This window comes from Rhinatrema bivittatum, unplaced genomic scaffold (genome assembly GCF_901001135.1).
Source record: "Rhinatrema bivittatum unplaced genomic scaffold, aRhiBiv1.1, whole genome shotgun sequence".
Classification (NCBI taxonomy): domain Eukaryota; kingdom Metazoa; phylum Chordata; class Amphibia; order Gymnophiona; family Rhinatrematidae; genus Rhinatrema; species Rhinatrema bivittatum.
In genome coordinates this window covers 1-122485 of record NW_021820989.1, presented here as the reverse complement: position 1 = coordinate 122485, position 122485 = coordinate 1, and the positions used below count along the sequence as shown (strand labels likewise).

The 122485-nt window shown below is 43.5% G+C and overlaps 2 protein-coding genes across 2 annotated transcripts; both read left to right on the top strand.

Moving 5' to 3' along the window:
* The first annotated feature begins 6359 nt into the window (after nucleotides 1-6359).
* LOC115082352 (olfactory receptor 1052-like) lies at nucleotides 6360-68136 on the top strand. The gene is made up of 3 exons (XM_029586588.1): nucleotides 6360-6498; nucleotides 65789-65910; nucleotides 67180-68136. Exons 1-3 carry the CDS (start codon nucleotides 6360-6362, stop codon nucleotides 68134-68136), a joined length of 1218 nt encoding a protein of 405 aa, XP_029442448.1.
* Nucleotides 68137-102185: 34049 nt separating this feature from the next.
* On the top strand, nucleotides 102186-103172 carry LOC115082351 (olfactory receptor 1019-like). Its single transcript, XM_029586587.1, has one exon. It carries the CDS (start codon nucleotides 102186-102188, stop codon nucleotides 103170-103172), a length of 987 nt encoding a protein of 328 aa, XP_029442447.1.
* The last annotated feature ends 19313 nt before the right edge of the window (nucleotides 103173-122485 follow it).

Sequence of the window (122485 nt, the reverse complement as noted above, 5' to 3'; positions counted from 1 at the left end):
TAGCCGTTAATGGACTTCTCCTCCAAAAACATATCCAAACCTTTTTTGAACCCAGGTACCCTAACTTCACTAAACACATCTTCTGGCAACAAATTCCAGAGCTCTATTGTGCGTTGAGTGAAAACGAATTTTCTCCGATTAGTCTTAAATGTGCTACTTGCTAACTTCATGGAATGCCCCCTAGTCCTTCTATTATTCAAAAGTTTAAATAACCGAGTCACATCTGCTCATTCAAGACCTCTCATGATCTTAAAGACCTTTATCATATCCCACCTCAGCCGTCTCTTCCCCAAGCTGAACAGCCCTAACCTCTTCAGCCTTTCCTCATAGGGGAGCTGTTCCATCCCCTTTATCATTTTGGTTGCCCTTCTCTGTACCTTCTCCATCACAACTATATCTCTTTTGAGATGTGGCAACCAGAATTGTACACAGTATTCAAGGTATGGTCTCACCATGGAGCGATATAGAGGCAATATGACATTTTCCGTTTTATTAACCATTCCCTTCCTAATAATCCCTAACATTCTGTTTGCTTTTTTGACTGCTGCAGCACACTGAGCTGACAATTTTAAAGTATTATCCACTAGAGATGTGAATCGGGCTTTGGGAGATTGAAAATATCGTCGATATTTTCAAAATCATTAGAAATCGGGGGCTCACCCAAAACGATAGGAAAACCCCACAATATTGATCGTGGGGCTTCCCTTATCGTTTTGGGGGAGGGCGGGAAAAACAGCACACAAAAATAACCCCTAAACCCACTCCGACCCTTTAAAAGTAACCCCTTAGTTCCCCCACCCTCCCGACCCCCCCCAAAACCTTTTTACAGGTACCTGGTGGTCCAGTGGGGGTCCAGGGAATGATCTCCAGCGATCTCCGCTATGGGCCATCATCCGGCTCCCGGGCCATCGGCTCCCACTAATCAAAATGGCGCCGATGGCCCTTTGCCCTTACCTTGTGACAGGGTATCCGTGCCATTGGCCAGATCCTGTCACATGGTAGGAGCACTAGATGGCTGGCGCCATCTTGTGCTCCTGCCATGTGACAGGGGCTGACCAATGGCACCGGTAGCCCCTGTGACATAGTAAGGGCAAGGCTATCGACGCCATTTTGGTTCCTGGCACCCGACGGCACAAGTGCAGGAGATCGCTCCTGGACCCCCGCTGGACCCCCAGGGACTTTTGGCCAGCTTGGCGGGGCCTTCTGAACCCCACAAGACTTGCCAAAATTCCAGCAGGGGTCCGGGAGCGACCTCCTGCACTCGGGCCGTATTGCCAGTATTCAAAATGGAGCCGGCACTACCTTTGCCCTCATTATGTGACATATGAGGGCAAAGGCTAGTGCCTGGCGCCATTTTGAATAACACCGTGTAACTACAGCAATGGTTATTTTTCCCTATATGTAGCACCTTGCACTTGTCCACATTAAATTTCATCTGCCATTTCGATGCCCAATTTTCCAGTCTTGAAAGGTCCTCCTGTAATGTATCACAGTCTGCTTGTGATTTAACTACTCTGAATAATTTTGTATCATCCGCAAATTTGATAACCTCACTCATCGTATTCCTTTCCAGATAATTTATATATACATTGAAAAGCACCGGTCCAAGTATAGATCCCTGAGACACTCCACTGTTTATTCTTTTCCACTGAGAAAATTGACCATTTAATCCTACTCTCTGTTTCCTGTCTTTTAACCCATTGTAATCCATGAAAGGACATCGCCTCCTATCCCATGACTTTTTAGTTTTCGTATAAGCCTCTCATGAGGGACTTTGTCAAACGCCTTCTGAAAATCAAAATACACTACATCTACCGGTTCACCTTTATCCACATGTTTATTAACTCCTTCAAAAAAATGAAACAGATTTGTTAGGCAAGACTTCCCTTGGGTAAATCCATGTTGACTGTGTTCCATTAAACCATGTCTTTCTATATGTACTACGATATTGATCTTGAGAATAGTTTCCACTATTTCTCCTGGCACTGAAGTCAGGCTCACTGGTCTATAGTTACCCGGATTGACCCTGGAGCCTTTTTTAAATATTGGGGTTACATTTGCCACCCTCCAGTCTTCAGGTACAATGGATGATTTTAATGATAGGCTACAAATTTTAACTCAGAAATTTCATTTTTGAGTTCCTTCAGTACCCTACGATGCATAGTTTTTTCTATTATTATATGTATTTATGTTTTTACTGCTATCTGCATTGAAAAATATGAAAATTGTGGAATATAACATGGTTTAAATAAATAAATAGATAAAATGTTGATCCATAAAGTACATTTGTATGAACTTAGTCACTTCTTAATGTAAGTTTGTGCTTTATAAATAAAAGTTGTTTTTTTTTAAAACCTCATTAACAGTGAAAGTAGTGCTTATTGATCTCTCATCAAACATATAAACATCAACCATATGCTTGTTCAAAAAGAATCGTTTTTAGTTGTTTTCTAAAATCCAAGGATTCAACCTCTGCCCTCAAAGCACAATGTAACTCATTAATACTCAAGCCTGTGTTTCACGTAACCAAGAATGTCACAATGGAGGAATAGCTATCGGATTCTGACCTGAAGAATGCAACATTCACACTGATGTATACAGTTGTTAGCTTCATGAAGTTTCTCATTTTATTATTATTGAAAGGATAAATAATCATCCTTTATTTACCCGTTCCACCCCACTCATGATTTTATAAACTTCTATCATGTCCCCTCTCAGGCATCTGTTTTCCCCGTTGATGAGCCCTAATCTGTGAAGCGTCTTTTGCATGAAGCACTAGAAGCATAAAATATGGGTAGTTTACGCTTTCAGAGCTATTACTGACAAGCAGCGCTAGAGCACTGGGAGCAGTAGTTGTTCTACCTTGCTCCCCGCAGGAGATATTTGATATTGGGGAGGATGGAGAGGGGTCTGTGGGAGACAGGGGGCAGCCTATGTGGAGAGGATTGGGAGGAGGCAGCCTAATTTGACAGACAATTAGAAAACCAGGAAAGCAATGGGACACCGATCTGCAGACCACATCATGATTACAAATTTAGGAGGGGTTTGGGGTGGGATGTGCATGGTCTGACAGGGCCTTACTTTTATGAGGAAGAGGGGGATTGGGCTGCAGGCTCATTTATATTTTTTTGGTGGGGGGTGGGGGAATGATTTAAACAGGACTAATTAATAGGATGTCTTTTGAAAATATCTGTGTAAAGAACCTCTGGTTTCCTAACCAGAAGGGGTATACTAACTTATTGGAGAGGTTTGAGCTATTCAGAAAAAAAAGAGGTTTGGGTTTTACTCCTCCATGTGTAAACTGCAGATGGTGTGCTCTAGCTGTTTATCACCAGCAGGCACCATTTTAGGAGCATGGATTTTAGTCTGGATTTCCTGAAGGTAGGACCTCTGTCCCCAGTTATTTATTTTTAGGGATGTGAATCATTTTTCTAATGGATGAAAATATCGTATGACATTTTCTCATCTGTCAGGAATCGTGGGGTCCCCGAAAGTGACAGGAAAACCCCACAACATTTTCGTGGGGTTCTCTTATCATTTTGGGGATGGATGGGAAGAAAGTGCACACAAAAACAACCCCCAAACCCACCCTGACCCTTTAAATCTCATTATTTAGAATCCCTCACCCTCCCAACCCCCCAAAAAACGTTTCTAAAGTACCTGGTGGTCCAGCGGGGGACCTGGGAGCAATCTCCCACTCTTGAGCTGTCAGCTGCCACTAATCAAAATGGCACCAGTGGCCCTTTGCTCTTACCATGTGACAGGGGCTATTGCTGCCATTGGCCAGCCCCTGTCACATGGTAGGAACAATGAATGGCCCGCACCATTTTTAAAGATTGGTGTAGACTTGAGAGGAAGGTGCCTTTCTAGTACTTCATAAGGCAAACTAAAGTATTTAAGAAGACTTCAGGAAAGGTATGAGAACTGGGACTTACATTCTGATAAAGCATTGGGACTTTATTCTCACCATTACACAGTGGGTAGGAGGAGGGATAAATGCTGATGTTAGAAGGAGGAGTAAGCTTTCTTCAAAAGCTGAGTAATCGGAGAAGAGGATATGGATTTCTAAAGAATTGGCTTCTTGTAAATTAAAGGACTTTGCTAGGTCAGAATTGTATTAATCTTTCTACTGTTCTATTATCTATTGACTTTATTCTGAATGCAAACTGAGTGCTGTAAATATTTGTCAAAAACCAAAATACCACACTAATTTATCACTATAGAGGGATCCACAATATAAATTAAATCAACTCAATTATATCACCTTACTTGTTCATCTTCATTAATATTGTGGTTGAACAAATGTCAGCTCAATACAAGTTTAATTTAACTCTGTATAAACAATAGAAACATTATTGAATGTGGAGTGGAAAGTTTCATATCTTATTGCATTCCCATTACCCGCTGGTAATGTAAATTAGATTTTATAATCATTAATGATCCCACCAACCACTTTCTATTTATCTGTTGAGTGTGCAAAAAATGCTAAAACATATCCAAAAATTGTATAAAAAAAATGACTTGATGCGTGTCCGAACACACCTTTTGTATCCAAATTACTGTTTTTTATATTTTTGTGAAACAATGTACCCAAACTGTAACTTCAAGTGCTGTTATTAACTTAAATAGTATTTCTTGTATTTACTATTGCTATATAATTATTCAAAACTGACGTGAATTCAAGATGTTACCATCCGTATTAATGAAGATGAACAAGTGAGGTGATATAATTGAGTTGATTTAGTAAATATTTGTCAATCATCTAATCAACTAGTTGGAAATCACATTTCATTTCTTCTCAGTGTGCTTTTTGGATACAAAAGACTATGATTATTATTAGTGCTGTTTACAGGGAAGGATAACGGGTGGGTACTGTGTTGAATGCAAAAGGAAGATGAGGTCAAGCCTCTCCCCACAGGGAGCCCTGGAACTGAGAGGTAAATGCTATCCATGGAGAGACTGAGAGAAACTGAGAGCAGACAGGGTCCATCTGCTCCTGGGTGTAGTCTATGGAATCCATCCCAGCCAGGTGTTAGATCTGATTAGGTAGCAAATTATCCCCACAACAGATGACTGGATTACTTTAGTCCTGCTCAGAAGCAGGTCTAACGTTATCCAGCTAAATTAGCCGGTTATAGTTAAAAATTGGCAAAGTTATCCGGATAACTTAAATCCTCCCCAAATCACTCCAGAATGCCTCTTTTTTATCTCGCTAAATATTTATAAAAAAAGGACTTTTCCAGCAAAAATGTAGCTGGCTAAGGGGGTGGCGGGTTCAATATTTAAACTTGCCGTTTAGGTGGATGTTATTCATCTAAAGGGCTTTGAATATTGACTACTAAAAATTCCATTTGAGGGGCTGCTGAGGCAGTGGTAAAATGTTGAAAAACAAAGAGCCCAAAAGATTGAAAAATTGGAACATTTTAAGAGAGACTGGGACATGCAGACAAAGAAAGACTGCAGGGTGCATGAGGCAGCACCTATGTGCAGAACACCCGCACATGCTCACTAAAGTCTTTACAGAGCTCTGAGAGCTGAACCCATGTCGGCACCATCAGATAGCAGCACTCACATGGAATGGCTGATCCAAGCCTATTTCTTGATGGAGAATTGAGAAGACTCTTCTCTACATTAGGGACCCTGCAATTCAGAACTGGGAACTGGGAACTCACTTCCATAAAATGTGTTATTGTTTCAGGGGAAGGAGTACCCACCATCACACTTTTGGGATATGTATTCTCTAATGGTTTACAGAGAACACCGATTCCTAATAAACACAGAGGCAAGAGGGCTCCCTAACATCATTCTGGGACACTGGGTTACTACTAGCACCAAGGATGACCTTAGGAGGGTGTAGGGCCCAAGGCAAATCAATCACAGCAAGGCCCTGGAATGTTGAAATTATAGGTAGGAGAGGGGGCTCCCATGGCAGTGCAGGGCTCCCCAAAAAGCGGGGCCCAAGGCACTTGCACAATTAACCATTCCCCATCCACCCCAAGGCCTGGTTCAGAGGGGGAAAGTTCCTCTAATGCCGTAATGAAATACTGGATCAATACGAGCATAAAGGGACGAGTGCCTCCAAATCCAGGCTCGGCACCGGATCAGCAGACCTAGGAACTCTCTGGATTTGGCCTGGAGACTCTGGGCCAACACCTGAAAACTCTGGGTGTCCCGCTGGTAAAGAAGAAAAAGTGGCTGCAGGGGTGCAGGACCCACGAGGCCTGAGGAGGATGAGAAAAAGTGGTGGCCCCCACAGCAGGAGGAGGAGGACAAGGAGAAGCCTCTGCTCTTGTATAACAGGAGAAAGAAAATGAGATGCATCAGCCCCCCCCCCCCCCCCCATGCCACAGGAAGAAGAAATGGGCAGCATCGATCCCTCGGAGCGGATGCCAGAAAAGCAGCAATACTGGGCTCCCAAAAGGAAAAGGGAACAGGGACAGCATCAGTTCCAACGCTGCAGAATGAAAGAGAAAGCTACTATGGCTAATGAGGATCAAGGTTAGGAGAGAGAATGAGTGCACGCGTGTGTGTGTGTGTGTGCGTGTGTAGAAGATGGAGAGCAGTGAGTGTGCAAGTGTGCATGTGGAAGAGGGAGAGAAGTGATTGTGCATGTGTGTAATAGTGTGAGTGTGTGTATATGAGGAAAAGGATGAGAAGAGAATAAGTATGCATGTGTGTGAGGAAGAGGGAGTGAGTGTGTATGTGTAAGAGAGGCCATGTGTGTGTGAAACAGAGAGAGGAGGAGTGTACATGTGTGTGTGTGAGTGCATGTATGTGTGGAGGAGGGAGAAGAGTGAGTGAGTGTGCATGTGAGTTTGAGAGTGTATGTATGTGGGTGAATGAGTGAGAGTGAGCATGTGTGTGTGAGAATGCTCATGTATGTGTCAGAGTGTGTGAGTGAACATGTGAATGTGTTAGTGTGCATGCTATTACTGCCTCCTCTCCCCCCATGCTATCTCACAGCAATCTTTGGGTGACTGGAAATGTAAAGTATGTGGATCTGTACTGGTTGAAAGGGAACCGTTCCCCTAACACCATGCTGGGACCCTGAGTCTGTACTGGTTCAGGATCGTCTTTAAATACAAAAAATTGTTTACATTTGTAGAGGTGGAGTTGAAGCTTTACTTTAATGGTGAGATTAATGCTGATTTTTTTAGTTAAAACGATTGGCATCAAATTTAAATAACATGATTATCACAATTGTGTATGCTAAACACATTATTTTAAGTGAGAAAACCCTTTATTAATACATACAAAAATGTGAGCTTCAGTTTGTTAGGGCACCTTCATGCCACTTTAATGCATATTAATTGTTAAAGTCTGGGTCAGGTTTAATGTGGTTTAGTAAACAGGGCCAGGAGAGGTCTCACCAATGACTTGTACAGAAGTTCATCGCTTCCTTTTTCCTGCAGGTTTTGCCTCTCCCTGTGCACCCAGCATCCCCGTGGCTCTGATCACTGCCTTATCTCACTGTTTCCTACCTTGAGATCATCAGACCCCATCGCCCCAATGCCTCTCTCTTGATTGGAGCACATTAGTGTCTCACTCCCCTCCTGCCACCGTCCTGTATCACTGCAGCCCCAAATGCAGGGCTGTCCTCTTTTCTGCAGTGCATTTTAGCTGCTCAGCACGGAGCAAACAATGCTTTTTCCTGCATCATAACTTATTCCAACAGAAAGCTATTACTATGATCACCTGAAAAAAAATTCTTACCAAAAATAATTAATGGGAGGTGTTTTGGTAATTATTGATGAAACTATTTCTACATAACTGTCCAGTTCTAAATTATTGTCAGGTTCCTAAATAAAGAAAATAGAATTGTATACTAGAAGGAGAAGCTGAACTGCCCCTCACAATGAAAAATGAGCAGATAAATCCAGATTGCTTGGTGCTCGCTGTTCCATCCCAGATTGCTTTGGCTCTGTTCTTCCAGGGGGAAAATATTGCAGATCTAAAGCTGGGGCCAGTGACTGCTCAGTGCACTTCCACTGGCCTCAGAGACTTGTCCCAAAGGTTTTCAAAAGCCAGATAAGTGTTCCTGAGCCCTCCCTTCACGTGCACAGATGGAAGAGCAGAGGCCGATCATTGTGCAAGTAAGAGAAAACATTATGATTTACATGAATTGTTATTACTGTCAATGTCTGGTTCAGTGCTGCCTCTGTAAAACCAAAATGAAAACTGAGGAAATCAATGCAATGGTTTTTGATGTGGAATACTGAAATCAGTTGTTTTTCCAAGAGAAAGAAAAGATAATTTTCAAAAGGTAATTGATTCCATATTGTCATTTCTACTACTACTTGACCTTCTCTCTTAAGTTTTAGAAAAGTAAGAGCTGAAAGGCTGGGATTATTTATCACTGGAAGGCCATGTGTTTAGAACAGTGAAAGAGTTCCCGGGCAGAGGTGAGGGGGATGTTTATTGTAAGCGATGTCATAATTTTGGATACAGAGTAGCAGGAAGTGTTCTGAAAGCTTGGACCTTTCATCTGAAGCTTCCCCGCTAAGCCTGCGGTGCCCAGAATGAAAGCTTTAGCCCCGGGATAATGACAGGAGTCACCCTGAACACAAGATTTGCCATGCCGGGTTAGACCAAGGTCCATCCAGCCCAGCATCCTGTCTCCCACAGTAGCCAGTCCAGGTCACAAGTACCTGGCGGATCCCCAATAGTTGATGTATTTCTTGTGTCTCACTCCCAGGGATAAGCGATGGAGTTTTTCTTGAGGAACCTGAACCCTGCCATGTAAGCTGCCTTGACCACACTCTCTGACGACAGATTGCATAGCTTGATTGTGTGCTGAGTGAAAAAAGATTCCCTGTGATTTGTTTTCATTCTGCTTGATACTAAATTTCATGGAATGTCCCCCAGTCCTAGTGTTGTTTGAAAGGGAGATAACCGTTCCCTATTTACCTGTTCCATCCCACTCAGGATTTTATAAATGCAATCATATCCCATCTCAGTTGTCTCTTTTCCAAGCTAAAGAACCCTAATCTGTTTGGGTTTCTCCATAAGGGACCTTTTACATCCCCTTTATCAGTTTTGTCGCCCTTCTCTGTATCTTTTCTATATCTGCTATTTTTTTTTTGAGATGGAGCAACTTGAGCTCACATAATACTCATGGTGCAGTCAAACCATGGAGCCATACAAATGCACTATTATATTCTCAGTTTTGTTCTCTGTTTCTTTCTGAATAATTCCTCACATTCTAGTTCCCTTTTTTATTACTGCTGCACACTGAGCCAAAGATTTCTAGGTATTGCCCACAAGGACTCTAATGTCCTTTTCCTGGGTGAATATTCCAAACACGGGAATCTAAAATTCTCACTTGAAAAATATCCACCTGATAGAAGCACAGCCCGACATATAAACTCTCTGTTCCAGAAGGAGTGCCAGGTCTTGAGCGGTGCCCTGGATTGTTTGTCCAGAGATAGAGAAGGTTCCCCTAAAATGCAGGTCCAGCTTCAGGAGTTTGTTGATTTTAGACAACTAATCACCAGATTTGTGTTGCGACATATGACACACAAAACATTTCTTGAAATGAAGGGGATGTCAATAAGAGATAGAGAGACAATTGATGTGGCTATGGATTTTATTTGAAATAAATTATTTTGGAATAAGGGAGACTTATGGTTATAAAAATCACATACCTCAAGACAGACTGCTTTACCATATGGGTGTGTTATCTACGAGAGTCTCTTATTTCTTTGCAATTTTCTATACTGAATCACATAGATATTTTTCCAATATATAAATGTTTTCACATTTTGTGGGTTTTGGCCCTCCTCTAAGAATCTCTTGTGCAGTGTAGTGATTGTCACAAGCTTTGTCGCTGAATGGATGATGTTGTGCATTGAAGAGTATTGACAGCCCACTGACCTGCAGCCCCATGAAGAGCTCTTGCCTTTCCTTGATGGAGTCAACACAGTGGGGGCTTCATTTCCTGCCTCTCCCCCCCTGCTTTTTAGACTTCACACCCATGGTTGCAAAGTCTGGACATGCACTCCTTGTTCAAAGAAACCCAACAAAGTTATTGGGCTGAATAATAGGTGCTCCTCATTTCTAATCTTAGGAGATACAAACAAAATAGGGGACAAGCCCTAACCCTAGGAGTTTCTTTCTTTCCTTTGTCATGCACATGTTTATTCTGGACTAGACTGCCTTTAGAAGGACTACGGATATTTCATTCATTGTTTAACTATAAAAGTGATCATTTTGTATGCTTTCTGCTTAGTTCATTTTTTAGTTGTATCTTCACGAGTTAGCATGCGTCAGATGAGCCATCCTTTCTATGTCTGTGCCCTGCTAAGAAGAGCATCAGAAACATTAGAGGTGAATGGGGAAAATTGGCATTTTCACACTGGCTGCTTTGGAGTAAATAGATATTTTTATTTTTCACTGCTTAGTATGCTACCTTCACATCCACATACACTCAGCCTCCTCCTTACTCTTACTTTTAGCACCTCCTCAGTTTTTTTATTCCCTCTAAGCCTTCCACATTTCAGAGGTGAGGAGGAGAAGAATCAGCAGCAGACAGGCACACAGGTGAGGTGAAAAAGGGTCCCTGCCCAAGCATTCAAAACTTAAATAAAGAAAATGGGGAGACAGAGAGGGGAAGAGTCAAGTCCCATTAAAACATATTTATTTTCTTACACACCTAGGTATGAAGGCTCTATAATAATCTGTAAGATCTAACTCGCACCCCTTTCACAGAAATATTCACCAATACACAAAATGCATTCTTGGCTGATATCATCATCACCAGATAGAAGGACAGAGGAAAGGTATAATCAGAAACAGGATTCTGAGGTGAACAGAAGAAGGTGGAATATGAACTGATAAAGTCCTTAATTCTGCAGACTACTTTATCATGTCCATAGTGTAGTGTAACACGGCAGCCAAGATATACTGCCCAGACTAATAATCTGTCCTTTATAACATCATTAATAATATAGATATGTCTCCTTTCATTCCAATATGAGCTCAGTGCAACATATAGGTTAATAATCCAAAGACCTCTTGTCTACTTAACACTTTTCAGAGTGAAGAGATGAGAGGATTTATTAATAATAACAGTAAAATAATTACTACTAAAATCAATTGGTATAATCAATATTATTAATGTTTAATTAATAACAATGATAAACTAATTATAGCTGGCTTAACATGAATCTAAATCGGTGAAATAAATACCCAAAATCTTGATGAAACTGTTGTCTTATTGACCATGTGAAAATTAATTTCCTGTTTATGTGTTAGTCTTTCCCTGATTTCTCTGAGTTATCTCTTTTTTCTTCCCTCAGCAACCCAAGACTAAGAAGGACCTACAGAGGGAAAATCAAACTGAGGTCACAGAATTCCTTATCCTAGGGTTCTCAGAACATCCAAACCTTAAGGGTTTCCTCTTTGTAGGGTTCTTGTTAATATACTTGGTCACCCTGTTGGGAAACCTCACCCTATTGACAGTAATGTGCACTAATTCCCACCTTCACAAACCCATGTATTTCTTCCTCAGCAACCTGGCTCTCTTGGATATCTGCTTAACCTCGAACACTCTTCCAAAAATGTTGGCAATATTTCTAATGAACAAGGCCATTTCTTTCCGAGCATGCATGACCCAACTCTATCTGCTTATGTCCTTTGCTAGTGTAGAATTCTTTCTGCTCAGTGTCATGGCATATGATCGTTATATTGCCATCTGCCACCCCTTACACTACTCGATTACAATGAACAAAAGGGTTTGCATTCTGCTGTCTGCCAGTTCCTGGATACTTGGGTTTCTGGATGGACTACCACACAGTGTGGTAATTACTAATTTCTCTTTCTGTGGGCACAATGTTATCAACCATTTATTCTGTGACTTCCATACAATGCTGAAACTCTCATGTAGTGACACGTCCACCATTAAATTGCTGATGCTCACCCTAAACTTGTTCTTGGCCTTGGGATCCGTACTCCTCATCCTGACTTCCTATGCCAAAATCATTTCTGCAATCTTGAAAATCCAATCAGTGGAAGGGAGACGTAAAGCATTCTCTACCTGCTCCTCCCATCTCATAGTGGTTAGTATATACTCTGGCACTGTATTGTTTGCATATGTGAGACCTCACACCAAGGTCACAACAACAGTTGATAAACTCTTTGACGCACTTTATAACACTGTGATCCCCATGCTGAATCCAATCATTTACAGTCTAAGAAACCAAGACGTTAAAGTTGCTCTGATGAAGATCACATAGGGGAAAATACAATGCTGAAAAATGTGAATATTTTAAATGTGGTATTTAGCATTTAAGATAAAAAATTTAACACAAAATCCTCTGAGACCAGTATTCAAAGTACATTCAGCACTATTTAGCCAGATAAGCAGAACTTATGTGGCTAAGTAGTGACTGTTGAATATAGTCTAGGATTAGCGACCACCGCTTAGCCATAAAAGTTCCTTTTACAGCCAAATGTTACACATACAAAAAGTAGTTGTGTACTGCAGGGATCAGAGGCAGAGCAAGTTATCTTATAAGGCTAACTACCGATATTCGGAGTTAGCTGAATAATTTGCGTTCTAAGTTTAGATGCCTCATAGAGCAGGTCTAAACTTAGCTAGGTTGACTTATCTGGCAAAGTGCACACATATATTCAGCAGCTTTGCCATGCTGCTGAATATACATCGTAATTTAGGAAGATTAGTCAAATTTGGCTAAGTTACTTTAATGGCCAGGGCTCAATATCAGGCCCTCTATGATTTATAGAAAAAATTCACAAAAGGCAGGAACTAGAAAAGAAAAAAATACACTTCAAAAAGGTTTCTAGATATTCTGAATTTTAATCCTTGCTAATTTCCATCTTTCCAATGAACACCTTCTATATTTCAAATTCAACTTCAAGGAGATCGAGTACTGAAAAGCTCTTGAGTTGGAAACATGAAACTTGAAAAAGCTTTTAAAATGTCTCAATTTCTGAAGAGTTTCAAGATCAAAATTGAATGTGAGATAAGCAGTCAATGTGCTTATATTGTGTTGTTTATGCATTATGTGCTGGTAAACGGTGGCATGGGATTGGTGCCGACAATAAACCTGAATGATTGTATCATAGACTGCATATGAAGGTACAGATCCTCAGATGTAATAAGCATCACCACTAGCATAAGCATCAACACAAGCAGCTCCAAAGAAGAGATGCATTGTTGACTCTAGCAGTTCAATAACCATAACAGCAGTGACCCAATTAATGACCCAATCACTTCATCCAGGGTAGCAGGAATTCAAGGTGACACAACCCTACACAGATTCTGGTTTCAATATAGCTGGTTGATTTGGAAGTATATGGTCTTGTGCTCCATCCATCATAACATTAAAATAAAAATATGTATATGGCTATGGTGGCTCCCTGGAAGAAGACCTAGGATAGACTCATGAGACAGCAAAGAAAGAGTTCACACCATTTGGGGGACTAGACATCTTAGCCTTCATTCTAGTGACACCTACCAGCAGGATTCATGGCTCAATACGTTTAAACTTCCAGAACAGAGACTTAAATTACACGTACAGAAGAAGCTAATGTGCATGGTCTCTGTCTATGAACCGATACTTGTCGGATGGGATAAAGTAAGTGGAAGAGGACACTAGACAAATCTATAGGTAGTTACACATCAAAACTCATGGTGCCATATTCCATAATCCAAAAGAGAGGCCAGTTCTAAGTCAGTTGGAAGTCAAATGCCTGCTGTCACTACTGACCCTGCACCCTCAAAACCTATTTGTTCTCTGAAGCTTTTGTTTGTTCTATTGTTTGTGTATTTTATTGTACTGTATGTTTTATTGTGTATAAATCTTCAAAATTTATTTTAAAGCATTTTTTTGTCTGCCTATAGTGAAACAATCATGATAAGTGAATTAGCCATAACTGGATTTTACACATAGTTATTGTGCCCTATTGTGAACCGTTGTGATGGCACCCGCTTAATGACGGTATATAATGTTGAGATTACTTACCTGATAATCTCCTTTTCCTTGGTGTAGACAGATGGACTCAGTACAAATGGGATAGTATCCGCGTGCTAGCAGTTGGAGACGGATCTGACGTCAGCACGGGGTATATAGCCCCACAGGAAGCGTAGCAACTCAGTAATCTTCCTTGCAAAAGCTGTTATGGATGTGTGTACTGACGCTCAGTGAAAAGTGAAAAGTGAAAACAGAATTCCCCTGACCGATTGATCGTAGCTGGAGACCGCCAGCATGCACAACCAGAAGGCATTGACACCTGGTATAGTGTACGCTCTGATAGGAATAGATGACATGGCTTACCTTGCATTGGTGAAACCCCTGTACACAGGCAGCAGGGCGGGATGCTGAGTCCATCTGTCTACACTAAGGAAAAGGTGATTATCAGGTAAGTAATCTCAACATTTCCTGGCGTGTAGCCAGATGGACTCAGTACAAATGGGATGTACCAAAGATTTACTCCCAGCCTGGGCGGGAGGCTGCCTGAGGACCATGTAAGACCGCCCTTGCAAATGCGGAGTCCTCCCTGGCCTGGACATCCAGTCGGCAGAACCTGGAAAAGGTATGGAGGGAGGACCATGTTGCCGCTTTACATATCTCTGCAGGCGATAGCATCCTGGATTCCGTCCAGGATGTCGCGTGTGACCTGGTAGAATGAGCCTGGACTTGTAGAGGCGGAGACTTCCCGGCCTCCACGTAAGCTGCTCGGATAACGTCTGTAATCCAGCGGGCGATGGTGGGCCGCGAGGCCGCTTCACCTTGCTTCTTCCCGCTGTGTAGAACAAACAGATGGTCCGTCTTTCGTATTTCGTGTGTCACGTCCAGATATCTGGGCAGCAATCTGCTGATGTCGAGATGGCGTAGTAGACGCCCTTCTTCAGATTTCTTCAAACCCGCCGTGGGAGACAAGGATATGGATTGGTTAAGATGAAACTGTGAAACCACTTGAGATAGAAAGGAGGGAACCATACGAAAATGAATAGCCTCAGGAGTGATTCTGAGAAAGGGACCACGGCAGGACAGTGCTTGCAGCTCTGAGATGCGGCGTGCCGAACAGACCGCCAATAGGAATATCATCTTCAAGGTTAGAGAACGGAGAGACAGGCCCCGAAGGAGTCTGAAGGTGGATCCCGCGAGGAAATCCAAAACCAGATTGAGGTTCCATAAGGGCACAGGCCACTTTAGTGGCGGATGAAAATGTTTGACTCCATGCAGGAAACGAGAATCATCTGGGTGCTTGGCAATGGTCTTGCCATCCCTCGTGGGACCATAGCAAGACAGTGCCGCCACCTGAACATTGATGGAGCTGAGGGAGAGACCCTTCTGAAGTCCATCCTGCAGGAAATCCAACACAATATTTATTTATTTATTTATTTAAATTATTTTAATATACCGATGCTCAAGACAAGGTCTCATCGTACCGGTTTACAGTAAACTGGGGGAAAACAGTTAACAATGAAAGCAAAAAAGTTACATTATAACAGGGAAAGTGGAACTAGGCTGTTAGAAAAGGAAGGATAGGTTAAACAATTTCTAACTGGAGAGAGGGGCAAATAAGCAGGAGAGAGTGCTTACAAGGTAGGAATTATATACAAATTTACATTGTGTATACGATTAAGCAATTTTTTTATTATTATTATTATTTTATTTTTATCATAGTGCAATAAGGCGAAAAGCAGTTCCTTTGAGTTGCGGAAAGGGACACAACTGTTGGGTGTGTGACTGTGTGGGAGACCCTGAGGCTTCTTCAAGGGAATGCTTGGGCGAACAGCCAAGTTTTTAATTTTTTTCTGAAAGTGATCTGGCAATGTTCCTGGCGGAGATCTGGCGGGAGAGAGTTCCAGTGATGCGGCCCAGCAGTTGATAGTGCTCGTTTTTCAATAGTGCAGAACGGATTTTTTTGGGGGAACCTGGAGGGAATCTCTGTATGCCGATCTGGTGGGTCTTGCGGAGGAGTGTGGTTTGAGGGGAATGGTAAGTTGGAGCGAGGATTCCTGAAATAAGGTTTTGTGGATAATAGTAAGTGTCTTGAAGAGAATTCTGTAGCGAATCGGTAGCCAGTGAAGTATTTTTAGAATCGGGGTGATGTGGTCCATGCGGCGGGAGTTTGAGAGGATCCTGGCCGCAGCGTTTTGCAGCATTTGAAGAGGTTTGGTAGAAGAGGCCGGGAGACCGAGCAACAGCGCATTACAATAATCAATCTTTGAGAATAGTATGGCTTGAAGGACCGAACGGTAGTCGTGGAAGTGTAGGAGAGGTCTTAACTGTTTTAATACCTGTAGTTTGTAAAAGCCTTCTTTGGTGGTGTTGTTGATGAATTTTTTAAAGTTCATTCTAGAGTCTAGGAAGGCCCCAAGGTCTCTCACTTGACTTACTAGAGGTGTGTTAGTATTGATAGCTAGCGGGTTATTATCATTAGGGGAAACGACTAGCAGTTCGGTCTTGGCTGTATTGAGAACGAGGCAGAGACTTGTGAGAAGGAGGTTGATGGCGTGGAGGCAACTATTCCAGTAGTTTAGAGTGTCAGAGATGGGTTCTTTGATGGGGATAAGGATCTGCACGTCGTCCGCATAGATGAAGTATGTGAGGTTGAGATTGTTGAGGAGTTGGCATAGGGGAGAAGATATATGTTGAATAGGGTCGGCGAAAGCGAGGAACCCTGAGGGACTCATTGTTTGGCAGCTACAGGGTGAGACTCTTTGTTGATTATTTTTACTTTATTGTATCTGTCGCTTAGAAAGGATTTTAACCAGAGGAGTGCAGCACCTGAGATGCCTATTTCCATCAGACAGTTGATGAGGATTGTATGGTTAACTGTGTCGAACACTGCCGATATGTCTAGTAGAGCTAGTAGGTATGATTGACCTTTGTCAAGACCCAACAGGATGTTGTCAGTTAATGAGAGTAGGAGAGCTTCTGTATTTCTGCGTTTCCTGAAACCGAATTGCGATGGATATAGAATGTCGTGGGATTCAAGGTAGTCTGTGAGTCTAGTATTGACCAGTTTTTCCATTAGCTTGGCTATGAAAAGTAGGTTAGCGATAGGGTGAAAATTTGTGGGGTTGGATGGGTCCAAGTTGGATTTTTTTAGTAAAGGTTTCAGTGAGGCTGTTTTTAAAGCTTCCGGGACTGTTCCGTTTGTGAGTGAACAGTTTATGATGTCGTCCAAAGGTTTGGCAATGATGCTAGGAATTGTGAGAAGGAGTTTGGTCGGGATTTGGTCTATTGGGTGCGATGAGGGCTTCATTTTCTTGATGATAGATTCTATTTCCAGGGATGATGTAGTATCAAAAGATTCTAGAGATCGTTTGTGTGTCGATGGGGCGTGGTTTTGGTCAGGAGGAGCCTGGGAGTTATGAGTGGGGTTAGGGGAGGGGTTAGAAAATGTTAGCGGGATTGTGGTGGCATGTGGATTGGTGCCGTGAGTGTCGCATCATGCTTCAAATACTCTCCATATGCGAACGCAGGTGAGGGATGTGGAAAACTTGCAAGCTCGGAGGAGTGTATCAATCACGGGCCCTGAGTAACCCCTTTTCTTCAGTCTAGCCCTCTCAATGGCCAGACCATAAGAAAGAATTGAGCTGGATCCTCGTGTAGAATGGGACCTTGACGTAGAAGGTCCCAGAGAGGAGGCAGGGGAAGAGGCTTCCCTGCCAGTAGTCTTCTCATGTCCGCGTACCAGGGTCTTCTTGGCCAGTCTGGTGCCACTAGAAGAACGAGGTCCCGGTGTTTCTGAATCTTGTGGACGATGGCGCCCAGCAGCGGCCACGGAGGAAAGGCGTATAACAGAGTCCTTGGCGGCCACGGCTGGACCAGGGCATCAATTCCGTGCGAGAACGGGTTGCGCCTGCGGCTGCAGTATCTGGGTACTTGCGCATTGGACTTGTCCGCCAATAAATCCATGTCCGGAATCTCCCAGTGATCCGCAATCATCTGGAAGGCTGTGGGTGACAGCTGCCACTCTCCCGGATTTAGCCATTCTCTGCTGAGGAAGTCCGCTGTGGTATTGAACTTCACGGCGATGTGGACGGCGGAGATGTCCAGACGAGTCGCCTCCGCCCAATTCATCAGTGGGGCGATCTCCAGAGATACCTGTCGGCTTCTGGTTCCGCCCTGACGGTTGATGTAGGCCACCGTGGTGGCGTTGTCGGACATCACTCTGACAGCTCTGTGCTTCAGTCTGTGAGCGAATCGAAGGCATGCCAATCGGACTGCCCGGGCCTCCAGGCGATCGATGTTCCACGTTGACTCCTCCCTGTTCCATCGCCGTTGTGCGGTGAGTTCATCGCAATGTGCTCCCCAGCCGCTCAGGCTGGCATCCGTGGTGAGCAAGGTCCACGTGGGTGAGGACATCTTTGACCCCCTGCTCAGGTGGTTGGACTGCAACCACCACCGCAACTGGGTCCAAACTCTGGCTGGTAGAGGAAGGTGCGTGGAATAGTCCCGGCGACGGGGGTCCAGCGAGAGAGCAGGGAATGCTGTAGAGGTCTCATATGGGCCCGTGCCCAAGGCACCACTTCCAGGGTGGATGCCATGAGACCAAGAACCTGCAGACAATCCCAGGCTATGGGCCGACTGGCTTCCATGAGATACTGGATACGCAGCCGAAGTTTCAACTTTCTCTTGGTCATGAGACTGACCGTGTCTGTCCCGGGTGTCAAACTGTACTCCCAGATATTCAAGTGATTGGGAAGGCTGTAGGCAGCCCTTGCTGAGGTTGACTACCCAGCCCAAGCTCTCCAGAAGGGTGATAACTCTGCCAGGTGCCTGAAAGCTCTCCCCTCGAGATTTCGCCTTGATCAGCCAGTCGTCTATGAAGGGAGTGACAGGAACCAGAGGGATCAGGATATTCCGGTTCATCTTTGACAGGGCCCACGTCGTGAGGCATCATCCTGGCTGCACCGCAGCCATGAAGGAGCGCAGAGGCGACATGCAAAAACCTCGGCACCCATAAGGAGCAGTCGACTGGTGTGAAGGCCAACACTGGCCGAAAGGCGCCCCCTTTTTCCGGGTACCATGAAGGAAATGAAATAGAGTCCAGAATTCGATTCCCAGGCAGGCACTGGGATGATGGCGTTCGAGGACCGGAGTCTCGTCAAGGCAGCTGCCAAGGCTGCCTCCTTGTGCAGGGGACATGATGCCAGTCCAAATAATATTCCTGCCGGAAAATGGCAAAATGGCGCCGGCCGTATGGCCATATGGCCGGCGCCATTTTGCAATACGGCAATACGATTCGAGTGCAGGAGGTCGCTCCCGGACCCCCGCTGGACTTTTGGCAAGTCTTGTGGGGGTCTGGAGGCCCCCCCAAGCTGGTCAAAAGTCGCTGGGGATCCAGCGGGGCTCCGGGAGCGATCTCCTGCGCTCGTGACATCGGGGGACAGGAACCAAAATGTCACCGGCGCTACCTTTGCCCTGTCATATGACAGGGCAAAGGTAGCGCCGGTGACAGTGGGACCCCCCCCCCACTGGACCCCAGGTAATTTAAGACATTTTGGGGGGGTTCGGGAGGGTGGGAACCCAGCATCTCAACATTCAAGAAAAAACTCAAGACGTGGCTGTTCACGCAGGCATTTCCTAACTCCAACATTATTTAATCTCCCATCAATCAACACGCTTCGCTAGTAATAACGTTAATAAATGTTATTTATTCAATGCTATTTATACATATATATAATTATCTGATCTTCATTTTCCTTCTCACTCCAAGTTATTGATTTCCTTGTTATATGTAACTGCTTTTCTGCACTATTGTTCAAATTGTAAAGTTTTATTATTATTGCACCCCTGTTTCTTGTGAACCAGCATGATGGGACTATCGTCCTGAATGTTGGTATATAAAAAAACTTAAATAAATAAATAAATTTTAAAGGGTCGGGTGGGTTTTAGGGTTGTTTTAGTGTGCCGGTTTTCCCGCCCTCCCCCGATTTACGATTTACACAATTTTAAAAAAAACAAAACCGCGACGATCCGATTCCCTCCCCCCCCAGCCAAAATCGATCGTTAAGACGATCGATCACACGATTCACATCTCTAACATTTACCCAGTCAATATTGGGGTAAATGAAATCTCCCATTATTACCGCACTACCAATTTGGTTAGCTTCCCTAATTTAACTTAGGATTTCACTGTCCCTTTCACGATCTTGGCCAGGTGGACGGTAGTAGTATACTCCTTTCACTATAGTCTTCCCCAGCACACAAAGGATTTCTACCCATAAAGATTTGATTGTGCATTTAGTCTCATGCAGGATGTTTATCCTGTTGGACTCTATGCCATCCTGGATATAAAGCGCTACACCGCCTTTCTGTTTATTCACTGATCTACTGGCTATGAGCATGCTACAAAATATCCCGACTTTCACATATAAACCCAACTCAGCTGTGGTAAATGCATGCAAATTATGCAAGTAAAACATCCTTGTGTTCATTTTTAAAGTTAGAAGAAAAAATATGAAAGCTTAGCTTTCGTACACTACTTATCTAGATAAAAATCCAATTTATCATCCTACAGATTCGATCCCCCCTAACTTACTCATCTCCATCTCGGAAACCATTGCCAAACCAATCTCTGATTTGATTAATTGCTCACTAATACAAAGAGTAGTTCCAGTCTCTCTAAAACTCGCTATTCTAAAACCACTGCTGAAAAAACCCAACCTGTCCCCAGGCGACCCAGCCAACTATCGCCCAATTGCTAAACTCCACTTCATCTCTAAAATTCTAGAAAAAATAGTTAATAAGCAACTCTCGGAATACTTGGACGATAACAATATTCTAGCACATTCACAGTTCGGCTTTCGAAAATCATGAAACACCAAAGCACTATTAATCTCTTTAACAGACACCATTCTCTGGAACCTTGATAAAAAACAACCAGGCTTACTCATCCTCCTTGATCTATCAGCCGCATTCGACACGGTAAACCACGCAATTCTCATGGACAGACTAGCCGACATCGGAATCAAAGGCACAGCCCTTAACTGGTTCAAGTCTTTCTTGCACAACAGATTCTACAAGGTCAAAATCAACAATTATGAATCACACCCAGTCTGCGCCTCTCTAGGAGTTCCCCAAGGCTCTTCCCTATCCCCCACCCTTTTCAACATTTATCTTCTACCGCTCTGCCAGCTCCTCACTAAGCTAAAACTAACATACTACATCTATGCAGATGATGTGCAAATTTTCCTACCAATCACCCTTTCTCTACAAAATACCCTAGAATTCTGGAACAAATGCCTCCAATCCATCAACAACCTTCTAATGAGCCTTAATCTAATTCTCAATACCAAGAAGACGGAAATACTGTTGATATCACAAGACGGTAAACCTACGATGTCCAACTCGCACAACAATCAACCATCCTTTTCAGCTCAAGTCCGAAACCTCGGAGTCATCTTAGGCAAACAATTAAACCTAAAAAAATTCATTAATAATACCACCAAAGAAGGCTACTTTAAACTACAAATCCTAAAACGGATTAGACCACTCCTCCACTTCCAAGACTATCGTACAGTTCTCCAGGCAATTATCTTCTCAAAAATCGACTACTGTAATTCTCTTCTACTCGGCCTCCCGACTAATACCATTAAACCCTTACAAATGCTCCAAAACGCATCAGCTAGAATTCTGTCTAAGACCAAAAAAAGAGAACATATTACACCTGTCTTGAAGAATCTACACTGGCTCCTAATTAAGTACAGAATCACCTACAAAGTGTTGACTATCATACACAAATCCATACACAACCTCATCCCTCTGGACCTCAATATACCTTTTCGACTGCACATACCATCCAGACCGGTAAGAGCAGCATATTAGGGGTGTGCATTCGTTTTGAACTTAAATGGAAAACGCAACTTATTTTTTTTTTTAACTTAAAAAAATGATGAGGCATAAACGATCGGATTTCCAACTTATTCAACATAGCTATGTTGAATACGTTGGAAATCGCGATTGTTGATCTAAATAAAAATTTAAACCCCTCACCCTCCTTAATCCCCCCCCCAAGACTTACCAAAACTCCCCAAGCTGGCCAAAAGTTCCGTGAGGGTCCCGGGAGCGGACCCGAGGGGAATCACGTGACGTCGGCGTCACTCCGTCGTGACGCCGACGTCACGTGGTCCATCGCGGTTCCGCTCCCGGAACCCTCGTTGGGCCCAAAAGGAACTTTTGGCCAGCTTGGGGGGGTCAGGAGGCCCCCCCAAGCTGGCCAAAAGTTCAGTTTGTTCAAAATGAGGGCTCCGGGAGCGAAATCCCGGTGGACCACGTGACGGCCGCGTCGACGTGACGCGGCCGTCACGTGGTCCACCGGGATTTCGCTCCCGGAGCCCTCGTTTTGAACAAACTGAACTTTTGGCCAGCTTGGGGGGGCCTCCTGACCCCCCCAAGCTGGCCAAAAGTTCCTTTTGGGCCCAACGAGGGGTCCGGGAGCGGAACCGCGATGGACCACGTGACGTCGGCGTCACGACGGAGTGACGCCGACGTCACGTGATTCCCCTCGGGTCCGCTCCCGGACCCCTCGTTGGGCCCAAAAGGCACTTTTTGCCAGCTTGGGGGGGCCTCCTGACCCCCCCAAGCTGGCCAAAAGTTCAGTTTGTTCAAAACGAGGGCTCCGGGAGCGGAACCCCGGTGGACCACGTGACGGCCGCGTCATCGACGTGACGCGGACGTCACGTGCTCCTCGCAAAACCACTGGGAGGAATGGCTTCCTGACTCCCCGCTGGACCACCAGGGAATTTTGGTAAGTTTTGGGGGGGATTAAGGAGGGTGAGGGGTTTAAATTTTTATTTAAATTTTTATTTGCACATATGGACATAGACTCAACTTATGGAATTCTCCATATGTCCATATTGACCGCAAATGAGCCCCCCATTCGACTTATGGACTTATGAACATAAACTTTCGGGCTGCACATCCCTACAGCATATAGAAACTCTCTCTTCGCTCCACCCATCAAATCCTCTCTAAACAAAAGAGCTTTATCCACAGCAGGCCCCGCAGAATGGAACTCCATACCACCAGAATTAAGGCAAGAACAATGCCCGAACACTTTCAAAAAGAGACTCAAAACCTGGCTATTCGAGCAAGCATTTAATTAAAGCCAAGCAACTACTCGTTCCTCACTTTAACATCCATCAGACTACGCACTAGTACATCAATCAGAATACAATCTAAATTAATACTTCATTTCTCTCCCTCATCATAAACAAATGATCCATAATCCGTATAATTTATTAATCTATTTCTCTCCCAGATCTACAATCAATCAAAAGACTCACAATATAAATATTATTTAATATATATATCCATAACTATTATTATGCCTTATGTTCTCTCTTATCCTAGTTCACTCCCCTGTTGTTATGTAATTGCATTCTTACATGCTTGTTATTGTTTTAATGTAAACCGAAATGATATGTAACTTTGCTACATGAATTGCGGCATATAAAAATGTTAAATAAATAAATAAATAAATAAGTCTTAAAAGCATCACTTATCCAGACAAATTCTGATTTATCCAGCTATCTCCTGGCATTTATCCAGACAAGTTCCGATTTATTTGCTTAAAATCATTTATCAGCCACCACTCCAATGATCGTGGTGATTTACAAAAATAGAAATTCATGGGGCAGATTTTAAAAAAGTACACGTGCGCGTACTTTTGTTCGCGCACCCGGCGCAAACAAGAGTACACCGGATTTTAAAAGATACGCGCATAGCCGCGTGTATCTTTTAAAACCCGGGGTCGGCGCGCGCTGAGCCACGCAGCCTGCCTCCGTTCCCGCCGAGGCCGCTCCGAAATCGGAGCGGCCTCGGAGGGAACTTTCTTTCCAGTGCCCCCCACCTTCCCTTTCCTTCCCCTAACTAACCCGTCCCCCGGCCCTAACTAATTCCCCCCCACCTTTATTTTAAAGGTTATGCCTGCCCAAGGCAGGCGTAACTTGCGCGTGCCAGGCCGACTGCCGGCGCACCAAGTTCCGGTCCGGGGGGTGTTCCAGAAGCTGCGGCCATGCCCCCGGAACGCCCCTGGGCCGGAACCACGGCCGGGGTCCCATCCCCGAAACGCCCCGGCACGCCCACCCAGGAAAGCCCCGGGACTTACGCACATCCCGGGGCTTTGTGCGTGCCGGCAGCCTATGCAACATAGGCTCGGCGCATGCAGGGGGAACTTGGGGCAGGTTTTCAGGGGGTACGCACGTATCTTAAGTGCGTACCCCTTTGAAAATCTGCCCCATAATGTTTAGATCAAACATACAAAAAACAAGACCAAAGCTGCTTCTTAGCCAAATAAGGGGCAGATTTTCAAAGCCCTATGCGCATAAATCTAAGAGGATTTATGTGTGTAGGGGGGTTATGCACACCGGGCCTATTTTCAAATGGCCCGGCAGTGCGTAAAGTCCCAGGATGCGTGTAAGTCCCGGGGCTTTTCTGAATGGGCAAGCAGGGGCAGTTTGGGGCGAGGCGGACGGTCCGAGGGCATGATGGGGTGGTCCAAGGGCATGACGTGGTGATCCAGGGGCATGGCAGGGGCATGGTCGAGGACTCAGGCAAAGTGGCTGTGCCGGGGGATCTCGCGCCGGCAGTCGGCCGGCATGCACAAGTTAGGCCTGACTCTGGCAGGCCTAACTTATGAAATAAAGGCACTGGTTTGTTTTTTTGGGGGGCTGGGCGGCAATACAGGTAGGGGAAGGGAGGGGAAGGTGTGGGGGGGGGGTGGAGCGGCCTCGGAGGGAATGGGGAAAGCCAGCTGGTCTCTCCGAGGGCTCGGCACTAGTGCGCACCGACCCCTGATTTTATAACATTCGCGCGGCTGCACGTGTATGTTATAAAATCGGGCGTACATTTGTGCGCACTGGGTTGTGCACACAAATGTACGCCGTGCTCGTAAGTTTTAAAATCTGGCCCTAAGTTTTAAAAAGCTACTTATCCGGCTAAATCAGATACCTGGCTTAGTAGTATTTTATGACTTAACTGGCTATCTTATTTAGTTGGATAAGTAGCATTTTAATGAATTTTCTGGCTATGTTGAAAATATATTCTGTGTAGAGTAGATTTACAAATAGTTTTCATTGTGCCTGCACCCTTTTAAATGCATGTTTCAAAGTTATACACTTTCATTATGAATGTGGGGTTTTTTTTTTACCACTCTGAATAAAATGCTTTACAGGAGAGACATAAAATTTCAATAAATGAAAATGAAAGTGACCCATGTCATCATGCTGGTTCACTGCTGGCTCAGAGGGAAGAGTGTAGCATCACTCCATGCTGGGACACTGGGTCAGTACTGGGTTGGAGGGAGAAGTGTCCCCTAGCCCCACGTTAGGACACTGGATCAATGCTGGCTCAGAAGGAAGAGTGTCCCATAACCCCATACTGGGATACTGGATCAATAGTGGCTCAGAGGGGAGAGGGTCCTGTAATATCATACTGGGACACTGGGTCAGTAAAGGCTCAGAGAGCAGAGTGTCCCCTAACACCATGCTGGGACATTGGGTCAGTAATGGCTCAAAGAGCAGAGTGTCCACTAACACCATGCTGGGACATTGGGTCAGTAATGGCTCAGAGAACAGAGTGTCCCCTAACATCATACTAGGACACTCGGTCAGTACTGGTACAGAGGGCAAAGTGTCCCCTAACACCATGCTGGGACACTGGGTCAGTACTGACTCAGAGGGAAGAATGTCCCCTAACCCCATGCTGGGACACTGGGTCAGTACTGACTCAGAGGGAAGAGTGTCCCCTAACCCCATGCTGGGACATTGGGTCAGTACTGACTCACAGGAATGAGTGTCTCCTTACACCTTGCTGGGTCAGTGCTGGCTCAGAGGGAAGAATGACCCCTTACACCATGGTGGGACACTGGGTCAGTAATGGTTGAGAGGAAACAGTGCTGTAATTTGGGTGAGTACTACTTCAGGAGGGTGTTTAAAACCATCTTTAAGTACATCTCTTGAAATGTAGTTGAAGTTTTACATTAATGGTGGAATTAATCCTGATTTTTTACTCATTGCAACTGGCATCAATTTAAATAACCTGATTACCACAATAACACATATTAATCAAATTATTTTAGGTGGGAAACTTCTTAATAAATAAAAAAAAATCCATGTTTATAGTTAGTAGTTAGAGGGCACCTTCACGCCACTTTAATGCATATTAATTATTAAAGCCTGGGTCAGGTTTAATGTGGTTTAGTAAACAGGGGCCTGAGGTCTCACCAATGACTTGAACAGAAGTCCATCGCTTCCTTTTTCCTGCAGGTTGTGCCTCTCCCTGTGCACCCCAGCATCCCCATGGCTCTGGCCAATGCCTTATCTCACTGTTTCCCTACCTTGAGATCGTGAGACCCTATCACCCCAATGCTTCTCTCTTGTTGGGAGCACATTAGTGTCTCACTCCAATCCTGCCCCTGCCATTCTTCAGTTCGTACATCCTAAATGTTGCTCTTTTACACTGAATCTTAGCTGCCCAGCACTGAGCAAACAATGCTTTTTCCCTGAGCACCACTTTCCAACAGAAGGATATGGCAGTCGTCATCATCTGAAAAAAATAATCTTACCAAAATATCATAGGAGATATTATTTTAATTATTGACTGAATTAATTCCACATGATAATTGTCCAACATCCTGGAAAAGGGAAAGAGACGTTTTTACTTCACAGAGAAGCTGAGCTGCCTGACACAATTAAAACTGGACAGGTAACTCCTGATTGCTTTGCACTCGCTCTTCCATCCCAGATCACTTTGGCCCTGATCTTCCAGTTGCAATGTCCTGGGAGAGATTATAGCTGCCTAAAGCTGCGGCTATTGACTTATTCAGTGCTCCTCCACTGCCCCCAGCGACTGCTCCCAAAGGGTTTGAAACCGGTTAAGTATTCCTGCCGGATCCCTACAGATGCACAGATGAAGGAAGAGGGAGCATTCACTTTGCAGGTGAGGGAAATCCTTCTGCTTCCTTACATTAATTGTTATAGTGAACGTTTGGTTCAATGCTCGCTCTTCTAAAATGAAAATAAGAATGAATAATTCTTGGCTAAAAATTTGGAAATCAATATCACATATTTTTTGTAGGGGAGGAAGGGGGGAAAAGATCAGTATTTTAGAAATTAACTAATTCCACCTCTTTTCTTTAAGATTTTGAAAAATAATAGTGAATATAAAAATTGTTATAATTGAGGTTCGAAGTTCACCAATTAATTTAATTTATTTATTACTGGAAGGCAGTATGAGGACAATTGAGGGTTTTGCTGGGGCAGGGTGAGGGGGGAATCTATTGTGAGCAATTCATTAACATTGAATATAGAAGAAAGTGACCTGGTACCTTCCCCCTGATTCAACCTCTGAAGCTCCTCCACTAAGCCTTCACAGCCCAGATCTTTCCTCGCAGAACCCAGGCTTCAGCCCTGGGATATTGGCGGGAGTCACCGTGAAATCAGACGGTGTCCAAAAATTCCAGCCACTCTCTAGTGATTTTCACCAACTTTCCTGCTGGGCGGACACTGCTGCGAGCTGAACAGTATTATCAGCCCACTGACTTGCTGCCCTATGCGGAGCTCCTGCATTTTCTTCATGGAGTCACCATGGTGGGGCTTCTTTTGGTGGCCCCCACTTTCTAGAGTTCACAGACACGCTGGTAAGTCTGGACATGCAAACCAGTGACGTTCTTGTGCTTGAATACTACGTACACCTCATATCTAACCTTAAGAGACACAAACAAAATAGGGGACATGCACTAAGCTTAGGGGTTTCTTTCTTTCTTTTGTCATGCACAAGTTTATTCTGGACTGGACTGCCTTTACAAGCACTGCTGATAATTCATTAATTCTTCACAATGAAATGTCATTAACTTAGTGATAATTTTTGCATTATTCCTCCTTTAGTGAATTTTTGAGTCGTATATCTTCAAGAGGTAGCATGCACAAGATGAGCCATTCTTTCACCCTCTCCCCCAAATAACAGCCCCAGAAACATGAGCTGTTAATGGGGGGAGCTGGCATCCTTTCCCATTCTGGCTGCTTTGGAAAAGAAATACATTGTTTTATTTTTCATTGCTTATTCCATTATCTGCACATCCTTGCCCTGAGATTCCTTCTCTTCCTTTCAGCCCCCCTTCAGCTTCCTAAGTCTCCTAACTCCAAGCCTTCCAGATTTCAGGGGTAAGGAAAAGAAGAATCAGCAGCAGACAGGCAACCAGGTGAACCAAGAAGAAGAGAAAGTGGCAGGACAAGAGATGGAAGAGGTCAAGCTCCCATTGAGACACCTGATTTTCTTACAGATCCAGAGATGCGGGCTCTGTAATCATCTTCTATCAGATCTAACACACACAACTTCCATAGAAATATTCACTAAAGTGTATTCTAGGCTGAAAATATCACTGGACAGAAGGACGGAGGAAAGGTGAAAAAGAGATGACTGGGGTGAACGGACGAAAATGAAACGTGGCTTGATAATGTCCCTAGTTCTGCCTGCTATCATGTCCGTAGTGTGGTGTAAAACTGCAGCCTAGCCTTGCTGCCCAGATGAAGGATCTCTCCTTTATAACAGCAATAAAAATGGAGATATGTCTCCTTCATTCCAACATGAGATTTGTGCAACTTAAAAGCTGCTTAAGACCCATCTTTTCCGTTTAGCTTTTAATGTATAAGAGCACCATCAGAGAGAAGTATATAGAACAGTGCAGCCCCTTAAGACTTTCCAGCATTAGAGCTTAGGTTTCTTATACAGCAGTGTTGTTTTATTGTGTTTTAAAGTTTTTTTTATGAAATGTGATTTCCTGTCAGCTACCTAGAGCTGTGAGCAGGTGGTACATAAGTAAATAAATATGACAAAAGTAACTAAATTTTACAAAGTGGAGAGATGAGAAGGATTTATAATAACAGTAATACTAATTTATTTATTTGTCGAGTTTTTATATACCGTCGTTCGGTTTCACCATCACACGGTTTACAAAGTTTCAAAGTTTAACAGAGTTTTTTCAAAAAGGTTCATTTAAATGGTTAACATAGAATTATAATTTTACAGAGTTATTAAAGATTTATGAACTTAGTTTGTAGGATAGATTTACATTTCAGTTAATTATGTTGTTTTTCTTACATTGGTTCCAATATTTTTGCATATTGTAAATGGGAGGGGGTGGTGATTTAGATTTAATTACCACTAATATTAATTTGCATAATAAATGCTATTTCATAATAATAATGATTAATTACAGTTGGATTAATTTTAATCTAAATAAGTGAACTGTATACCCAAAATCTTATTGTTTCACTAACTGCTATCTCATTGACTTCATGAAAACCTCTCTGTTTTTGTGTTTATAGTTCCCTGATTTCATTGTGTTGTCCCTTTTCTTTCTCCTTCAGCAAACCATGACTACTAGGGATCGACAAAAGGAAAATAAAACAGAGGTCACAGAATTCATCATCCTGGGGTTCTCAGATCATCTGAACCATAATCTAAATAAGTGAACTGAATACCCAATATCTTAATGTTTTGCTAACTGCTAACTGAATTTTTGAAAAATCCTTTCCTGTATCTTTTTTTTGTGTTAATAGTTCCCTAATTTCTCTTTTGCCTCTTTTCTACATCCTTCAGCTACCCATGTCTACTTGGGATCTAAATCAAACTGAGGTCACAGAATTCATCATCCTGGGGTTCTCAAATCATCAGAACTTTAAGAGCTTGCTCTTTGTAGTGTTCCTGTTAATTTACCTGGTCACCCTGTTGGGCAACCTCACTCTTTTGACAGTAATGAGCATTGATTCCCGCCTCCACACACCCATGTATTTCTTCCTCAGCAATCTGGCCTTCGTGGACATTTGCTTAACCTCCTGCACTCTCCCGAAAATACTAGCAATTCTTCTAACGGACAACAAGTTCATTTCTTTCCGAGCGTGCATGACCCAACTCTATCTGCTTTTCTCCTTTGCTAGTGTAGAATTCTTTCAACTCTGTGCCATGGCGTATGATCGTTATGTGGCAATCTGCAACCCCTTACGCTACTCGGTCATCATGAACAAGAGGGTTTGCATTCTGCTGACTGCCATTTCCTGGACACTTGGATTTCTTGATGGGTTGCCACAGAGTGTGACCGTTAGTAATTTTTCTTTCTGTGGGCACAATGTTATCGACCATTTATTCTGTGACTTCCATGCAATACTGAAACTCTCATGCAGTGACACTTCCAGCCTTGAACTGCTGATGCACACTCTAAATGCATGCTTAGCATCGGTATCTGTACTGTTCATCTTGACTTCCTATGCCCAAATCATTTCCACTATCTTGAAAATCCAAAACGTGGAAAGGAGGCGTAAGGCATTCTCCACCTGCTCCTCCCATCTCACAGTTGTTAGTATATACTCTGCAACTGTATTTTTTGCATATCTGAGACCCCAGTCCAAAAATGCAACAACATTTGACAAACTCTCTGATTCACTGTATAACACTCTGATCCCCATGCTGAACCCCCTCATTTACAGCCTAAGGAACAAAGATGTTAAAGCTGCCCTGATGAAAATTACACAGGGAAGAACTAAACACTAAAAAATTGTAATATGTATTTATTTGTTTATGTATTTATTTATTTATTAGTGAAGAAATGTGGTATTTAGTACTGAAGAACAAAGTCAAAGATTTACAGAAACACTTCACAAAAGGAGCAGAAAAAGATAAAAATACACTTAAGGTCTGATTTTCAAAAGCATTTGCACTTAAAAATAGATTTTACATTTGTAAATGTTCTTTACCCATATAAGTGGGGTTCTGAAAATTGCTACAATATATGCACTGAATTGTCCATAGGATATTCACTTGTAAGTGCACTTTACATGCATAAATGACTTTTGAAAATTGCTATGATGTTAAATTTATACAAGTAATTCCTTTGAAAATTTATCTGTTAGGTATTTCACAATACCATTCCAGGTTTACAAACAATCAAGCTATTACTCCTCACCAATCTCCATCATTCCAGTGAATACTTCCTTTATTTCTTATCCAACTTCAATGAGTCTTAGATTATTAAAAAGCTCTTGAGTTGCAAAAGTGAATCATGAAAAATATTTTTCAAAATTTCTCAATTTTTGTTTCATTTCAAGATCAAAATTGAATGTGAGATAAAAAGTCACATTGATTTATAGAAAGCTTTATGCTCAGATTATGTTTTTTTATACACAATTCAGTGGCAGCACTGAGAGGAAAGCATCTTGCTAGTGGCTGAAGAGAATCGGTAAGTATTGCTTTCAGAAATTTTAGAACTTAAATGTTTTGAGGAAAGGAAAACTATTGGGGTATCTCCTTTAGTGTGTGTTTGTGTTTATTAAAAAAGGCAAGACAAAAGGTAGGAAAAAGCTTAAAGTTTGGGTGTTTGTTATTAAATGCAAGCCAAAGTGTAGATAATGGCTTAAAGTTTCTGTGTTAGTTATAAAAGCTAGACAAAGGGTAGGAAAAAGCTTAGGCCTGGATTTATCAAAATGCACTAAATATCACATGCGATAGGAAAAGGGGCATGCTTTATGGTAATAGGCAGTTTTTTCTTAAAGTGTGCTAATACCTATGTGAAGCACACATTGGGATAATGTTTTTGCACTTTGTGATAAGTGCAGAATTTTTGTATTTCCTGCATACAACCACTGAGAGTAAGAGAGAGAGGGAGAGAGAGACTAGCCACGATGTGCTCATACTAGATAGGTATTTATATCTCTATAGGAGGCCCACCTAGTTACTCGAGGTGAGATGAGATTTGTGCAATGTTCTCTTAACCTAGCTTGATGGAGTCTCTACCTGGGTAACATCATGCTAGGCTGACAGAACATTGCACAAACTCATCTTTGGGTGAGTTTCCTCTCTCCGAAGGTTATCAAATCTTCACAAGAGATCACTGTTCTGTTCGTACGTCACACTCTGAATGTCAAAGTGGCCCCTGACCCCTACACTAATACCTAAACCTCACCTCGAGTAACAAGATGGGCTGCCACACTCACTTGATGCCTCACCCAGTTCCCGACATTGCACAATGCTGGAACAGACCCTGCTCTCAGGCCACAGCTAACATAGAAACATAGAAATGACGGCAGAAGACCAAATAACCCATCCAGTCTGCCCAGCAAGCTTTCACACTTATTTTTTTCTCATACTTATCTGTTACTCTTGGCCTTTATTAGTAACTTTTTGGTTCTATTTACCTTCCACCCCCACCTTTGAATTAGAGAGCAGTGCTGGAGCTGATCTAAATGATGTATCTAGCTTAATTGGTTAGGGGTAGTAACTGTTGCGGTCTCTACCGCTTCCCCCTTGCTAGCCATGTGCAGGACTCACCTCCGGGGCCGGGAACGCTGCCTCCGTGGCTCTGCTGAGCAGTCAGGGCGTCCGCCATTGCTGGGCCGTCTCGCTGCCGCCCCGCGCGCACGCGGGGACGCGCGTTATGGACGTACGCTCACCGGAAGCCTGACCCCGCCTGAGCTGACCACGCCACGCCCCAAGCATGATATAACCGGCGTTTCTCCATTCTCTCATTGCCTTGCAACGAGGGTCGCTACAGTGTGTAGTTCTTAGTTGCACTTCCGTTGTTCTGCTTCAGCTACCGACCTCTGCTTGTTCCTGACTCTGCTTCTGCCTGCCGCCAGCCACCGACCACTGCTCGTTCCTGACTCTGCTTCTGCCTGCCGCCAGCCACCGACCACTGCTCGTTCCTGACTCTGCTTCTGCCTGCCGCCAGCCACCGACCACTGCTCGTTCCTGACTCTGCTTCTGCCTGCCGCCAGCCACCGACCACTGCTCGTTCCTGACTCTGCTTCTGCCTGCCGCCAGCCACCGACCACTGCTCGTTCCTGACTCTGCTTCTGCCTGCCGCCAGCCACCGACCTCTGCTCGTTCCTGACTCTGCTTCTGCCTGCTGCCAGCCACCGACCTCTGCTCGTTCCTGACTCGACCGCTGCCTGCCGCAGCTGCTACAGTCCTGTCCTCTGGACATTGCCTCCTGCAGGCCTGGGCTGGAACCACTACCAGACTGTCTTGGGTCCCGAGACCTTCTACTTCCTGCCAGGCTCTGGCCTACTCGCTGCTGGCTTCCAGCTTGCACCCTGCAAGTTCCAGTCAAGACATTACTGACTTTGATCCTGCTTCCGCTTGCTCTGTGCTCCCTGGCCTATTGGCTCTTGCTACTGGACTCTGTGCTTACTCATTGCCCGGGCTTCCTAGAGAGACTACACTGTGCAGAAGTCCCAAGGGGACCCCCCAGGAGGACCCTACGGGCTCCTCCTGGGGGGTCCTGGTTCCCGGGTGAAGAGCTTAGCTGCACTCCCAAGTCCCAGGGTTCTGGGACCCTACGGGCTCCTCCTGGGGGGTTCCCAGTTCCCGGGTGAAGACCCCTACGTGTGTCTCCTAAGTCCCAAGGCTCCAGGATCCTACGGGCTCCTCCTGGGGGGTTCCTGGTTCCCGGGTGAAGACCTGTGCCTGTGGCTCTGCCTCCCGAGCTACTCTACCCAGGGTGGTTCGGCTCAAGGGTCCACTCTCGAACTGCAGCTCCCAGGCTGCAACAGTAACTGCTGCAATAAGCAAGCTACTCCCACGCTTATTTGTTTACCCAGCCTATGCAATTCAGTCCTTGTTGGTTGTTGTCTGAATATAAATCCTCTTTTCTTCATTTCCCCCTGCTGTTGAAGCAGTGAGCTGCACTGGATATGTATTCCAAGTGAAGTATCAGGCTTAATTGATTTGGGGTAGTAACCACCGTAACAAGCAAGCTACACCCATGCTTATTTGTTTAGCCAGACTATGCAATTTAGTCCTTGTTGGTTGTTGTCTGATAATAAATCCACTTTCCGTATTTCCCCCCATGCCATTGAAGCAGAGAGCTATGCTGGATATGCATTGAAAGTGAAGTATCAGGCTTATTTGGTTTGGGGTAGTAACCACAGCAACAAACAAGCTACTCCCCCACTTATTTTGTGAATGCAGCTACTCCCCCACTTTTTTGGGAATGCAAATATTTTTTTCCACATTTCCTCTTGCCGTTGAAGCATAGAGCAATGTTGGAGTCACATTAATCGAGTGTATGTTTATTGAATAAGGTTATTAATCTCCAGGTAGTAGATGTCATTCCTGTAAGCCACCCCCATGCCTCTTCTCTTCATTCACATCCTCTAGATTTTATGGATCCACAGTGTTTATCCCATGCCCCTTTGAAATCCTTTACAGTTTTGGTCTTCACCACTTTCTCCGGAAGGGCGTTACAGGCATCCACTACCCTCTCCATGAAGAAATACTTCCTGACATTGGTTCTGAGTCTTTCTCCCTGGAGCTTCAAATCATGACCCCTGGTTCTGCTGATATTTTTCCAATGGAAAAAGTTTGTCATTGTATTTGGATCATTAAAACCTTTCAAGTATCTGAAAGCCTGTATCATATCACCTCTGCTCCTCCTTTCCTCCAGGGTGTACATATTTAGATTCTTCAATCTCTCCTCATAAGTCATTCAATAAAGACCATCCACCTTTTTGGTCACCCTTCTCTGGACCGCCTCCATCCTGTCTCTGTCCCTTCGGAGATACGGTCTCCAGAACTGAGCACAGTACTCCAAGTGAGGCCTCACCAAGGACCTGTACAAGGGGATAATCACTTCCCTTTTCATACTCGATATTCCTCTATGAAGCCTAGCATTCTTCTGGCTTTAGCTATCAACTTGTCACATTGTTTTTCCGACTTCAGATCTAGACACTATCACCCCAAGGTCTCTCTCCTGCTCCATGCATATCAGCCCTTCACTCCCCATTGAATACAGTTCTTTTGGATTTCCACATCCCATATGCATGACTCTGCACTTCTTGATATTGAATCTCAGCTGCCATATGTTATGATATCAAGGTGTTTGGTGGATTCCTTTCAAAATGGTGCTGATAGCCTTTGACCTTCTATGTCACAGGGGCTACCGGTGCCATTGGTCAGCCCCAGTCACATGGTAGGAGCAATGGATGGCCGGCTCCTGTGACATAGTAAGAGCAAAGGCTATCGGCGCCATTTTGATTATTGGCAGCCGACGGCCCAAGTGCAGGAGATCGCTCCCGGAACCCCATGGACCACCAGGGACGTTTGGCAAATCTTGGGGGACCCTCCTGACCCCTACAAGACTTGCCAAAAGTCCAGCGGGGGTCCAGGAATGACCTCCTGCACTCAGGCCGTCGGCTTCCCATATTCAAAATGGCCGGCCATCCATTGCTCCTACCATGTGATATGGGCTGACCAATGGCACCGGTAGCCCCTGTGACATAGAAGGTCAAAGGCTATCGGCGCCATTTTGAATACCAGCAGCTGAGGGTGTGAGTGCAGGAGATGGCTCCCGGACCCCCCGCTGGACCACCAGGGAGTTTTGGTAAGTCTTGGGGGGGTCAGGAGGGTGGGGGAGGGGGTTGTACTTAATTCAATTTTAGCTGGGAAACAAATAAGAATTAACGCATGTACGTATCGGGGGACCCCCTTGCTGAATGCAACATATCTGCCCTCTGACGAATATGAATTCCGAATGCAATGTATGTCGTCCCTCTACACATCCCTATTGAACAGGTCACACATCGGACCTGCCAGCACATCTCTGAGCTCCCTCAGTATCCTGGGATGAACCTCATCAGGCCTTATGGCTTTGTCCACTTTCAGTTCCCCCAGCTCTTCCCATACATTTACTGTAAATGGAGTTACATCTACTCCACTCCCCTCCAGTTTCTTGTTAACTAGCGACGGGCCTTCTCCAGGGTCCTCTTTAGTGAACACCAAACTGAAGTAATATTTCTGCCATTTCTTCATCTCTCTCCACACATTGATCCTTTTCACCTTTCAATTTCACTATACCACTTTGGACTTTTCTCCTTTCTCTGATGTATCTGAAAAATGTTTTGTCACCTCTCTTTACCTCTTTGGCAATCCTTTCTTCTGCTTGACTTCTTGCCGTCTTGATTACTTTCTTTGTCTCCCTCAATTCTACCAGATATTCTTCTTTGTGCTCCTTCCTTTGGGATCCTTTATATTTCTTGAACGCTGTTCTTTTAGCCTTTATTTTGTCAGCCACCTTCTTTGAGAAGTAGATAGGTTTCATTTTTCTTTTGCTATTCTTTACTTTTCTAACATATAGATTAGTTGCTCTGGTAATTGCTTCTTTTAGTTTGGTACACTGTTGTTCCACATCTCTCTTGTTCTCCCAGCCTTCTAGTTATTCCTCCAGGTACTTCCCCATTTCATCAAAGTCTGTGTTTTTGAACTGTAAAACTCAGGTCTGTGTGCTTCTTATCCATATCCTTTTTGTGATATGAAACCATACCGTTTGATGATCACTGGTGCTGAAGTGGATGCCCACCTGGACATCAGAGATATTATCTCCATTAGTGAGTACTAAATCGAGTATAGCTCCCTCTCTCATGGGTTCCATTACTATTTGTTTGAACAGAGCCCCTTGCAGGGCATCCACTATTTCTCTCCTATTGTTAGATTCTGCAGAACGGATTCTCCAGTCTACATCAGGCAGATTAAAGTCTCCAATGATCACTGCTTCTCCCTTCTTTCCCATCTTTTTGATGTCTTCAACCAGATCTCTGTCAAGCTCTTCCTTTTGATTTGGAGGCCTGTAAGCCACTCCAATAAAAACAGATGCCCCATCATCTTTTTTTAGGTTGGCCCATATTGCTTCTTCATTGCCCCTTCTTCCTTACAGCTCAGATGCTTGGATATTGTTTCTGTCATAAAGAGCCACTCCTCCCCCTTTCCTATCCTCTCTATCGTTCCTTAAGAAGTTATAGCCCGGTATTGTCATATCCCAATCATGAGATTCCGTGAAGCATGTCTCTGTGACAGCAACAACGTCCAAGTCTGCTTCCACCATTAGGGCTTGCAGATCTGGGATTTTATTGCCCAAACTATGAGGATTTGTGCTCATAGCTTTCCAGCTCTTCTCGTTCAGGTTACTGCTTTTCCTGGACTCCTTTTGTGACTTATTTAATTGAGTTTTGTTATCCATTTCACCCTTTCCCTTTGCATTTGTGTAAAGGAAAAGATTAGTGCCTCTGATGACAGAGTCACCCAGCACAATGAGCTTTTTCCTTTGGTTACTGATCGTTTTATGGAATTTTTGTATATATTGGGTTTCTTCTTTCTTTTCAGATAACTTCAATCTTTTTCTCAAGAACTTCTTCAGTATTTAATACAGAGAAGGCTTTTTGCACTTAATACAGTGTGTGACGCCGCATCACAGGTCTAATTCTACCAGAGCCCACTGTAATCCTGTTGTTTTTTGAATTCCTTAATGCCCTGTGTGAGTGTGTGTGTGTGTGTGGGGGGGGGGGGGGGTAGACTTGAGGGCTGCACAGCTGTTAAGAATGGGTGTCTGTGGATCACAGATCTTATCCTACCTGAGCCCACTGTAAACCTCTTTTTCCTTGACTTTTTATTATTCTGTAGTAATGGGGAATTAATTCCTGAATAATGTAAAGTGGGTGAGACTTTCTTTATTGAAGCTAATGCAGCTTTAACTTCAGCCAACTCCTTTTTCAAGGAAGAGAGTTCTGAACAAATGGGACAAGCCCTAAGTTTCCAGATGATTTCCCTCAGAATAAAGGCTCTACAATAGTTACATTGGATAGTCCTCATTATGGTAATTTATTTGATAGTTAACACCTAAGGAAATACCAATTTACTAATTTATCTTGTTGCCAATTATGTATTTAGGCAGCTATATCAAAAAAAAAAAAGAAACCTAGGAGTGGTGGGCAGAGGGGTAGGATGGGAGGGAGTTAAACAGTTAACCCTTGGTCAAGGATGTTCTCAGGACTCTGTATCTGCAATTGAGTTTGATAAGACCCTCCCCCTGATTGGCTTACTAAGTACAACCTTTGCTTAGCTGGACACAAGAAGCTTTAGTGCTTCCTGGCTCCTCTCTGAGCACAGCCCCCAATGGATCTGATTGACCCCTGCTGGTTCTCTGAGTCAGCCACCCCCAAGCTAGGTAGAGCAGGACACTTTCTGGAAGTTTATTTTGTCCTTGGCTTTAAATGATCCCTCAGCAATTTATGCCCCAATATTAATATCTAAACAGAGATTGTTAGTGACAGCTAAACCCAAATAAGAGAGAAATTCTATCTAATTAAAAGCTAGATTGGGTTTTTGGAGTTTTTTTTTTCTTCTTGAATCTTAAAGAAACCCAACAGCAAAGAAACCTCAACAGCAAATTAATATACTATATCTAGAAAGACAACAATTATAGTGAAATGAAAGCACTCAGCAATATATTATACACAGAAGCCTTCTACCACTGCATTCTCTCAGCTGCCTCCCAGCCCATGGCCACAACTCCGGTCTCTCACCAGCCAGTGCATCAGGCTGCTGCCTGCTTCCAACACCTTTTCCTCCAGCCATTCTCTAAGCGAGCATGCCCCATCTCTCGTGCTCTTAAAAGGCCAGTGGTCGGAATCAGAGAATGAGAGCTCCTTGATAGAACATAAGAACATAATAACATGTGATATGCCATACTGGGTCAAGCCATGGGTCCATCAAGCCCAATATCCTGTTTACAACAGTGGCCAATCCAAATCACAAGTACCTACTATCTGACAGAGAAAATAACCAATTTACATTAACTTTCTCAAGTCCTTTATGATTTTATAGACTTCTATCATATCCCCCCCCCCTCGGTTGTCTTTTCTCCAAACTGAACAGCCCTAACTTATTTCGCCTTTCCTCAAAGGACAACTGTCCCAAGCCCCTTATCATTTTGGTTGCCTTTCTTTACACATTCCCAGTACAGCTATATTTTTTTGAGATGCGGTGACCAGAACTGCATAGTATTCAAGGTGCGGTCTCACCATGGAGCAATACGGATGCATTATAATATCCTCCATTTTATATCCCATTCCCTTCTTAATAATTCCTAACATTCTGTTTGCTCACCATATCATACTGGGCTGACAATTTCAATGTATTGTCCACTATGACGCCTAGATCTCTTTCCTAGGAGGTAACTCCTAAGATAGAACCTAACATTGTGTAACTACAGCAAGGGTTATTTTTCCTTATATGTATCAATTTACACTTGTCCATGTTAAATTTAATCTGCCATTTGGAAGCCCAATCTTCCAGTCTCGCAAGGTCCTCCTACAATTCATCAAAATCAGCTTGAGATGTAACTACTCTGCATAATTTTGTGTCATCTACAAATTTAATCATGTCACTCATTGTATTCCTTTCCAGATCATTTATAAATAAATTAAAAATCCAAGTACAGATCTTTGAGGCACTCCACTGTTTACCTTTTTCCACAATGAAACCAGACCATCTAATCCTACTCTCTGTTTCCTGTCTTTTAACCAACTTGCAATCCATAAAAGGACATCACCTCTCATCCCATGACATTTTAGTTTTCTTAGAAGCCTCTCATGTAGGACTTTGTCGAACGCCTTCTGAAAATCCAAATACACCACATCTACCAGTTCAGCTTTGTCCACATGTTTTTTCATCCCTTTAAAAAAATGTAGGAGATTTGTGAGGCAAGACTTCTCTTGGGTAAATCCATGCTGGCTGTGTCCCATCAAACCATATCTATCTAAATGTTTTGTGATTTTATTTTTTATAATAGTTTCCACTATTTGCCCTGGCACTGAAGTCAGGCTTACCAGTCTAGAGTTTCCCTGATCACCCCTGGATTCCTTTTTAAATATAGAGGTTACATTGGCCATCTTCCAATCTTCAGGTACATTGGATGATTTTAATGATAGGTTACACATTTTTACAAATAGGTCTGACATTTCATTTTTTAGTTCTTTCAGAACCCTGGGTTGCATACCATCTGGTCCAGGTGATTTACTATTCTTCACTTTGTCAATCAGGCCTACCACATCTTCCAGGTTCACCATGATTTGGTTCAGTTGATCTGAATCATCACCCATGAAAACTTTCTCTGGAATGAATATCTTTCTAATATCCTCTTCAGTAAAACTGAAGCAAAGAAAATTTTTAATCTTTCCATGATGGCCTTATCTTCTCTAAGTGCCCCTTTAACCCCTTGATCATTCAACGGTCAAACCAATGCCCTTGCAAGCTTTCTGTTTCAGACACATTTTTAAAAGTTTTTATTGTACAGTCCAGAAGTATTCCATGCATTACGGTGGAAGGAAGGCCAAATTATTTCTGGTATGGTTAAAAGGTGAGGTGAAAGAGGATATTTTGGCCAAAAGATATTCCTTCAAAAATTGGAAGAAGGATCCATCTGAAGAAAATAGGAAAAAGCATAAGCATTCACAAGCTATGTGTAAAATATTGATAAGACAGGCTAAAAGAGAATTTGAAAAGAAGTTGGATATAGAGGCAAAAACTCATAATAAAAACTTTTTAAAGTATATACAAAGCAAGAAACCTGCAAGGGAGTCAGTTGGACCATTATATAACTAAGGATTTGAAGGAGCATTTATGAAAGATAAGGTAATTGTAGAATGATTAAATGCATTCTTTGCTTCTATGTTTACTGAGAAGGATGTTGGGGAGATACGCGTTACAGAGATGGTTTTCAAGGGTGACAATTTAGATGAACTGTCCCAAATCATGGTGAACCTGGAAGATGTAGTAGCCCAAATTGACAAACTGAATAGTACCAAATCACCTGGACCAGATAGTATATATATCCTGGGGCTCAGAAAGAACTAAAAAATGAAATTTAAAACGTATTACAAGTAATTTGTGACCTATCATTAAAATCATTTGTTGTACCTGAAGACTGGATAGTGGCCAATACAACCCTGATACATATAAAGGACATCAGAGGTGATCTGGGAAACTATGGACCAATAAGTCTAACTTCAGTGCAGGGAAAAATTGTGGAAACTATTATAAAGAACAAAATTACAGAACATATAGATAGCCAGCTGGATTTACTCAAGATTTCCTCACAAAATTGCTACTTTTTTTTTGTAGAGGTGACTATGTAGATAAAGTTGAACCATTAGATGCGGTTGGATTTTCAGAAGGTGCTTGACAAAGTTCCTCATGAGAAGCTTCTAAGAAAACTAAAAAGTCATGGGATAGGAGACAATGTCCTTTTGTGGATTGTAAACTGATAAAAGACAGGAATCTGAGAATAGGATTGAATGGTTTGCTTTCACAGTAGAAAAAGATAAATAGTGGAGAGTCTCAGGTATCTGTACTTGGACCGGTTCTTTTTAATATATTTATAAATGATGTAGAAAGAGGTAAGACGAGTGAAGTGATCACATTTTCAGATGACACAAAATTATAGAGTAGTTAAATCACAAGCAGATTGCAGTAGGGCCTTGTGAGACTGGAAGACTGGGCATCCATATGGAAGATGAAATATAATGTGATCAAGTGCAAAGTAATGCATATAGGGAAAAATAACCTTGCTGTAGTTACATGATGTTAAGTTCCATTCCATCACCCAGGAAAAAGATCTGGGTGTCATAGTGGATAATACATTGAAACTTTCAGCTCAGTATGCTGTAGCGTTCAAATAAGCAAACAGGAATTATTAGGAAGGGAATGGCAAATAAAACGGTGGATGTCATAATGCATCTCTATTGCTCCATGGTGAGACTATACCTTAATTACTGTGTGCAATTCTGATTTCTGCATCTCAAAAAAGATATAGTTGCACTGGAGAAAGTACAGGGAAGGGTGATCAAAATGACAAAAGGGATGGAATGGTTCCCCTATGAGGAAAGGCTAAAGAAGTTAAGGCTGCACAGATTGGAGCAGAGATGGCTGGAGTGGGATATGATAGAGGTGAAATGGTTATTTACTGTTTCAGGTAATACAAGAACTAGGGGGAATTCTATGAAGTTTCACATAGCACATTTAAAACAAATCAGAGAAAATTATTTTTCAGTCAGTGCACAATTAAATTCTGGAATTCATTGCCAGAGGATGTGGTAGATGGATTTAAAAAAGGTTTGGATAAGTTCCTAGAGGAAAAGTCTGCTATTACTCAATAGGGAATAGCCACTGCTTGTTTCCGGCATTAGAAGCATGGGATCTATTTAATGTTTGGGTACTTGCCAGGTACTTGTGACCTAGCTTGGTCACTGCTGAGAAGGATACTGGGCTTGATAAACCTTTGTTTGACCCAGTATGGCATAGCTTATGTTCTTATGTTATGTGCACATAGAAAGAATGCATACAATTGGTTCAGAGTGAATGCCTGAAATATTGTATCATAGACTGCATTTGTAGGTACAGCATGAGGACTAGCATGAGCCTCACCAGCAGAATCGGTCACGGGATGTGGTTTTGACTCTGGCACTTCAATAGTTACACAAGTGTATGATCTATCAAACCTCAGCCAGGGTAGCATAATTTCAAGGGGATACAATCAATTATAGATGCTGGTTTCAATACAGCTAGACGGATTGAAAGAACATGGTATAACTCTCCATTTATCATTACATTAAAATATTTATATGGACACCATAGTGGCTAACTGGTAGAAGACCTGTGATAGATTCATGAGACATCAAAGAATGAGATCACAGCACCTGGGGGAGACTGCGTGTCTTAGCCACCACTCTAGCGACACCTTCAGGGAGGATTCAGGACACAATTATATTATACATTTATTTATCACCTTTTTCAAAGTATATCTTCACCAAAAGTGATGAACATAAGTTTAATCTACTAATGCAGAGATTTACATTCCACATACGGAAGAAGCTCATAGTCTCATATTCATTAATCAAAAAAAAAAGCCTATTCCAGTTCAATTGGAGGCAAAGAACTCCTGTCACTACTGGCCCCACAGCATCAGCACCACAGTAATAACCATACCCTTCCCCATACTATCACTTGTCACCCCTGTACTAGCCAATAACCTTCCTCACTACTATCAATGCTCACCCAATATTCTGTACACCATGTTGAGTTACTACGCAGCCACTGGTACAGGAGGAAGGGTGTCCCCTAACACCTTGCTGGGACACTTTGTCAGAACTAGATCAGAGGGAAGAATGACACCTAACACCATGCTGGGATACTGGATCAGTACTCGCTTAGAGGGAACAGTTTCCCCTAACACCATGCAGGGACACTGGGTCAGTACTGGCTCAGAGGGAAGAGTGTCCCCTAACACCACATTGGGTCACAGACTCAGTGCTGGCTCAGAGGGAAGAGTGTCCCCTAACACCATACTGGAACACTGGGTCAGTGCTGGCTCAGAGGGAAGAGTGTCCCCTAACACTATGCTGGGACACTGGGTCAGTGCTGGCTCAGAGGGGAGAGTGTCCCCTAACATCATGCTGGGACACTGGGTCAGTACTAACTCAGAGGGAAGAGTTTCCCCAAACACCATGGTGGGACACTGGGTCAGTACTAACTCAGAGGGAAGAGTGTCCCCAAACACCATGCTGGGACACTGGGTAACTGCTGGGTCAGAGGGAGGAGTGTCTCCTAACACCATGCTGGGACACTGGGTCAGTACTGGATCAGAGGGAGGAGTGTCCCCTAACACCATGCTGGGACACTGGGTCAGTGCTGGCTCATAGGGATGTGAATCGTTTTTTAACGATTTAAAATATCGTCCGATATATTTTAAATCGTCAAAAATCGTTAGGGCCATGATACAATACCAATTCCCCCGATTTATCGTCAAAAAATCGTAAATCGGGGGAAGGGGAGGGCAGGAAAACCGGCACACTAAAACCCACCCCCGACCCTTTAAATTAAATCCCCCACCCTCCCGAACCCCCCCCCCAAATGCCTTAAATTACCTGGGGGTCCAGCGGTGGTCCGGAACGGCCTCCTGCAATTGAATCGTGTTGTCTTCAGCCGGCGCCATTCTGCGCCGCCATTTTGCAAAATGGCGGTGCAAAATGGCGGTGGCCATAGACCAACACGATTCGACTGCAGGAGGTCGTTCCGGACCCCCGCTGGACTTTTGGCAAGTCTTGTGTGGGTCAGGAGGCCCCCCAAGCTGGCCAAAAGTCCCTGGGGGTCCAGCGGGGGTCCGGGAGCGATCTCCTGCCGCAAATCGTTTTCCGTACGGAAAATGGCACCGGCAGGAGATCGACTGCAGGAGGTCGTTCAGCGGGGGTTCCGGACACTGGGTCAGTGCTGGGTCAGAGGGAGGAGTGTCTCCTAACACCATGCTGGGACACTGGTCAGTGCTGGCTCAGAGGGATGAGTGTCCCCTAACACCATGCTGGGACACTGGGTCAGTGCTGGATCAGAGGGATGAGTGTCTCCTAACACCATGCTGGGACACTGGGTCAGTACTGGGTCAGAGGGAGGAGTATCCCTTAACATCATGCTGGGACACTGGGTCAGTATTGGGTCAGAGGGATGAGTGTCTCCTAACACCATGCTGGGATACTGGGCTGATACTGGCTGAGAGGGCCACTAACCCCATGCTGGGACTCTGGGTCAGTCCTGACTCGGAGGGTAGACTTTTTATATTTTTAATCTGATTAGTCTTTGAACCAGGAGTGCTCATAATGACTTACATTAGGAAGAAAAATAATACAGATATACACCATTCCCTATCACTGCATATTCCTCTTGAAGATAATTTTTTGGAAATGTTTTACATCCTTCTTGTTCTCTGGCTTTCCTTTCACATTCTGAGACAAAGGATTCTCTATGCTTATCTCTTGTTTTCTTGATTTCCTATCTATCAGGCCTCCAGTGCTGAAAATTTTCTATTGCACAGCAGGTTATCCCCCTTGGTGTGCCATCCAAAGACGTTTTGTTCTAGAGGCTTTTATTCTCTAATAAAGGATTATTTCTTCTGCATTATTGGGGTATTACAATGTATCTAACACAGAGGTGGCAAACTTATTTTAAGAGTTACATTACTAATTTTTGTCTTGTACCAGAGGTGAGGGGATGGTAAGATCCCCTGGGAAAAGGGCAAAAGCAGAAACTCAATAAAATAATATATAGCTTATCCAATCGCTCACTCTATCAGTCCCTTTCACTGTCTCACTCTCATTCTCTTTTGTTCTTATTCGCACAAACTATCTCTAATTCTCTCCCTCTCTGTCAATCTCTCAGTCACCATCTCTCAGATAGAATGAACATGTCAGGGAGTTCTGCATGGGTGTTAGAGTGGCCTAATTGCATGAGCGGGATAGATATAATGTACTCTTTCTCCCTTTCACTCATTATCATTCATTACATATTTACCTATCTTTCTCTCCCTCACATCCCCACCTTATCTGATGGCTGAAATTTCTCTGTAGGTATCCCCAAGCCATACTCTCAACTTACTCCTGCTTCTGAAACAGCTTAAAATATAAGTCAAATAAATAAATACAAAAAACTTAGTCGGATAACTTGGAGGCGGTTAGAGTGTGATAATATTAAAAGGCCACAGAAAGCAATGTAAAGTCCAGCCAGACACACCATTTGAATATTGACCCATAAGGACTTAATGCAATTGTTTTTGATGATTAGGAAATTAATGCAATTGTTTTTGATGATTAGGAAATTTGTACGATATTTCCTAAATCGACATAGATCGGGAAACCAATAAAACGATTGCACTTTCCCCAAATTTTCGTGAAAAATTGTTTTTCGGCTTAGTGAGCACTAACAAAAGCCCGTTAGTTTTTGTTACTTTTTGTTAGTTTCACAAAAAAAAAAAAGCCGATCTGCGGGAATACTAGATTTTCCCACAGCCACATGAACCCGAACGTAGAAACGATCGGGTACCCGATGCACATCTCTAGTAAATATTGCATTAAAGTGTGTCAATAACAGAAGTTAGAAATGCATCTTTAAAAACGCAGTAAATTGTGATGTTAATGCAAAAATACTTGAATGACATCAATGGAGGTACAGTTGAATTTTCATACAAATGGAAAAACTACATGACTTTTGTGTATTGTGATCTCATTTTCACTAATCCTGCCCAAACTCCTCCCTAACCCTGCCCCTTCCAAAAATTTGCATTTGCGCCGTGTGGTAATACAATTATATGCTTTATGGTGTTAAATGTATGCGTTAGCACATTATCAAGTGCGTTAATGCCACAATGCATTTAATGAATGACCCTGTTAGATTGCTGCACACTGGATGTAGGACTCTACTTTTCTGCCCTAAATATTAATTGTCCAGCACTGAGCAAACATTGCTGTTACAGTCCAATAAAACATGATTACCATGATCATCTTAAAAAATATCCTTAGCAAACCAAAACAGTGCGAGGGGTTCCCACTTTATCAATTGCATTATTTTCACATGATAATTGTGCTGTTCTAAATTGGTTCCAAATTAGTTTTCTAATAAAAAAAGAAAAGAGAATCGTACACAGAGAAGCTGAGCGGCAGCTCACAATTAAAACTGGATAGGAAACTCCTCGCTGTTCCATCCCAGACTGTTTGGACCTGCTCTTCCAGTTACAATGTCCTTGGAGGAAGGACTGAAAGTCTCAAAGCTTGGGCTTCTTCCACTACTCCCATCGACTGCTCCCAAAAGGTTTTGAAACCCCGTTAAGTATTCCTGTCAGAGCCCTACAGGTAAGCAGACGAAGAAGCAGGGACCCTTCACTTAGCAGGTAAGAGAAAGCATTCTGATTCCTTACATGAATTGCTTGCGTCAATGTTTGTTTAAATGCTGTCTCTGCAAAAATGAAAATAAAAAAGATCAACTTTTTCTGAGGTTAACTCCACCCTCTTATTTCTTTAGGTTGTTGAGAAGTAAAAACAGCAAATAAAAATGTTTATAACTGATGTTCAGAATGTCACTCACTAACTAAAGTTATTCCTCACTGGAAGGAACTGCTTGGAAAATTGAGATTTGCCAAGGGTAGTGTGAGAGGGAAATTATTTTGAGGGATGTGTTAATATTATTATTAGCTGTTCTTATCAGCGGCAGACAGGCGCACAGGTGAGGTGAGGAAGGGACCCTACCCAAAAGAGTGAAAATGAGTTCACAGAAAAGAAAGAGATCAAGCCCAATAGAAATAATTCATTTTCTTACAGTGAAAAAGTGTGAAGGCTCTGTAATAATCTGTCAGCTCTAACTCACACCCCAACCACAGAAGTAATCACCAATACGTAAGGTTAGCAGTAAGGTGGATTTTCAAAATGTCGTGCGCGTAAAGTATAGCATGTACATGCGTAGGTAGCCTCTGCTTGCATAGTCACTTTCATGCACACAGTTGTGTGTGTAAGAAAAGGGGAAGCATTCCAGGCTGGATCTAACAGTTGCTATTTTAAGAAACACAGGCGTACATTTTCCCACTTACATTTTTTTACACCTGCTAATTATCTGGTGGTTGTGATGTTAAGCATGTTTATTGTGCAATACTGATAGGGGGAACTGGGTGGGGGGGAGTTCAGGCTGAAGGTCCAGGAGAATCTTCATAACCTGGAGAAGGACTGGGCAAACTGATGGACTAATTGGTAAATTAATTAATTTTCTCAACACGCACATGTTTTCAAATTAGCCGACCTATGTATGTATATAATTAAAATAGGTTGGTAAAGTACTCACGTTCAATTCAATGATATACGTTTCAATGCACTGCATGTATTTATGCAGAAGCCTATTTACACACGTATGTTGCATGGCACAATTATGTGTATTTTATGAAAAGCGCACATATCATGCACGCGTATTATAAAATACCACAGCAAATATTTGCGCTGCCATGTATGCTGATGTATCCTACCTCACGCCGTTGTTTGAAAGTTACCTTCAATATGTATTATTGTTTGATATCATCATCACTGGTCAGAAAGATGAGAGAAAGCTGAAATCAGAGATGGGGGTCTAGGATGATTGGAAATAGGTGGAACATGCCTTGATAAAGCCCCTATTTCAGCCTATTATCAAATCCATAGTGAGGTGTAACATTGCAACCAAGAATAGTGCCTGGATTAATGAGCTCTCTTTTATAACAATGGAGATGTGACTCCTTCCATTCCAGCTTGAGCTCAATGCTATTTACAGCTTAATAATTCAAAGACCACTGTCTACTTAACACTTTCCACAGTGAAGTTAAGAAGGATTTATTAATAATAATTTACTAATATTAATTTATATGATCAATACAATTATTTTTAATTATTGATGACAAATTATAGCTGGGTTAACTTTAATCTAAATGGCTGAACTGAATGCCCAATATCTTAGCAAAACTGTTGTTTCATTGACCTTTCACCTGCCTGCTTGTCTGTTACCAGTTCCCTGATTCCTCTGTGCTGACTCTTTTCTTTCACCCTCAGCAATCCATGACTGCTAAGGACCTTCAGAGGGAAAATCAAACCCAAGTCACAGAATTCCTCATCCTGGGATTCTCAGAACATCCAAAACTTAAGAGTTTCCTCTTTGTAGTATTCCTGACAATCTACCTGATCACCCTTTTGGGCAATCTTACACTTTTGATAGTAATGTGCATTGATTCCCGACTACACAAACCTATGTATTTCTTGCTCAGCAACCTGGCTATCCTGGACATCTGCTTAACCTCCTGCACTCTCCCAAAAATGCTGACAATTTTTATAATTGACAACAAGGTAATTTCTTTCCAAGCATGCATGACTCAACTCTACCTGCTTATGTCCTTCACTAGTGTAGAATTCTTTCTCCTCGGTGTCATGGCGTTTGACCGTTATGTGGCTATTTGCAGCCCCTTACGCTACTCAATCATTATGAACAAGAGGGTTTGCATTCTGCTGTCTACCTGTTCCTGGACACTGGGATTTCTGGATGCACTGCCACACAGTGTATCCATTTCTAATTTCTCTTTCTGTGGGCACAATATTATTAACCATTTATTCTGTGACTTCTATACAATGCTGAAACTCTCATGCAGTGACACATCTACCATTAAACTGTTGATGCTCACCCTAAATTTGTGCTTGGCCTTGGTATCCATACTCCTCATCCTGACTTCCTATGCCCAAATCATTTCAGCCATCTTGAAAATCCAATCCGTGGAAGGGAGGAGTAAGGCCTTCTCCACCTGCTCCTCCCATCTTATGGTCGTTAGTATATACACCGGCACTGCAATTTTTGTGTATATGAGACCCCACACCAAGAACACAACAGAAGTTTTTAAACTCTTTGACGCACTGTACAACACTCTGATCCCCATGATGAACCCGATCATTTACAGCCTAAGGAACAAAGACGTTAAAGCTGCCCTGATGAAGGTCACACAGGGAAGTTTAGAAGGCTAAATAATGACTTTTCATCTCACATTGAATTTTGATCTTGCAATTTCTTAGCAATGGAGACATTTTTTAAATCCTTTTTCAAGTTTCACCTTTGCAAATGAAGGGCTTTTTATTGATCAATTCTTTTAGGTTGGATAAAAATGAAATACAGGAAGCATTCACTGAAAAGAAGGAGCTTAGTAAGATTCATAGTGTTATTATTTGACCTCTTATGGCCTAGGTTCAGATGTGAAAGAGAGGGGGGGGGGAGAGAGAGACTCTTTTTAAGGCTGTCATAGTAGTCAACTATTTATATCACTATAGGAGGGCCAGCTAATAACTTGAGGTGAGGATTTGGTGTTGGTTTAGGGTTTTGGGGCCAGTTTGACATGCAGAGTGAGATGTATGAACAGCACAGTACATCTCTGTGAAGATTTGAAGTCATGTGGAGTGAGGAAAATTTCACAAAGATGAGATTTCTAGAGATGTAGGAGCACTGGATGGCCCGCACCATTTTTAAAGATGGCACCAGCCATCCAGTGCTCCATCCATGTGACAGGGGCCAGCCAATGGCATGGATACCCTGTCACATAGTAAGAGCAAAGGGCCATCGGCGCCATTTTGATTAGTGGCATCTGATAGCCCGAGAGCAGGAGATCGCTCCCGGGACCCCCACTGGACCACCAGGTACCTGTGAAAAGGTTTTGGGGGGTCGGGAGGGTGGGGGAAGCTAAGGGTTTAGTTTCAAAGGGTCGGGTGGGTTTAGGGATTATTTTTGTGTGCCGTTTTTCCCGCCCTCCCCCAAAATGATAAGAGAACCCCACAAACAATATTGTGGGGTTTTCCTATCGGTTTCGGGGAGCCCCCGATTTCTGATAATTTTGAAAATATTGTACGATAGTTTCAATCATCCGAAATATGATTCACATCCCTAGAGATTTCTACTATGTTCTCTCACCCTATCTTGATATACTCTATAACAGGGTACCATCAAGCTATGGCGAGAGAACATTGTAGAAATCTCATCTTTGTGAAATATTCCTTACTCCACACGACTTCAAATCTTCATAGAGGTGTACTGTGCTGTTCGTACTTCTCACTCTGCATGTCAAACTAACCCCAAAACCCTAAACGACCACCAAATCCTCACCTCAAGTTATTAGCTGGTCCTCCTATAGTGACATAAATAGTTGAATACTATGAAGTCATCCCCAGAGGCATTCTCTCTCTCACCCCTTCCAAGCCCAGAAATGACCAAAATGCAATTTGCCTCCCCAATCTTTGCATTTATACCATGCGATACTATAATTATTGCATGCCTTAACACTATAACACATTTTTATGAATGACCCTGTAAGTTTTTATCAAAGTAACGGAGGGTGAAGTGACTTGCTCAAGATCAGAAGGAGCAGCAGTCCTAAATCCCACATGCTAATACCATATTTCATCACATAATGTTCCAAATATGATATATAGAACACTGTCAGGTGAATTTTCAAAGGAGTTACACATGTAAATGTAACATACTATTTTAGCAATTTTCAAAACCCCGTTTACGTAGGTAAAGTGTACTTACACATGTAAAATCCAATTTTAAGCATGTAAATGCTTTTAAAAATTATCCTTTACGTTTATATAAGATTTTCTATACGCTATCTACTCATAGAAGAAGGAATGAGATTCATGCTGCCTGTACACCTAAAGGTTATATCATAGACTGCACATGTAGGTAGAGATTCTCAGCTGTAAACAGAATATGCAGATGACATCCAATTCTGCTTTCCAACTAAACATACCTAGCCAATACTTTCCAATTTCTAGAACTATGTCTATCAACCATAAAGAGATGGCTAGCAAACAACAAATTAAGCTTAAACCTACCCAAAAGTGAAATACTCATACTAGGTAATCCTCCCTTTGATAACATCCCTGCTTTCATTCAGCACGACAATTGTACCATCAATATTGTAAAAGAAGTCCGTAACTTAAGCATTGTGCTAGACCCTAAACTCAACCTAACTACGCACATCAAAACACTTCAAAAATCATCATTCTATAAATTCAGACTACTAAAACACATCAAACCCATTCTAGACCCCATGCATTTCTGCACTATTCTTCAATCATTAATTCTTCCTAGTTTAGGTTATTGTAACTTCTTGTTTTAGGTCTTTCTCAATCCACAATGCACCCTCTTCAGCTAATACAAAATTTAGCTGCCCAACTGCTCTCCAACAGCAGCAACTTTGACCATATATCTCCAACTCTTCCCAAACTACACTGGCTCTCAATCAAATGGAGCATACAATACAAAATGGTATCAATCATTCACAACCACATTTACAGTAACAACACCACTTGGTTATCAGCATCCCTACATATTTGCACACCTTCCAAAAACCTTAGGTCAAAAAATAAACTTCTCTTACAAATTCCATCACTAAAAACTACTAGACTGGTCTCAACCAGGGAACGAGTATTTTCCATAACAGGTCCTATCTTATGGAACACTATTCCTCCAGACTTACGACTAATTGCTGTCAAAAAACCCTTCAAGCACTTCCTTTTCCTATTTGCATTCCCTGACCTATATACATCTTAAATATAACACTGGGGAACAATTTTTAACTTAATTCCTGTTGAGTTCCATTTTTCAGCTGTTTTAGACTTAAATAGGCATGCTGATTTCAAAACTGCAGTTAGTTTTCTTCTATCATATCAAGTTTTTTTTCTATAGCCAATCTTAGGCCTGGATTTATCAAAATGCACTAAATATCACATGAGATAAGAAAAGGGGTGTGTTTTATGGTAATAGGCTGTTTATCGCAACGTGCACTATGTGGATAACTTTTTCACACTTTGCGGTAAGTGCCATAATTGTTGACAGAAAGAACACTATATTCCAACCTCTGCACATAAAACTGGGACTCATGAAGCAATTTGTTTAAGCTTTGCCAACTGAAATAGACTGTTTCAAGTATCTCATTTTGGCATTTCCTAGCCTGTCGTTTGAAAAGATAAAGCCAGTGTGTTTGATGGTCCACAGATTCGGCAGCTCATTAAAGATGAACATTTCATTGGGACAATGTCAGAACTCTTAAAGAATGCTTGGTTGTCATTCAAAAACCTTGTCAAGGACTTTCTTTGAAATACACAAGCACAGAATACCACCAAAATTGTCAAGAAGCTCTTGGAGAGCTTCAAAATGCTTCATTGCAACATTAGCATCAAGGTGCATTTTCTGCACAGCCATTTTGCTGACTTCCCAAAAAAACTTGGTGCAGTCAATGATGAGCAGGGTGAACGATTCCACCAAGATTTGAAGGTCATGGAGGCACAGTATCAGGGTAGATGGGATGTACAAATGATGGTTGACTATTGTTGGAGCATCAGGCGAGATTGTCCACAGATTGAACACTGCTGGAAAAGCTATAAGTATAAATGTTTACCTTAATATGTATGTTTGGTAGCAGAACTTTACATCTTGTACACAATTTGACTTACAGTAACAATATATAACCTTTGAATGAATAAAATAACTCTAAATAAACAGTATATTCAAGTAATATTTTCTTTTATTTCCTTTGTATGTACATTTTGTATGATTTTTGGGACAAAGGGAGGGTATCCTGTACTTTAAAAGTTGTCATGATAGAGAAAAACTGGGGTCATTTTTGGATTCAGATGTCAAAAGTTAGTCAAAAACAAGTGTCAGATCTAACTCAATGAAAATTGTGTTCTCCAGTATAATCTATTCAGTTTTTTTTATTAAGTTTTCATTTCTCTTAATTTTCCACCATTATATTTTATTAAGTTTTGTTTTGTTTTGATGTAAATGTAATTTTTAGTTACTCTTGTTTATTTCTTTTTATGTATGTATTATTGTAACCCGCCCTGAACTTTGGAGGGAGCAGGATATAAATACAGTTAAATAAATAAATAAATCACCACTAGGATAAGCACGAACACCAGTATCTCCAATCAAGAGATGTAGTGTTGACTCAAACAAAACAATAGCTATATCAGCAATAATGTTAGTGACCATATCAAACTTCAGCCATGAGAGCAGCACTTCAAGGTTAACTAATCCAGCAAAGATGCTGGTTTCAGCACAGCTGATTGGATTTAGATGAAAATGGTCTTACACTCTATTCCTCATAAAATAAAAATATGTATATGTATATGTATATGGCCACCATGGGACCCTGGACAATTGAGTTGCTGGATGTGCTGCCACACAGTGTGTCCATTTCTAACTTTTCTTTCTTTGGGTACAATATTATTAACCATTTATTCTGTGATTTCTATACAGTACTGAAACTCTTATCCAGTGACACATCAACCATTAAACTGCTGATGCTCACCCTAAACTTGTTCTTGGCCTTGGTATCCATATTCCTCACCCTGACATCCTATGCCCAAATCATTTCTGCCATCTTGAAAATCCAATCCATGGCTAGGAGACGTAACCTAGCCCTCCTGGACGTCTGCTTAATATTCAAAACTCTCTCAAAAATGCTGGCAATTTTTATAACGGACATAAAGGTCATTTCTTTTCAAGTATGCCCCCAAGGAGTGGGTACCCAAGGTGTCCAGGAATTAGCATAACCCCAGAGGGTAGTAGGAATAGGTACTCTGAGCAGAGTCTCAGTAGCAGTCAAAATTAGTTTGACTGGAATCCTTGCTAACTCATAGCAGTGTTGGCAATCAGAGGCTAAGAACCCTGAGGTAGTGACGTCATGCGGTGGGGACACCCCCAACGTTCCCACCATGACATATTTAAGAGGAATGGTGACATACGCACGCGTGCCCTAGGAGGCCTCAGAGAAGATGGCGAACGCAATTGCCCATGCTGGTCCAGGGTCACCGGAGAGGTCAATGTGCTTCTATGATTTAAAGAAATGTTCCACAAGGAGAAAATACACTTAAAAGAGATTTATAGATATATAAGCAAATGTTATGGATCTCACAAAACTATTCCAAGTTTTCAAAACAATCATTCTATTAATCCTGGCTCTTTCCAGTGAATATGTTCTATATTTCTTATATAATCTCAAAGAGTTGATCATTGAAAAACCCTTGAGTTGCAAAGGTGAAACTTGAAAAAGATTTGTTAAAATTTCTCAAATCCTGAGGCATTTGTAGATCAATATTCAATGTGAGATAAAAATTCAATGTGATATATAAAATACTTTACTCTTGCAGTGTGTTTTTCTGCACTATATGCTCGTAAAAGAAGGAATGGAATTTGTGCCGACTGCATGTCTGAAAAATTGTATCACAGACTGTGCATATAGGAATAGATCCTCAGCAGTAAACAGGCCAAATGATTTTCAGCAGCATCACTAACATGAAAATCAACACCGCAGCTCCAGTCATGAGATGTAGTATCGACTCAAGCAGTTCAATAGTTATATTTATTTATTTATTCATTTATTTGAAGAGTTTTATATACCGTTATTCGGAAAGCCATCATAACGGTTTACAAAGTGGACAATTTTTTATCATGGAAGTTTTGAGGCATCATAACATAGTTAACAATTACAGTAAAAAGCATAACATAATATATAATATATAATATAATATAACAAGTCTCTGAAGAAGTATAGGGTTGGATGATGAGTGATGTATGTAAGGTTGAAGATTATAGTTGTGAGCTCATTTGAGAGTTGGTATGAGCAGATGATTGGGGGGTCAGTGAAGAATTTACGAAACAGTATATATACCAGCAATGACATAAGTTATTGACCCAATCAAGCTTCAGCCAGAGGACCAGCATAGATGCTGGTCCTCTGGCTGAACCTACATAGATGCTGGTTTCAAACCTACAATAGATGCTGATTTCAATACAGCTGGATACATTTCAAAGTACATGACCTTACTCTCCATTCATTATAAAATTAAAATTAAAATATTTACATGGTCACCATGGTGGCTCACTAGGAGAGGACTCGTAATAGATTCATAAGACAGCAAAGACAGAGATCACAGCACCTGAGCATTTTACATCTTAGACATAACTCTAGAGACACCTAGACAGCAGATTTGGAGCTCACAATTGTATTTATTAACTAAATGTTTTGAAAGAATACTTTCACCCAATGTAGTGTACATAGATTTAAACTACTAGTACAGAAACGTACATACAATATACATTCAGAAGAAACTAAAAGGCATGCCGTCTAAGAATTGTCAAAATACATACACCATTGCACATCAAGGATCAGTGAGTCATATCCCATAATCCAAAATAAAGGCAGATTTATTTATTTATTTAAAGTTTTTTCTATACCATCGTTAAGTTAAATACCATCACAACGGTTTACAGAAGGGCACGATAAAGAGAAATATGGGTGGTATAGATTACAAATTACTCGTGTCCCATCATAGTACGGTAACAATTTAAAATAATAAACTAGGTGTGTAAATTAAACCTGATTGTTAGGAACAAATTAGTCAGTTTGATTTTAACATTAATATGCTTATGTAGGTTACTAAAAACTTCTAGCTTGATGCATCCTTATCGCTCAACTATTTTTCTCCTTTTCTTTATCTTTATAAAATGCTTGTTTAAAAAGCCAGGTTTTCAGATTAGTTTTGAATAATTTCAGATTTGTCTGTAGTCTTATTTCGAGTGGCATGGTATTCCAGAGTACAGGACCAGCCAGTGACAGTGCTCTTTCCCTTACTTGCGTGAGATGTGCTGATTTGACAGAGGGGACAGTTAGTAGAACTTTATTTGAAGATCTCAGGTTTCTTTGTGGTACATGCACACGCAGTGCCGTGTTAAGCCAGTCGGCTTTAACATTGTGGATTAGTTTATGGATTATACAAAGTGCTTTATATTGTATTCTTTGTTGAATTAGAAGCCAGTGGAGTTCAGCAAGTGTTCCTGTAATATGGTCACTCTTTATTTTGCCTGTCAAAACTCTGGCAACGGAATTTTGCAATATTTGCAGAGGCTGAATTGTAGATTGAGGTAGTCCTAACAGCAGGGAGTTACAATAATTTGTGCTAGCGAATATCATTGCTTGTAGAACTGTGCGAAAATTGTTAATCGTTAATAGAGGTTTTAGTCTTCTTAGGATCATTAGTTTTGCATAACCTTCTTTTATTTTCTGTGAGATGTGTTGTTTCCTGTTTAGCTCAGGGTCAATTATTACTCCTAGATCCCTAACTTTTGTTGCTAACTCGGTGGTTTGAATATTTTTGATTGTGAATGTTGGTTGTGTGTGGTGAGTGTTTTTACGTTCAATATGTAAGAATTCAGTTTTGTCAATGTTTATAACCAATCCCATCTGGTTTAGGAGCTGTTTGATTATTTCTAGGTACATATTGGCTAGTTTCATTGTTCTTCAATGGTGTTTGGGATGGGTAACAGTAATTGTATATCATCTGCGTAAATGTAATGTATGATTCCCAGTCCTGCTAGTAAGTGACATACTGGGAGGAGGTAGATGTTAAAGAGTGTTGCAGATAGGGCTGATCCCTGTGGGACACCAGTTAGCAGTTTGACTTTGTCTGAAAGTGCATTTTTGATTTGTACCTGAAAACATCTATTGTTTAAGTATGACTCGAACCATTTTAGTGTTTTGTTAGTGAGTCCTATTTCTTTCAGTCTATTGATTAGTATTCTGTGATTTACATTGTCAAATGCTGCAGAGAGATCTAATAGAACCAGAATGTAGTGTGTTCTTGTATCGAATCCTCTTAAGATATTGTCTGATAGAGCTAATAGCAACGTTTCTGTACTGTAGTGTTTGCGGAATCCATGTTGTGCTGGATATAGTATGTTGTTATTTTCAAGGTGGTTCGATAGTTGTTTTTGAACTGATTTTTCGATTAGTTTGGCTATTAGGGGTAAGTTGGAGACTGGTCTGTAGTTGCTAAGATTTATTTATTTATTTATTTATTTATTTATTTATTTATTTAACACTTTTTCATACCGACCTTCATAGTAAATAAACCATATCGGATCGGTTTACATAAAACAAGGGTATAACAGAAGCAATAAATAAAAGTAATTAACAAGAAAAGAGAATAAGATAAAGTTACATTTAACAAGGAGTAAAAAACTTGGGAAGCTTAAGAGCTGGAAGGAAGTTAAAGGCCAAAAAATAATTAAAGAAGCATAGTCCAAAAGGAATTTGGATTAATGCAAAAGATGCTTTATTCAGTAAGTGCCAGAGTTCTTCGTTTGAATGGATGTAGGACTTTAATCTTCTACGTCCAAGTGAGGAAAAAGAAGACTAAGGGTTGTCTGGAGGATCATCGAAGGCTTGGTGGAATAGCCACGTCTTAAGTTTTTTTCTGAACGTAGTGAGACAGGGTTCTAGTCGGAGGCTTGAAGGAATGTTGTTCCAAATAGAAGGACCTGCTATTGAAAAAGCTCGGTCTTTGGTCGAGGAAAGGCGTGAGGCTTTAGTTGGGGGGTAATTCAAAGTACCTTTATGATTATCTCTAATTGGCCTATTGGAGGAATGAAGTTTGAAGGGTATTTCAAGGCTGAGATGGAGTTGGTGATGGATGGATTTATGTATTAGGGTAATTGCTTTGTAAAGGATTCTGAAATTTACCGGTAGCCAATGTAAGTTTCTGAGGATGGGTGAGATGTGATTTCCGCAGCTGGTGTTGGTCAGTAATCTCGCTGCAGCATTTTGAATCATCTGAAGCGGTTTAATGGTCAATTTGGGTAGGCCAAGGAGGAGGGCACTGCAATAGTCAATCTTGGAGAATAACAACGCCTGGAGTACTGTTCTGAAATCTTTGAAAAAAAGAAGTGGCTTGAGTCGTTTCAGAACCTGGAGTCTGTAAAAACAGTCTTTGGATGTAGTATTAACCATTTTCTTAAGGTTTAGTCTATTATCGAGAATTACTCCTAGATCTCTCACCTGCTTATGAGTGATGAATGTGTTGTGAGGGAATGGTATGGGAATATTTTCTTCATTTGCTGAGATGAGGAGGAGCTCCGTCTTTGAAGAGTTAAAGACCAGATTTAATCTATTGAGGAGGTTAGTGATAGATATAAGGCAGTTATTCCAGTGGGAAAGTGCTTTTGAAATAGATTCTGTAATAGGAATAAGAATCTGTACATCGTCTGCATACAGATAATGAATTAAATTAAGGTCAGATAGCAATTGGCAAAGGGGTAGGAGGTAAATATTAAAAAGGGTTGGGGAAAGGGAAGATCCTTGTGGAACTCCTAAATTGGATTTTGTTAATGGCGATTCTTTGTTGTTGATTTTAACTTTAAAGGATCTATTGTAGAGGAAAGATTTGAACCAACTATGGGCAGATCCTGAGATACCAATGTCTGTTAGGCGATCCAGAAGAATGGAGTGGTTGCCGGTGTCAAACGCCACGGAGATGTCTAACAGGATTAATAAAAAGGAGTAGCCTTTGTCAAGACCCATTATAATATGATCTGTAAGTGAGATAAGGAGGGTTTCCGTGCTGCGTGCTTTGCGGAAGCCATATTGTGAGGGGTGTAGGATATTTTGATCTTCCAGGTATTCTGAAAGCTGGGTGTTTACCAGCTTTTCTGTTATTTTGGCTAAAAATGGCAAATTAGAGATGGGTCTGAAATTGGTAGGTACATTAGGGTCTAGATTGTGTTTCTTGAGAAGGGGTTTGAGTGACGCAGTTTTTAGGCTGTCAGGGTAACTTCCTTGGGTTAAAAAGCAATTTATGATACTTGTTAAAGGTTTTGCAATCGTATTTGGAATGAGAAGCAGGAGATTTGAAGGAATATTATCTGCAGGATGGCTAGATGGTTTTTGTCTTTTTAGAAGGGATTCAATCTCTTTAACAGAAATTGATTCGAAGCTTTCAAGTTTGCTTGATTGAGGATTCTTGTCTGAGGTAAGAGGTAGAGTATTTGGTGGAAGAAGGGCGAGCGTATTCAGGATCTTTTGTTGAAAGAATAAAGCAAGTTCATTAGCCTTAGATAGAGCTTGTTCGTCTGGGATGGGTGGAGGAGTTGATTTTGTGATTTGAGTGACGTATGCAAATAGGGCTTGGGCATCGTATTGAAAATGATGAATTTTGTTGGCGTATAATTCTCTTTCTGTTAGTAGAATAGAGGTCCTATAATGATGTAGAAAGCCTTTGTATTTAGACAAGGTAGTTGAGTTGGGTGTTTTTCGCCAAATATTTTCTCTGTGGCGTAGCTCCTGTTTCATCTGTTTTAGTTTAGGGGTAAACCAGGGTTGATTACCTTTTTTTGTAGGATTGATTGTTTTAGAGACTGTTGGACACCATTTGTTAGCAACTGTTTCAGTGATCTTGTGCCAGGAAGTTAGGGCTGAGTCAGGATTCGAAAGGTCTAGATTCGTGAGTTCCTTAGACAGCTGATCACTAAGTATTTCCGATGGGCAAGGTTTTCTGAATTGAATAGTAGAAAGGAGATGAGAAGTGTGAGTCTGTTTATTTATGGAAAAGGAGGATTCTATCAAGAAATGGTCTGACCAAGGGATTGGTGTGCAAGATGGAATTGAAGTGCAGGAGAAATTAGAATTGATGAAAATTAAGTCCAGAGTGTGTCCTGCTTTATGCATAGGGCTATTAATGATCTGCGTGAATCCCATAGCACTGAGGGAGGTGAGGAGCGCTTCACAGTTTGAGGAGCGAGGTATAACATCAGTGTGAAGATTGAAGTCGCCTAAGATCATAGATGGGAGGTCTAAATTGATATGTTTCACTATGGATTCTATGAGAGATGAAGGGTCCGTTTATAAAACTCTGGGAGGAGCGTAGACTAGTAGAATTTGTAGTTGTTTTGATTTGACTAGTCCCAATTCTAATTTGGAGTCAGACTTGATGGTATGAGTGGATAGTTTGAGTTCTTTTTTGGTGGCTAAGAGAAGGCCACCTCCTCTTTTTTTGTGTCTGTGGAAGGTGAAGATGTCATATCTATGAATAGGAAGTTGATTGATTAGAGCAATGTCCGTATTTTTTAGCCAGGTTTCTGTAATTGCACAGATATCTGGATTTGTATCCTGGAGGTAGTCGTTGAGGATGTGTGTTTTTTTAGTTAAGGATTGAGCGTTGAAGAGGGTTACTGAAAGAAGTGTGAGGCCTAGTAGTTGGTTCAAAGGTGAGGTCATGATTGGAATAATTCTTTTTTGTATGTTGTGGCTGGAGATAAATATGGAGTTTCTCCTTCGGTATTGAATGATTGGGATATTATAGGTATGCATGAGGTTAGTTGGAGAGACTGGAGGTAGAGAATGCTGTAAGTTAGAGAACAGCTGGATGAATGCAAGTTCAAAGCAGTTAGAAGAAAAGCTGGGTGAGTGCAGATACACCTTTTTCTTTTGTAGGATCAATTAATAAGTTTCTCTGCAGGATCTGCTGATAACTCAGGTTATTCCACAGACTCTCTGGTAACGCTGGTGTGATTAGCGCAGGAGTAGAGTAAGGAACTTCGGCGGAGCTATCTAGATGTGGATTGATAGGTTCTATAGCGGTAGAATAGAGATTGAGGGTTAATGTGGCTGTGTTGTGATGTTTGAGATCTGAGGCTTCGTACAGTTGTTGGAGATGCTGTTGTGCTGATGGCGTTGAAATAGATAGCCGGCTGGGGAGGAACCGAAGACCCTAGGGTAGATTTGGGGCTCCCTCGTGGCTGCGTCGAAAGGAGCGCAACAGGCTTCGATTTTTCTGTGGATATGGCTCGGGGCTTTCTCGGGGCTGTACGAAGGGGTGAAACAAAGGGGCAGGCCCCTTTGTCGCGCTCCTTCGGCGCGAGACGCCGGCACGAGACGCCGGAGTGAGATGATTTTTAAACCTCCCTCTGCTGCTGTCTGATTGGCTGGATCGGGCTGGTGGGCGGGTCTTAGCGCCGTGGGGCTGCTTCTGAGTCTGTCCGGTCGGCGATCAGGCCCGCCGGGGGGAAGGGAATATAACAGGCCTTACCCCGACGGGTCTGGGCGCCGATCGCGCAGGCCTCCCCCTCCGAAGATAAACGCTGTCAGCCTCAGATAGTATGGGCAGCAGGCAAGCAGTCAGACACAGCGCCGGAGGGAGATGATTTTTAAACCTCCCTCTGCTGCTGTCTGATTGGCTGGATCGGGCTGGTGGGCGGGTCTTAGCGCCGTGGGGCTGCTTCTGAGTCTGTCCGGTCGGCGATCAGGCCCGCCGGGGGGAAGGGAATATAACAGGCCTTACCCCGACGGGTCTGGGCGCCGATCGCGCAGGCCTCCCCCTCCGAAGATAAACGCTGTCAGCCTCGGATAGTATGGGCAGCAGGCAAGCAGTCAGACGCAGCGCCGGAGGGAGATGATTTTTAAACCTCCCTCTGCTGCTGTCTGATTGGCTGGATCGGGCTGGTGGGCGGGTCTTAGCGCCGTGGGGCTGCTTCTGAGTCTGTCCGATTGGCGATCAGGCCCGCCGGGGGGAAGGGAATATAACAGGCCTTACCCCGACGGGTCTGGGCGCTGATCGCGCAGGCCTCCCCCTCCGAAGATAAACGCTGTCAGCCTCGGATAGTATGGGCAGCAGGCCCAAGATTTAATGGGTCAAGGTTCTTTTTCTTAATAATTGGCTTGATTATGGCTCCTTTCAAGGTATCCGGCATTACTCCTTCGTCTAGTGAGAGGTTGATGATTTTAGTTAAGGTTGGGGTTATTCTGTCGGCTATTTTTTTTAAGTTCTGTAATGGGTATGGTGTCACTTTTGTGGGTAGCAGGGTTTAATTGCCTAATCAATTTTTCTACTTCAGGGTGTGATACCTCCTCAAATTCAGCCCAGATACTGACGTCTCTAGTGGCCATCCTAATCTCTTGTTTTGTATTGGTTGTTTGTATTGGTTGAATTGGTGGTCAGACATCTTCAACACCCATAATAATACCCATCACCTTGCCCCAATCATGTCATTCATTAATGAGGTCATAGCTATAACTATGATCCTTCCTGTCACGCCTTACCTCATGTTCTTGCAACACATTAGGGCACTGGGTCAGTACTGGCTTGGGACAGTGTCCTCTAAATCCATGCTGGGATACTGAGTCTGTACTGGCTTAGAGGGAAGACTTGTTATTTATTTATTATTTTAATTTCATTAGTCATTGAATCAGAAGTGCTCACAAAGACTTACATTAAGAAGTAAACTAATACAGATATATAACACCATTCCCTAACATTGCCTATTCCTGCTGAAAATAAATCCTTGTTAATCTCTGGCTTTCCATTCACTTTCTTAGTAAAGTAGACAATGGGTAACTTGAACAACATGGCAGTTACTATTAACAGAAGGCATGGTGGCAATCTGCATGAATTGGAAATTAGTAGCCTTAACAGAAGGCATGGGGCAACCTGCCCAGAGCACAGTTACTACTTTTAACAGAAGGCATGGTGGCAATCTGCATGAATTGGAAATTAGTAGCCTTAACAGAAGGCATGGGGACAACTTGCTGAGCAGACTGGATGCGCTACTTGGGCCTTTTTCTGGCATCGTTTACTGTGTGACTTTGACCCGATTACCATAATAATGATTCACAAAAATAAAATAATTATACATGCAAATATCTGCAATAGTATAAAATATGTTAATGTTAACGCAAGCTCCTGCCACTTGAACAGATATTAAGCATTAATACTGGCACTGAATACACATTAATGCTTGGGTCTTCTATAATGTGGTTTAGTGAATATGCACCCAGGAGAAGTCTCACCCACAGTTTGTACAGAGATATTCTCACTTCCTTTTATCTGCAGGTTATGCCTCACCCTATGCACTTCAGCATCCCTCTGGCTCCTGCGAACCCCTTATCATAATCAATAATCAACCCCTTATCATAACCCCTTAAATAATCAATGAACCTACCCACAAGGCAGGTCACATACTGGACCTTATCTTTGTGAACTCAGGTATAACACATTCAGTACAACCCACTTGCAAAAAAGTTCCCTGGTCAGACCACTCTTTAATCTCCACCACCTTCTCAATGACCCAAACGAGCAATAAACTCTCCCCTCAACACTCATTTCGCTACAGAAAAGTATGCACCTCGGATGAACTCAGCAATCATCTAAGCACGGAACTCACACATAGACCTCACATCACCTAATGCAGCCATAAATTCCTGGTCTACCATAACAGAAACTGTGGCAAACGAACTTTGTCCGTGGATAACAAAAAAAGTCAAACAAGGCGAGTCAAAAAGACAGCCATGGTTTACTAACGAACTTAAAAACCTCAAACTTAACCTGTGTCAAAAAGAAAGTAAATGGCGTAAAGCCCCTTCCCCCTCTACACTTTCTACATACAAACTCGCCCTCCAATCATACAAGAGCTCCACGTTAAAAACAAAAAGGGACTTCTACGCACATAAGATTCATGACATTATATTCGACTCCAAAGCGCTATTCACATTTGTCTCCAATCTAACTCAGGCCAACCCTCCTGACATACCACCTAACCAAGCTCAAACAAAAGCTGATGAGCTGGCATTCTTCTTCAGTAAGAAAATCACAAACCTGCTAACACAATTAAAGCCTAATACAGGCACACCAGCCAGCAATTACGCACTCCATAATAAAGACATCTCCCTCCAGTCTCTTGAACTCACCACTTCCTCAGAGATCCAAACACTTCTTAAGAAAATGAAACCCTGATCACATCCACTAGACCAGATCCCATCTAAATTACTACTGCTAATCCCGGACACCATAACCAAAACCCTAGCGGACATCATAAACTGCTCATTCACCCAGGGTTTCTATCCAGACGACCTCAAACTAGCATCCATTAAACCGCTCCTCAAGAAGCCTAACTTGGACCCCAAAGATCCTAACAACTTCCGTCCAATCTCCAATCTGCCTTTCATTGCCATGGTGATGGAGAAACTAGTTAACACACAACTATCGGATTACATAGAAGAACATCTACAAATAGCTCTCAAAAAACACTCCTCCAACAGACCCATCAGAGAAGCATATAGAGAATATCTACAGGTACCACACAACAATACCACCCAACATATAACATTGAGAGATCGGGCCTTCTCCACAGCAGGTCCCCCTCTGTGGAACTCCATCCCCCTAGAACTAAGACAGGAACCATGTCTTCCAACCTTCAGGAAGAGACTTAAAACATGGCTGTTCATGAAAGCATTTCCGGACCCTCAATGATTCACTTCCATCAAATGCAGCAACACTGAGCATCTTCTATTAAACTGAAACAGACACTACCAGCCAATCACTACAATGTTTTACTTCTTGTTAAACTTTTTATCTCTCCTCTAACTCTAATCCCAGTTAGAATAACCCCCGTTTTATTGTAACTTTTTCTTCTATGCACTTGTTATACTTTTGTAATGTATACTCTTACGTTTTAGCTATGTACGTTATAATGTATTGCTCACCCCTTGTTTTATGTAAACCGACATGATACGAACTTCCGTGAATGCCGGTATAGAAAAACACAAATAAATAAATAAATAAAATCATCCTCCTCTCCCCCCATCCTGTCTTACTGCATTGGATTTCTGCTCTCTGGTCTCTGCACCTTTTTTGTACTAAAATCATGGCTGCCCAGTACCCAGTAAACAATTTGTTTTTTCGGACTCCAACATCCTATAAAACATGATTACCATGATCATCTGAAAAAATATCCTTAGCAAAGCAAATCAGTGGGAGGAGTTCCAACTTTATCATTTGAATTGGAAAGAGTTTAACTGTTCAGCAGTAAATTATTTATTTGTATATCCCCACATTCAATCAAGATATCACATTGGTTTACATTCATGTACTGGAGGTATTTCTTGATATATCCCCAGAGGGTTTACAATCTACATTTTGTACCTGAGGTAATGGAGGGTAAAGTGACTTGCCCAAGCTCACAAGGAGCGACAGCAGGACTTAGACACTGGTCTGCTGGTTCACAGCCCCCTGCTCTAACCACTAGGCTATTCCTCCTCCCTAAACATTAGCTCCATTCAGTTTCCTAACTAAAGAAAAGAGAATTGCACACAGAGCAGCTGAGCTGCCCCTCACAATTAAAACTGAGCAGGGAAATCCTGATTGCTCAGTGCTCGCTGTAGCTTTGGCCCTGCTCTTCTTGGAGGAAATAGTGCAAGTGAAAAGCTGTGGCTAATGACTGTTCAGAGTTCTTCCCCTGCCCTCAGAGGACGGTCCCAGAAGGTTTTTGAAACCCAGTTAAGAATTCCTCTCTGATCCTCTCTGATGCAGAGATGAAGAAGCAGCTTCACAGGCAAGAGAAAACATTATTGCTCTTTACATGAATTGTTTTACTGAAGTTCAGTTCAATGCTTTCTATACAAAAATCAAAATAAAAATGAAGAATTCTTGGCTACTGATCTGGAAATAAATATCACCCTCTAAGGCTACGGGGTTGTTTCTTTTGTCACATGTTTATTTTAGATTATGATTCCAGCTTTTTGAAGGACTGCTGAAAATTAATTACTTTTTTTCACTATGAAATGTCATTAATTGTGCATGTTTCCTGCTGTAGTTAAGTTTTGGAGTTGTAAGTTTGCCTTCATGCCTTGACATCATTAAGACAAGTTTTCGTCCTGACCTCTGAGTGCTCTCCAAAAACAGCACCAGAAGCACAAGATGTCAAAGGAGGAGGCTGGTGCCCTCTCTCACTCTGACTACATATTTTTTTTATTTCTCACTGCTCACTCCCTCCTCTAGGTCCTCAGCTTCTGTCCGTCTTCTCCTATTGTTACTCCTTCAGCTATCTTACTCTCCCTCCTCTACGCCTTCCAAATTTCAGGGGACAGAAGGAAAAGACTCAGCAGCTGATACACAAACAGGTGAGTGGAAAAAAAGTCCCATCATAAAAGAAAGAGAATGGGCAGACAGAGGGCAGAGTTCAAGCCCAAGCAAGGGCTTAATTTTCTCTCTCTTTTTTTTTTTTTTTTTTATAGATCCAGCTGTTAAGGTGCTGAAGTAATTTTATTTTCAGATCTAACTGATATCCCTTCTATGGAGATTTCCATCATTATAGAAGATGTATCTTTAGGTGAATTCTACCATCAATGAACAGAGAGAAGGAGAAGCTGTAAAAAGAGAGATAGGCATCTATCCATGCATCACTTGCCATAGTGGAGGAAATGAAACATTTATCATTAACATTTGCAATGATAATTACTATTGTAAAACCTGCTAGATTTCACTATACTTTAAAAGAGAGAAACTTCTAGCGATGGGAGATTCCCTGGGCATAGTGGTCATTTTGAGTGACAGTAAAGGTCCATCCCCCTAAAGGGTGGGCCGACTGGAGCGTTACTAAAGGTGACTCCATGAGTGTTGGCTGGTGTTGTCCAAAGAGCAGCGAGATGGAGCCATAGACTGTGACTCTCAATCGATCCAGGAATAACAACATTCCTTGTCTCTCTTTTTCATCTGAAGGTTGAAACTGATTTCCGTAAGGGAGCCATCTGCATCCAGACACAGGAGGTTTGTGCAAGAGACTAGGTCACCAGCCAGGTAGCGTGCTTACTCTCTGAGTGGGAGAAGTGGATTTTCCTGGATCTATGCGATTCTAAGTGAGAAGGCAAAGTTTTTCTGGAGAGCTAGGACAGGTCCTCAGAGGTATCCAAGCCCTCAAGTTGGTTCAGGAATATTACTTTCTGCAATTTTATATGTTTGAAAATATTTGTCTACCTTTTACACTACTAGACTGCTTATTTTGTTGCAGAAAACTGTTCTTTTTGTTTTGGAATACAACACTTGGTATATGAAATTCCTTTTGGTGTGACTAAGTGTAAACCTTGGGTCAGTTTAACCAGATTTTCAGAGCTGCACAATGATCTGCAGTGTCTGAAGTGTGGCCCCTTGTAAAAGGGGGTTACAATACTAATATAAATTTTGGTAAGCAATGATCTAATAATAATAATAATAATAATCTATTAACAGCTCAATTGTAAAACAAAAAGGATTAGCTCAATAAGATAATGACCAATGTCTTGGTGAAACATTAGTGTCCTTTTGACCTTGTGAAGGTCCCTTTTCTTATTCTGGTTATTGTTTGCTTGTAGTTTCCTGACTTTTCTCTGTTGTCTCTTTTCTTCCTCCATCAGCAAGCTCAGAGTAAGAGGGACATGCAGACAGAAAACCAAACCCAGGTCACAGAATTCCTCATCCAGGGGTTCTCAGATCACCCAAACCTTCAGGCTCTGATCTTCATAGTGTTCCTGTTTATTTACTTGGTCACGCTGACAGGGAACCTCACCATTTTGATCCTAATGTGCATTGATTTGCGCCTCCACAAACCCATGTACTTCTTCCTTACCAACCTGGCCATTTTGGACATCTGCTTCACATCCATGACTCTCCCAAAACTGCTAGCCATTTCTCTAACAGAGAGCAAAACCATTTCATTCAAAGCATGCATGGCCCAGCTCTACCTGGTTATGGTTTGCGCCAGTGGGGAATTCTATTTGCTTTGTGCCATGGCATATGACCGTTATGTGGCCATCTGCAATCCCTTGCGCTACTCGGTGGTCATGAATAAGAGGGTTTGCATTCTATTGTCTGCCAGTTCCTGGTTAGCTGCATTTCTGGATTCACTGCCACACAGTGTGTCCATTTCGTATTCCTCATTCTGTGGACACAATGTAATCAACCATTTTTTTTGTGACTTCCAAACATTGCTGAAACTTTCCTGCAGTGACACCTCCATGATTAAACTATTGATGGTCACTCTAAACTTAAGTTTGGTCCTGGGATTATTAATTTTCATCTTGACATCCTATATCTACATCATTTCCACCATCTTGAAAATTCAGTCTGTGGAGGGGAGGCACAAGGCCTTCTCCACCTGCTCATCCCACCTCACAGTCATTGTTATATACTCTGGGACTGTACTTTTTGTATATATGAGACCCTTTACCATGGACACACGGCCTGAGGACAAACTGTTTGGCGTATTGTTTAATGTGATCATCCCCATGCTGAACCCCATTATATACAGCTTGAGGAACAAGGATGTTAAAGATGCTCTAAGGAAAGCCATGAGCGGAAGACTAAGAGACTGAAGTATCAGAGAATTATATGTAAAAATGTTGCATTTAGCAGTGAAGGATGTAGAATCAATGTGACTTGCTCTAGAATTTACAGAAAGAATTTAAAAAAGGAAGAGTCAGCCAGAAAGGAGAAAAAGCATGTAGAAAAGATTCCTAGATATATTATCCAATGTTCTGGATTTCACAAAATCCTTCTGAGATTTGTCAATGTCATTGATAATCTCCTTTGGATGATATTCAATGTATTAGTAAACTTTTACAAATACAATTTAAAATATATCTATACTTTTTTTGTCATGAAGAATGATTCCTAATTCAAATTAGTTTATTTGTTATTATTATTTCCTTTTGATTTTATTTTCTTTTTACTATTTTCTTTCCTTTAATCTCCTGTTATGGAGTCTTGTAATGAATAGTTTAGTTATGCTCATTGATATACAGTTTAATATTTCCTTTTATGTTCATGGTTCTTTTGCTATATTTACTGTAAATGATGCAATGCTAAATAAAAATATAATTAATAAAAAATATATGTTTTTATTGCTATCCTGGTGGTTTGCTAGCAGAGGACTGGGGTTGTATTCTGAAGACAGATCTCTTCTCCCCAAGTATTCCAAGCTTCATATGTAGCAGAAGCAGTGTTGAAAGCACCCACAGGTATTGAAGTCTCACCCCTCACGCTTTGGTGATGCCTACAGAATGATTATGTTTTTGTCTTAATTCATTTTCTTATTTTTTTTAATTTTATTTATGTGTATAGATCCATGTCATGGTAATCTCCTTTGAATGTTATTCAGTGTATTTATAAACTTTTTAAAATAAAGTATAGCTTCGTAGTCCCATCCTGGTGGCTTGCTGGCAGAGGACAGGGCTTGGATTCATGAGACTCTCCTCTCCCGATCTCTACTAGACTTGAGATGTAGCAGAGACATCGTTTACAGCCCCCCAGTAGAGAGATGTCTAACCATTTGAACTTTGATTATACCTACAGGCTGACTTCAGGACACATAACAACACATTCAAGAGGGCGCCACAGTTCATAGCCCCCAACCAAGGACAGCTGCTGTGAAAGATGAGCTAAATTAAGTGGAAGAGGAGATAAAATAATAGCAAAAGCCCACAGGACACTCACAGCACTGAAACCCAACAAAGAAGGAAAATGGAAATTCAAAAAACACATTAAAAAGTATGTTTCTGATAAGAAAAATGTTCAGTAGATACCCAAAACCTTTAGAAAATTGTCCTCCAGATGTTCTGGATTTCACAAAACATGTAAGCATTGAAAACAATTCCTACAAATTGTTTTCTCATGTGAGAATGAACAGAAAATTCCCTGTAAGTAAAATCTCCTCATATTTCCCACCAGACTGCCTGTGTATTCTTTGCACTTTCTTTCACTCACCTAAACAGTAATCCAGGGATTTTGTTGTAAATGAGCTTTTCACATCCCTTGGGTTCCATCTAAAGAGAAGACCAGAGAAGGAACCACGGTGCTCTTATTTGTTTATTTACAGGTTTTTTGTATACCGCCATTTGGTATTCCACCACAACGGTTTATAGTAATAAATATAAAATGCACTAAATAATCATTAAAAGTGCATAGAGAGAAATAAAAAAATAAAATACAAAATAAAATAAAATTATAGGGTATTAAAAGAATCTAAAGAGTAGATTTTCAAAACTATGGGGCGGATTTTAAAAGGAGCGTGAATAGCCTAGTTTTGTTTGCGCTCCAGGCGCAAACAAAAGTACGCTGGATTTTAGTAGATACGCGCGGAGCCGCGCGTATCTGCTAAAAACCTGGATCGGCGCGCGCAAGGCTATGGATTTTGTATAGCCGGCGCGCGCCGAGCCGCGCAGCCTATCCCCGTTCCCTCCAAGGCCGCTCCGAAATCAGAGCGGCCTTGGAGGGAATCCTCTAACGCCCTCCCCTCACCTTCCCCTCCCTTCCTCTACCTAACCCACCCGCCCGGCCCTGTCTACACCCCCCCCTTACCTTTCTCCGGGGATTTACGCCTCCTGGAGGGAGACGTAAATCCCCGCTCGCGAGCGGGCCTCCTGTGCGCCGGGCCGCGACCTGGGGGCGGGTATGGAGGGTGCGGCCACGCCCCCGGACCGCCCTGGGCCGTAGCCACGCCCCCGTACCCGCCCCCAAAACGCTGCCGACACGCCCCCGAAACGCCGCGACGACCGGGCCCGCCCCCGACACGCCCCTGACATGCCCCCCTCGGAGAACCCCAGGACTTACGCGAGTCCCGGGGCTCTGCGCGCGCCCATAGGCCTATGTAAAATAGGCTCACCGGCGCGCAGGCCCCTGCTCGCCTACATCCGCCCGGTTTTGGGCGGATTTAGGCGAGCAGGGCTCTGAAAATCCGCCCCTATGTGCACGCATCCATATGCACGCGCTACCCGGTGCACACACATGTGATTTTATAACATGCGTGCTCCCTCCTTAACCCATACCTTGTATTTTCTATACTCCCAATAATAACTATCACTCTGCTGCTCCTAACACTCCTATCCCTTGTCCTGTACACACCCAGTAATAATCAGTACTTCACTTCCTTCTATCAATCCTCATGCCATGTCTTCTACACCCAGTAATAAGAACATAAGAAATTGCCATGCTGGGTCAGACCAAGGGTACATCAAGCCCAGCATCCTGTTTCCAACAGAGGCCAAAACCAGGCCACAAGAACCTGGCAATTACCCAAACACTAAGAAGATATCATGCTACTGATGCAATTAATAGCAGTGGCTATTCCCTAAGTAAAATTGATTAATAGCCATTAATGGACTTCTCCTCCAAGAACTTATCCAAACCTTTTTTGAACCCAGCTACACTAATTGCACTAACAACATCCTCTGGCAACAAATTCCAGAGCTTTATTGTGCGTTGAGTGAAAAAGAATTTTCTCCGATTAGTCTTAAATGTGCTACTTGCTAATTTCATGGAATGCCCCCTAGTCCTTCTATTATTCGAAAGTGAAAATAACCGAGTCACATCTACTCGTTCAAGATCTCTCATGATCTTAAAGACCTCTATCATATCCCCCCTCAGCCGTCTCTTCTCCAAGCTGAACAGCCCTAACCTCTTTAGCCTTTCCTCATAGGGAAGCTGTTCCATCCCCTTTATCATTTTGGTTGCCCTTCTCTGTACCTTCTGCATCGCAACTATATCTTTTTTGAGATGCAGCGACCAGAATTGTACACAGTATTCAAGGTGTGGTCTCACCATGGAGCGATATAGAGGCATTATGACATTTTCCGTTCTATTAACCATTCCCTTCCTAATAATTCCTAACATTCTATTTGCTTTTTTGACTGCTGCAGCACACTGAGCTGACAATTTTAAAGTATTATCCACTATGATGCCTAGATCTTTTTCCTGGGTGGTAGCTCCTAATATGGAACCTAACATCGTGTAACTACAGCAAGGGTTATTTTTACCTATATGCAACACCTTGCACTTGTCCACATTAAATTTCATCTGCCATTTGGATGCTCAATCTTCAAGTCTTGCAAGGTCCTCCTGCAATGTATCACAGTCTGGTTGTGATTTAACTACTCTGAATAATTTTGTATCATCTGCAAATTTGATAACCTCACTCGTCGTATTCCTTTCCAGATCATTTATATATATATTGAAAAGCACCGGTCCAATTACAGATCCCTGAGGCACTCCACTGTTTACCCTTTTCCACTGAGAAAATTGACCATTTAATCCTACTCTCTGTTTCCTGTCTTTTAACCAGCTTGTAATCCACGAAAGGACATCGCCTCCTATCCCATGACTTTTTAGTTTTCGTAGAAGACTCTCATGAGGGACTTTGTCAAAATGCCTTCTGAAAATCCAAATATACTACATCTACCGGTTCACCTTTATCCACATGTTTATTAACCCCTTCAAAAAAATGAAGCAGATTTGTTAGGCAAGACTTCCCTTGGGTAAATCTATGTTGACTATGGGCTTCATTTTCCAATATTGCATTGGTATCGCATGCGATACCAAAAAGGGGTGTACCTTATGCTAATAAGCATGTTTTATTGCAAATTGCAATACCAGCTATGCGAAAGGCTGTTATCGCAAGTTGCACTATTAGTGCAATTTGGGCTACATTGCCAGTATATATTGCAGTTCACAATGTTTCTGGACAAGCCTATTTCAGTATGCTGCAGGTTTGGAGAGAGAGAGAGAGAGAGAGAGAGCACCTTGCTATAGTACCTCCTCCCTAGACAGGTATTTGTATCCCTATGGGAGGCCCACCTAGTAACTAGAGGTGAGGGTTAAGTATTAGTGTAGGGGGTTAAGGGCCACTTTGACATTCAACGTGAGATGTACGAACAGAACAGTGGTCTCTTGTGAAGATTTGATGGCCTTCGGAGTGAGGAAACTCACTCCAAGATGAGATTTGGGCAATGTTCTCTCCACCTAGCTTGTTGTTGCCCAGGTAGAGAGTCCATCAAGCTAGGTGGAGAGAACATTGCCCAAATCTCATCTTGGAGTGAGTTTCCTCACTCAGAAGGCCAGCAAATCTTCACAAGAGACCACTGTTCTGTTCGTACATCTCATGTTGAATGTCAAAGTGGCCCCTAACCCCCTACACTAATACTTAACCCTTGAGTTACTAGGTGGGCCTCCCATAGGGATACAACCCTCGAGTTACTAGGTGGGCCTTCCATAGGGATACAAATACCTGTCTAGGGAGGAGGCACTATGGCAAGGTTCTCTCTCTCTCTCTCTCTCTCTCTCTCTCTCTCTCTCTCTCTCTCTCAACAGGCCTGTCCGGAAACATCATGAACCATGATAAACCTTTACTGGCATGTAACGCAAATGAAAGAGGTGTAGTTATTGGCTGCGTTAGGAGCCGTGCTAACACTGCAGCTGTTTCGTGGCACATGATAAATCATTTGCTCAACCCCCTGAATACAAAATTAAAAATTTTCATTCTCAAATCGTTAACAGCTGTTAGTGCAATTTGCGGAATTATCACCCGCAGTAACTCCTTGGAAAATGACCCCCTATGTTCCATTAAATCATGTCTTTCTATATGCTTTACAATTTTGTTCTTGAGAATAGTTTCCACTATTTTTTCCCAGCACTGAAGTCAAACTCACTGGTCTATAGTTACCCGGATTGCCCCTGGAGCCTTTTTTAAATATTGGGGTTACATTGGCCACCCTCCAGTCTTCAGGTACAATGGATGATTTTTTTTTTTAATTATTATTTTATATTTTACATTTTCAATAATTACAATAGATGTCAAAGTAATACAGGCTTAGTAAATATATAATTTGAAAGAAGACATTTCCTTTACCATTTCCTCAAACTAACTTAAATATACAATAAACCAATTAATTAAATGATGAAACTATATTTCCTGTACTTAACTTATATACAAGTAAAGGGAGACCCATTTTAATTTTAAGCAATACTATCAAAAACTATGTTACCAAATTACTGAAAGTAAGGCAGCTTATTTTTATCTTGCTGATTATTTATCTTATCCTTTATCTAGAGTCCATTGATGTGTTTGTGTAAAGTTTCCCAACTGGTCAGGATCATAAAAGACATATCTATTCCCTTCCACTCTCATAACACATTTGCATGGAAATCTCAATATAATCTGAGCTCCATGCAACCTGGCCTGGGGCAACAAACTCAAAAATGTCTTCCTTTTCCTCTGGGTTTCTTTTGAAACATCTGGATAAATCCAGATTTTTTGATTTAAATATAAAACCGACCTATATTGCAGAAACCTTTTCATTATTACATCTCTGTCCATTGATGACATAAACTTGACCAGCAATGTACCTCTTCCTTCCACTTAATGTTGTTGTGAAGTCTCCAAGAACACTGTAATATTTAATCTATTTCCATCCATATCCATCTGATTTTCTGTATCTTCTTTAAGTCCAGTCACAAAATAAGCTTTATATATAACCGGCAATTCTTCATTTGACATTTTCAATATCTCTTTCAAATAACTTTTTAATTGCTCCTTTGGAGATATCAGCTTACATTTCGGAAAGTTTATTATTCTAATGTTAACATTTCTCAGTTCATTCTCTAATATCTCCAATCTTCTATTCGTAGCTGTTTCTCCTTTAATAATGGAGTTTTGAACTTCCTCCATTTTCTTTATTTTTCCTTCAATATATGTTGTTCTCTCTATTTGACCAGCGGTAATCTTTTTCACATTGGAAATCGAGTCCTGGGTTGTTTTAAATCCCTCCGATATTGTCATTAGGGAATTTTGAAGTGTTGAAATTGCAAACCATAAGGACTCTAATGTTATACTTTGGGGTCTTTCCAGTGGTTTTAAAGTAGTAAAAGGTATCGGTTGGAGGACAATATTCAAATCATCTGTGCCTCTAGATAGTTCAGTTGGTATTTCTAAGATAGATCCTCCTTCTCCTACGGCACTAAGCTTTCAGAGGGATCCCCTGCCCCTACTGGGGTGGACGCCGTCAAACCACCCTCTACAGCAGGAACCTCGATCTCCCCTGAAAAGCGCGCCCTAGGTAAACTCACCCCAGCTAACGACATCCATTGTCGGGGGAGCTCAGCGCTTACAGCTTGTGTCCTCACTGGGGGGGAGGGGGTCAGCGGCGCTCCAGGACTCAAATTTGTTTCGCCCGCTGGCGGTAACTCCTGCTCACTCGTCATCACTAGCGCGGGACTCTCTGGAGTTCTAGCTGTCTGAGAGAAAAGATCCGGGATTAAGGTCTGCAACATCGGCAGGTTAGGGGTCCCCAAGGAAGTATCCCTTATCCTGCCTTTCCTTTTCGTATGTGGCATATTTCCAATACATGGAAGGCAACAAGGTAACGTTGTATAGACTTAATCACAGGAGCTTCACTCTGCGTCCTTTCAGATCAGCGACATCTTGGATCTCCCACCACGACAATGGATGATTTTAATGATAGGTTACAAATTTTAACTAATAGATCAGAAATTTCATTTTTGAGTTCCTTCAGAACCCTAGGTTGTATACCATCCGGTCCAGTTGATTTGCTACTCTTTAGTTTGTCAATCTGGCCTACTACATCTTCCAGGTTCACAGTGATTTCGTTCAGTTTGTCTGAAAACCTGAAAACCATCTCCGAAACTGGTATCTCCCCAACATCCTCATTAGTAAACACGGAGGCAAAGAATTCATTTAGTCTTTCTGCAATGGCCTTATATTCCCTAAGAGCCCCTTTAACCCCTCTGTCATCTAATGGTCCAACCGACTCCCTCACAGGTTTCTTGCTTTGGATATATTTTAAAAAAGTTTTTATTATGAGTTTTTGCCTCTATGGCCAATTTTATTTCAAATTCTCTCTTCGCCTATCTTATCAATGTTTTACACTTAGCTTGACAATGCTTATGTTTTATCCTATTTTCTTCAGATGGATCCTTCTTCCAATTTTTGAAGGATTTTTTTTGGCTAAAATAGCCTCTTTCACCTCACCTTTTAACCATGACGGTAATCGTTTTGCCTTCCTTCCACCTTTCTTAATGTGCGGAATACATATGGACTGCGCCTCTAGGATTGTATTTTTAAACAATGTCCATGCCTGTTGAACACTTAACATTTGCAGCTGCACCTTTCAGTTTTTTTCTCACTATTTTTCTCATAATATCAAAGTTTCCCTTTTTAAAATTTAGTGTTAGAGCTGCAGATTTACTTATTGTCCCCCTTCCAGTTATTAGTTTAAATTTGATCATGTTATGATCACTGTTGCCAAGTGGCCCCACCACCGTTACTTCTCTCACCAAATCTTGCGTTCCACTAAGAATTAAATCTAAAATAGCTCCCTCTCTTGTTGGTTCCTGAACCAATTGCTCCATGAAGCAGTCATTTATGATATCCAGGAACTTTATGTCTCTAGCAAGTCTTGATGTTACATTTACCCAGTCAATATTGGGGTAATTGAAATCTCCCATTATTATTGCACTGCCAAATTGGTTTGCTTCCCTGATTTATCTTAGCATTTCATCATCTGTCTGACCATTTTGTCCAGGTGGACGGTAGTATACTCCTATCACTATACTCTTACCCAACACACATGGGATTTCTACCCATATAGATTCTACTGAGCATTTAGTCTCTTGTATGATCTTTATCCTGTTGGACTCTATACCCTCCCGGACATAAAGTGCCACACCCCCACCAAGTTGATCCTCCCTATCATTGCAATAATAACCATCATCATGCCCACTGCTATCATTGCTTAATGTCCTGTACAACCCCGATAATAACCATGAGTCTACTCCTTCCTATCTCAACCTAAGCCAAGTCCTCTAGACACTCAGTAATAACCATCAGTCTGCATCCTCATATCAATCCTTACCCCTTACCCCCCAAACTCCCAGCAAGCAGGAAGCCTACCTCTGCTGTGCTATTGGAGAATCTGAGGTGTTTGGACATTATATTATCATTTTAACCTTTAAATATTAAGCCTGAAATAGACAGACTGGAGACTGCAATTAGCAGAGCCCTCTCAGAAACACCTTGCAGTGCACGGAGCTAAGTTTTATTATGGATTTATTTGTTTTGATTTAGTAAGCATATGTGTCTATTTCAGTGGATAGCTAAGAACATAAGTAGATAAGAAGTTGCCATATTGTGTCAGATGGAGGGTCCATGAAGCCCAGAATTCTGCTCCCAACAGTGGCCAATCCAGGTTACATGTACCTAGAAAGTATCCAAACATTAAATAGAACTCACGATACTAATGCCAGTAATAGCAGCATCTATAAAAATAAATCTATTCCCTAAATCAACTTGATTAATGGCAGTTATGAACTTCACCTCCAGGAACTTGTGCAAACCTTTTTTAAACACAGCTACACTAACTGCCCTAACCAAATCATCTGGCAACAAATTCCAGAGCTTAATTGTAGATTGAGTAAAAAAGAATATTCTCTGATTTGTTCTAAATGAACTACTAGCTAACTTCATAGAGTGCCCTCTAGTCCTTGTATTATCTGAAATAGTAGATAACCTATTCACATTTACTTGTTCTAGACCTCTCATGATTTTAAAGACCTCTATCATATCCCCACTCAGCCATCTCTTCTACAAGCTGAACAGCCCTAACCTCTTCAGCCTTTCCTCATAGGGGAGCTGTTCCATCCCCTTTATCATTTTGGTTGCCCTTCTCTGTACCTTTTCCAGTGCAACTATATCTTTTTTGAGGTGCTGCGACCAGAATTGAACACAGTGCTCAAGGCGTGGTCTCACCATGGAGCAATATAGAAGGCATTATGACATCCACTGTTTTATTCACTATTTCCTTCCTAATAGTTCCTAGCAGTGTTTGTTTGTTTGACTGTCACAGAACACTGAGCCAACAATTTCAATGCATTATCCACTATGACACCTAGATCTTTTTCCTGGATGGCAACTCCTAATATGGAGGCTAACATTGAGTAACTATTGCATGAAAGTTTTCACTATATGTATCATCTTCAACTTGTGAATTGTGCAAGGTGATACATATAGAGAAAAAAAGCTGAGGAACTGGTAGAATTTACTAATTTTTTTTTTAATAGCTGGCTCCAAATATCTGCACTTTTAGGGGCTTGATCTCTATGCTTGGAGCAGGAAGTCTGCTTCTACTGTGCTCCTCTCACCCAACCCTTCACCCATCCACCTACCCATTTGATAGTTTTTTGTATATAACTTCTTTACAGCGTTAATCAATTAATGTGTCACAGTCTTACCTGCTATGCAGCCTCCCAATGCCACGGATCAGCCTCCTGTGTAGCCTTCCCTCCACCAGGGGTCCTCAGCAAACTCTGCTCTCAGAAACACAAACTACATTCTCACTGATCACCTGATGGCTCTGCCCTACTTAACTCAGCCTGTCCAGTCTCTCAGGCCTCTTCATTGAGTCACCTCAGCTCCTTCACCTGGTCACCTCCTTCTCAGTATTCTACCTTGCCTTGCAGCCTACTCAGTCCTCCTGCCTTGCCTTGTGGCCTATCCAGGCCTCCTGGCTTGTGGGTTATCCAGGCCTCCTTTCTTGATTTCTGGCCTACCCAGGTCTTCTGCCTTGCCTTGCGGCTTCACTTGGCCTCTTACCTTGCTTTGTGGCCTTCTGTCTTGTTCTGGGCCCTTCTAGGCCTTCTGGCTTAGCTCTACGTCCTCTCAGTCCTCCCTGCCATGCTTTGTGCCCTTTTGGTCTTTTCTATATAGCCTTGTGCCCTGTTTAGGCTTTCTTGTTTCATATTGCTTGTCTAGTCATGTCTGTTGGCTAGTCCTTGTCTAGTCCTGTCCTTGCTCAGTCCTGTTCTTGACCAGTCCTGCCCTTGTTTGCTCTTTGCCCTGCCCAGTCCAGCTCAGTCCCTTGTCTATTTCCCAGGCCTTGCCTTTGTCCTGGATCCAGCTCCCAGCCAGTACTTGTATTCAGCTGTGATATTTGCCAAGAGGAAAATCTTTCTGTTCCCCAGAACCCAAGTGCTCAGCCAGTGGGGGAGGGGACTGTTTAGGCAGAAGACCAGCTCCACTCTTGTCCTGAAATCCACATTGACTTTTATTATTTTAATAACAGTAGCAATAATAATGATAATTCTAGTAATACTACTGCAGCTAATTAATAGAGGTATGAAGCAGAGGGAACGTGTGATTTTATTGGGATTGTATAATTATGATTGTCCTTTTAGGGGTTTTATGCACATGTCACCTGATTCATGCATACTTTTATGCACACTGCAGAAAGGTGTTCCAGAAGGGGGATGGGGAAGAGTGGGAATCTGTGTACATAGTTTTCAATTTTAAGAAGTATTGTGCACAAGTTAATTCTTGCATGTGACACCTTTCAAAGAGGAGGTGCAACCATACATGACATAATTTCGAACCAATGCAACCAACTGCCTGGGAATATTTAAAGCTAGCTTATGCACATCCGTTCACGTTGAAATACTCAGTAAAACCTCTGAGGTGAACTTTCAAAAGATGTGTGCATACAAAAACAGCACATACGCACATAAAATAGCATGTACATGAGAATATGCTAATTTTAAAACCTGCAACATGCGCATGTATATCAGAGACTATGAGTAAACTTGTGCTTGTAAAAAAGGGCAGGTCAGGGGCATTCCAGGGAGGGGCCCACATTTACATACTGATATTGTTATTTAACAACATAACAAAGTGACGCACGTACATTTTTACTTGTGTATATTTACTTCTGCTCATTATCTGCTGGAAGCAATCTTAAAAATGTCAAAAGTGAAAAAAATGACTGGATGTTGAGGGGTTGTGGGTGAAATTGTGGGGGACTTCAGGCTGAAGAGCCAGGAGGGTCTTCACAAGTTGCAGATTTGCTGGGTGAGCTGGTAGACTAATTGGTAAAGCTGGTAATTTCATTGGCACACGCGTGTTACAAAACCCCTGACTTAGGCATGTAAAAGCTGACTTAAAGGAAGTAAATGTATCTACATTATGCGAGTAAAATCAATTTGCATATGCCCTTAGAATTCAAAGTACAAATTTGCAGGTATATCATTTGCGCACACTTATCTGGCTAAATTCTGACTTATTCGGTTAAGTAGGGCCTTTGCTGCTACTTAGATGGCCAAATTTGAACTTATCCAGGTAAAAAACACTTTTTATTTAGAGTTAACTAGCACCGGCTATCTTACATCTCTGGATAAGTTGGAAAAGTGATAATTAGATGGACAAGTAGAGCTTTTCTGACTTATCCGGCTACCTGCCCTCCTTAGCCGCATAAAATGGAACTTATCTGGATAAGTCCAAACTTGCATGGTTCACGGTTTCTACATACACATGCATATATGGTGCATATATATGTACCTTTATGCACCCCTTCTTGCAAACCTTTGTGTATATGTAAAAATTTATTTTTATGTTTCCTTTGTTAACTAAGCTGTTTCATTGTATTCGACTAAGGAATTTTTTCCTGCTTTTTCTGTTTCACTGTAAACCGGCATGATTTGCATTTAATGCAAGAATGTCGGTATATAAAAGTTAAAAATAAATAAATAAATAAATATATATTCATATTTTACAACCTTTGCATTTCATTTTCATACACGTTATAAAATTTGCATGTGCCCATACATCCATGTATATGGGCACATGCAAGCAGTTTTGACAGTTATCTTTCCTGTGTGCAAAGTACACACATACTTTACTGCTATGTGGGCTCCCTAATGACAGTACTTTAATGATCAATTTTGATGTATTTATAAAGCAGAGTTGCTTACCTGTAACAGGTGTTCTCACAGGACAGCAGGATGTTAGTCCTCACATATGGTTGACATCATCAGAATGGAGCCCAATCATGGAATACTTTTGTCAAAGTTTCTAGAGCTTTGACTGGCACCTACTGGGAATGCCCAGCATGGTACTAACCCTGCATCCAGCAGGGGTCTCCCTTCAGTCTCATTTATAGTAAAAGAGCGTGCGAAAAATAAAACAAGAAATCGCAAGCGTACCCAATTCCGCGGGGTTGCGGCGAGTTTCATGAGGACTAACATCCTGCTGTCCTGTGAGTACACCTGTTACAGGTAAGCAACTCTGCTTTCTTACAGGACAAGCAGGATGGTAGTCCTCACACATGGGTGAACAACGAGCTGAGGATGCCCGTGCATGTACCAAAAATACCCAAAGACATGCAACAGGCACAACATCAGGGGCAATTTTTGGAGAACGGGCAGCCTGAAATTCCAAGTGGGCCATGGTAGGAGGTGGGTATTACGCTGAGAACAAATTGTGCAGAACTGACTTTCCAAAAAGAGAATCTTGTGCCCAAGCTTTGTACAGGCAATAGTGGGCTGCAAAAGTATTGAGAGAACTCCAAGTAGCAGCTCTACAGATATCAACAAGAGGTACAGACCGAAAGCGTGCTACCGACGTTGCTATTGCTCTAATGGAGTGCGCTTTAACGCGTTCCTGAAGCGGAAGGCCTGCTTCTTGGTAGCAGAAGGAAATACATTCCACCAAACAGGAGGACAGAGTCTGCTTTCCCACCAGGATACCCAGTTTAATGTCACTGAAAGAAACAAATATCTGGGTGGACTTCCTATGGCCTGCAGTGCATTCCAAATAAAAGGTTAGTGCACGTTTGCAGTCCAAGGAATACAGAGCCTGCTCACCTGGATATGAGTGGGGTTTTGGAAAGAAAGTTGGCAAAACTATAGATTGATTTAAATGGAATTTAGAGATTACTTTTGGCAGAAATTTAGGATGAGTGCGGAGGACCACCCGATTATGAAAAAACTTTGTATAAGGAGGGTATGTTACCAGCGCCTGTAGCTCACTGATCCTGCAGGCAGACGTCAAAGCTAAAAGGAAGAGTACTCTCCAAGTAAGATGTCATAACTCGTAGGAGTGCACAGGCTCAAACGGAGGTTTCATGAGTCTCACTAAAACCACATTAATGTCCCAAGCCGGGGCCAGTTAACGGAGAATGGGCTTGAGGTGAAGCAAGCCCTTCATAATGCGTACTACTAAGGGTTGTGTGGAAATGGAGACTTCCTCTGTACCTTGATGGTAGGTGGCCACTGCACTGACATGTACTCTAATGGAGGAAGTTTGTAAACCTGACTCCGACAGATGCCAGAGGTAGTCTAAAAACTGAGTTGTGGGGCAGTTAAAAGGGTCTAAGTCCTTTGAAGAGCACCACATTGAAAATATTTTCCATTTAGAATGGTAAGATTTTCTAGTAGAAGGTTTTCGTGAAGCTATCAGGACCTTGGATATAGAGTCTGATAGATTGAGAGGCTGCAAGATTAGCCTTTCAACATCCAAGCCCTCAGAGACAAGGTCTGAAGGTTGGGATGGCACAATTGTCCATCTTTATGAGATATCAGGGACGGTTCCATGTCTAATCAAATTTGTGGACGCACTGACAGGTCGCGAAGGATGGGAAACCATACCTGACGCAGCCAGTAGGGGGCTATTAGAATCATTAGACCCCTGTCTCTGCTTAGCTTCACGAGCTTCTTGCTGATGAAAGGAAGTGGTGGGTAGGCATATAGAAGGCCTGTCGCCCAGGAGCGGGCGAAAGCATCCCTTGGTGGAGTTCTGTGACTGCGATGTAGAGAGCAGAAATTCTCCACTTTGCAATTGTGAACCGACGCAAAGAGGTCAATGCTCAACCCTGCAGTAGCGGGCTGAAATATCCAGTCCGCTACTGCAGGGTTGAGGGACCACTCCTGAGGCTGAAACAAACGACTGAGTTTGTCCGCATCCACCAAGTAGGTTGCTCTCAGTAGTATGCCGTGAGAGAGAGCTAATGCCCAAATTGTGCTACTTCCTGACATAGGAGGTAGGACCCGGTTCCCCCCTGTTTGTTGATGTACCACATCATTACCTGGTTGTCCGTCTGGATTAGGATTATTTTGTTGGACAAGCAATCCTTGAAAGCACCTAGAGCATATCTGATAGCTTGGAGCTCCAGAAAATTTATTTGATGTTGTGATTCCTCTGCCAACCAGGTTCCCTAAGTCTGCAGGTGGTTGACATGTGCTCCCCAACCTAGAGTGGAAACATTGGTCATAAAGATGATTTGAGGTTCTGGAGCTTGAAACGGTAGCCCTATGAGCAGGTGTGACTCCTGGATCCACCACTCCAGTGAGAGGTGAAGCTGCCTGGTGACATGGACAGTGTTGGACATTGAATGATGTGCATTTGACCACTGGGACTTTAATGTCCACTGCATTAATCTCATAGCAAGGCGAGCCATTGGGGTAACATGGACTGAGGATTCCATATGTCCCAGCATGGCTAGGACATGACGAGCTGTCATGGTTCAGCGAGACTGTATAGTGTGCACCCGAACTGCCAGCGCATGAGCTCGGTCCCTGGGCAGAAAAGCCTTTGCTTGGATTGTGTCGAGATCCGCTCAGATAAAGGAGAGGATTTGAGATGGAATCAGATGAGACTTCTGATGATTGATGAGAAATCCCAAGGATGATAGAAGCCACAGCATAATATGGAGGGTGTGAAGAACCCCCTCTGGCGACTGAGCACTCAGCAATTAATCATCTAGATATGGATAGATGTGAGTGCCTAGTTTTCTTAAGTGTGCGGCTACTACTACCAGGCATTTAGTGAAGACACGAGGGACTGAGGCTAGACCGAATGGAAGTACATGGTATTGGAAATGCTGGCTTCCGACAAGAAACCGGAGGTACTTTCTGTGAGACAGGGTAATTGCTATGGTCATGTAAGCATCTTTGAGGTCCAGAGAGCAAAGCCAATCCCCTTGTTGGAGCCTAAGGTTATCATCCAAAACTTCTCTTTCCGAAGATGTTTGTTTAGGGCACGAAGGTCTAATATGGGACGAATGCCTCCCGTCTTTTTTGGGATTAAAAAGTATCAGGAATAGAAACCCTGTTCCCTTTGGGAAAGAGGAGCTGGTTCTATGGCATTGGCTAGTAGGAGGGAAGTTATTTCCTGCTGCAGATGATGAGAGTGGTCAGACGAAGTCCACCCCGGCCAAGGTGGAGAGTCCGTCAGGATGGAGAGGAAGTTTAGATGGTAACCTTGAGCTATGATCAACTGGACCCACTGGTCTATGGTGATCTGTAGCCACATGGTGGTGAAGTGGCCGAGCCGGCCACCGACAGGCGGGGTGGGGCAGAGGGGGATGACACTCAGTCTCTAGCAGGAAGTAAAAATCCTGAGGCAGCACTAGGTTGTGCAGGAGTCTGTTCCTTCTGAGTCTGTGGCTGTCATGGTGGAGGCTTCTGGAATGGACAGGACGGATGAGTCCGCGCTGGTGGAGGATAATATCTTTGGGCTTTTTAAGCTGGCCTTTTCGTCTTCCGTCTAAACGGTCATTTGGAGGAGGTCAAAAACTCAGCATGAGTGGCCGAGAGCTGACAGAGTGTTTTGTTATGATCCTTCAGCTGTGCCACATCTCCTGGATCTTCTCTCCAAAGAGATTATCCCCTGTGCAGTGGAGATCAGCCAAATGGTCTTGAACCTCTGGGCATAGATCCGAGGACTTTAGCCAAGCTCAATGTCTTACACTTATGCCGGCCGCTGATAACCGGGATGCAGTATCAAAGACATCATACACCAATCGGACTTCATGCTTCCCTGTGTCTAAGCCTTTTTTAACTATAGAGATCAGTTGATCTTGAAGCTGCTCTGGGAGGGTCTCACCAAAGTCTTGCAATTGCTTGAAAAGATTTTGATTGTATTGCGTCATATACAATTGATATGCCACAGTATGTGGGATGAGCATAGAGCCATGGAACACTCTGCACCCTAAAGCATCTAGAAACATCTGCTCCTTTCCATGTGGTGTGGAAGAATGAGGTTTCAGACATTTGGCCCTCTTCTGGGTAGACTCTACTACCACCGACTGATGCACCAACTGCGTCTTTTGGAAGCCAGGTGATGGCTGCACCAGATAAATCACATCCGTCTTGCGATATACAGCTGGGACTGTCCCAGGATGCTCCCAGTTGCACTGCATCAAATCCAGTAGAATTTCATGGACTGGGACCAACATTATCTCTTTTGGAAGATCCAGGAACTGAAGAACCTCCAGCATTTTATGTCTGGAGTCCTCCTCCATCTGCAGCATAAAGGGAATAGTCTTTGCCATCTCCTTGATGAAGTTAATGAAGGAGAGGTCCTCCAGCAGAGATTTACCCCTTTCCTCAGGAGGTGAAGGCTCTGATGGGACATCAGTCGAATCCTGGGAATCCGAGGTGTCATCCATCCATGGATCATATGGCTGATCCCCCGCATCCAATGGTGGTCTTAGTGGTACAAAAGAACCTTCCCTGGCGGGAGCAGATCTGGGCACCGAATGTATCAGTGCCAGCATCGATGGTCTCGGCTCCAGAACCAACAAATTGAGATCCAGCACCAGTGAAGGGCAAAACCGCATCAATAGCATCAGTGGCTTCACCGGTCATCTCAGTGCACTCACTCCTGAAGGTCCCAGGACAGGCTCTGGCCTCGACGAGTCCTCTTTATCTGAAGAGAGCAGAATGGGTGTCGATGGAGCCATGGGAATTGGAGATTTCCTCGGTGCCACCGGCAGGGCACCAATGAGCACATCGAGCTTATGGAGAAGAGGAAGCAGCAGTGGTGGCATCGGTGCAGGCTCCAGCACGGGCACCGGTGCTGGAGTCGGTGGTCTTGAAAGGCACTGGAAGGCCTGGACCACTGCCTCTTGCACCAACCGGTGCAATCCTCGTGGAATGCTGGAGTAGTGAACCCCAGGTCCGGAATAGGAGGCATGGCGGGCAACACCAGAGGGTCCACCATTCCCGGTGGAATTTTGGCTGCCATGCCCACCGAAGGCGGGGAATGCCTCGGTTCATCCGGCTTAGAGGAAGGATTAGACTCCTCAGCCTGGGCTTTTTTCTTTGGTGGCTCGAGACCAGATGATGACGCCACCGGTGTCCCCGAAGTTGATGGCATAGCCCTCCGATGCTTATGCCAGTGCTTCTCACGGTGCTCAGCCTTCCCTGTCTCTAGCTCCGATGACGGGGACATCAAAGACCGAGACTCTGACCGAGACCCCCCTGTATTGGATCGATGGCGTTGTTTCTCTTGGGACAGTGTCAATGGAGTCTGCGAAGATGGGTGCTGCTGAAATAAGAGCACCATTTTCTCTAGACATGCCCGACAGCCCTTCGGTGTCATTTGAGCACAATTGGTACACGTCTCTACATCATGCAATGAGCCCAGGCATAGGACACAGACCAAATGAGTGTCTATGATTGACATTGTCCTCGGACAGTCAGGGCACCAATGAAAACCTGTCGCCATCGTAAATGTCGAAAATTGAGGCCAGCCACGGTCGGTGCCAATAAGACCTATACAGGTCCCCACCAGGAACCGACCTAAAAACGGAAAAAACTTACTGTACGACGTTGCAATTGATGGCAGAGAAGGGAGACCCCTAGGGGTATAAACCTTTGCAAGTTTTGGAACAAATTTCCTGAGAAGAAAATTCATGTCAGGAACTTGTGAAGAGCTCCAAAAATCCACGTGGCCAAAGCTGCATGGAAAAAAAGAGGCTGAATGGATGCAGGGTTACTACCATGCTGGGCATGCCCAGTAGGTGCCAGTCAAAGTTCTAGAAACTTTGACAAAATTATTCCATGATTGGGCTCCATCCTGATGATGTCACCCATATGTGAGGACTACCATCCTGCTTGTCCTATGAGAATATGTGATTTTTAAGCCACTATGAGCTGCTTGTAGAAGTGGCTGATAAATGTATAAAAATGAAAAAGAGGATCATGGCAGCTTGACAAAAACAAGAAATAGTTTAAAGGAAATCGACAAACTCCTTGATTACGAATGTTTCCAAGCTTTCGCTGCTGTCCTTTCCTTAAGCAATTAATCCCTGTGTAATTGCTACTGGGCTACATTTGGCTGGAGGACTTGAATCTGGCAACTGACATACAGAAGAATGCATTCAGTGCTGATTAAGTCTTGGAAATATTGAGGTCAATATTCATTTCCACTTAGCTGGATAAGTGGCACCATTTCAATATTCAGTCATGTTCAGCAGCAGCCACTTAACTGGACAACTGTTTATCCAGCTAAATAGTTATCCAGCTAAGTGAGTGGCAGTGCAGGAGTAGTCAGGGATGGAGCTGCTTATCTGGCTATCTTAGATGGAGTGTTGATGATATTCAGTCTTATCTGGCTGTTAGCCAATCAAGTTAGACCTGCTATTCAGAATGTCTAAAGTTAGCTGGATACTTTTATCTGGCTATTAGACAGAGAGATATATTCCGTGGTGCAGCCACACTGCTGAAAATCCCGGCCAGGTAAACCAGATAGAGGCTGAATATGAAACTCAAAGTGATTTAATATTTAATAACTTTTCATAATGTACTTGCCAGTCATCCATCTAATGCCTTTAACCCAAACTTCATACCAATAAGTTTTATGCCACAGTATTATGCCAGAAACATGCATGCAGCCATCTTTGGTGTGGGGAGTCAGGCTATCAAACTCAATGCCAGATCTATATGACAGAAAAGATTGAGAAGATGTTATTGTTATTGTTATTCAATGACAGATGTGTAACAAAAGAGGGCTATATAGCAAACTAGCGGAATACCTGTGCTTCGCTACTGTGGAGTAGTTGATAAAAACATGTGAGTTTATTTTACACAAGTAGCAAAGTAATTATTTTGAGTAAGTGAGGGCTTCGGAGTTTATATCTATAGATGTAATGTATGATGTACTATTGCATGATTGGCACGTCATATCCTGCATTACGTACTCTATTCATATCCCATGACGACGTGACCCTGGCGGAGTGTTGCGTTAGATGGTGGCATGGAATGAACCATCAAATGTAGGACAGTGAGAAGTGGTTAGTTTTTCCAAGGACATGATAGGGAATGCCGGTGCCAAGTTTCAGCCTTGTAGGTAAATCGGCAAGTGGGAGAATTAGTGATGATATCCCATTCCGACATGACCCTGGCGGGGGGTTGTATTAGATGGCAGTATGGAATGAACCATCAAATATAAGATAGTGAGAAATAGTTAGTTTTTCCAAGGACATGATAGGGAATGCCGGTGCCAAGTTTCAGCCTTGTAGGTACTCGGCAAGTGGGAGAATTAGTGATGATATCCCATTCTGACATGACCCTGCTGGGGTGTTGCATTAGATGGCAGTATGGAATGAACCATCAAATGGAGGACAGTGAGAAATGGTTATTTTTCCAAGACATGATAGGGAATGTCAGTGCCAAGTTTCAGCCTTGTAGGTACTCGGCAAGTGGGAGAATTAGTGATGAGTGAGTGAGTGAGTGAGTCAGTGAGGGCTTTGGCATTTATATATATATAGATAAAGTGACAGGAGGGTTTATAAATGCAGATAATTTCTCCAAGATAGGGGCTATTTTTACTTAGAAAACATGAGAGGTGAGTGGAATCTAATTACACACTACAAAGAGGCGCTTGGCCATGCTAAGCATCTTATTCCTACCTTGGGAGCGAAAAAAAAAAATAGGACATCCTCCAAGGATAAACAGTTGTGTATTTCCTTTGCTATGGAAATGTTTATTTTGTCCTGGACTTTCAGTCTTTTGGAAGAATAATGGCAAATCATTCATTTTTTTCTCAAATGCATATCATTAATTGTGTCCTTTCCTTGTGAGAATATTGCATGTTTCTTGTTATGCTTTTTTTCTGTGTTTCTTTGTGAGTTGGCATGCATAAGACTACCCTTCATCCTGACCTCTGAATCCTTAGAAAAAATATGCCTTTCACTGAACCTGCCACTGGGGCATTTGGCGTCCTTTACAACTCCAACTACATTGGAAGATCCATACCTAATTTTGTTGTTACATCACTCTGCTTTTTTAGTCTCTTATTGCTGGGCAGATCCATTACTTGGGATTCTCATGAAAGGTTAAGAGGAAATATGTTCATACTGACATGAGACAAAGGGATTCTTCTTTATCCAAAGAGTGATTAAATTATTTTTCCAATGGAGATGGTCATGCCTACACCATCAAACAACATCAAAAGCAAAATGAACAAATGTTTTAGAGGAAAGAGGTAAGTGGGTGTGATGTTTTAGTTAAGTTCTAGGGAAAGTTACTGACCAGGTGATCAGCATAACTGAGGTCTGGGAAGATTCATTTTATTCCACTCTAAGGTTTCTCAGTGTTGCCATTCTCTGAATTATAACATCTAGAGAGTTCTTTTCTTAGGTAATGAGAGGAACCTGGGAAATGAGCAGTGCTAAGTGTGAACTAACTAGGAGGGTGGAATACAAATGGGAAAGGTGATAAAGTGCCTTGGATAAGGAATGATATCCTACATGCTGTATGGCTGACAGCTGGGATGAATCCTTAACTGTGTGAACAGGAAAACTTGGCAGATGGGATGGCCCAATTGGTCTTTTACTACCGTCATTTATAATGCAACGGTGACTCAGTTGACCTCTGGTCTTCTTTCAATCTCAACATACTATGCAACTGGCAAAGTAATAATTGCAACTTTAATGCAGCAAGATAGCGGCTTTCCAGATACTATATCACAAACAGTATTTAGAGCTGAGGCACAGGGAGATAAAGAAAGCCCCTCAGGATCACAGAGAGTCAGTGATAGAGTTGGACATTAGTTCTGAGGCTCAGAGAGATAAAGTATCCTGCCCAATATTTTCATAATTAATCTATACCAAATCTGGATAGATTAAATGACTTGTAATGATCCTCCCATTCTCAAGTTAAACCAGAAACAGTTTTCCCATCTGTCTTTTAATGACTTTTGTTACACCTAGGATTAGGATTTATAAGCAGCAAGGAAATCCCAATGATACAGTGACATCATAAAACTTCAGAGGAGGAGCCCTCTGGAACTTAAAATTGTGCTGTCCCACCCTGCTAAAAAATTGATATATGCTATAAAAGGGAGGGGTTAATGTTTCCGGTGCCCTCTCTAATCTTTGCATTTCTGAATTCACTTTTCTTTCTTGTGCCATGCATCTGCAGATGGAAGACATGTTACCCACAGTAAGGGAGAACCATAGCAGCGCTACAGAGTTCATCATTCTAGGATTCTCTAACCTTCCAGAGTTGAAGATACCTCTCTTCACTATCTTCTTCCTCTTCTACCTGATGGCCCTCATTGGGAACCTGGCCATTCTGTCAGTCATATGTTTTGATTCCTGCTTGCACACCCCTATGTACTTTTTCCTTGGTAACTTGTCTTTCTTGGACATCTGTTATACCTCAGCCACTCTCCTCACTCTCACAGGCAACCATAACATCTCGATCAGTGAGAGCATCACTCAGCTCTCCCTGGTGCTGTCATTCATAAGCGTAGAGTATTTCCTTCTCACTGCATGGCCTATGAACATTTCACAGCCATCTGCAACCTCCTGCATGACTCGCTTGCAATGAGTAGGCCAGTCTGCATCCTACTGGCTGCCTTGTCGTGGATCATTGGGTTTTTGGACATACTACCCCACACAGTTCTGACCTCTTGACCTTCCTTCTGTGCTTCTTGTGAGATTAACCATGTCTTTTGTGAGCTCACCACCCTGCTAAAACTCTCCTGCAGTGACACTACTGAGATTCAGATAGTCATTTTCACTGAAGTGGTGCTCTTGGGGTGCCCTACCTGTGTCTTAACACTAATATCCTATGTCTTCATCATCTCCACCATCCTGAAGATCCATTCCATAAAGGAGAGATGCAAGGCCTGTGCCAGCTGCTCGTCCCACCTCACAGTCATCATTATTTTCTATGGAACTCTGATCTGCATGTATATGAGACCAACCTCAATATATTCAGTGGATCAAGCCTTACTGTATACAGCTTTGAAACCAATGAGAACCCCATCATTTACAGTCTGAGAACCAAAGAAGTAAAAAGGGCCCTCAAAAAGCTGATTTTATAAATAATTTCATGACATATGTTTGCCAGGGGCCCTGGTCTCTTATAATTCCACAGGTGTAAGGGTCACATAGTCTTCTCCCCTACCTTCTCCCCAAACTGCCCATAGCAGTTTTGGAAGGTACAGGAGGAGGAAGTAGTCAATGAGTACACTTGTAGGGAGATAAATCTGTCACAGTGCATTCAAGGAGACAAGAAGAGAGAGAAGAAAAGAGTGAAACTTGGTCAGAGTCGGCCTCAACTGTTGTCAGAATAAAAGGTTTCCATGTATCGATCTTGTTTTTCCTGTTCTCTATACAGCCATCTTGGATCAGTTATCTGGACCCCTTACATGAATTGTACATGGAAACCCCTTCTTGATAGCATCTCACTGTTACTTCTGTTTTTGCATTGTGAGGACTCATGCTCTGGGGATTTTCAAGGCAGGGGAATACATTTCAAAAGTCACTAATTAAGAACTAATGAGCTAAAGAAAGAATGAAAAAAGAAGCTTCAATTATTAGGCCCCACCCAGAAAAAATGAATGAATGAATGAATGAATGACAGTTTATTTTTAAAAAAGGATAAAACAACTCCTTATTATAGGAAGACTTGGTAGTAAGGTTCACACAGTGCTCCTAAGACAATGAAGAGCAAACACAGGAGAGGTAAAAACCCACACACGCACGGACACGTTTCCACATACACTAAACAGCAACTCCCCACCCGAGTTCCAAGGACAACCCAAACACCAAAAGGAGAATCAAGACCCCCACCTACATTTTCACCGCCCTGTTTCAGAGGATTCTCGAGAGCCCTGTCCCCTCTGAGGATCTCAGCACCATTTAAATACACTTCCTCAACCATCTTGCCTTTCAGCATCCCATGGAAAAAAACAGAAGGGTAACTTGTATCCCGCATAGAATTCTACGAGGTGGGAAGTAATCGGGTTTCATAGGTCTGTTTTTAAATTCATCACAGCATAGATACTTAAGTTTTTAGGGCAAGGATCCTTCAACATTCCATACCCACATTTCTGTTCTGTCCTTGTCACTTTGCTAATCTTGTTCATTTAGTTTTCAGCTGTTCCTTTTGCTTGTCCAGTGCCACAACTTCATTATATTATAAAAAATGATCCTATGCTATTTGTTTTGCATTGGGTAGGCAGCATAAAAATGTTAACTGCAAATAAATGTTATTACTGGGGTATCAACACAGTATCTTGGGCTTAAACTGTAGGGATGCTCATCAGAAAGCCGGGGCGGGAAAGGAACTTTGCCTGGTGAAGGGCAGGGGACCCAATCCCATTCAGGGGGAAGGCAGAATAAAATGTCAGTGGACAGGCTGCAGAAAATGCCTCTTTTTTTGGACTGATCTTCTATGCTTGCAAAACATTTGCACTAGTTACACTTTCTCTAATTTAGTTCTATGAACTTAGGGATGGGGTTTGACAAATATTTAAGTGGAGAGCTGGGACGTGATTCCAGCATGGTGCACTCCAGTGCAAAATGTATTCAAGGTTGCCATTAGACATTTTTTTCACAGTAAATTATAGCGATTTATTCATTGATTAACCTGGGGACATTTTTCCACTGCAGTCAAATCTTTGATCTTTCTTGCTGTTCCTCACTACGTCTCTATTCCTTGAATGCTTCTGTGGAAAATTACTAAGAGATTTAGTAAAACATCAATGGACAGGAGGGCACATAGGGATTGAAAAAAATAAGACTGACATATCAGCTGAGCACCCCATGAAACTAAAATATCATAGATGAAAATTAACTAAAGAGTGCAGTTCTTCCCATAATGTAGGGTTGAACTCACTGATGCAGGACAATGCAGAGGCCAATAATATAACTTGGTTCAAAAGGGATTCAGATACATCTACGGAAGACAGATCAGAGACTATTTAACAAAACAGTCAGGGATGTTACCTCTGGTTCAGTACTTCAGTGATGTGCAGGAAGGGATCCTCAAGGGGATCAAGAGAGCCCCTTTTTAAATTACTCTATGAAAACAAATTGTGTCACATGTAGAGTTGAAATCAAGATATGGGCAACATAGTGCTACTCTGAAACATGACTGCTGGAAAGTGGAAGGGCATGACAAGCGATGGCCAACCCTGTACATGCTCTGTTTCTTCTATGCCTCCTGTGCACACCTTGCTGCTGAGGGGATGTGGGGAAAAATGGCAGTTTTTAAGTTCTTGTACAAAACAATTACAGAAATATTTTAAATTTAATAGTTATAATCCCAATAACCATATATATATTCTTATTTTCTACTTCATGGATCTTTATAACACCCCGTGGATAGAGAGCACTATCACTCAATATTTTTACCACTTCAGGGTCATTTTTAATCATTGGTCCAAGAGTATATAATTTTTCTAAGTTTTAACGTGTAGTGAGAAAGTCATGGGAGGGAGAAGTTGAAGTTATAAAGGAGAATAATCCCTAATACCGAGTTTTGATACTGGAGGGTTCCTGACGAAGTGAGAAGCGAAACATGATCATGTCGGACTAGACTGAATTGGACTCTGGATGCTGAATTTTCACAGAAAGGGAAGTGCTTCATATTTTATTCTGAATTTAACGTATGTGGGATTATTTTAAGAAAAGGCTTATAGCTATTATAGAAAAGAAAAAATGAGTAAAACTTAGAAAAATTATGGACTCTTGGACCAATGATTTAAAATGACCCCGAAGTGGTAAAAATATTGAGTGATAGTGCTCTCTATCCGCGGAGTATTATGAAGGTCCGTGAAGTAAAAAATAAGAATATATATATGGCTATTGGGATTCTAACAATTACATTTAAAACATTTCTGTAATCAACATTTTGTACAATAACTTTTGGATTCGTTGACCAAGGGAGAATTATATTCTTACAATATCGGTGTGTAATTTTTAAGTTCTTACCATAGTTTGTAAAATTTCTTATACCGCCATTGCTTTAAAAATATATCATTTTCTTAGGGCACTGTTTTTTGAATTCTTTCAACTTCAGCATTCTGCCTCACTTGTTGTTTGAGGTATAATTTGGCGTCACATACTCTGGACTGATTATATTAACACTTCCTTAGACTGCGTTAAATCACTTTGTTCCTGCAGCTGGGACTGTGCCGTTCCAATGTATGGTACCTTCTTTTTGACAATAAAAGTGTCCTATGCATCATCCTTGTTTATTGTGGCCCGCAAAGCTCTTCTAATGATATCCCTACCAGTGCAGTTCTTGGTATTCACAGCTATTAGTACACCCAATATGTTCAATAGTTTCTGCGTCACTGCTGCTCCACAATCCTCATATTCTATTAGGGATGTGAATCGTGTCCTCGATCGTCTTAACGATCGATTTCGGCTGGGAGGGGGAGGGAATCGTATTGTTGCCGTTTGGGGGGGTAAAATATCGTGAAAAATCGTTAAAAATCGTGAAAAATCGAAAAATCGAAAACCGGCACATTAAAACCCCCTAAAACCCACCCCCGACCCTTTAAATTAAATCCCCCACCCTCCCGAACCCCCCCCAAATAACTTAAATAACCTGCGGGTCCAGCGGCGGTCCGGAACGGCAGCGGTCCGGAACGGGCTCCTGCTCTGAATCTTGTCGTCTTCAGCCGGCGCCATTTTCCAAAATGGCGCCGAAAAATGGCGGCGGCCATAGACGAAAAAGATTGGACGGCAGGAGGTCCTTCCGGACCCCCGCTGGACTTTTGGCAAGTCTCGTGGGGGTCAGGAGGCCCCCCACAAGCTGGCCAAAAGTTCCTGGAGGTCCAGCGGGGGTCAGGGAGCGATTTCCCGCCGCGAATCGTTTTCGTACGGAAAATGGCGCCGGCCATACGCGTATGGCCGGCGCCATTTTCCGTACGGAAAATGGCGCCGGCAGGAGATCGACTGCAGGAGGTCGTTCAGCGAGGCGCCGGAACCCTCGCTGAGCGGGGGTCCAGCGGCTGCCGTTCCGGACCGCCGCTGGACCCGCAGGTTATTTAAGTTATTTGGGGGGGGGGTTCGGGAAGGTGGGGGATTTAATTTAAAGGGTCGGGGGTGGGTTTTAGGGGGTTTTAGTGTGCCGGCTCACGATTCTAACGATTTATAACGATAAATCATTAGAATCTGTATTGTATTGTGTTCCATAACGGTTTAAGACAATATTAAAATTATCGGACGATAATTTTAATCGTCCTAAAACGATTCACATCCCTATATTCTATTCCAGTCCCATAATGTCTGCAGAAGAATTCCTTCTTATGTTTTGAAGAGTCTATAGTTCCAATCTTTTAACTGAACTGGCATGCGATAAAATGTAAACTGTACTCGCTTATGTGCCTTACCTATTGTCATTTTATAGAAACTGCCCCACCATTCTCCCTCTTCCAGCTCACCCACATCTCATGCCCATTCATTTTATCCTCAAACAAATAACACAGTGCCTGATAGGTTTGTTGACCTGCATGCACACGCTTGTTATAATCTTCCAATTGACTTTCTGAACAACTTTGCTTTCCACTTGGGATCCTGTTGGTAGAATCATCTGCCTTCCCAGGACAGCTAGTATACCATCCCTTAACTGTCAAAATCTAACTGGGCAGTATTCAAGCAAAAATCTTTATTTTTTCAAACTGGCCAAAATTCCTCATCCTTAGGGCATCATATATAACACTTTTTACTTGTTCAATTCATTTTGCTTTCTAGTTGTCAAAATATTGTATGGTCCTTAAGTCCTTATAATAACTGTTATTCTGTACAGGAGTCTGCATGGACCACTTGCTTTCACTTGCCTATTAATTTGTCACTCACTTTCTTTATTTTGATCCTATGGTTCATTGCCTTCCTGCACCCTGCTAAAGAGAATTGCCATGTGTGTGCCGAATTTCTTTTCAGGGATGGTGAAAGATATATTCCCTTTTAAAGTCAATACTGCCCAGAGGCTAAGGGACCCCCATGTAGGCGTTCACACTATTTCGAAGAGATGCTTATATATACAGTATCAGTTTAAAATTGTATTTATTGCCTGTGCTTAGAATCATACAGGAACATCAACATGTAATGGCATATTGTTGAGAACTGAGCTCCTTGTGGGTGGTTTAATGCTCACAATGATAACAAAGATCAAAATCTGGTTATATACACAATCAGAGCAATTAACTGCAAATTTTAAATCACTGAAGAATTTCTATCATTTGAATTGATGAAAAGTACAACAAGAGCAGTTGATTTGTATAATGCAGTCTCTAGCTGTCTTCAAACTTTGAAGCTCCCCTGGATAAAAATGGTAAATGTTACCACAGATGGATGAGCAAATTTAACTGGTAAAAAGGTTAGACTTCTCAAAGGAATAGAGGACAAATTAAAAGAAGAGTCCCCACCACAATAACTAATATTTCTACACTGTATTATACATTGGGAGGCACTATGCAGGAATCTCCTGGACATGGAGCATGTTATTCACACAGTAGTGCATGTAATGAACTGCATTAGGTCAAAGAGGCTCATGTATGATCAGTTCATCTCCATTCTTGATGACACAGATGCTGAACACCAGGGTTTGGTTTACCTTAGCAATGTCCACTAGCTAAGCCTAGGAAAAATGCTATTGCACTGCTGGTCTGCTGGTCTCCTGGTCTTGACGGCTGGGACTGGTAGTCCTAGGCGAGAGCTATGGAAACAAGAAGACATACCAATGCCAAGAAGTACACATGAATCATTGCATCTCAATCAGTGTGAGCATCTTATGCCAAATGAAGTGGACAATTGTAGCAGCTTTGCCATTTACAGGTGAGGTGAACTTACTAGCTCTGGCTCCTGTGGTGACATTTACTATTTTTCTCCAGGGGAGCTTCCATCATTGAAGACAGCTGGAGACTGCATTGTACAAATCAACTCCTCTTGTTGTACCTTTCATTGATCCAAATGATAGAAATTCTTCAGTGGTTTCAAATTTGCAGTTAATTCCTCTGTGTAAGTAACACCACCTCGCCCCCCAAACTCATTCTGAGTTGATTGTGCCCCCCTACAGTGCTAGATTTTTAGGGTCTTATTCTCACTATTACAGTTCTCTCTCTCTCTCTCTCTCTCATATAGTGGTTGTGCAATAGAAGATCCCAAGTTGCATTAACTTCTCCTACTTGCATACCTAATTTAAAATTTTCATGCTAACTTGTGTTGTGATAATTATGTAGATTGTTGTCAGGATTAGGACTGGTTCATTATATATTTGCGGACGATGTCCAGATTCTTCTTCTAATTAAAGATTTGCTAAATACTACATTGAAATTGTGGGATATCAATTATATCTATTATAGTTCCATTAATCAACTTCTCACTCAGATGTCACTTTCCCTCAATAGCACGTGACATTAGGGATGTGAATCATTTTTTGATGATTTAAAAAAATTGTCCGATATTTTTTAAATCGTCAAAAATCGGTACAGTGCGCGATACAATAGAAATTTTCACGATTTATCGTGAAAAATCGTTACTCCGGTTAGTGTCCACCATCGTAAAGATGGCCGCCACCATCTTTAAAGATGGCGCCAGCCATCCAGTGCTCCTACCATGTGACAGGGGCCGGCCAATGGCACGGATACCCTGTCACATGGTAAGGGCAAAGGGCCATCGGCGCCATCTTTATGAGTGGCAGTCGACGGCCGGAGAATGGGAGATCGCTCCCGGGACAACCACTAGAGCATCAGGTAATTTAAAAATGTTTTGGGGGGATCGAGAGGGTGGGAGAAGTTAAGGGGTCATCTTTAAAGGGTCAGGTGGGTTTTTTTTTTTTTAATCGGGCCATCGGCGCCAATTTGAGTGGCAGTCAAAATGACGCTGATGGCCCGAGAGCGGGAGATCAGTTCCCACGCCCCCACTAGACCACCAGGTACTCGTAAAATGTTTTTTGGGGGGGGGGTTCTGGGGGGTGGGGGAAGTTAAGGGGTCAATTTTAAAGGGTCGGACCTCACTAAAAAGAAATTAACGATGTGAATCAGAACCGATTCCGATTCATATCTCCAGCGATCAGATTTTTTTCTCCCTCCAGCCGAACCCGATCGTTAAGATGATCGGGCACACAATTCACTTCTCTACTTGATATTAGTTCTAATCCGCCCTCTTTAAGCATCAAACACGAAGTTAGGAGTCTTGGTGCTATATTGGATAGCGAATTTCATCTAAAGGCATTTGTAAAAAATATAATTAAAGATGTTTTTTACAAATTACAGATCTTAAGAAAATTGAAACCTCTGTTGCATTACAATGATTTTTGAACTGTGCTTCAGGCTTTACTATTGACAAAACTGGATTATTGTAATACCCTTTTTTTGGGTCTACCGTTGGTAACTATTCGTCCGTTACAACTTTTGCAAAATGCTGCCGCGTGTTTACTAATTCCAAAACATTTGATCACATCACTCCAGTTTTGATGAACCTTCATTGGTTTCCTATCCATTCTCGAATCAAATACAAAATGTCTGATGCTTATTCATAAAACTATTTATGGCAATAATAACGAATGGCTAAATGCAACTCTTCATATCCATACACCTTCCCGCAATTTGAGGTCCTTAGGTAAAGCACTTCTTTATGTTCCATCTCCTAAGTTAGTTTTTGGGTACTTGCCAGGTTCTTATGACCTGGATTGGCCACTGTTGGAAACAGGATGCTGGGCTTGATGGACCCTTGGTCTGACCCAGTATGGCATTTTCTTATGTTCTTATGTTCTTGGCGCATCTTAATGCAGTCAGAGAGAGGGCCCTTTCCATAGCTGGTCCAAAACTGTGGAATTCTCTCCCACTTGAATTACGTTTAGAAGAGAATATTCAATCTTTTAAGAAACAGCTAAAAACATGGTTGTTTATACAGGCTATTAACATTGCAGTATGATTTCTTTTAACGACTCTCCCTGTGAAATTTAGAACATATAAAGAATGTATATTTTAAACCCTATTTTGCTAGATTGATTTTGAAAGAAATTGATGTATTTTATTATTTTTAAAAATGACTATAGTATAATTGTACATGCTTTTTGTTACGGCTATGGCTGCAGTGCAACCGCCTCACCATCAGGGGTCCCTCTAGTGCTGGCTTTCCTGACAGGCCCAGTCCATCTCCCCTGTCCACTCTATGTTCTGGGCTGTCCCTTATAACCCTGCCTGACAGTTCCCTCGGTGTTTCGGCATCGAGCTCGCCTGGGCTCCCTGCTCTAGCCTTCCTTCCTTGCTGTGCGTTTGGTCCCTGGACCTTGCCTTGCGTGGCCTTCGGGCCTTATTCATTGCCTTGCCTTGCGCGGCCTTCTGGCCTTATTCCTTGCCTTGCCTTGCCTTGCGTGGCCTTCTGGCCTTATTCCTTGCCTTGCCTTGCCTTGCCTTGTGCGGCCTTCTGGCCTTATTCCTTGCCTTGCCTTGCGCGGCCTTCGGGCCTTCTTCCTTGTCTTGCTTTGCCTTGCCTTGCGCGGCCTTGGGCCTTCTACATTGCCCTGCTTACTGTGTGTAGCCTACGGGCCTTCTGTGTGTGTGTGGCCTACGGGCCTTCTGACCTGCCTTGCCCTGCTTACTGTGTGTGGCCTACGGGCCTTCTGTGTGTGTGTGGTCTACGGGCCTTCTGACCTGCCTTGCTCTGCTTACTGTGTGTGGCCTACGGGCCTTCTGTGTGTGTGTGGCCTACGGGCCTTCTGACCTGCCTTGCTCTGCTGCCTGCCCTGACCCAGCCTGAACCCAGGCACCGCTATCTGCCACCTGCCCTGACCCAGCCTGGACCCAGACACTGCTACTTGCCGCCTGCCCTGAGCCAGCCTGGACCCAGACACTGCTACTTGCCACCTGCCCTGACCCAGCCTGGACCCAGACACTGTTTCTAGCCATTCCTGTCCGGCCCTGCTGCCACCCCCAGAGGGGCTCCAACCGGCCCTGCTGCCGTCCTAGGAGGGGTCAGAACTGGTCCTGCTGTCATCCCCGGAGGGGTCCGAACCGGTCCTACTGATAGACTTTCTGACTCAGCCATCTGAGTCTACTGAACCGATCCTGCTGCCGCCCCCGGAGGGGTCCGAACCGGTCCTGCTGCTGTCTCCGGAGGGGTCCAAACCGGTCCTACTGACTGACTTTCTGACTCGGCCATCTGAGCCTGCTGAACCGGTCCTGCTGCCGTCCCCGGAGGGGTCTGAACCGGTCCTGCTGCAGTCCCCGGAGGGGTCCGAACCGGGCCTGCCAACAGACTTTGTTACTCAACCATCTGAGCCTGCTGTACCGGTCCAGCTGCCGACCCTGGAGGGGTCCGTACTGGTCCTGCTGTCGCCGACCCTGGAGTCTGTGCCGGTCCTGATGCCGACCCTGGAGGGGTCCGGACCAGTCCTGCTGTCGTCTCAGGAGGGATTACGGACTATTTCGCTGCCCCAGGTGGGGTTTATGTTCCCCTTGTCACCCCAGGAGGGGTTATGGAAATCCGCACCGCCTCTGCTACCCCAGGAGGTGTCTAACTCTGCCGCCTTGTCCCAGGAGGGGTTATGGACTATGTTGCTGCCCCAGGTTGGGGTTGTGTCTGCCTTATTACTCCAGGAAGGGTTATGGACTGCCTTGCTACCTCGGGAAGGAGTTGAACCTGCCGCATCGCCCCAGGAGGGGTCTGACTTCATTATTGAGTACCCCCTGCTAAGATGGGACCCAGGAGGAGGGGGAGGCCTTGAGGAGGGGGTACTGTTATGGCTATGGCTGCAGTGCAACCGCCTCACCATCAGGGGTCCCTCTAGTGCTGGCTCTCCTGACAGGCCCAGTCCATCTCCCCTGTCCACTCTATGTTCTGGGCTGTCCCTTATAACCCTGCCTGACAGTTCCCTCGGTGCTTCGGCATCGAGCTCGCCTGGGCTCCCTGCTCTAGCCTTCCTTCCTTGCTGTGCGTTTGGTCCCTAGACCTTGCCTTGCGTGGCCTTCGGGCCTTATTCATTGCCTTGCCTTGCGCGGCCTTCTGGCCTTATTCCTTGCCTTGCCTTGCCTTGCCTTGCCTTGCGCGGCCTTCTGGCCTTATTCCTTGCCTTGCCTTGCGCGGCCTTCTGGCCTTATTCCTTGCCTTGCATGGCCTTGGGCCTTCTACATTGCCCTGCTTACTGTGTGTGGCCTACGGGCCTTCTGTGTGTGTGTGGCCTACGGGCCTTCTGACCTGCCTTGCCCTGCTTACTGTGTGTGGCCTACGGGCCTTCTGTGTGTGTGTGGTCTACGGACCTTCTGACCTGCCTTGCCCTGCTTACTGTGTGTGGCCTACGGGCCTTCTGTGTGTGTGTGGCCTACGGGCCTTCTGACCTGCCTTGCTCTGCCGCCTGCCCTGACCCAGCCTGAACCCAGGCACCGCTATCTGCCGCCTGCCCTGACCCAGCCTGGACCCAGACACTGCTACTTGCCGCCTGCCCTGACCCAGCCTGGACCCAGACACTGCTACTTGCCACCTGCCCTGACCCAGCCTGGACCCAGACACTGTTTCTAGCCATTCCTGTCTCTCTCCACCTGGAGCCACCCTTCTGGGTGGTGTTCACGACTCCTGACCGGAGCCCATTCATAACACTTTTATTATTTATAGGGTTATTTTTTTTTATTTCTACTTTTATTTTATTGAATGATTTTAGGACTTGTTAAAGACTGCCCATTGATTTAGTATAAACCGACTTGAAGTGTATACAATATGTTTCGGTATATAAAAATGCCTAAATAAAGTAAATAAATAAATATTGCATGTACTAGACCCATTTAATGCACATTCGGGCCTTAACACTTTTTGATGAATGACCTGGTTAGCCAGAAAAACTTATCCAGCTAACTTTGGAGGCATATCTGTTGTTATAGTGCAGCCACACTATTGAATATAGACAGCTATCTTAATCAGTTAGCCAGCTAACTTTAGGACAGCTCTTTAATGTGACCAGACTTAACTGGCTAAGTCATCCAGCTAAGTCTGAATATTGGAGTTAGCCAGTTAACTTAGCCGGCTAAATGGCTTTTGAATATGGGCTTCAAAAAGGTTGATACTCAGTACCATCTGTCCAGCTAATTTTGAATTTAACCAGATAAACTATGGGATTTGAAAATCACACCATGCTTACTGGCCCTGAGATAGCCAGAACATGTTATCCACTGTTGACTATCCCCACAATGTTACCCAGATAAGTTATCTGGCTAATTTTGCTGGCCAGACATAATCTGAAAATGGATGCCAAAATTCCTAATCCAATGCAGGGTAAGCGTTAAGAATTTACTACTGCTGGACAAAACTTTAAGTGATCCATTGAAAGTCCAACAGCTGGTGTTGGTGGCAACTCTGGGTTTGGAAGTTAGGTCTGCAGGTATCACAGCTCTGGGTGCTGAAGATCACATAGGGAGAATGGTAGCCAGCGCTGGGAATGATAACTTTGGTCTGCAGGTATCACAGCTCTGGGTGCTGAAGATCACATAGGGAGAGTGGTAGCCAGCGCTGGGAATGATAACTTTGGTCTGCAGGTATCACAGCTCTGGGTGCTGAAGATCACATAGGGAGAGTGGTAGCCAGCTTTGGGGATGATAACTTTGGTCTGCAGGTGTCACAGCTCTGGGTGCTGAAGATCACATAGGGAGAGTGGTAGCCAGTGCTGGGAATGATAACTTTAGTCTGTAGGTGTCCCAACTCTGGCTGAAATACAGTATTTACCCTCCATTAGTTAATGTCCCCTAATTCTCCTTGCTATCTCTTTCTCTCATTTCAGTATGTACTAAATGGGAAGAGTAAACCAATCTACTGTGTCAGAGTTCCTGATCCTAGGATTCTCAGATGATGCAGGGCTGCAGTTTCTGCCTTTCTGTGCTCTCCTGATGCTCTATTCCATAACCCTGATGGGGAACCTGCTCATCCTAACAGTTGTAGCTATTGACCCTCAACTCCATAGCCCTATGTACTTCTTCCTCACCAATCTCTCCAGCTTAGATATCTGTTACACTACTGCCACCATCCCCAAAATGCTGACTCTCTTCTTAGCCAAGAGGAAGACGGTATCTGTCCCCGAATGCATGGCACAGCTCTATTTCTTTATGTCCTTTACCAGCACTGAGTTCTTCCTCCTCACTGCCATGGCCTATGACCGCTATGCAGCTATCTGTGACCCCCTGCACTACTCGCTTGTCATGAACAAGGGTGCCTGCATCCTGCTGGCTGCCAGCTCGTGGCTCACTGGATGTCTGGCATCTCTGCCACACATTGTGCTCACCTCCCGACTATCCTTTTGCCACTCAAATGTGATCAATCACATCTTCTGTGACCTCATGCCACTTCTCAAGCTCTCCTGCAGTGACACTTCCCCAGTGGAGATTGCAACTTTCATGGCAGGGGGGTTGCTAGGGGTCACTTCCTTCTTGCTGACCCTGGCCTCTTATGTCTACATCATCACCACCATTCTGAGGATCCATTCCATGGAGAGGAGGCGCAAAGCCTTCTCCACCTGCTCCTCCCACCTCACAGTCGTTGTCTTGTTCTACACAACCAACATGTGCATGTACATGAGGCCAGCATCAATGTATTCCTTGGATCTGTCCAAGGTTTTCTCCCTGTTGTATATTTCTGTGATTCCCATGCTAAACCCCATCATTTACAGTCTGAGGAACCAGGACGTGAAGACGGCCCTGAGAAAAATCACAGGGAGAACATTATTTTTCCTCAGGGGTGGGGGACAAAGCAGGCCAGGTGTTACTGTGACTCTCAACAAGTGATCGAGAGAGAAAGGAAATCAAACTACATTACAGTTGTAGTTTAGGGAACATCCACAAGATGGAAAGGTTGTCCTACAGATTAATTTATCTATAGAGATTTGATATCCCACCTTTTTCCAAGAATACCCTCAAAGCAGATTACAACAAATATAAATCAAACAATAGCATCTGAAACAACGTTACTATTACAATAAAATTTACAATTAAAATAGCACTGGGAATTCAGTGATGTCTAACTTATGGTCCCTACACTTTAGATTAAGTAGTTAGGTCAGGAGATCAAGGATCTCTCTAGGAAAAGGCCTTCCTTAAGCTTTTTCCCTGAAAGTGAGGTGACATCACGCAAGGTGTAAGGGTAATAGTAGCTTCCTGCAATGTTTTGGTGCAGAACAGCTAGAACCATGAAATCTTGACACATGCTGCACTGCAAAGCAGTGTAAAAATGTTGCTCTAAAAGCAAAGCTGGAGAAGAGTTACCATTTTCACTATTCCACATTTCTTAAAACCAAAACTTTACTGATTAAACTGGGGAGTGACTGCTTTCATATCCCTAACCATATCATAGCACTAACCATGACAGCTTGTGTGCATATGAAAATCCCACAATCCTACCATCCTGTTTAGGGACTGTCAGTGAGTTAAGAGATGGCCTGATCTGCGAGTCACATGCATAGGAAAGGCAGCAATAAAAGAAGAAATTGTTCTCTCTCTCTCTCTCTTTCAGCTCACTTGACTTGAAACATTCAATGTGAATTGATCCCATGTAAATATCTCATTTTCACTCCACCAGGTCTCAGTCCCACTCTCCTGCTTCTCTCTGTCTGACAAAGACCCATGCTGTCTGTGCTGTAGTCACGCTTTATGCACTCCTTACACCGCCCAAGGATACCACCAGATGAATGCATGGCCAACCAAACTATAGGACTAGAACCTGGCTGGCCAACCATCTATCTATATAAATAAAAATGTAAATGTTTGTTTGTTCAAAATCTTAAATCTCCGAAAGTTCTTCACCGATTGCTTTGAAATTTTGACACAACATTACATTTGAATACGTGTGTGTTTCTATATACCTATATTATATAAATGTCATACCTGTGACAGGTAAAAACATGATTTTTTGCAGGTAAAAACGATTTTTTGGAAAAACAGTGCCATCTCTTGGACATACAAGCAACACACGCTATCTACAATATAAATGGGCTCTGACCGACGGACCACAAATGCGCAGTAGAAAGCAGCTCTACCATGCATGTGTGGACCATAGAGCTCTGTGCTACGTGCTGGGTGTCACAGAGGGGAGGAGGAAAGGGCAACGAGTTGCCGCTCCGAGAAATGGCTCAGCCCGCTCCTCCGCTGCTGGGGAAGGGGGGAGGGAGTAGGGACTGCCGGACAGTTACACACAGGAGGAGGAAAGGGTAGAAGAGTCGCCGAGCCAGTCTGTCCACCGCTGGGGAAGGGGGGGGAGGGAGTTGGGATGGCCAGAGCACAGCAAATGCAGTAGAAAGCGGCTGTGAAGAGATCACAAGCAGCTGCAGCAGCCAAAGCGCAAAGAGCTGAACAGAGAACAGCTCGCCCTCCTCCCCGCCCCCTGAGTCCTGCAGAAAAGGAGAAGCCAAGTAAATATCCCACAACTGCAGGGGGGGAGGGGGAAGGCAGTGCTGTCAAGCCGCCCGTGGGTCTCAGCCACCACGGGAAGAGTTTACATGGGCATCGCTCCACCCCGACTCCCAGCAAAGCTAGAGTTGGCAAACCAGACAATCTCTATTAGAGATGTGAATCGTGTGATCGATCGTCTTAACGATCGATTTTGGCTGGGAGGGGGAGGGAATCGGATCGTCGCAGTTTGGGTTTTTTAAATATCGTGTAAATCGAAAACCGGCACACTAAAACATCCCTAAAACCCACCCCGACCCTTTAAAATAAATCCCCCACCCTCCCGAACCCCCCCAAAATGCCTTAAATGACCTGGGGTCCAGTGGGGGGGGAGGGCGGGAAAACCGGCACACTAAAACAACCCTAAAACCCACCCGACCCTTTAAAATAAATCCCCCACCCTCCCGAACCCCCCCAAAATGCCTTAAATTACCTGGGGTCCAGAGGAAGGGTCCCAGTGTGATCTTTTACTCTCGGACCTCAGACCTCCATGCGTTGTAGAAACAAAATGGCGCCGGCGCTACCTTTGACCTGTCATATGACAGGCCGGCGCCATTTTGTTTTTTTGTCCCCCGACGTCAGGAGTGTAGGAGATCGCTCCCGGACCCCCGCTGGACCCCCAGGGACTTTTGGCCAGCTTGGGGGGGGCTCCTGACTCCACAAGACTTGCCAAAAGTCCAGCGGGGGTCCGGAATGACCTCCTGCAATCAAATCGTTTTTCCGTACGGAAAATGGCGCCGGCCATACGCGTATGGCCGGCGCCATTTTCCATACGGAAAAACGATTTGCGGTAGGAGATCGCTCCCGGACCCCCGCTGGACCCCCAGGGACTTTTGGCCAGCTTGGGGGGGCCTCCTGACCCCCACAAGACTTGCCAAAAGTCCAGCGAGAGTCCGGAACGACCTCCTGCAGTCTTCCATTTCCTAAAAGAGCTTGATGGTGGGGGAAACTCCTTCGTGTGCAAGCTCTGCAGTCTCTCTCACATCCACCTTGGCTTTGTGACCTTACATTGCATTATGAGTAGCAAGGGATACTGATGGAAGCCTGTGATAATGATCCCTGTTGGCCCCTGCTGCTTGGGTACTTACGTCACTCATGCTTCCATAAGAAAGGATAAGCTGTGATAGTGGACACCTAACCTGCAAACTGATAAGATTCTGCTCTAGGGGTGTGCATCCGTTTTCCACGAATTTGTAATCCGCAACTTATTTTGTCCTATCTGTTAAATACGTGGGGAGGCGAAACGCATCGCGACTCCCCACGTATTTAACAGATTTCTGTTTTATTCGGCGCACCCAGCAGCGCGCGCTTTTCTTCACCCCCATTAGCTGCTTGCTACCTAGGATTACCACAAAATGGCGGCGCCACTGCGGTAACCATGCCGACCTGTCTGACCCTTTCCTGTGAGTTGCAGTGACTCACAGGAAAGGGTCGGACAGGTCGGCATGGATACCGGAACGCAGCGTATCCGCGCTGACATTTTCTGAGCATCACTGAATGCAGCCAATAGCGCTGTCATTCAGTGCTCTCTGTGGATTTTACTGACAAGCCAGCAGTATATAAACATCAGCACGAGGAGCCACGCAGTTATTTCCAGCGATGCTGTGGGGAGTTGGGCTGCTGGGTGGAAGAGGGAGCAGGCAGAACTAATAGAGAATAGATAGGGTAAGGCTAGCTAAGGAAAGAAAAATATTCTTTGTTTTGCTGTAGTGCCAGGGTCAGTTACAGCCACTACTATTCCTGTTTCTTTCAAGCTGTTTATTTTGGTCATCTCTGACTAAGAAGAGAATCTGTGCTAGGTCAGCTAGTACTGACCAGTGACCACCATTTACCATTTAGGGTGTTGGGCTGGCTTGGAGAGATATATTATTTTCAATTTCATCCATTTTTCTGGCGTGACAAAAATTCCAGCTTTTTTAAACTGATTTTTTTTAATTCCAATTACTTAGTCTCTCAGAGCACTGGGCTTCACTGGGAAGTTTAACAGGCTGGGTCTGTGCAGTCAAGTGCCAAGGCAGTGTGTCTCTTTTGTGCTAACAAGCAAGCAGCTTCTGTGTGCACGCCACACACATTAGTGCACAGCCAGGCACCGTGACAGTGGGCAGTGGGCATTTTAAACAGACTGATCCTAAGTATTTGGTTGGGTCTGTGCAGTCAAGTGCCCAGGGAGTCTGCCTCTTTTGTGCTTACAAGCAAGCAGCTTCTGTGTGCACGCCACACACATTGGTGCACTGCCAGGCAGCGTGACAGTGGGTAGTGGGCATTTTAAACAGACTGAACCTTATTATTCAGTGGGTCTGTGCAGTCAAGCGCCCGGGGAGTCTGCCTCTTTTGTGCTTACAAGCAAGCAGCTTCTGTGTACACGCCACACACATCAGTGCACAGCCAGGCACCGTGACAGTGGGCAGTGGACATTTTAAACAGACTGATCCTAAGTATTTGGTTGGGTCTGTGCAGTCAAGCACCCAGGGAGTCTGCCTCTTTTGTGCTTACAAGCAAGCAGCTTGTATGTACACGCCACACACATTGGTGCACAGCCAGGCACCATGACAGTGGGCAGTGGGCATTTTAAACAGACTGATCCTAAGTATTTGGTTGGGTCTGTGCAGTCAGGCACCCGGAGAGTCTGCCTCTTTTGTGCTTACAAGCAAGCAGCTTCTGTGTACATGCCACACACATTAGTGCACAGCCAGGCACCGTGACAGTGGGCAATGGGCATTTTAAACAGACTGAACCTTATTATTCAGTGGGTCTGTGCAGTCAAGCGCCCGGGGAGTCTGCCTCTTTTGTGCTTACAAGCAAGCAGCTTCTGTGTACACGCCACACACATTAGTGCACAGCCAGGCACCGTGACAGTGAGCATTGGGCATTTTAAACAGACTGAACCTTATTATTATGGGACAGTGGGCAGTGTTACTACTCAGTGACATAAAATCCATAATGTCAGGGAAAGAGAGATGCAATCGAGTGATTGGGACTGGCAGAGGAGGCACCCCAAAAGACACTAGTGCAACACCACCGGAACAGCTAAAAAGGCAACTGTTGCAATCTAAACTCTTTGTAGGGGATGGCAGTTCCATGCCAAAAAAAAAGGAAATCTGACCATGATACATCGCAATCGCCACCACTTGTTTCTGGCCCTGTAGTTTTGGAGGAGAGGGAAGGGGAGGCAGAGTCATACCCAACAAAATGTAGACACCCAAAAGCAGCAGGGGGACAGAAGTCTCGACTAACACTTAGCATTCACAAGGTAGCGCAATCACTGTTAGCTTCTGATTCAGATGAAGAATCTTCTTGTGTGGGATTCTCATCAGAAACGGAAGAAGTAATAGCTGACGAATCTTCGGTAGAATCAATTAGTCCTGTCTTAGCCTCCAGAAATGTGCAGCAGGGGAGAGATGACAGTGATATCGAGGAGGAGGAAGAGCAGTCAGTACAGGCACAGAGGGTGACTGATGATACCCCCTCTGGCATTGCTTCTCAGGGTGCACCCACTACCTCAACTCCAGTGCCTGCATCCACCCCTAAGGTGTTAGAGAGGGGAGGATCACGAAAGACATCTCCGATCTGGAAACACTTTAAAGTGACGGAAGACCCGCGTTATGCTCGGTGTAATTACTGTGCCAGGGATATTAGCAGAGGCAAGCAAATGGGACATCTATCTAATTTTGGCATGAACCATCATATGAAGAGGCAACACCCAACAAGATTACTGCCATCTGGGGATGGTGGCAGTTCTAGTCGGGGGACCCCTTCCAACCAGTGTGCAGTGGTAGGAAAGCAGCAGAGTCAGCCCACGCCCTCATACCCTTCTAGCAGTCAGGCGGCAGGCCAGCAACCCCCTGACATGTGGCAGAAGCGACATCCACCATGGAGGAAATGGGGTGGAGTGCCGTAACTCTATCCCGGGGTAGGAGGCAGGCAGCCTCAAAAGTAGTAAACAGGAGCATTGGGGAAATGATTGCCCTTGATGACCAGCCCTTGCAGCTAGTGCAGAATGTGGGTTTCAAGCGTTTTTTGAAGGTCGTACTTCCAAATTACAAAATCCCGTGCAGAACCACATTTAGTAGAAAGGTCATCCCAAGCCTGTACAAGCAGTGTCACAGTCACATTCAAGCACTGCTAGCTAAGGCAGACGGAAGAATGCATTTCACCAGCGATATCTGGACCGCCATGAATGCTGCACACTCTTACCTGTCTCTGACAGCACACTGGTGGGACATGGCTGAGGCAGGGGCAGCCAGCAGCTCTATTACTGAAGAAGTATCAGGGTGGAGGTGGGCTTTACTTCACACCCATCTGATGGACCAGGCCCATACCGCAGCCAATATTCTAGCATGCATCAGAAAGATGCTGGAGGGCTGGCAACTACACCAGCGAGACAGGAAAACGCAGGCAGGGTTCATTGTCACAGACAATGGTGCAAACATGGTTAAGGCAATAACCGATGGGAGGTTTAAGAACATCTGATGTTTTGCACACACTTTACACCTGGTAGTGAAGTCAGCTCTGGGCTTGGAGTCCAATAACAAGGAGAATGAATACCTGCATAGCTTAATACAGAAGTGCAGGAACATAGCAGCACACTTCCACAGAAGTGTCAAGGCGGGGCAGGTTCTCCGACAAAAGCAGACAGATTTGGATATGCCTCACAAGCGTCTCATTCAAGACATTGCCATCCGGTGGAATTCCACCTTTATGATGCTGGAGAGGTTACTGGAGCTGCAGACACCCCTTCATGAACTTTCTGGTAGAATGGACCTAGGTGTGCAGAATCCCCTAGGGCATCATGATTGGTTAGTCATGAGTCAGCTGGTAAAAATCCTGCAGCCCTTCAAGGATGTCACGGAGGAGCTGAGTTCCAGAAGTGGCACCTTGGCTGACATCATCCCTATAGTTAATTTCCTGGATGAACATTTGGAGGCCTTTAAACGGGAAGACAGAATGACTGCTGAGGTGCTGCAGTGTCTGGACGTTTTGCAGCAGCAGGTGAAAGACAGATTAAGGACTTTAACAGACGACCGCACATACATGCTCGCCTCTGTCTGTGATCCCCGTGTGAAAGGTAAACTCGCCCTACAGACCAATTGTCTGTCATTTGTGAAGGAGCTGCTGTTAGGAAAGGTCCGTGAACAGGAGCGCCATAGGCGGAGACAGATTAGGCTTGAAGCAGAGGTGGAAACAGCAGGCACGTCAGAGAGTTGTGCTGCTAGCCCAAGCAGGAGAAGCACTGTGTCAGCGACAGATAGTACCTCCTCCTCCACGACAGAACGCCCAAGGCATGTTGGCCATAAAGATTCATCAGTTGTGCAATGGGCGAGAGAGAAAGCAGCTGGATTGATTGACACTGAGCCCACCCAAGCATAGGAGGAGACAGCAAACAGCTGTCTGTGACACGGTATCTCTCAGAGCCGATAGAGAAAATGCAGACAGATCCGCTGGCATATTGGGCACACAAGTCCAATGTCTGGTCAAACCTGGCCAAAGTGGCTTAGCGATATCTTTCATGTCCACCAACCAGTGTGCCCAGTGAACGTGTCTTTTCAATGACAGGGGATATCATGAGCCCTCACCGCTCAAGGCTGGCACCAGAGTTGATGGAAATGCTAGTGTTTCTGAAAGTAAACCTGCCTTTGCTTGGGTTTCCAAATTTTCCCTGTGAATGGCAAGATGAATAAAAGCAATTCAAAGGCTTGCAGCAGTTCCAATTGCCTCCTATGCTCCAGATAATATAAGCACTGCAGCACATGTACCTGACATGAATCGCTGTGCCTGACCCAAGCACGGTCAGGCACAGGCCTTGGGTTCCTACAAGTCTTTGACCTCAATTGCTGTGTCTGTTCATCTAGGCCTTGTGTTCCTACAAGTGTTTGACTTCGATTGCTGTGCCTGTTCATCCAGGCCTTGTGTTCCTACCAGTGTTTGACCTCGATTGCTTTGCCTGTCAGTCCAGGCCTTGTGTTCCTATAAGTGTTTGACCTCGATTGCTGTGCCTGTTCATCCAGGCCTTGTGTTCCTACCAGTGTTTGACTTCGATTGCTGTGCCTGTTCATCCAGGCCTTGTGTTCCTACCAGTGTTTGACCTCGATTGCTTTGCCTGTCAGTCCAGGCCTTGTGTTCCTATAAGTGTTTGACCTCGATTGCTGTGCCTGTTCACCAGGCCTTGTGTTCCTACAAGTGTTTCACTTCAATTGCTGTGCCTGTTCATCCAGGCCTTGTGTCCCTAGGTGGGATTGACCTCTGTCCTCGACTGCTGTGCCTGTTCACCAGGCCTTGTCTTCCTACAAGTTTTTGACTTCAATTGCTGTGCCTGTCCATCCAGGCCTTATGTCCCTATGTGGGATTGACCTCTGTCCTCGACTGCTGTGCCTGTCAGTCCAGGCCTTGTGTTCGTACAAGTGTTTGACCTTGATTGCTGTGCCTGTTCATCCAGGCCTTGTGTTCCTACCAGTGTTTGACCTCGATTGCTTTGCCTGTCAGTCCAGGCCTTGTGTTCCTACAAGTGTTTGACCTCGATTGCTGTGCCTGTTCACCCAGGTCTTGTGTTCCTACAAGTGTTTGACCTCGATTGCTTTGCATGTCAGTCCAGGCCTTGTGTTCGTATAAGTGTTTGACCTCGATTGTTGTGCCTGTTCATCCAGGCCTTGTGTTCATTCCAGTGTTTGACCTCGATTGCTTTGCCTGTCAGTCCAGGCCTTGTGTTCCTATAAGTGTTTGACCTCAATTGCTGTGCCTGTTCACCAGGCCTTGTGTCCCTAGGTGGGATTGACCTCTGTCCTCGACTGCTGTGCCTGTCCATCCAGGCCTTGTGTCCTACAAGGGTTTCACTTAGATTGTATGCCCTCTGGGGATAGGGAAATACCTACAGTACTTGAGTGTAATCAACTATGAAGTGCTGGAAACGTTTGAAAATAAGAATATAAATAAATTAAGAAAAAAAAATTTCTATCCCTATCCATCCAGGCCTTATGTCCCTAGGTGGGATTGACCTCTGTCCTCAGCTGCTGTGCCTGTCAGTCCAGGCCTTGTGTTCGTACAAGTGTATGACCTCCATTGCTGTTCCTGTTCATCCAGGCCTTATGTCCCTAGGTGGGATTGACCTCTGTCCTCGACTGCTTTGCCTGTCAGTCCGGGCCTTGTGTTCGTACAAGTGTATGACCTCCATTGCTGTGCCTGTTCATCCAGGCCTTGTGTTCCTACCAGTGTTTGACCTCAATTGCTTTGCCTGTCAGTCCAGGCCTTGTGTTCCTAACAGTGTTTGACCTCGATTGCTGTGCCTGTTCACCAGGCCTTGTCTTCCTACAAGTTTTTGACTTCAATTGCTGTGCCTGTCCATCCAGGCCTTATGTCCCTATGTGGGATTGACCTCTGTCCTCGACTGCTGTGCCTGTCAGTCCAGGCCTTGTGTTCGTACAAGTGTTTGACCTTGATTGGTGTGCCTGTTCATCCAGGCCTTGTGTTCCTACCAGTGTTTGACCTCAATTGCTTTGCCTGTCAGTCCAGGCCTTGTGTTCCTACAAGTGTTTGACCTCGATTGCTGTGCCTGTTCACCCAGGTCTTGTGTTCCTACAAGTGTTTGACCTCGATTGCTTTGCCTGTCAGTCCAGGCCTTGTGTTCGTATAAGTGTTTGACCTCGATTGTTGTCCCTGTTCATCCAGGCCTTGTGTTCATTCCAGTGTTTGACCTCGATTGCTTTGCCTGTCAGTCCAGGCCTTGTGTTCCTATAAGTGTTTGACCTCAATTGCTGTGCCTGTTCACCAGGCCTTGTGTCCCTAGGTGGGATTGACCTCTGTCCTCGACTGCTGTGCCTGTCCATCCAGGCCTTGTGTCCTACAAGGGTTTCACTTAGATTGTATGCCCTCTGGGGATTGGGAAATACCTACAGTACCTGAGTGTATTCAACTATGAAGTGCTGGAAACGTTTGAAAATAAGAATAGAAATAAATTAAGAAAAAAAATTTCTATTTCTGTCCATCCAGGCCTTATGTCCCTAGGTGGGATTGACCTCTGTCCTCGACTGCTGTGCTTGTCAGTCCAGGCCTTGTGTTCGTACAAGTGTTTGACCTCGATTGCTGTGCCTGTTCATCCAGGCCTTGTGTTCCTACCAGTGTTTGACCTCGATTGCTGTGCCTGTTCATCCAGGCCTTGTGTTCCTACCAGTGTTTGACCTCGATTGCTGTGCCTTTTCATCCAGGCCTTGTGTCCCTAGGTGGGATTGACCTCTGTCCTCGACTGCTGTGCCTGTCAGTCCGGGCCTTGTGTTCGTACAAGTGTTTGACCTCCATTGCTGTGTCTGTTCAACCAGGCCTTGTGTCTCTAGGTGGGATTGACCTCTGCCCTCGACTGCTTTGCCTGTCAGTCCGGGCCTTGTGTTCATACAAGTGTTTGACCTCGATTGCTGTGCCTGTTCATCCAGGCCTTCTGTTCCTACCAGTGTTTGACCTCGATTGTTTTGCCTGTCAGGCCAGGCCTTGTGTTCCTACAAGTGTTTGACCTTGATTGCTGTGCCTGTTCATCCAGGCCTTGTATTCCTACAAGTGTTTGACTTCGATTGCTGTGCCTGTCCATCCAGGCCTTATGTCCCTAGGTAAGACTGACCTCTGTCCTCGACTGCTGTGCCTGTCCATCCAGGCCTTGTGTCCTACAAGGGTTTCACTTAGATTGTATGCCCTCTGGGGATAGGGAAATACCTACAGTACCTGAGTGTAATCAACTATGAAGTGCTGGAAACATTTGAAAATAAGAATATTAAGAAATTAAGAAAAAAAATTTCTATCCCTGTCCATCCAGGCCTTATTTCCCTAGGTGGGATTGACCTCTGTCCTCGAATGCTGTGCCTGTCAGTCCAGGCCTTGTGTTCCTACAAGTGTTTGACCTCGTTTGCTTTGCCTGTCAGTCCAGGCATTGTGTTCCTACAAGTGTTGGACCTCCATTGCTGTGCCTGTTCATCAAGGCCTTGTGTCCCTAGGTGGGATTGACCTCTGTCCTCGATTGCTGTGCATGTTCATCCAGGCCTTGTATTCCTACAAGTGTTTGACCTCCATTGCTGTGCCTGTTCACTCAGGCCTAGTGTCCCTAGGTGGGATTGACCTCTGACCTCGACTGCTGTGCCTGTCCATCAAGGCCTTGTGTCCTACAAGGGTTTCACTTAGATTGTATGCCCTCTGGGGATAGGGAAATACCTACAGTACCAGAGTGTAATCAACTATAAAGTGCTGGAAACATTTGAAAATAAGAATATAAATAAATTAAGAAAAAAAAATTACTATCCCTGTCCATCCAGGCCTTATGTCCCTAGGTGGGATTGACCTCTGTCCTCGACTGCTGTACCTTTCCGTCCAGGCCTTATGTCCCTAGGTGGGATTGACCTCTGTCCTCGACTACTGTGCCTGACAGTCCAGGCTTTGTGTTCCTACAAGTGTTTGACCTCAATTGCTTTGCCAGTCAATCCAGGCCTTGTTTTCCTACAAGTGTTTGACCTCCATTGCTGTGCCTGTTCACACAGGCCTTGTGTCCCTAGGTTGGATTGACCTCTGTCCTCGACTGCTCTGCCTGTCCATCCAGGCCTTGTGTCCTACAATGGTTTCACTTAGATTGTATGCCCTCTGGGGATAGAGAAATACCTACAGTACCAGAGTGTAATCAACTATGAAGTGCTGGAAACGTTTGAAAATAAGAATATAAATAAATTAAGAAAAAAAAATTACTATCCCTGTCCATCCAGGCCTTATGTCCCTAGGTGTGATTGACCTCTGTCCTCGACTGCTGTGCCTGTCAGTCCAGGCCTTGTGTTCCTACCAGTGTTTGACCTCGATTGCTTTGCCTGTCAGTCAGGGCCTTCTGTTCCTACAAGTGTTTGACCTCCATTGCTGTGCCTATTCATCCAGGCCTTGCGTTCCTACAAGTGTTTGACCTCTACGGTACAAAGTTAACATAGTTTGATATTGCAGATTTGGACTTGAGTAGCAGTATTCTTATTTCTGAGAGCTCTTCAAGTTCCTTTGTCATCAGCTGAAGTGCGTAAGTACAGTCGGAATTCACTAGACGCCAACGGTATTCACTAGTCGCCAATGGAAACACCCCACTCTAGGGGTGAACCCGTTCTAGGGAGTCCTTTCCAGCACAAAGGAAAGGGAACTCTCTCCTGGGACAGCCTGTCTTCCCCCTATCAAAACCACAGGGACCAGACTACCTCCACTCTGCCAGCCTGTCTTGCCCCTATCAGCTTTCTGCCACTCTGCTTTGCTGCCATACACTAGATGACTCCCTTAACTCCTTGTGGTGTTCTTGCCACTCTCATGGTTCCTCAGTGTATTGGTGCTAGTCTATCTGCTTGCTATGTTCCCCCTTCATTGTGCTGTTGGATGTCAATGCCACTTGTCTTGCCGCTTTGCCTGTCGTGCTGCCTTCGATGGTTCAATCATCTGCTATCGGTGCTCTCTTTTGAAGCTGTGGTGTGTTTTTGACATTCTCACTGCTGCTTTGTGCCTCTGTTAAAGCACTCTTGCCACTTCTGGTACCCCTTTGCACCTTTCCAGTGCCTTAGGCTATTCATGCCAATTTGGTGCCACTTTGCCACAGTCTAAGTACTTTGGAGCTCTTTTGTTGTTGTGATGATTGCTCCCTAGAAGTTTCATGAAAATTGGTAAGAAAACCCCAATTCTGTAGCCAAACATAGGCTGGAAATCCTTCCCCCATTGACTTTAATGGGAACCTGAAAACGTATTAACAGATCGACGTATGGAATTCTCCATACGTCCGTATGTAACGGAAATGACCCCCGACGAATATGTATCACAAATGCAACGAAAAACTTTTGGCTGCACATCCCTATTCTGCTCTACTTCAGCCAAAAAGATTCAGATAGGTGTATCGCCTAAAACTATACTGAGATATTGGATCAGGGAAGAATGCCCCCTAACAGCATGTAGGGACACTGGGTCAGTACTGGCTCAGAGAGGAGAGTGTTCCCTAATGCTAGGTTGGGACACTGGGTCAGTACTGGCTCAGAGGAAAGCACATCTCAACAATGCAGTAGGGAATGGGACACTGAAAAACTCAGGAGATGTTTTCAAGGAGTGTAATCATAGCCAAAACCAAACCTCATTTTTTCCAGGAATGTATAAAACATGACAACATATTTTAGGACATGAAAGAAATGAGACCTGAGAATAAGACCTAAAAGGACCACAATGGCAGCCAAGAAGCAGGATAATATTTTGGTGACTCTTGCACCAGGTATTACTTAAAGCTGACATTAAAAGGTAGAACAAAGTCATCTACAAGTTTTTATTCTCTAGGGAACAAAAGGAAAGCAGGCATAAAGTCACAAGTGTCCTTCCTTGCTGAAAGCCTTGTTACTTGGTTTGAATGAGCCTCATTAATGTAGAGCAACAATGATTACAAATTAACAGCTAACGAGCTCCTCTGGGATTGCACACTTAGCACTGTATCTAGTGAAGATCTGCCATTAAATCCAGAAATGATTCAAAACTTTAACCTGTATCTTATAGAAGAGCTCTTTGTAAGAAGCCCTCACCCTGCTGGGAGAGCTTCTCTAAGGAAATCCTTGCAAGAATTCTGCTCGCTGAAAGACAAAGAAAAATGCTGGACTAAAATACTCAGCTTAAGTCTCTTACAGAAAATGCAAGCCAAAACTGCAGAGAATAAACAAGATCCCACAGCCTTTATCAATAAAATAGGTTATTCCTCAGCCCTTGCCGTGGCTTTTTTTTCCTCTTACACTCTCCTGCTATTCCCAATAGTTGACACCAAGAGTTGCTGGTCACATCGCATCCAGAGCTGCCCAGAGACTTGGTTTGGAGAGGCAGCTCAAGGCCAGCCCAGGCTTCCTGATAAACCCCAAAAATTGCACTATGGGCACTGAAATGCTGAATTAAAATGAGGGAAGCAACATTATAAGTAGAAGAAAGCCACAAGATGTAAGATAAAGGTTTAGAAATGGGCAAAAGTCTGTCTTGACAGTGATACATACAGTATCTGATTGTTTAATGCAGTTCTTGTAATGTCAGCTCTGATGCTCTAATTTGAACCAACACTAATCCAAGTATCCCAGCATAGTGATATGGACACACACCCCTTCTGAGCCACCACTAATGCAGTGTCCCTGTGTGGGAGTAGGGAACACCCTCCCCTCTGAGCCAGTACTGACCCAGTGTCTCAGCATGGTATTAGGGGACATTCCTCCCTCTGAGCCAGTACTCACCCAGTGTCCCAGCATGGTGTTAGTGGACACTCCTCCCTCTGAGTCAGTACTGACCTACTGTCCCAACATGGTGTTAGGGGACATTCTCCCCTTAGCCAGTACTAACCCAGGGTCTCAGCATGGTGATAGGGCACACTCTTCCCTCTAAGGCAGCCCTGATCCAGGGTCCCAGCATGGAGTTAGGGGACACTCTTCCATCTGAACCTGTATTGACCCAGTTTTCCAGCATGGTGTTAGGAGGCACTCTCTCCTCTGAGCCAGTACTGACCTAGTGTCCCAGCACAGTGTTACAGGACATGTTAATCCTCTGAGTTAGTGCTGACCCAGTGTCCCAGCATGGAATTATGGGACATTCTTCCCTCTGAGTCAGGACCGGTGCAGCCCCAGCATGGTGTTAGGGAACACTCTCTCCTCTGACCACCACTGACCCAATATGGTGATGTGGGTCACTCTTCCTTCTGAGACAGTAATGGCCCAGAATCCCAGCCATGAGTTAGGGGCACTATGCTGCAATGTACTTTTTAGATAGTGTGATAATAAAGGTCCCTTGTGTTCTATGGACAGTGGAATTATTTGTCTTAAAATAACAATATTTTATTAAAAATTGAGATGTGATGATATAGCTTCTTTTAATAGCTTAACTGTGAGGTAACAATGAAAGTAGGGTAATCAACTCCCCAATCAGGGCTTCCCAAAGCTGTATTACTTTGAATATGTAGCTCCCCCATGGCGGATATATAATGCGCAGTGAGTTTGTGATTGAGCTCTGAGAGGGTATTGTTCAAACAGTGGGTACTTACTAACCTGAATACTTTAGCCCAGATTTTATAAGTAGACATATGCACATGTTTGCTTTGAAAATTCATGAGTTATTCCAGTATGAGCATGTACATGTGCAGAGAGTTACACCCGCTCCTCGCTGCATACTGATTAAAAGTATGGACATAAATGCTATCCTATCCTGACTCTACCCCAAGAACACTTACTGCTAGAGCACTAAACGTTTATGCAAAATCATGTTTTGCAAGTATTTTTACAGGCACACAACCCTGATTTTCAAAGTACCACTTATATGCAAAAAAACAAAGTTTCACTGTGAAAATGAAACCCTAAAAGTTATTTTTCAGAGTCTACAATACATTGAGCTGTCCTGTTCCCCCATGGTATGTTTATAATACAATGCAACTAAAAACCCCAATACTCTTCACCTTGAACCAAAATATATAGACGCTGCACAGCTAACTATATCCGAAGATGACCATCATACTAGGCTTCCTCGTCAGGGCTTTCGCCTATTCAACTCGGCCTTATAAATAATCATAGGTCATGTTGATGAAACTATGTCAAAAAAACGCTGAAGCGCCATTTTGAAAGAGTTCAACAACTATAATTTCCACCCTTGAAGAAGGACTGATAGATGGAGTAAGCAGTCCGAAACACGGTCCCGTGTCGGGTCATCAGCACTGTGATTATTGGTTTGGCTCAAGATGGACAATTTCACTACATACTGAATTGCTCAAAGATAAGTTGAAATTTTTACTGTTGGATTTGCATAAAGTATGATATCATTTCGGGCTCAACACAGCCTTGGATTTGGCAAGTTTTAAGTGCATAAGAAAAATATTAAAAAAATAGTTTCATCAACATGACCTATGATTATTTATAAGGCCGAGTTGAATAGGCGAAAGCCCTGACGAGGAAGCCTAGTATGATGGTCATCTTCAGATATAGTTAGCTGTGCAGCGTCTATATATTTTGGTTCAAGATGAAGAGTATTGGGGTTTTTAGTTGCATTGGTCTATTTCCATTACTTTTCATTCACAACTTAAGTCCTACTCTATTGATTTGATGTTTATAATACATTCAGTAACTTATTGACCTGTCCCCTCACTGGATGTCTTGTTCCCCCATTCTAATATCTATAATACAATCAATGGCTGACTGAGCTGTCCATGGTTCTGAATGACCTGTTTACTGCCAGTTGTCCATGGTTCTGAATGACCTGTTTCCTGCCAGCTTGGAGAAGAGACAGCTGGGGGGGGGGGGGGGGGGGGGTATGATAGAGGTCTTTAAGATCATGAGAGGTCTTGAACAAGTAGATGTGACTCGGTTATTTACACTTTCAAATAATAGAAGGACTAGGGGGCATTCCATGAAGTTAGCAAGCAGCACATTTAAGACTAATCGGAGAAAATTATTTTTTCACTCAACACACAATTAAGCTCTGGAATTTGTTGCCAGAGGATGTGGTTAGTGCAGTTAGTGTAGCTGGGTTAGAAAAGGATTGGATAAGTTCTTGGAGGAGAAGTCCATTAATGGCTATTAATCAATTATACTTAGGGAATAGCCACTGCTATTGCATCAGTAGCATGGGTTCTTCTTAGTGTTTGGGTAATTGCCAGGTTCTTGTTGCCTGGTTTTGTCCTCTGTTGGAAACAGGATGCTAGGCTTGATGAACCCTTGGTCTGACCCAGCATGGCAATTTCTTATGCTCTTATGTTCTTATAGTGGGTGTATAATACACAGCCAGTGATTGATTGAGGAGTCATGGATCTGAGTGACCTGCTTCCCCCATAGTAGGTCTATAAATCACAGTCAGTGACTGATTGAGGTTTCCATGGCTCTGAGTGTCCAGTTTTCCTCATGGTGGGTGTATAATATACATAGAAACATAGAAACATAGAAATGACGGCAGAAGAAGACCAAATGGCCCATCCAGTCTGCCCAGCAAGCTTCACACATTTTTTCTCTCATACTTATCTGTTTCTCTTAGCTCTTGGTTCTATTTCCCTTCCACCCCCACCTTAAATGTAGAGAGCAGTGATGGAGCTGCATCCAAGTGAAATATCTAGCTTGATTAGTTGGGGGTAGTAGCCGCCGCAATAAGCAAGCTACACCCATGCTTATTTGTTTTACCCAGACTATGTTATACAGCCCTTATTGGTTGTTTTTCTTCTCCCCTGCCAATAAGCAAGCTACACCCATGCTTATTTGTTTTACCCAGACTATGTTATACAGCCCTTATTGGTTGTTTTTCTTCTCCCCTGCCGTTGAAGCAGGGAGCTATGCTGGATATGCGTGAAGTATCAGTTTTCTTTTTTTCTCCCCTGCCGTTGAAGCAGAGAGCTATGCTGGATATGCGTGAAGTATCAGTTTTCTTTTTTTCTCCCCTGCCGTTGAAGCAGAGAGCCATGCTGGATATGCATCGAAAGTGAAGTATCAGGCACATTTAGTTTGGGGTAGTAACCGCTGTAACAAGCCAGCTACTCCCCGCTTTGTGAGTGCGAACCCTCTTTTCTTCTCCCCTGCAGTTGAAGCAGAGAGCTCTGCTGGATGTGTGAAGTATCAGTTTTTCTTCTCCCCTGCCGTTGAAGCAGAGAACTATGCTGTATATGCATTGAAAGTGAAGTATCAGGCTTATTTGATTTGGGGTAGTAACCACCGTAACAAGCCAGCTACTCCCCTCTTTGTGTGAATCCTTTTTTCCACATTTCCTCTTGCTGTTGAAGCTTAGAGCGATGTTGGAGTCACAGTAAGCATGTGTATGTTTATTTAATAAGGGTATTGTCTCCGGGCAGTAGCCATCATTCTGGTGAGTCACCCAGGGATTATTGCCAAGCCTGACCCCCCCCAAGGCTTGGCAATAATCCCTGGGGGTCCAGCAGGGGTCCGGAAACAATTTCGTTGTCGGCTGCCAGTAACCAAAATGGCGCCGATAGCCTTTGCCCATACTATGTCACAGAGGCTTTTGGCGCCATTGGTCAGCTCCTGTCACATGATAGGAGCACAAGATGGCGCCGATGGCCATGTGACAGGGGCTGACCAATAGCGCCGAAAGCCCCTGTGACATGGTAGCTCAGGCTATTCGGCACCATTTTGAGGCGCACGGCTGCAGTAGGGCACGGAGGGCAAATGGAACCCGGGACCCCGCTGGACCACCAGGGATCTTTGTATGTCTTGGGGAGGGATAGGGATGGGGGGGGGGGGTTGTAAAATGCTTCTAAATGTTTTTAAATGCTTGGGGTGGGTTTTTTAAAGCTTCATTTACCGATTCATTTTTCGGCCCGGTTTCGGGTTTCCTCGTTTCGTTTTTCGAAAAAACGAAACGAGAAAACCCGAATTGTACCACGAAGTATTCGAACCGAAAAACGACCCGGTAGAAAAAAACGAAGCACATCTCTACCAAGGACCTGTACAAGGGAATAATCACTTCCCTTTTCTTACTCGATATTCCTCTCTCTATGCAGCCCAGCATTCTTCTGGCTTTAGCTATCGCCTTGTCACATTGTTTCGCCGACTTCAGATCATTAGACACTATCACCCCAAGGTCCCTCTCCTGCTCCGTGCACATCAGCCTTTCCCCCCCCCCCCCCCCATCGAATACAGTTCATTCGGATTTCCACTCCCCATATGCATGACTTTGCACTTCTTGGCATTGAATCTCAGCTGCCATATCTTCGACCACTCTTCCAGTTTTCTTAGATCTCGTCTCATTCTCTCCACTCCTTCCGGCGTGTCCACTCTGTTGCAGATCTTAGTGTCATCCGCAAAAAGACAAACCTTACCTTCTATCCCGTCCGCAATGTCGCTCACAAAGATATTGAACAGGACCGGTCCCAACACCGATCCTTGTGGTACACCACTTAAAACCACTTATACAGACAGTGTCTGATTGAGGTGTCCATGGCTCTGAGTTTCCTGTTTCCTCCATGGTGGATATATAATACACAGGCAATGGCTTAATGAGGTGTCCATGGCTTTGAGTGTCCTGTCTCTCTCATAGTGGGTCTTTAATACATAGTCAGAAGTCTCTGCTTGGTCAGTGTCCAGATAGGAACGTAAGCTGGATAAACTTATCTGGCAAACTCTGGAGGTATAGTCAATAATACAGCTGCATTATTGAATACAGCCAGCTAACTTTAGGAAAGCTATTTGTTTTGACCAGACCTAGCCGGCTAACTCTGAATATTAGTTAGTTGGCTAACTTAGGGGGCTATATTCCTAGCAGCATTATGGGCTTTTCATATGCGTTAGGGTATTTTCACATGCGAAAAGCTCCATAATGCATGGTGCGTTGCTAATTTTGAAAAGGGATGGAGTTTGGGGCAGGATTTCTGGCCAAGTGGGCTGGCTTCACAACTTGTGAAAAAAGTGCACAATGTGATAAAGCCATATCGCACAGCTTAACACAAATGAAAGAGGTGTAGTTATTAGCCACGTTAAACTGTACGATATGGCTTTATCACACTGTTCGATTTTTTCACTCATCACATTGTTAGTCTTTTAAGCTACCTGCCACCATGGGGGGGGGGGGGGGGGGGGGGGGGGAAGAGAGGAGGAGAGAGGAGAGAGAGGAGAGAGAGAGGGGGAGGAGAAGAGAGAGAGAGAGAGAGAGAGAGAGAGAGAGAGAGAGAGAGAGAGAGAGAGAGA

Coding starts and splice junctions, on each gene's coding strand:
- LOC115082351 (XM_029586587.1), top strand. CDS start 102,186: ATGGGAAGAGTAAACCAATCTACTGTGTCAGAGTTCCTGATCCTAGGA.
- LOC115082352 (XM_029586588.1), top strand. CDS start 6,360: ATGGGCAGCATCGATCCCTCGGAGCGGATGCCAGAAAAGCAGCAATAC. Junction 6,499..65,788: donor TATGGCTAATGAGGATCAAG/GTTAGGAGAGAG, acceptor TCCCTCCTCTAG/GTCCTCAGCTTCTGTCCGTC. Junction 65,911..67,179: donor AGCAGCTGATACACAAACAG/GTGAGTGGAAAA, acceptor TTCCTCCATCAG/CAAGCTCAGAGTAAGAGGGA.